Raw genomic sequence first — 131,306 nt, forward strand, 5'->3', positions numbered from 1 at the left:
AGAAGAGGGAATTAGCAAGTGCTGTAGAACTGCGTCACTGCCATGTAACTCTAGCTCTTCTAAATACTATGCAAATCCATCAACACCATATACTTCCTGTAAGCACGAAACCTCTGACTTTTCTTTCCTTGTTAGACAGCGGTTGGCTGTTGTGAAAAGCAAGTTACAGAGGATAAATTGCACAGCACATGCCTCTACCTGAAGGCACAGTGATACCAATAACAATTAGTGACATTCTGCAATATTTACAGGTTTTTCCATTAAGCTGCCCACAGCACGTGGAGGGGAAGTTTGGCACCACCGCATTCCTGTGCCTCCAGGCTGGTAAAGGTCATTTCCCGCAGGCCTCAGGTCACAGAGCAGAGAAGTTCCCGGCACCCTCAGGTGTTAGCCAGCCCTCCTTCCTTGACAACAGAGAAACCTTTCATAAAACACATTTATTTTACATTTTGATATTTTAATGCTTCATTGGCCTATTTAGAAATTGGAAAATCTTACATCCCCTCTTGAGAAATCTGGCAGGCACGTTTGGCTCATGCTGGGAAAGCAAAACCACTGGCAAACCCTCCAGCCTTCACTAAAATTTAAAAAGGACAGTCCAAGTGTTAAAGGCATTTTGAAAAGGGATTCCCTTTGGGAGTGCTGGGGACTCAAAGAATGAAGACCTAGAGAATAATAAATTTTTTTACACAGGAAACTCTGAGTTGCAAGGATGCCTTCCAAGACAAAAAGTACAGCCCCCCAAAATGGTACACAGGTCAGGGGTCTAGGGTAATGGAGAATAGAGAAGCCAAATCTTTTGCCCTAAGCTTTTTGAGTCTCACCCACATACTTAGCATCAGCTCTAAGAGAAAGTGTTGTAGAATGCAGTAACAGTTTGCACACCAGGAGCAGCATTTGCCTGTCCTTCAGCAACTCACATCACCAAACATGCTCTGGAACATGCTTGAGCATTGCTTTATTGATGAGGAGAAGAGCTGGTGGAGCAGGAGGGCAGGGCCAGCACTGCAGATGTGGGTAGGCTAAGAGTAGGGACAGTGGCTGGAGAAATGCTCTTCAGATGGATTGGAAAAGAACTCCTGGGAATAGAGACGACTCCGCCAGGCAGAGCTCAAAATGAATATTTTCAGACACATAACATCTTCTGCAACCCAAGATAATGGCAATGTCCTGTAGATGCTTAGCATGTGTTTTAAAGGAACACCTAATGAAAATGTACACTGGCTGAAGAACAATTCTAGTCTTAAACTAGCATATGAAAATGGAGAAATGCCCTTGAGAACTGAACAATGTTTTTGTAAAATCATTTGCTTTAGATCTGTATGAACAGCAGTGTGCTACAAAAGGTATTTAAATGAGCTTGGAAGTGGGGTTCAGATCCTCAGCTGATGAAACATTTATTTAGTTTGCAAAACTTGCATTTTATTTTCTAAGAAATCTCAGGAGTTTGCAGGCATAAAATGAAATATTAAAATTCTGCCTAAAATCCTTTAAATAACCTACAGCATCACGAGTGTTCAGCCATTCACCTAATTTGGACCATATGAACCTTTTAAGTAATTTTCAAGCAGTCGGAAGGCAACAGCTCAGGAGCAAGAGACAGCAAAGTAGAGCTGGTGCCACACCACAAGCCTTGCACAGTGTGCTCAGAGTGCCAGGAATATCCTCTCCTGCCCAGTTGTTATCAGGCTGTTAAGCTGATATATAAAAGAGTGAGAAGTGTTGTCACTTGCAGCTGGGATCAACAAGGCTGATTGAGCTCCAGAGCAGTGGCTATAAGTAGAAGAGTCAGTGTCATTTTCAAGGAAGTTTTAAAAGTGGAATAAAAGATAGAAATGAAAGAAATAAACAGGGATTCAGGGAGAGCAAGACTGAAGGGAAATTCCCTGCAAACATTTAGGCATTCTCTGATGTTGGTGGTAGAGAAAAGGTTAATATGAGCAGTCACAGAGACTGTGTAAGACCCTGTTGGTGTTCTAATGAAGGAAACACCTGGGTTCAAGCAGTGCCCAGCTGAGGAGCTGTCTGCAAGGGGAGATGAGACAGGTCAGTGGTGGCTGTTTTGGGTCTCCTGGTAAAGCTCAGCCCTGTGCTGCAGCTGACCGAGAGAAGTGGGGGCTTCTCTAGGTGCTCCTAAGAGACAACCATGCCAGCATGCAGGGAGGGCATCTGGCTGCCTTCTTGTGGCTTTTGGCAGCCCCAGTAATCACAGGCAGAGTCTGAGAAAGAAGTGGCAACTGAGCTGGCCACTCACTTCTTGAAGCTGTCACTCTGAGCTGGATGTGACACCAAGCTGTGTGGCCAGAGCCCTGTGTGGGTGTGAGAAGCTGGCCCTGTCTCTGTCAGCCTACATCTGCTCTCTGGGGACCCATCTCCAGTTTCTAATGCTGCCAGCCTGGTGTTCCTCACTGCTCCACTGACTGCTTCTAAGGAAAATGTTAATCACGGGGATTAGTTACAAAGAAAAGACTGTGACGCCCAAACCACTCAGGTTTGCAGCATTGCTACTGGCACACTCCTGAGCTTGAAGCACGTCAGAGTCACCACTATCAGATAAATGAGTGTAATGTTTCTGTTCAGGGAGCACTGAATTTTGCAAATATTAAGGTTTCAATGGAATAACTCATCTAGTGTGAGTGCATCTCTGGGGATAGCACATTGGCAAACATGGAGAGGAAGCCAGAGCTAAGGGTACTCTGGAATACCACAGAAAAGCCCTGGGAGTCACCCACGTTGTGACACCATCAAAGGGCTCATTTGAAGATATAAACCTCTGGGTTGCATACAGCTGCAGATGGATCTGTGCCCACTGCTAGAATGTATCAAAGTGCTTGAACACTTCGGGCTGTTTGAGATCTGGAGAGGCCAGGAGCATTTCCCATTGCTTAGCAGTTGCTTATCCTTCTCCCAGGAAGTGGGTGCCAGCTCCAGAGTGGGCTGGACCCATCATTCAATTCCTAACCTGCAGCTGCAACCACCCATCCCTCTGCCTGCCAAGGGTCATGTCCTACAGGGATTAGTCTTGGAAACCTGATAATGGAAGGAGGAATCCCAGGTGTTGTCGGGGGAAAGTTTTTACTCTTTCCCTAGCAAAAGAGAGACAGAGTGTATTGGAATTTTTGTCACATAGAGTAAGTTCACAGGTTATTTTGGTGACCAGCTGTCACCAAAGCCAAGCTGTGTTGCTGGACTCGGGGAACATCTTCAATTTTTCTTGCACTTTTGAAAGCTGATGAAGAACTGGGTGCTCCCAATCCCATCAATGCCCTCTGTGACTCTTTTTCGGAGTTGGTGGTGGGCTTGCTCCTTGATAGTGGTGACCAAGAGCAGGGAAGCAGCCCCAACCCCTCCAAGGCTCTTCCCTCAATCTTTCTCACAATTTTCCTCAATGATATGCACCCCTCATCTCCTCTGCAGCTCTTTGCCATTCACATCCTCGTTCTGGACCATTCTCTTCTTGCATCATGCTTCTCTAAGCTCCATCAAACTCACCCATGTCATTGACATCTTGGCCGAGGACTGTCTCAATCCAAAGTTACTGGGGACAACTCTCTGTTGGTCAAGAGTCTGTAGCATAGGTTGGAAGATGGAGCTGTTTTAGTATTGTTGATTCCCTCAGCAGATCCTGAGGGAAAAACATCAATATTGGATAATTCAGGACACATTAGACATGGTCCTCTCTCTTGTTCTTTGCTCGGGCTCCCTGCTTTCTCCTGAAGGTTGCTCAGCCTTTCCTCAGCCTTTCCTCTCTCCTCAATGACTTTTGCTTTTCTTTATCCTTCCCAGTATTTTCTCCCTGGTGTTCAGAGAATAATGAGTAAATTATCTAAACTGAAAAGAAAAGAAAAAATAATGAATCTCAAAAACCACCCTCATGACAATGTCCATTTACAATTATAGAAAAAGCTAATCTTGAGCTGTACAAATCTTGGAGAAAGACTCAAAAACAAACTGCATATGAAACTGCGAAAAGGGTGGAGGGGGAAGAAAAAGGAAAATGCATGACAAATCCACATGAAGTGTCCCAGACAGCTTTTGTCTGCACAGAAATGGTTTTATGGGATTCTCTGCAGAAAAAGGAACAAAAAAATTAAGGAGTTGGGTTCAAAAGATCAAGTTGCATTTTCATTGATCTCAGACTTGTAAGAGCTGCCTCATCAATCACAGTTGCTTAAAAATTCCTATTAATGGCCTCAAGTGCTGGGGTTGCCCATATGGTTCATCTTTGTAGCATTTGAGCAACTCCCTGGGAGCAGTATGAGATCTGTCAGTGTCAGAGCCAGGCACTCTGTGCTCATCCCTGCATTCCCACAAGTGGTGTAAGGAGAATAACTATCACTGCAAGCCTGAGGAGCTCCACCTGATCCAGGACACGAGGAGCAACAGAGGATGAGAAAAGAATAAATAATTTGGCTTTCAGGGACACTGGAGAGCTGCAGACCTGTGTGAAAGTCCCAGTGTGTAGTCCAGGGGGTGTACAGGGACAGCTTCAAGCCAAGGTGCTGCATGGCATTGCACAGCAGTGAACACTGTCTGCTCCCAAGGAGCTGAGAAGAACATGGTTGGTGGAGGCTTTCAGACTGGACAGGAAAAATTCACAGGAGTTTCCCCCAACATTATTCTGAATGATGTGATTAACTCTGGGGTAGGCTGGAAGCCTTGCCAGGTACAGCTGGAGCTAGTCCTGTCCTGAGCAGCAAAGTGAGCGTGGTGCTCAGACAGAGCTCTGCAGGTGTCCAGGCAGGGGCTGTGCCTCTCCCTGCTGCCTTGTGCCCTTGGGCATCTCACATGCTTTGAGGTTGGCTGCTGCCCTTGGCACTGGACATCCGTAATAGTACGGGTAGAATAGTAGGAATGCTCTTGATGAGCACATCTCCCCTATTCCAGAGGAATATCCCATCTAGCCAAACTGACTTCATGCCCTTCATGCTGTCAGTTTTCCTTGGGGACAATTCAGATCCAAAATTCAACAAATCTGTCTCTCTAATGGGAAAAATATTTTCTTTGTAGTAAGTTTTCCTTCTTTCTTGTATTGGAGAATTGTCATGATGACACATTTTTAAACTGGTTCTTCAACTCAAGTCCACATTGGATTTAAGTAACAACAAAATAACTCAGAAAATACTGAAAATAACACTGAAAATAACTGTGCCTGACTTTGGTAAGAGTTAAAGCATTCACTTTGCCACTGTTGTCCCAGAAGCTGACTTGTGTTTCAGAGGCACGGAACAACTCTCCTGGGAGGAAAGATTGAGAGAGTGGAGCTGTTGATCCTAGAAAAGAGAAGGCTCTTTGGAGACCCTATAGCAGCCTTCCAGCACCTAAAGGGGGCCCACAAGAAAGGTGGGGACAGACATTTTAGTAGGGTCCGTTGCAATATGAAAAGGGGCAATGGTTTTAAACTAAATGAGGGTAGATATGAACTAGATATATGGCAGACCTGTTGTTTGGGTTTTTTAAAGTGAGGGTGGTGAAACACTAGGAGAGGTTGCCCAGAGAAGTGGTGGATGCCCTATTGGTGGATGCCCTATACCTGGAAATATTCACAGTCAGGTCTGACAGGTTTCTGAGCACCCTGGTCTAGTTGAAGATGTCCCTGCTTATTACAGGGGGTAAAACTAGATGACTTTTAAAGGACCCTTCCAACTCAAACCACTCTATGATTCTATGATAGGTGTAGTTGGACAATTTTTGGAATCTGAAATAAGCACAAGGGACCAGCAGATTGCTGCTTTCATTGAGAAGTTTCAATGTGAGCCATGACAGTTGACATATTTGTTAACCATGTTATTCTTATTGGAATGGAATAAAGCTGCATTGAGTGAAATTCAGGTTGGATGTCAGGAAAATGTTCTTCACTGGTTCTCAGTCACTAGAAGAGGCTCCCCAGGGAAGTGATCACAGTACCAAGCCTCTAGAAAGAGCATCTGGATGATGCTCTCAGTAATATTGTTACTTTCATGTATTCCTGAGAGGAGCAGGGTGTTGGAATTGATGATCTCTATGGGTCCTTCCAAGTTGAGATATTCTACAGTTCTGAGCTGTGGCAGAGCAAGTAGGAGCCATCAATACTGCCAGGAAATCCTTTGAGTTTGCAGGGTCTTGCTGTAGAGAAATCTGCAAGGGGAGAAGAACATTCGCAATCCCTGCTCCCCTTATGCTTTTGGTTTACCCCCAAAGGCATCACAGTTTATTAGAAAAGGTAAATACCCCCAAAGGCAAAACAGTTTATTAGAAAAGGTAAATGCCTGTACCTGAATGAGGCCAGTAGAGTGTCAGAGAGTGATTACTTTTTCTTCATGTGGGCTGAGGGATGCAAAGCTCAGCTCCTGTTCATGCCGTGCCAGGGCTGAGTGAAGGAGAACATCCTCAGGTCTGAGCACAGACAGAATGAGTGATGCCATGAGAAAAATCACATGCCCCAGAAGCAGCAGAGCTGACATGTCAGCAGCACCAACCCCTGCTCTTCAGAGAGCCGGGCTGCCACAGGGAAGTGCTTCCAAGCAGGATTAAAGTTAAACTGGTTGGACTGAGGTCTGCCACATCTCAGGGACGTGCACACTCATTCTTTGTATGCCCCCTGCACACATGGACACTCACAGCTCCTTTACAATTGAGCAATGCTGAATTTCAGCACACATCCACTATTTCACACATTTTCACCTAATCTCAAACGCTTCGGCAACCAATTTTTGAGGGACAATAGAGTTTTTTCCCTGACTTTTCTGGATGTCTTCTCCTTGTTAGTTCTATGAGGTTTCTCTCTTTGTAGCTTCAAATAAGGCGTTCTGATTATTTTCACCCGGCTAGTTTGATCCTGCATTGTACTTACAGGAGCAAGAATATTTTTTCTGGTGGCTGCCTCAGGATCCCGGCAAGATGCCACGGTCTGTTAGATGAGAAATGGTGACCTCATGGATAGGGGAAGGGAAAAGAGGAGGCAAGACTCAATTTTTGGTTTTCTACATTTAAATCCCATCAGGCTTTGTGTTTTCATTTCAAATTCTTTCCAAAATACTGTATCTATTTTCTTCCAAGATACTATGGCCGAAATGACTTTATGCTTTGCCTCCGATGATTATTTTTTTAAACCAAAAGAAATTATTTGTTTTCTGAAGGAACTAAAACTTATCCAGTAAAAAGTACACAGAAATAAAGAAGAAAAAAAGGGTAATAATGAAGTGCTGTAGAAATCAGCAAGTCACAAAAGAGTTAAAGTTCCTTACACGTGGCCAAGTTAAATAAGACCTAGAGGGACACATGGTTCTCCCCACAGCACCCCCTGAACTCTGGGGTGTGGGCTTGTGAAATGCCTGGGAGGCAAAGTTGGCCCCCATTGTGTCTTGTTTAATTTGGCTGCTTTAAGTACTCACTTTTTTTTGTAATTTGGCTCTTCCTGCAGTTCTCACACCTTCCTTTAACATAAATGTCCTTTACATTTTCAATGTGCCTTTCCCCAGCCCTCCATTCCATATTGTTTGAGCAACTGCCTCTTTTTCCCTGTGCACCTACACGTGGCTGCTGGCACAGGGCTGTGTTTACCCACACACAGAGGGAGAATCAAACCAAACTGCAGAGCACCACCAGCACAAGTGTTGTGTTTCCAGGGTGCACTTCTCAGCTCCACAGTCTCGTAAGGAGCCAGGAGTTGCATCCAGGAGATTTCTGCTGGCCAGCAGCAGGACTGCTCTGCAGCAGCACACAATGATCAAGTTTTCCTGCCTGTGCATTGCAGCCTCAGCTGGAAATTCTTCCACCACCCCCTTGCCATGGGTCAGTGATAAAATACTGAGCTTGGTCCCACTAAGCCTGCTTGTCTGGGTTGTGTTGCAACAGTAATGGGAAAAATACAGCTCAGACTTGACACCTGTGCTTGTGGTGTCAGCCATCACACAGCATGCTCTTCCCTCCATCTGACTTTAATATTAAAGTATAAATTGAGCTACATTACGTTTATACTGTGCCAAGTTGGCAAAGATGGGGAATTTGTCAATGCTTCTGCCAGTGATAACAGTTTTGCAATAATGCAGCAGAGACTGGCACACACAGCCAAGGGCAAGTCCTCTTTTTGGTTTACTCACTGTAAAATGGGGATACAATGCTTTGACCAGCAAGGGAGCTACAGGGATTTCACAGTTATTCTCTAACTGCTTTGGCCATGGAAAGCTGAAGATAAATTTTGAAGCACTGTCACAAAAAGGAGGTTACGGGGTTTTCCCCCTGACTATACAGAGAGAAAAAAAAGTTTAAAAACTTATCAACATAAAATGGAATTTAATACAAATTTTAAGATTTTCTTTTGTTGTTATGTGCAAGTCTGTATTTAGGCATAAATGCCCAACAAATTTGCTGAAAAACAAACAACTTATTCTTACACTGAAGGGGATGAGTTTCTACTTGCTGCATTAGAAATGTGCTCACTCTAAAGTATGTCTATGTGTGAAAAGGCAAAGCCCCAGGTGGGTGAAGGAAATGCAGGAATAGAAGACATTCCAGCTGCTGAGACCTGACACCTTTGGGAGAACATCCACTCATGTCACTGCAGACTCTCTCTCAGGAGCAGCTGGGTCAAGGACACCTTGTCCATGTCTCAGGACATTGTTGAGGACAGAGCTTCCATATTACTCTGTACACCACCAAAATATTCGTGGGGAAAAGGCTCTGTCTGCAATGACTATGGGATTGAACACTGGCAGCCAATAACATTTTTCTTTCCATTATTGCTGTGAAAATAATTTTTTAAAAAGGACCATAAGGAAATCTGAAAAAATGCAGTAAGAAACCAGTGAAATCAGGAAATGGAAATGGATGGCTGGACACTTTGGGATTGCTACAGGCAGCTCTGGTTCAATGGGATTTGCTGGGTTGCTGCTTTGCTGGCCTGGGAGATACATCAGAAGATGATATTTAAAAATCATAAATAATCTCATTATATTGCAGCTGCCAGCATTCTGGGAAATATGGGTAAAAGTGGAGCAGAACTGAGTTTAAGGAACCCCCCAGTGGCACAATTGTGGCAACAGATGAAGGGAGAAAATAACATAGATATTATGGATGGATGAACACAGAGAATTTTTAAGCTTGGATTCAAGCTCAATTGAAATTGAGCATGCCTGCTTGCCCTGTAAGGGTAACCCATGGGTGCTGTCACTCCTTCTGCTGTAGAAGTGTTGGGCACTAGCACTGGGCATCCAGTCCACCCAGGTCCACAGCCCACCCAGGACTGACCGACCCCATAGACTTCCCCAAGGTTCACAGCTGCAACTCTGTTCCACACAGCTAAATTCAACTTGAAAAGCCATTCTATTCAATATTCCCCTTGCATTTCCTTTCCCTTCTATTGTTCTGTCTTCTCTTCACACCTTGCATAGTATGAAAAGTAAATCACTGCTGAAACAGAGTGTCAGGGGCTGCCCTGAACGTGGGTCACATGGATTTGCATGAGGCTGTGACTGCATTTCTTACCAATATCTCACTGGTGCCAATACAATGAACATGGAATAGTCTTCCAGCTCAGACCTGAAAGAGATGGACATCAAAGGATCCCTTCCCATCAGGTATCATGGCACTCATAGGGTGAATATGGTCCGGATATTAGAAAGGAGAAGCCAGAGAACTAAAGCCATATGACAGCTAAGCCTTGCTCCATCTCTCTGCCTCTTTTTTGTGCTATTTATAAGCCTGACTTGACAGCTTGATCTATGGTCATGTTAGGCAGATATTTCCAGCCCTACATTTGTCTTATGGCATTACAGGACCTCCCCACCATGTTCTTTGGGGTGGGAAACACAGGTTCCAGAATTATTTAGCTCCCCAGTTTGGATTTTTGCATGAGTAGACCTGCAACAGGAGTCAGGGTCTTCATATTTTTTGACAGAAAGGAAGCATGATAAATCAAGAACGATTACAAAACAGATTTTTATCTCCACAAGTTCTTTGGATCAGATTGTTTCCTTCCCAGATCATGGCAGTGATGGAAAAATCTTTCCAAGTCACAGGGGCAGACATCATCTCAGTAGATGAGTCCTAACATTTCATGGTGGTTTTGTCACCCTAAATAAGGAAAGAATAATTAGGCTTTGCCTAAAACCATTTATGTTGGTGTATAGGAAATGTAACCAGTTTGTTGTGCTTTCAATTGTGTCTAATGATTTGTTGTGATAAACAGTGCCTGAAATTGTGTGTACAGCATAAAAAACAAATATAATACAACACATTTCACATTGAAGAAGTGACTGTGTTTCCTTTCAAAGGTTCATTTTTCTGTTGATATGACTTTTATCTGTGTGGTCAGAAGCTAGAGCATCTCAAGCTCCTTGGATCCAGAAAGCAGCTTATTATTCATTATCTAAAAGTAACTGAGCTACTCACAGAATATCTTTTCAGACTATGCTGTTCCTTTTGCTATGTGACCATAGCAAATTATCTCTTGGTTTGGATGCATAAACTTTATATTTCTCTTTTTTAAATACAGGTTTCTTCATGTAAGACCAAGCTTCTTTTACATAATCTTTGGGGGTTTTTTTGCCTTTTCTCAGTTCACCAAATTTTTGTGTTGGTTTCCTTTGGTCTCCTATAAAACTTGACTTTGTAATGTTTACAGAGTTAGGAGTTGGAGTATTTTATGGATAATACTACAGCTGTAGGAACTCATGTAAAAAAGTACAATATTGTATAAAAGTGGAAGAGATTTTTATTTATTAAAAAAAAATGACACTGCCAACTCACACATGGAACCCACAAGCTCCAAAATTTATGTCTCCAAGTATTCTGGAGTGATTGCCATTGAAACATCTTCATCTTCTGGCTTTCTTTTCGCTGGTGATAACGTATTGGCATTTGGACAGATCTTGTATATATTTCAGGAGTCACAGGTATTGAACTTTAACCTTTGAATTTTTGTTAATTATCCACTGTAAATCTTGGGTGACATTGCTGCACTTGTCTTCTCCTTCCCCAATTTGGGTAGCTTGCTAACAAATGTAGACTTCTTGTTGGGGTTACAGTGAGAGAAATGCCACAGCAGTGCCCTGCAGTCTCACTGCCACTCTCCCATTGCTGCTTGCAGGGTTTCTGCTGGTGAGCCACCTGTGCTGTGATTTGGGTGAAAGCAACACATTCCTCAGAGCTTACCAGTTTCACTGCCATTGATCATATCCCTGGCTATCAGAAATTACAGGCCACTCTTTGCACCCTTGCTCTCTTGTTCCTCTAATGCTTTTCCACACCCCTCTGCATTCATACTGCCTTCTAATGAATCTTTGTATTTCTGTATACAGATTTTTGCATGGCAACATAATATAAACCAGAGAGAACAGTGCTGGCCCTAGCTTGGATGGCTGGCAGGATAAATCCATTTTATGCAGGGTTAATTGTACTGCAGCTTGTTCTAGCTTTACTGAGAGAGACAGATGCAGGTGATTACATCATGTCTGCAATCACTAAACCACATCACCTCTTTAATATAGCCCAGTGACTGCAGTTTTCCTTTGTGCCTGTTCGTGGGTTGGTTACACCAACCTAATGCACTGTATTCACCTGCAATTACCTGACTGCACATTAAGGGAAATGTTATAAACCAGCTCAGGTAGGAAAAGAACCCAAGACCATGTCAGCCTCCCTGCAAGTCACTGGGCACCCCTGATTCTTACAGTGGAAACACTGGGAAGACTGTGGGTGCTGCAGAATGTGCCCAGGGCTGCCATCAGTGTAGTCTGGAGGGAGAAGTTCCAGTCACAGGCTCCTTCACTGACAATAACTATGTGAGCACAGCTCCAGGTTTATTAACAGCTGAACCAGCTTCTTGGCTGAAGCAGCAGCACCCTCTCCATCATCCTAAGAAGGGCAATGGTCTCTGCTGGCAGTGCCCTGAGCTATGCACAGTGCTCGATGCTTAAGGGCAGACCCGGCTAAACAGAGCCTAGCACTGCTCCTGGAAGCATCTGAGGATAGTCCACAGAAGTCACTCTATCCAATGTCAGAGCTTCCAAAATGCTCAACAAATTCAGAACATTACTGGAATAAGAACAGCATCTGTAGGAACATCAACCAGTGTAAAATTACATGCTCCTAATCCTTCTCCCCCACAGCACGCAATGAGTTCCACACTGAGTCAGAAAAGAAGCGAGCCCAGTGCTCCAGAGATGGGCTATTGCACAACTCACCCCACTGTGGAGGTTTATCACTCCTCCCAAAATCAGCTGGTGCTGACCACTGTCCAGCACAGAAGCCACGCTCACCAACGTGCTGTCAGAACATAACCGTGTGCAGTGTCCATGGGAACTGCTCTTTTCCAGCCTCTTCCTCTGTTCAGACAGGCTAGAACTGTTGGAGGGCTTTATAGCAGAAAGGAGCTGATATTTGAAGAGCTGTACATTGCTCCTGTAATTTGTGGCCATGTCACGCCTCTGGGGTGATAAGCAACTGTGACTGATATGGAGAAGTAACCCTTGGAAGGAGTTATATGTATTTTAGTTATATTCTATGCAGTTTCCTAGATAGCAATTACACACGAACTATAAGAAGCAGTGAGAAAACTGAGTGAGCCACTTTTCCAGCAGAAGTTTTGTGGGTCAGCATGAGGCTACAGAAGCCCCTCCCAGCTGACCCATAGAGAAGCTCTCAGAAACGGTCGCATCTGTGGATTCAAAATGCTGGGCTACAGACTTGGCCAGAAAGTTTGCTCCTGCAGTCTGCCTCTCTGTAGAAGAAAAAGTGCTGAAGGAGTCAGATGTTCCCAGGACAGGAACTGGCTTATTTATAGGAAACTGTCCCTTGGCCACACCAGCACCCTCCTCATGAAGTCCTGTCATTGCTTTTATAGCTGCATTTCTACTACATCTGTGGCATGCAATGGGCATGCTCAGGCATTCCTCTGCCTAGCCCTTGGATGCATTTTCATGTTGTTGTTTCATTTATAGTGATGCTCAACAAGCAGCATCCAGCAAAACTGATCTGCTAGTGCTGATCTCACATGGGATTGCTCTAGGTCAATGCAGCTATTCCAGTTGGGGGAAAAATAATCTGAAGACTTTTTAATGGCAGATGCTATCTGTCAGCCCTCACCCACCTCAGTAAAGCTTCAATTAGTATGCAATAAATGAGGCGCTGTAGCAGATCACCTTCTGCAATTTTTACTGTAGTGTCTTGTAAGGCCCCCAAAAATAGAAAACACTTCCCAAAGCATTAACTTTGCCAATTCAATTCAGCAAGCTCTAAGCCCATTCAATTTTAAGTTACTCAAAATTCCCCTAAGAGGGAATTAGAAGAGGAAAGAAAGACAAAAAAGACATAGAAAAGGACAAATATGGCCACCACTCCAGGTCCTGCAGTGTTCAGCTGATAGAAGTTACAAGAGGATGTAGGGTCAAGATACGTCCTTGCTGCATGCCCTAGGTTAAATATCCTTCGGCTTTCCTGGGCCCTTCCTTCATGTGGAACTTCTGGTCATTTTTAGAGCTGGACTAGGGACTCCAGAGATTAATGCATTGCCTCTGGTGTGCCAGGGATTAACAGCCACTGCCAGGCTGGAATTCAGGCTCTAGGAATAGGGTGGGCAGGGCAGGGCATCCCCTCTCCAGGGCAAGACCCAACCTGTCCTTACCCCTCACACACACACACAGAATGCAATGCTTTCAGCCTGTCACATTCTTCAGAGAATGTCACAGCCTGTACAACTTAATTTACATTTATGCTTGTGCCCTGAACATTTTGCTTTAGCACATAGTGCTTACATTTCCTCCAGGAACACTGTGTTACTCTGATTTGCAGTGTCCTGGCATTGCTGAGCTGCACTGACTGTGGTAATACTTATGTCCTCTGCCTGTCAGTGTGCTAAGGAATGAAGCTAAATAAATTCTGTAGAGCTTGCAAACCCACCCTGATTATTTTTGTGCCATTCTTTTCATTTCTGTTACAAGTTGTCAGGTTTGCACTTGGAACAGGCTGTGTTGTAAGATAAGGGCTGTCCTATCATTTCCATTACTCCTTCTGTGATTTGGATTCAGTTTTTACAAAGGGGTGCTTCTTCAGAGAGGTAGAGAGGTACATGGTATTTGACCTTTTAAATTTGCAGCATCAAACTGGGAGATACAGAGCCTTCTTTTCTCCTGGACTGGAAACCAGAGGCCTGCATGGGCTAAGGCCCAATGGGCCAGCCCAGGAGAGGTGGAGTTGAAACCCCCTGGCTTCTGCAGCTCTGGGTGGATCCTCTGGTGTTTAATAACATCCATATGCCAGAGGAAACTTGTGGTTGGGGACTTGCATGCAGGACACCTGTTCCTTGTGTGGCTTCTCTGAATGAGATGTTACATGGTGGCCTTCCCTGGACTGGGAAAATTAATAAGGTCCCTGCCCTCCTGCACTGTCTGTTCTAAAGAAACATGTGAGAGCTTCCATCCCAAAGCTTCTTAAAGCTGGCCAAAGCATTCAAATGTTCATGGTGAAGTAGGGAAGGAAGGAAGGGGACAGGAACCACAGCACTGCTGCCTCTGCCACCCACACACACATGCTGTCCAAATGAGCCATCAAAGGGCTCCTGGATCAGAGAGGACCATGCCAGGAGGGCTCCCAAGCCCTGTGGTCAGGGCAGTCACCCAAGGAAGGGGAGCCTGCTGGGGGTGGCTGCTGGGTGTTCCGCAACCCGGGCTGCCCACCAGGCCAGCTGGACCTGGGTGATCTCACACTGATCCCAGGGCATCTCTCCCATTCTCCCATGCTATCACCTCCCTCTGGGAAGCCCCAGCAAGAAGTGGGAAATGGCTCAGGGCCTTGTGGCCATACCTGGGTGACAGGGAGGGAAGACCCACACCTGGATCCACCTCAAATACAATGCTCACGTCGTCTTTCTGGGGTGGTGTCAAGGCCTTAAGCAGGTTATCTGCTCAGGGGAGTGTTACCCTTGTGCACCTAAACAAGCACTAAATAAATAATTTTAACAAATTTGTCCCATTATTTCTGATACTGCCCTACAAACACTGCTCTGGTTTCACTTTGCACAGTGACTGCCAAGGAAAAAGTGTAATATTTTTTACCCATTTCACTATTACCTTGTTTTTAATCCTTATAAACTGTCAATGCAACTTCCACACCAAGTACTATTTGAGTACCTACAATTTTACATCTTGGAACAGGGAAGCCTCTCATTTTTTTTTCCTATTTTTTTCAGTTTTGATGCTGACTATTCTGACCCTGCAGCAACAAAACACTAAGGAATAACTACTATCTAGATATCTAAGATCTCTCATTTTATTTATGTGCCTCATAAGAGTTAAATAAATATGTCTAGAAATAAGGTCCATGAATGCTCACCCTGAGGTCAATATGCTTCATATCAAAAGGAATTTCAATTTGTACTAATGCAGTAAGATTTTCTGAAGAATATGGTTGGATCAGGGGAAAAAGTACTCAGTAACATGAAGGATCACACTGCTGAAGAGTCTGGGTGACCATTCCAAAGCTCTTACCCATGGATTCCTATGAAAATGTGTGGAAATTTAGATACCAGTTCTTCACACTAATATTCAAGTTGTGACCTGCATATGTATTTTGCTTTTTGAGCTATTGTTTCCAGTGATCATTTTTATTCTGTTTTTATTTTGTTGGGGTTTTTTTTGCTTAATCCAAATTAGACACATGTATTTTGATGCAGACAATGATTTTGATTTTGTTAAGTCTCTTCTTCTAGCTGAAATACAGACTGACTCACAAAGACTTAAATTGATTAAATAAGAAAGAGCAATCTAATGCAAAGAGCCAGCAGAAGAAAATACTGGTTCATGCAACATACTATTAACCTGTGGAAATTGCTGCCATAAAAAGAAATTTAACCCAAAAGCAAACATCAAAGCACAGGTTGAAGAGCATTTCTAAAAGATTCTGAAAGGATTTTAGAAAGGCTCTAAAACTCCCTGGTCAAGATTAAACCAATAATTCATTATTAGGGGTAAACAAAAGCCAACAAGGTGAAGGACAGATTGTCCCCACCCATAATGCCCCCTACCCTTTTCAGCAGCATCCAAGGCCAGACACAGTAAAAGTCAGAATACAGTCAGACAGACTAGCACAGAGCTGGGAATGGCATTGGTATATTTATCTTCCCTTGTAAAAACAAAAATAAAGAAATGCTTGCAGAATTGATCTTTAAAGGTCTTTCTACCTTTCTGGTGCTTTTTCAGTTCAGAGGAGAAGAAGTTTATTGACACAAGGAAAGCTGTAAACTCTGCAGCCATAATTTACAGCCAGGTTTAAAGGGGCTTCAGCCTCCCACAGCTTTCAGCATTAATGTCTCAATCTCATATTAGAATTGTAGTGCAAATAAAAAACTGACACATACCCCCAAATTGCATTTTTAAATTATTTTTATATTATAAATAAATTATATTGCTATTTTTAAGTGTCATTGACTATACTAACTATAAAAAATTGTTCTGAAGAGCTTCTTCAATAATCAAGGTAACAACTCAAGCTGTTTTTAAGAGATACTTCCTGTGAAGAAGACAACTTACAAACTCCAAGGACTCAATTTTTAAAATTTCTTGAGAAGACAGAATTTTTATTTTTATCGCAATATTGCCTGGACTTCACAATCTGGCACCATATCTTCACCCCTTCTGTTGTGCAAACACATGTGGCAGTATTTTTAAAATGTCTGTCTCAAGAAAACCACTGAGGAAGCCTCACAGACAGAGAAGAACACAGAAGGAACAATTGCAAAGATTTATTTAGCGCTTTCTGTGCTTGGCACTTAGAAACAGAGTTCCGTGCATAGGGCAAATCTTTATACAGCTTTTTCTTCATACATATTTTACATACCATTTTTATTGCCCTCTTTTATATTCATAATATTGAATACCCCACTAGGCATATAAATACATTTATCTACAACACCTCACAACAACTCTCAATAATATCTGTATTCTGTTACTTGGTATTTGCATTTTCACACAACTTAAATGCATAGCTTGCACCAAGCTACAATTGTTTTCTTATTTTTAAAGGATTTGAAGAGAAAAAAAGGGAAAAAAAAGAACAAGGAAAAAACCAGAAAATAAAGATGTTAAAAGGCAATGATCTATTTGGTTAAACAGAGACCATGTGGCAGGTGGAAGGTTGGCAAATACTCAACCTCACTGTTTCTGAAATGCTAATGGTTTTCTACGGCAACTCTCGCATGCAAGGTCAGCTGCACTCCTGCAGAGCTCTCTTTTCTCATCACTCTTCCCCATGAGCTCAGTCTGGACAGTTTCTTCCCAGTGGGATGAGTGCTGTGGGAGACACCCATTCCCCACAAAGGCTGTCATCCGTTCCGTTTCGCTGCGTTACTTCCAGTCAAGCCAACAGGAGCTGAGCCCCCTCCCCCCATTCACCTTCCCAAAGTTCCATCCCCGCTTCTGTCTGAGGCTCACTTGAGAGCTAAAGCTTTTCTCTCCTCTCTCTCCCACCTCCATCTGCAGGCTGGGTGCTGGTGAGCTCGACCTCCATAAAGAAACAGCCGGCTGGGCAGAGCCATGGTGAGAATGAGAAGCCTCTTCAGAAGAAGCTGCAGCTCCTCAGTGCCATTCCTGTGCTACAGTGGAAGGAAGACCCACAGGCCTTGTTGGTTTCAGTTATGGCCTGAGCCACTCTGGCAATGAGAAATTGTCTGGGAAAAGGGAGGTCTTTTGACCTTTGGGCAGTGCAGCTTCAGAGGATGAAGCCCTGGGAGACTGCCCTTCTTCAGTACTTGGAGGAGACAGCACAGGGAATGGATCCCTCCACGCTGAAAGCTCACACTGCCTACAGTTAATGCATAAAACAGTAAATTCAGCTGCTTCTCTCCAGCTCCTTGTTAAAGTCATGCCCTCTTCTCTGCAATGTCCAGGAAAAGCAGATGCTCCGTGCCAGTCTGGAGGCCCTGGGCTACAAGAAGCGGCGATGGCTGTCAGTCAAGGCTCTCCAGAAGGTTTTGGGGCACACACCTAGATGGCTTATGTTCTTGTTTATCGTTACAACACTAGTTCCACTATAAGTTTGAAGGCAAAAGAGTACTGGGATGGGTTCACCCCTGGGAAGGATGAAGGTCCGGCTGCCTTTGATGCCGAGGAGAGGCAAGGCTTGTTAGACCATGTGCACAGACATCTGTGAGGAGGAGCCCTGCACCGCTCCGTACTGCCTGTTGTCACAGGCCGCCCCTGTCTGCTGGTTGCTGGAGGGAGGGCTGATCATGTGCATCCCGTGATCCATCCCCGTGGAAAGGTATTGCCTCTCTCCAAAGGCCCCACTGGAGGGGGAAGAGCAGAGTAAAGTGCTTTGGGAGGTGGTGAGTTTCTCTGGGCTTGCCGCCAGCCTGGGGGAAGCAGGGAAATTGTATCCATAGAGGTTGTAGGGATTGTGCAGGGAGAAGGCATTGTAGGAGCTCTGCTGCATGTGGCCGCCACCAAACATGTGTGAGGAGGAGGAGGTGGAGGCAGGGTTGCCTGCTTGCATGACATACTGAAACTGGGAGCTGGGGAAAGATCCCAGCTGGCCGCTGTACGCCTCCATCTTGCTGTTGCTGGGCAGGGAGGAAGGAGCCGGCATTCCTGAGATCAAGGAGGGAGTCCTCTGAGGCATGAAGGTTTCGGAGGGCTGCGAGGCAGAAGCGCTGCTGCTCTGCAGCCGGTTGTAGCCCCCGTCGCTCAGCCCTGGGTAGCTCTGCAGCGCTGCCATGTTGCTTCTGGCGCAGGGAGGATAATCAGACAGGTTGAGGTTGCAAAGCTGACTCTCCCGGCAGCCAACATTGAAAGTGTTGGGGGCCAGATGGAAGGCTGGAGGAGAGCAGGATGGAGAGAGAAGGTGAGAAGAAGCGGATGGTGATGGGGTCCCCGTGCTGGAGGTGGTCGGGGACGTTCCTGTGCTGCCTCCTGCAAAACAAAACACATGGGAGGATGTTCAGCACCCAGAACCACATCTGCAAATTGAGACAGCCTCATTGGAAAGCTTAGTTCAATAAAGAAGCAAGGGTGGTAAAATGGCCGCTGGAAAACTCAGCCTTTCTTGGCAAGGGCCCTTGCTTTATTAATAGCATCCCTCAGTCTTTCTTTCTGCTTTTTTGTTACAACTTTGTATTTCAACAGACATTTTATTCCCTTTTAAAATGGGAGAGGGAAGCAAGCCTGCCACAGAGTAACCCAAAGCACTGGGAAAGCTGCGAGGAATGATGGTTCCATCAGTCAAGAGATCTGCCATTTCCAGGCATATTTATCTAGTTATCTTTCGGGAGAAAAAAAAAAAAAAATTAAAAAAGGTAATTTGGTAATTTCTCCTCTCTCCTGGTCTGCAGGAAGATCCCCAGTCAGTGAACTGTATGGTCCCACTGCAAACACGCTTTATCATCTTTTCAGGGGCTTGCGGTGGGAAGTGGCTGAGAGCGTGTTGGACTTTGCACTATTCGGCATTTTTGTCAGCTGGCTCACGGTGCAGCGGCACTGATTTAAGCCAGAAGTAACACTAAAATGAAGGGACACAGTTTCAAGCTATATCCTGCTCCACAGAGTGCAGAAAGGGGACGTGTCAGGATTTTCAATCATGTGCGTAAAATTTAAAAGGGATTCCATATGTTGTACCACTGATGTTAACAAAATATTGATATATATATGCATGTCAGTAGTATCAGCGCGTTATACAATATTTATGCTACGAATGATGGAATTGACCACTCTGCACAGCAGGGATGCTCACATGTTCTGACCTGGGAAAATAATACTGTGTAATACTACCAAAAATGGTAGCAAACTGAAAGTAAGTGTTATGAAAAAGATGATGGCATAATTTTGAGCTTAAGAAGTGATTATTTATAGGCAACATTCTGAATTGGAGGAAGCTTCCTTGAAAAACCAGGAAAATCAGTTCTGTGCTTAAAAGAATTGAGTTTTCTGATGTGAAAACTCTTCTTTTCATTTGATTATTCTCTTTGTACAAGATTCCCTTTCTGCATTAGGGCAACTAACACTGGAGACTCTTGTAAAATGACCAAAGAAGTACTGGTGAAAAAATTTGACCAGGGAATAAACAGACCCAGAGGTACTGGGAAGCAGCATTTCCAACAAGGTAGAAGATTACAGATGAGAGGCAAAGGCAATTGAAAAGATAGTGTTTGAATGGGCAGGTGAAATTTCACCAAGGCAGAGATTGCACACTGAGGATCAAAAATAAGGGACAACTTTTTGTTGTATCATCTTACATGGAAAAAATCCAGCAGGATTTTGAAACCAATCTAGGTCTGCTGCTGAAGAAAAAAAAAAAAAGGAAGAATTTAATGCAGTGTTGCTTGATGAAAAGAGAATAGGTGATGCTAGGTGTTAAGAGATGCACTAGAAAGATGTGTTCTGTGTCAGTATATGATGGTGAAAATTAAAGTGAGATTATATCTGACTCTTTCTGACACATCTAGGGTGAAATAGAATGGGGAGTGAAAACCTTGAGACAGTAATAATATTTGTGATTTTTTTTTAAATTTTAATTTTTTTTAACCCAGATTCAGAAAAAAGAAGAAAAACAGCATTGGGTAAGCACAGCCTGGAGTGATGGCTGTTGATCCAGGCAGCTCTAACAGAAAGGCAAATTTCTGTGTTGCCAAGTCAGAGCAGTCTTCCCATTACCAGCCATGGGGAGGAATGCTTACGAGTTATTGCTGAGCCACTGACTCCTTTTGTCATTCATTCCAAAGAATAAAAGAGAAGCATTGCATCAAGTCTCCATTAAAGTAAATGACAGAAACTGAATTTTCAAATGCCACCATGGACTCTGCTTTCACTTCTTGACAATACAGAAATGTTCAAACTTGCTTACGCATTTTAGTTCCAGAGTTCAAAGGCTTGTTGTGTAAGTTTCTTATTTAGAATTTATTTTAAAGGCTACACTTTCCTGGTTCATTTAATGTCTCTGTCAGACAACCTTGGGCTATTTTGGCTGTGGTAAGTAAAGATGGCACCTCCTTCAGCCTTTGTCTCTGTCTCTCTTTCACAAGTTGTCAATACTGCAGTAGGATCAGCAGAAGGGAAGGTTGGCTTTTACACAAATAGTTCCACTCCAGTCTGTTTTAGCTGAAATTGCTGAAAAAGGCGAGATTGAACACAACTACAGACGACTCAGACTACTGAGTTTTTTGTTAGCCCTGCAGTAAATAGCACAACCTCTAACAGGGAGAACAGGCAGACAGCTGAATGCATGTACCATCTTCTAGTTACCCAAGACCAAAGTATAGAGATCAAACAATCACAAAACAAATACAGCACAAAGTGAGATATATTTAGCCCACAGTAATCCTGCTTTTGACTCTTTACACCATTTATTTCATGAACAAACTGCAGAAAGTGACTCCCTTGCTGATAGTGTCTGGAGAATAAGTGAAAATTCATATTTATACATGTATGAGTATTTAATAATGTTTGAAATAACATATATAGAATAAATTATTAAATACAATGTCTTAATTTCAGTCTTCCTTTGCCCCAGAGCTAAACATTATCAACTCAGTAGGAGAAAAGTGCACACACCAGTTACCAGGGAGAGATGTCATTATTTACCACTGTAAACAGCCAGCTGTGAGTTCCCTTACTAAACTGAACAACCAATGTTACAAAGCACAGGTTCAGACTGTGAATTCCTACCTATTCCTGAATTTTCCAAATATGTTTGCTTACAAGAATTTCCTAACAAGCAAGTTCTTAACTTTGCCAACCTTGTTTTGAAACTTTAAAGCTTTATGTTTTCTTCATTTTTTCTATTAATTCTAGCTAATAGAATTAATAGAAGCCTTGAGTTTTTAACATGTTCACAGATATGTATATATCACTCTCTCACTTTCTCTAGAGGATATATTACAGCCTGTGACTTACATGGCTGTCAAAGATAGTCAGAAGACAATCTAGAAAGAATATAGAGATGAGTCCTTCATCCTGCTTGTTGGAATAAGGATCCTTAAAATGTGACATGAGGGTACAGAGAGATCTGCTTGTCTAATTTGCATTTAAATTGGGTGTCATTAGACTTTATTCATCTGCTGAGAAGCTACAATCCAGTTGTACCCACAACTGAGGCTTTGGCTACACAGAGTAAGTTTTGCTTCTTAGCAGTTTCAAGGGTTTCTTAATAGTTCCAAAACTGAGAATTGCACATTTTAGTCACCTCCACATTGCACATTTGGACATCACCTGCAAAGAAGGATTGAGGGATTCTACTTGGAATAATCCCTATTTGCAGGCAAACAGGAAAACCCTGAAGTAACAACACAACGGTTAGGAAACAGAGTAAAAAAGATTTTTCTTTTTCTCTGTAACTTCAAAATGATGAGGAGGTAAGAGATCCATCAATGTGAGCAAGTACCAAACCTGACAAGTCTCTTTCAGGAATGCTTTGCTGCCAATGCCAACCACAAGCACAGGACATGCCACACTTCGGCTGCAACAGAGCATAATGCAGAAGCAAGAAGTTCCTGATCATTTGCAGAGTAATCTTTACACCTTTAAGTGGAACAGGAAATAATACAAAGAAAGGCCTGTCTCAGCTCATTCTCTTGGGACCAGCTCCACTCTGCTCTGAGGGACATTTCTTAGCCACCTTTGCTGGCAGCACCAAGTGTGGGCCATACACAACCTGGACTTTTGTGAAGTTATAACTTGGTCTGTAGTTGTTACAAAGTCAGCCAAATACCCCTAGAGATGGCAGCAAGCCCAGTAAATATATCCACACCATACCACAGTCTTGGAAAAACAGATGTGTGTGTCATTTCAATGGAAGGCATGGATAGAAACCAATCTAGTTAAACTGATACACAAAACTATGTTAGGTCTGGTTTAAGTCAACTGAAACCACATTTAAGCAAGTATAAAATGAATCCCTCGATAGTTGCCCTCTGTTCCTTTTCTCTACCCACCATTTCCCCTGGAAATAGTTGCCAACACCAAAAGTATTTACTAGCAATGTCACAGTATCTCTCACCTCCACACTTACCATGACTCCAGAGTGATTAATTACTATTTTGAGCAGCCCCTAGAAGATGATTTTTTGGCTCTGCAGGCACATGGTTCCACATATGTGCCGTTACTGAGCCACATTTGTATAACATAGAAGGCTCAGAATTTCAAAGGCCCCTCCTTTGTATGTGAACCCTGCCCCACACAGCAGGGGAAAGTTTCTGTCCTCACAGTGTCCTGCTATTCTGCCCAGGGTTTAGCCAAGCAATGCTGTCATCTCTGGGCATACAAGTGATAACTAAATTGACCTTATCAAAAGGACAGAAGCATTTTCAATGAGGGGAACTGGAGAATGATCAAGTGCAAGAGAAGTCAAAATTTGCGAACTGGGACCAAAAAGTAGGGAAAAAGAAGAATGAAATCATGGTGGAAGACAGGAAGACCATGTGGAAAGGATGGGATGTAAAGGCAAACTTTCCTCTTCTTGTCACTCTTATGACACCAAATATAAATGCTGTCTGCACCAGTGTCAGGTACATGTCCACAAGGCTTAGGGAAGAAATTACAGCTTTTCCTTTGGGTATCAACAAGAGGTGCCATTAAAATGTCATCTCAAATAGCTTAGGACTGGCATTTCCTTCCTGTCACATGTGTTCATCTAGGCCACAGTAATGGTGCTGTCTTCCTGTATGTCCCAAATAAACCCTTGCTTTTGCTTTTACCTAGACTGAGCTTGTGTTAAGGACAATTTCAGGGCAAACTGCAGCCCAAGCATACACAGTCCATAAGGTATGATGTGCCTTAAAATGAGGGGTTGGAATATTCTGGAAACATTCAGCGTGCCAGGGCATCTGAAATGCTACAGGGACCTCTCCCACAGAAGGCAGGTCACGTAGAGAACTTCTAATGCTGCAGTGTAGATAGAAAATGCATCTGCCAGCAGCCAGCATTTGCCAAAGGAGCTTTCTGGCAACAGCAAGATAGTGGGGAGAGCATCAGTGCCAAGGGAGTCTGAGGCAATTGTGCATGGAAAAATTTCTGGGATCTCTCTTACAAATGACACCATATTATTCACTCGACCCTCAACTTATCCCAACCTCCTTTATCTGAAAGGTACACATAAATCAAACTTTGGCCTCCACTGCAGCATATTTTCCTTGCTAATGTTTCCAGGCATTGGATGCTACCATCACCTGCAGTGCCTCCATACAAACCTCTTGGTCCCTGAAGTCCTTGCTCAGTGCAGAGCTGCCATCAGCACAACATACCTGGACAGGAATGCCATACTCTGTGCAATGGCAGAGTCTCACCAGACAGACAAGGGCTTTAGAGAAGTTTGGGCAACTTGGTCACAGCCTGCAGCTCTCAGCATGGCTGGTCTCACACAGGGGTGACCTGGTATTCACTGTCACATTGCAAACAGATGTGACTGCATGTCCTCAGAGTTTGTGCTTTACTTTCTGACAAGGATGGGAGCAGCAAGGTGGTTTACATTAAGATTTTATGTTTTGACGGGTCAGGCAGCACAAAGTTATTCTTTGACTGCAAGAGCTTAGCCCCCTCCTGCCTACAAACTGGTTTAACTTGTGGCCAAACATGAACCACAGGGTCAGCATGGTCAGCCCACGGCCTGCAGGCTGTGCTGAGCCCACAGGACAGTGTTCAGCCCACAGCCTCAGCCAGCCATCTCCTTCCATCTCCATATGTGAACAGGACCTGATGCTTGGATTGATAGGTGCACAATCTCACCTGGAGGAGCCACAGACCCTCTTCTGACACTTGCCCAAGATGTTGGCATCTTCATCATGTGATAGGCATGTGTCCAAGCACCTGAGGGTGCAGAAAAAGGGGACTGTGGCCACTAGTCATTCACCTGGCTCACAGCTCTCCTCCTGGCACTTAACTTGGGCAAATAAGCCCTCCTGAGAGGTAGTTTATGTTCACTTGGGCACAGAGCCATGCTAATGCAACTCTCCAGCTTTCCAAATGGAGCTGGCCAGGTGCTGGCATGTGTCTGGCCAGCAAGGAGCACAGAGGAGCCTGCCCATGCAGATGTACTCCAAGTCGTTTCTAAAAGGTCTGGTTTTTGTGAGGACTCTACAGTCTTGGATACATATATACAGGGTTTTTCTAAAGAACAGGAAAGAGCAGCTCTTACCAGTGTTTTGCAGTGTCCTATCCTCAGACACAACAGTAAATAAATGTAATGGCATGTATGCAGGAAAACAAATTTGCACAAAAAGGTAAATCCTACTATCATTCTGTGCACTTCCACACACAGGCACACTAAGTTTGGCATATGAAATTTACTCTCCACCCTCCAAGCCATTTCACCTTTAGTAGCAGAATAAAAATTATTTTTTTTTCATTGCCCAAGGATGGGAATCTGAGGGAGTAATGAGGTCAGGAGGGAGGGTTTGTGCAGATTGCCAGGCAGTCTGACAGATAGATTATGAGGCCAGAGTGTGCCACTGTAACTATCTGATCTCATGTCCTTTTGGAGCCGGGCGTAGCACAAACCTGGATCCATTTCTGCTTCAAGCAGCACATGCCTCAGTCCTGCTTGATGCCTTCAGACATCTAAATGCCACAATATCAGGTGTCACTCCTGCTCTTACCTATCATGGCAACTTTTTCCTTGCAAGTATAACTGGCAGCCCAAGGTCTCTGCTCCCAATCCTAGCTCTCCAAAATTCAAACCTAAAACCTCCAGAAGGACTGAAAGATTCTTCATCACCATTATTACCCTTCTGAGTTCCCTCTTCACCACCTTGGAAAACTAAATGGCTTTGATGCCTGTTCCTTGTCTTCTCACCAAGAAAGGGCAGAGCCACCTGGTCTGTGACATGCTGGACTCTCTCTTCACTCCTTCTCAATTTTTAGGAATGAAAACTTCCCACTTTCATGGGAATGGGAGCCATTTCTGTCTTCACAGAGTGTAGCTGCCTTTTTTCTCTCTAGAGCCCTTGGCCAATTATCAAATTATGAATCCGCTGGTAAAATCTTTAAAAGGCCCAAATGAGACTCAATTCCTATTGCATGCCAAGTTGCTGGGTTGTAGAGGAAACATAAAGAGTGCTTTGTAGTTCTTTGGGATACAGCTCACAGATCACATAAAAAAAAAAGAAGATAATTACAGCAATAGATTTAAGGGGGAAAGTATGTACTGTATGGCACAAAAGTGAGGAATGAGAGGAAATTTTGGTTAAGGTTAGCAAATTATAGAGAAGGACTTTTTAAATAAGTTTGCCTCAAGTTACAAGAATCATTGGAATTAATGGTAGATCTAGAACAATTCAGAATAATACTTTACTTCCCCTTACATCTTAGAAATTTCTTCTAGGCAGTCTGAGCAGTCAGAAAGTTTTATTTCTAATTTGCCTCAGTCATCCTCCAAGAAGAAATATTTTCAAGATCTAATGGTAAAAACCAACCTTCTTTTCTAATGTGGACAAAGAGTATGATTCAGGGGATGTGATTTTCATTCCCTTCCATATCCAGAGCACCAAGACAGGTGAGGATAAATATTGAAGTACTGTGTCGAGTTCAAGGAACATGTAATTTTTTATTAATAAGAAAATTATGTGCTACTCTTAGGAAACCATTCAAATCTTCAAAGTATCATTGCCCACCTCTAGTCATTCATGTAAAATCTGATCACCATTCACCAGATAACAGAGAGCTAGGCTTCAGCCACTGGAACTCAGGGCAAACAATTTTCTGGAGTAACAGAGCACTTCAGGCTCCTTTCAGGTCATCGGGAAGTGGCACAGGCTTTGACTTCCAGCTTCCTGTGTCACATCTGGGATGGCATTTTTTGGTGCTTCCAGTGAAGCACCAAAAATGTCCCTTCTCGAAAGGAAAACTGTCTGCAGCTGAACCTAGAAGAAACTGGAACAGTGTTTTCCCTGGTGCTTTGTTTGAATGAGGCAATCTACGAGCCATTGGAAGTATGTAGCAGAAACCAGCGCTTGATCCCAATAACTCTGGCAACAAATGCTCTGTTTCCAATCTCCTCTTCAAGGTCAAAAGAATCAAGCAGATAATTGAGTCCACACCCAGGTATCTGACCTCTGCCAATAGCCTAAACTGTTTACAATTGATTTTGAAAGGGAAGCAGAATCCAGATTATCCTGGTGGCGTTGCTGACAGAACTGAAGGCTGCCTTTGGGAAGCAAGGGGCCGGCCCATCAGATGAATTTGTAGGTGGTTCAACCTCCCTTGGCATAAGAGCTCCACTCTTTTGGGAGACGCTATTTTTGGGATCTAGGGTCTCAGATAAAGCCAAAAGGATCTTAACAGTTAAACACTTCTTTCTTTCTCCAGGCCCCTGTGATGCCTTCAGATGAAGTTCTGGAGGGCTCAGTCTTGACACCAGTACACATTTGTGTATTCAGGATTTTGTTTTCATATGAGTGCAATCAGGGCAGCTCTCTTAGCACCACCCCTATGGGGGAAGAGTATTATACTGAATAAGTTACAGGCAGTACAGACAAACTTTGGCAAGAGAGAGGTGATGCCTGTCCAGAAAGGGCAATGTTTACAGACAGAGAAGCTGGAAAAGCAGCAACAACTCAGCTCGGGGTATCTGTCTCACATCTGCTGATAGCCCGTGCAGACTTAGGGTCTGTCTGGAAACATCGTTACTACAAGAAAACATTGCTGCTTTCCAGCACTAAATGAGACCTTTGAATCTCTTCCACACCGAGGAGAGGGAGCCTTTTGTGCCTATCCTTGTTGACACAAGACTGCAGGGTTAAGATATTCCCCTCTCAGAAGGGGACAGTGGGACCTGTACTCAATCAGTTTGTACATGCATGCTGCTTTAGAGATAGCACCAGCTGTCTCACCGGCAAGGAACACGGCCCTTTTTCCCTACAACACCCTTGTAGATGATTGCCAACGCTGATCTCAAGAGCCATTAATGCCAATTTTGCAGACCCTGTAGGAGGTGTGCTCTCTACTCTCTACCTCCAGTCCAAGATCAATGCAGATGCTCAAGCTGATGCAGAAGGGGTTTAATCTACTGCATCTACCCTTTGTTGGATCCCTGGCAAAAGCACTTATTCAAGAAAAGAGCCCATTTGGAAGGAAAGCTGCCCTGAGAGCTGCCCAGTCATGTTTAAGATGTTTGACTCTTTTGTATTTGTTATTCATGCATCAAAACAATAATTAAATGACAAAGTGAATTTTTGTGTGCTGCAAGCCTAGTGATAGATCACATCATGTGACTGTCCCATTGGTCCTGAAGTTCTGCTTAGGAGGTACTTCTTCCTACCAGCTGCCAGGGTACCTTTGATTTAATTCTTGATAAGTCATTGGCTTTTGTAGGAAGGACTAGATACTCATCACTCTTCTAATATTGCCTTTTTAGTCTCTATGTCCTCACAAAACTTAGAGTCACTGATAGTGATCTGCTCATCACAATATCCTGTGGGAAACTGGATAGCACAAGTGAGCCAGCAACATCTCTTTTTACTCTTAGTGACATAATGCAGAGTTACTGGAACTCTGATTTTCTTTTTTCTCTCCCTCTTTTTTTTTTTTTTTTATGTTCCCTTTTAAAATCAAGAAACTGAGCCACAAATTTTTAATAATGAGAATCTGGATGAGGTTCAATCTAAATTTTGAAAATATATTCCAATTAAAGGCTTTAATAGATTCTTGGCTTTCCGCACGTCTCACTGCCATGTGCATTCAATAACACCAAGCCCCCTTTCTCACCAGCAGTAAGTAGACTGCAGTGTGGGTGATACCATTCCCCAGAAGGTCAGCTGCTCCTGGATTGCTGTTTTTGGAGCATTTCGTGCAAAGGTTTTTCTCAGAGGAGACTTTTTTCCTTCAAAGCTGGCTGCAGCTCTGCTGTGATTGTGTCCAGCATGGTGCTCACTCTTGCGAAGCTGCGGATACTTTGGGATTACGGGCTCCAAAAGAGAGGTTTTGTTCTCAAGCCAGGGGATTTCACTAAGAGTAGCAGCATGTTCTTTCCCTTGGTAGGACAACATGGTGACCACTCAGGTCACAGACCTGCCAGGACTTGCTGATGTGCTGCCCTTCAGTGCAACACGTGCAACTAAAGCTCATGGACCATGGGATTCAGCTGCACCAGGCATCTGCAACTGGGGGCGACATCAAACCCTCCAGTTTGCCTGGCAGCTGAAACCCATCATTGTGCAGATTAGAAAGTTATTCAATCCCTGCATGAAACAGCTGCATCCAGCACACCAAGTATCGATTTTGGTGCGTCCCTTGCTCCGCATAAAGCTTGGGCCAAACAAATGAGCAAAGCACTAGGATGCAGGTCAAATGGCAGAAAGGATAATGTGGAAAAAATTGTAGTATCTTTAGATAATTGTATCACATAGATGTGTCTGGAATACTCTGTGCAGACTTGTATTTGAAGAAACTATTAAGAATCTGGAAAAGTTCCCACTAAAAGATAAATTAAACAATTGGTTCTATTCACTTTGAGAGGCACAGAAGGGGGAGATAAAAACCTGTGAAACAACTAAATGTATGAAGAAGGTGGATGAGGGGAAATTTGTCCTTAGCTCTTTAACACCCCACAAAAAGGGATAAACATTTAGTTAGATCAGAAAACTTGAAGTCTCTTAAATGACGCATGTTTGCATGCTTGCAGCTTACCAAGCAATCTCTATTGCCCTTGCTACCTCTGTCCCCATCACTACTGACCATTTTGCAGCATTTTTGGGGTTTGTACCTCTTAGGAACTGCACTAATTCATTTAGATTTTGATAAATTAGCTGGAACCAGACTCTGCAGAGTAATACTGGGTTTGTCCTTACAGGAGGGCATATTTGTAGTTATCCTCAGCTTGGAGATCAGTCAGCTCCTCATTTCAGAATACACACTAGCTTTTTGAAACTGGCACATGTGGCAGTAAATTAAATGCTCTCCAAAAAAAAATCACATTTATACAGTTATTTTTATCAGTCAAATCTCTAACCTGGCCAAATAATTCAGTTGATTTGTTAGGCAAAACTATCTTGGAAAATTCAGGTAGCACAGAAGAATTTAGCTTGAAAGCAAGGAAGACACCATATTTATGCGGCTGATGCCCCAAATTTTTGCCCCAGAGAGTGTAATTTTTCCTATTACAGTAGGATGGATCAGTCTCTGGAAAATCAAAACTGAATTCCACAGTTCCTACAGAGAAGCTGTTACAGCACATCCTTAAACTTCATGTAACTAGAACCTACTGTATTTTTTCCTATCACCACAGACAGCAATCTTATTTTAGTACTTTTATCTATTCTCTCTCTCCTCACAGGCTGGATAACCATGGCTTGCTCCTCATCAGTCTCGGCATGTGGCCACTCTTGCTGTCCTCATCTTGTCTCTCTGCAGTGAGAACTCACTGTTCTTTAGCTGCAGTGCACACCTCTACTCTCAAAACTTTCCCGTAGCCCCCATGCAATTTCCCAACAAACATTTCAGGGGATAAAAGGAAAGCTTGCATTTCCTCAAATGTTTATTCAGAAATGTCAGATATCCACCCAGCTTTGATGAAACCAGCGGGATCTGGAATTAAAATATCAGTTTATTAAAAAAAAAAAAAACAAAACTAGAGTTTCTAATTCATAAATGTATAAGGGTATGAGATGACACCATGCAGCTCAGAGCACTGAAGCTCCAGATGAGGGAGAGGAGGAAACTCTGGGGCAAGTCACATCAACGTAAAGTCTCAGAGGATCAGAGGTTCAATGGCTTATGCTGATGTCAGCTCCTAAACAGCAGTGATTTACTCACCTGTCACCCAGCTCGTGTGATTGAAAACAAGGAGATGAAGAGGTGTGAGCATGATATACCCTGGTTGTCTTACATTTGGAGGGAGGAATCACATGTGGCTTAAAGCCACCTCAGCAGTTTTTGCTCTTTCTGTCAGCAATTCCAAGGACTCCATACCAGCATGTTTGTCCTTGCCTTAGGGGGCTGTCCCAGCAGCCAGAAATTAAAATAGAGCATGTTTGTACCTTAGCTTTGCACCTATTTTTGAGACCAGGGGTCAGCTCGTTACAGCAGTTACCAGAGAGATGAGCACTGTGAGGGTTGGAATATTTCTGATTTATTATTTCACATGGCTAAATGCAGAGCTCAAAAACCCTTTTGTAACAAGTTGTTAGGTTTTGAGATCAACCTACGAACACAGCTTCAGTTAAGGGCTGCCCTAGGCTTTATTGTCTCTGCTGCAGTGGTGGTGGTGCACAGGGCCTGCTGGTTACAGGGTACTGGCTTGCTTTCTGGCTTTTCAGCTGCCAAACTATATTATAACAAGCTAAAAATACATTAAATATTTTCCTTTCCTAATATTACCTTACCACGTAAGCAGTAGCTGGACCTGGCACTAGGATGTTATCTGATAACTGAGGGGAGGGAGGCAGGCGAGCCCGGATAGGGGGTGAGACATTGGAGAGAGGCTGCTTCAGTGACTGTGACCAGGAGGAGAGACTGTTATGTTTCTATTTAGGTGGGTGATGAAAACATTTCTAAACCCTTGCTTTAACCCATCTCTAACCACGTGCCCCACCACAAGTGCTCCTCGACACAAGCCCCTGAGCTTGTGCAAAGTCCCTCCTGCCCCATGGTGTGCTATTCAAGAGGAGTTGGGTGGTCAGGTGAAGACCATGCACGGGGAGTCTAACAGAGCTGGCTGGAGTGTGCTCTGTCCTACTTCTCTGCTGTGCCATCAGAAAAATTATTTAGCAGGTGATGTGGGCCCTGGGGTGTTGCATGTGGAACTGGCATGGGGGACAGTCAACAAGCAAGAAGAGATTCCTCAGCCGAACACTGATTCTGATTCTGATTCTGCCTCGGTGATGGGCAACACCAACAGCCATCGCTGCTTCCCTGCATCTCGAGGAGAACACGCCATCCATCCCTAGGTGGATTCAAGGTCTGGAGGGAAGTTTTGGGGGTGATGTCAAGCTTGAATGTGAGAGGCTGGAGATCTGCTACACAGGGCAGGAATTTGGTGTTGATTGCTTACCTTTGCTGGTGTCACATTTGAATACCATTTTGAATTGTCTCTTTTCTTGCATGTACATTGTAATAAAAAAAGTATCAGGCTGCTGCCTTGATAACTCTTTCTCAGGGATCACTGTTTTTAACTAGAAATAGCTGCACTAAAGTGAATGGGAAAGATCTACCTCTGCAAAAAGCAAAATAGCAACGTGGCCTGAAACCAGAGATGAAAGCCCTACTTAACTAATGAGATATGTAAAGGGCAGAAGCTATGAAAAGACACAGCATGAACACTTGGCCTATCCAATAATTCCTCCCAGAGTCTTACTAGCAGAAAGTGTCTCCAGCAAGGCCACTGTGTTTTGAAATCAGGGTAGCATGACCTCAAAGGGAGACATACTCTTGGTCTCCTAAAACTTCCAGAGGGCAAATCCCACCCCCACCCCACTACTTCCCCTTGTGTTTGCATACAAATAGCAAATGTAAACTGTAAATGGAGAACAGTGTCTGACACAGCTGAGCATTTCCTCAATCTTTCTGTGTTCTCTTCACATTTAACTCATGCTGTGTACTTGGGCTGATTTGCCCAACCCTACAATCCTTCCTGCTCCTCCTTCTAGCTCTTAGGACTCTAGCTCTAGGGAGACCAGGGAACCCAAGCGATTCCATTGCACCTCATAAGACATGGCCTGTCCACTGTTTCCATCCCTCTTTCTGCTCTGTGTCCTCTCACTTCAGCCAAGAGCTCAACAATGTGTGACATCCCCATTCCACTCGCTGGACACACAGCAAAGTGTGTGCATTGCTGCTTTTATGCCCTCTTCTCCTACTCTTTCTACAGGAGAAAGAACAATCTGTCTTGCCATCTCTTTGTTCACTCACCTTGCTGCTTCTGCATGGTAGTGAAATCTTCAAAGGTGAGAGTGCGCACGGGGGGCCTCCAAAAGGCGTAGGTCTCCATGATGGCCTCCAGCCCTGTCCTGTGCAAAGGAAAGAAAATAAGGAGTAAATAAGAATGTCAACCAGCTGGGGATACAGGTGCTGAGGAAAGAAGGCTCTGACCTTGCTTGGCAGGCTGCCAGCGGCCACTGAAAGGTCACCTTGGCATCTGTGAATTCCTCAAGTGAGTCTTCCCGCACAGGTGCTGGCCACGAGAGTAAAATGAAATTTCCCCAGCCCAGGATTTCAAAAGTTCCTAGCGGTCTCTAAATGCCTTTTTCCTTTCTAGCAAGAATCTCAAGCCTTCTGTCTGCTTTCCAGAGGACACACAACTGTCAGCTCCTTAAGGCGTATTCAATTTATCATTGAGTGGCCCTCCACAATTTTGGATGTAAGCTGTCATGCAAATAAAGAAGGCCTGGGATTCAGACTATTTAATCAGAGAGATTTTGCGAATTGCCTTTCCCTGCCACTTCACAGTTCTGGACACTGTTCCAAGTGCTATGAGAAGCCATCAAAAAGGGAATCTTCTTGGTTTTGAACTTCGACCAGAAATGTGTAAGATGCTCTTTCTAAATGGCCAGTGATATAGCTGCTTTGGGTCCCTAACTCACCAAAAACACTTATCAAAGAGAAGAAGCCAAAAAGTGATTGAGAATTTTTCTTCTTGAAAGGCTGGGGTCTCAGTTTTTTTCTTGTTGTCACCACAAACTCCTGGCTCTGATGGAAGTCTCTTAGTGACACAGGCTCAGTGAGGACAGAGGTGTGTTATCAAACCCACTGGAGTTTCTTCCCAGGAAAAGCTCTCCTCAGTGGAAGCTGTACACCGCTCTGTTCCCCATTCCTCACCTTCCCCAGCCTGTTCTCCCACAGTAGGTTACAGCCCTTGCACTGACTGAATACCAGGAGAGATTCTTCATCAAATGCGAGAACATATCCCCTTTCAATGCAAAAGGCACAACATCCCCAGAGCTGCTCATCAGATGTTGAGCTGACACTGGAGCTGCCTTTTCCTTCTGAAAATGTCTTTCTGCACATGCCTCCACTCACTCAGTTAACTTTCCAAAGTCTCCCCGGAAGCTTGGATGCTTTAAATACACTGGAGTTGGCAAACCAAACTCTGTATTTTAAGAGGAGGTTTAGAAGAGAGGTTGTTGCATGGTGTTTATTAGCTGCTAAGCTGTTAGAAGTAGAAACAGAAGACATCTCTGCATAGCAGTCTCACACTAGCGCTGAGCACATTACAACAAAACTATTTGGTTAATACAGTGGCCTCTGCCAGCTCATGGAGCTCAGATGCAACAAGGCAGGGCAGAATTTGAGCCCATCAGCTAAGCTGTGCTCTGTGTGCCGAAGCTGCCCTTTGACTACCGCTACCACCCCCAGGATTTCCTCTGCTCCCTGTGTGTGAAAGTCACACATGTTCAGACTCCATCTGCTTCTCAACACACACAGCCAGGAAGAGAACAGTGCCTTTTTTGCAGCCTCAAGAATGATCCCCAGCCCAAACACTGAGGGAAGACTTTCTGGTACTGTATATCCAGGGGGCATAAAATGCCCTGAGCAAATTGCAGTGCAGCCAGACCTGTTGTTGAAAGAACCTGCCTTGATGATTAGAACCACGTAATGTATCAGAAATGCAGACTGAAAGTTCCAGCTGTGCTACTCCAGCTGCTCTGTGTCTGCCACAGGATCGCGTGGAGAAGCAGGGAGGCCAACTCACTGAGAGCAGTGACACACAGTCTGGCTCAGTCCTTAGGTCCCCAGGTACACAACCCCACTTTGCACCAGCACTGCGCTCTAGCTCTGGTCTCACATCTCACTTCAGTGAAATCCTGTCCCTAATAGGAGGTGGCTCATGGAGGCACTAAAAGTAGATTAAATCTATTACCCTTGCCTCTCCCTACATCATTATCAGCTCATCAACTGACTCACAATTCAAGGTTTCTAGTTCTCCATCTAACACTTTCCCCTATATCAATACAATTCTCACAGGCACCATATAATTTCTGTTTCTAAAAGAAAAGGAAAAAAAGAGAATATCCAAGACTTAATAAAAAGAAATAAAACGGTAAATTGGGGATAATATATTGCTTTCAAGGGTTGGACTTGACTGTGTCTGTGAGCTGATAGGGGGTAAATGGCAGCACTGAGAGTGTCAGAGCAGCTTGTAAAGCTGCTCTATTACTGCCCTGCATGTCAGAGGAAGGAAAGATGCCAACACCAACAGGGACCTACCTCCTCCTGCTCCAGGGGAGCAGTTCTACAACATCCCCCTTGCTGTGAACACAGCTCCTGCCACCCTTCCCCTTCCACACCATGACTGCTGGCAGCAGCAGTGTGGCCTTGCCCTGCAAAGCTGAGGGCAGCGTGGTATCACTGGTACCTGAAAAATGAATGTCAAACTCCACAGCTGGCTCTTCCTGCCCCAAATGTGAGTCCTTTACTCCCCACAAGTTTGCATATGTTGAACATGTGTATAAAATATCCTCTCTGAGCATGTGGGTGACAGAGATCAAACTTACGTCCACTTCTCCTACGCACAAATTTAAGCCTCTATATACTAGACCAACCTTTTTTCCCATTAGTTTGTGGGTTTCTTTTTTTTTTTTAATCTTTGGTTTCTGGGTTTGGGTGCTCTTTTTCTTCATGCAGAAAAACTGTTGTGGGTGCTTTTGAAACAGCTTCTAAGCAGAAGACATCCTTACTGAATTTTCACATCCTTCCAGGTGTCAGACAAGAGCCATGAGACGGCAGCTTCATGTGCTAACCTGCTAGGCACCTACCACATTATGAATGGAGTATTGCAGAGGAAAAAACATTAATTCATGCTAAAAACAGCTCTTGGTGAGAAGGCACACCACCTTTGTGTACTGATTTTACAGCCCTAGCCCCAACCTTTCTTCTGTCTGCAATGAATTCCTATTTTTGAAGGAAAATGTTGAGGGGATGAGATGGGAATCATGAAGTTTAATCCCCGTCAACTCTAATAACTGCCTCTCCTGTAGCAGTTCATGACATTGGTGTGCTCCCACAGTCAGCAGAAATACTGGAGTGCCATTCTGTGTGTGTGTTCCACCCCCTAACAAGGAAATGGATCCCCACCTGGCCAATGAAGAGACATTTTGGGACAATAATAAATGTTGACAAAAAATAATTGTTTTCAGTGTTTCTGAAATGTCAGGAAATTTGGAGGGCCTTTGCTGAGGGTTGCTGATACCAAGTGTGCTGAACATTATCCATGTGGCATCTACTTTCTCTTCCAAAGAACTGCACTGAAAAATTAACTTCAAAATATCTATCAGGCCATAAACCCTTCCCTCTCACACCATCTTTATGAAGGAAGTAAAAAAAAAAAAAAGTATCAGAAGAGGTCTCACTGCCAGCATTTTTTTAATAAGGTCAGTGCTTTAAAAGGTATCCAAAATTTGCTCTCTCTTTTTCATTCATTCTTTTATTTTTAGTGCTATAAAGTTTTAATAATAGGCAATAAATGAAACAGTTCCATTGTCTGAAAAATGAAACGAGCTATCTGTGCACCTCCATAATCCATCCCATATGGCTGATCTTGCCATTCCCACTGCACACAGGATTCAGGCCATCACTTCATTGTTTGCTGGGGAAGCCAAACTATTGGCTCCAAGTGTCCTCCTGGCTTTCTTAACCTAGACAAAGCTCAAAGAGTATTTCCAAACAAACAACTTTTATTCACCTCAGCTGCCCACATCTGAAAGGAAAGTGCTGGCTTTTCCTTCAGCACTAGGGTCTTTTTCTTCCATCACCCTGTTGAGTTTCCTGACTGTTTTCCCTTCTGGCTTCCTCCTGGATAAGGAGCTGCTGCAAGCATCCCGTTGTCAGATGAACTTTACCCAGTCTCTAAAAATAACCTCTGTGGCATTAAACCTGCACCCTCACTACCCAAACATTTGGCTAGCTCATCTCCATATGTCAAAAACTGGTTTCTCAATCTCTTGAAGTCCAGGAAAGCAACCAAGTAATAACCTGCCTTATTCATACATTATGTGGGTATCCTTTCACCACCAGGAAACTTCTCTTTCAACATCAGGAACTTCTCATGTTGCATTTTTACAGAGACTTTATGTGCTTTTGCAAAAAGTGAGGAAAGCCCAAAACTCAGATAGAGAGAATCTCTAATAAACATGAGCCAGGACTGACGTTCAATCACAGGCTACCTCTGCCATCCCACAAGGCTCATGGTTAGATTCCTGAACCCCATTGCTTAACATGGTTTGAGTGCTCAAAGGCTGCTTAACATCAGCAAGATGCTGAGCTGTTTCCATCCTTCCCTCTGAAACACCTCAGTGCTCCTTCTCCCAGCTCAAAGGCTGAGGCAGTAAGGACTGGAGAGAGACACTCATGAAAATAAGTGACAGAGATCCAAGAAAGGATTTGGGAAAAGTCTGCTCCCCCATATGGATACAGTCAGTGACACCATGATGGGGCATCCCCAGAGCAGCAGAGTTTTAGCAGCCTTTTGCACTGATGAAGGGAGATCACAGGAAATAAAGGGGCAGGCTGCAAGCAGATGAAGTGAAAGATCAAAAATGAAAGCTAGTTTCAAAAACAACAGTCACCTCCACAATTTCTGCAGCATGAGACAACAGTGAAACAATAACATTAAATAAGTGGAGGAAAAATATCCATCTCCATTTAATGGAAGAGCCTCAACATAAAGCAGAAAGGAAATATCCTAGGAAAGAAGTGGCTTAAGAGTTCCTTATCTTCCACCATGCACTGCTTTTTCCCTGGGAGTTCTTTCCTCCATCATTTCCTGGCAAACTCTAACCATGGCTCTGACTCAGTATCCAATGTCTCTGGAATAGGATGTCCTGGAGATGCCTCAGAATTCTGTCTCTGTCTCTTGCTGTTGCCACACCTTTACTTTTTCTTTTAAGTCCTTATACATAAAACCTCTTGAACATGTACTACTCGCTTGCCTGATTCACAAATAGCCCTTCTTCAAATTACCCTATTTCTTCTGCAAAGGAGAAATTTTCATTTTCAGCAGGATCCTCTCCAGCCACAGTCTGAGGCACTGCAGTTGACTGAAGCTGTGGGAAGGACGTGGGAAGTTGCAGAGTATCACAATTGGGTTTTGACCAGTGATCCTAATGAGATTACAGATTCACAAGGGAGAGAAAAGCCATCCAGCACAGTTAAGGAAAGTCCCATTTGGAAAGTCCTTTCCACACACAGCTTGGACTTCAATGCTTTCCTCCCTCCTATGGGAATATCTGTGTATGTGTGCTCTGGGAAGGAGGCAGCTGAGCATTTGTGTCCTCCCCTAGCTGACAACAGCAGTGCAACTGCAGCCAGACCCTGCTTGTGAGGCAGGCGCCTGACTGCTATATATGCTTGCAAATACCTTCGCCTGTTTTTTTCTTCCTAAAGCCTCAGGCTACTCCCTTTGATGTGTAATACCTTAAAGATTTTAATTCCTCTTTACATCAGCAGAGAGCCTTACTGAGCCCTCCCCACAGCTGCAGCCGTGTAGCAATTTCCTGCCCTTTCTTAAATCAATGAGCTACAGAGATCAGCAATTCCCAACCTTTTCAGGAAACTGTCCAAATTCACTGAGCTAGGACCTTATTAATGCCTTCCACATTAATACAGCCCACCATGTACCTGGAGCTGCATCAATCCCTCTCCCAAACCCAGCCCCCAGTGCAGCTGGATCTGTGCACACCGGGAAGATCCCACACCCAGGACACACTTGGCTTTCCCCACATGGGAGAGGGGAGCAGAATAAAAGCCACATATGCCTCAAGGAGAACTGGTGATCACAGTGGGGATTAAATGAGAGTGGCAACATCTTCATGCATGAATTCAATAAGATGAGAGCAGAGGAGCTGAGCTCAGGTCCTTTGAATGCCTTTTTTGGGATGATGGAGAGTGTAGCACTGAAGTGAGTGGTGGAAAACACAGGGCAGTTGCCCATCCATGAGCACTGACCTCACCAAACTCCTTATGAAGGAGACAGCAGTCCTGGTAAACACACACAACAGGAGCATGCAAGTAAAACTGACTTACAGCACCCATGGGAACAGCAAATGAGGGCTGTGCACACAACATTTTCCCTGGGCTGCACACTCAGAGCTTTGCTTTGCAACCCTAGGCTTCTTGTAATGTAGTCATATATGTCTAATTGTATAATTAAGGTTTAAAGCGTTTCTTACACTGATTTAAAAGATACCTACATCATTTAGATCTGAGATACTTAGATCTGCTGCACATTTTGCTGCAGGATTCGTGAATGGCAGAAAAAGTTGAAACTTCTTTTGAGTTTTTTTATTACTTACCTTTTTTGATAACTCTGTAATGTGTTTCAGTAATACAATGGGGGGATTGATTAAAGCTCCATTTTAACTACTGTGCTGTTAAAATATAATTTCTTCTAAATAATATTTAAGGCATTGTACCTAATCTTCCCATAAAAATCATTATGGGAAAGACAAAATTAAACAACACAGTCAAAGTGAAACCGTTGGACACTGCTGAATAAAAACTGAAATTATTTGAAACTAGAACATTTTTGCTCTTTTATCCTGCACACCTATGAAAAACTAATTTTTTCTTCTAACATAAAGCAAGCATTTGCTCTCCAAGTTTTGGCATTTCTTGTGAAAATTAAAATTTTAAAATGTCCTTCAGACAACCCTACATATAATAAAGAATAATTATTTGCACAGTGTTAAGCTGTTAACACAGTGTACATACAGTGTTTAGCTGTAACCTATTTGTCTGTTTTACAATCTGCAATCCCCTATCTTTCTATCTCTGTTTTTTGTTTTAAAAGGAAAAATTTGCCTTTCTCAACCATAGACATTTTCCCTGTGCACCCATCAGGGAAAGGAGGGAAGAGATCAGTGAGGAAACACAAACAAGCTTCTGTTACCTGTTTCTCCCAGAATCTCTGAAACCTTTGGCAAAGGGGTTTCTATCAATTTTTAATCTGGTGATCTAAAAGGAAGAAAAAGAGAATTAATTGATATATTCAATTTTTTTTCTTTCAACAAATGAAAAACGTGGATTATTTCCATTCTTGCCCAAGCCACCTCTACAATGATCTTTCACACTTATTTCCCCAGACCTCTGTCAAATGTGCCCTTCCATTATCCATGAACAGATAATCTGCTTACCAAAACATGTCACCAGAGACAGAAATCATGGTAGCATTAGGAAACCTGGCACAGTGCTGGGGCTGAGAAATTGTTCCTGGAGTAGAAGTACACCAGCTGCAAAGCCCCAGGAGTTGTTATTTATCAATGGCCACGTGCTTTGGGAAGCAGGCACACTGCTCAAGTTTGGCTGCTATCTGAGTTATCTCAGCCTCAACACTCCAGATATCCAGCAGCTGGAGGCAACTGATGGACCTTCAAACAATGCTGAAGAGAAAAGCACAGGCTACAGCCCCCAAAGATGTCGGGTGGCCACCCAGTCACACATACAAGTCGCTGTTGCTCTGGTCAGTATCAAGGCAGCCCTTAAGAGTTTTCTGGTCAGTAAATTTTTTAATTTTTTTTTCCCTCCTCTAAACAAAGGAAGTAGCAGCCAGACTGAGTGCTTTGGGGGAATCTTCCTTCGTGCTTTAATTTTAAGCATGAATTCCAAGTTGGTAAATATGGGCTATAACACTGGGATTTTGATCTTGCAGCCTGTTGGCTATTCCACAACCCAGTGTAGCACAAGAGCTTCCCTCTGCCAGCCTCAGCTTGTCCTAAAGATTCTATGTTTGGAATGAAAGAAGAGTGAGATCTCCAGATCCTACCAAATTTGAGGTGGTGTTGCTGAAACTGCTCAAAAGGGACTAGTTTAATGCAGTCTGATCTGAAGGGGATTTGCAGGTGTTTTGCTTCTGTCAGAACCAAGCCCTTACTCTGGATATTAACCTCAAATCTGGAATGCAGCTCCTATTTTTGCAGAAGCTTAATTCGTGAACTTAATTTCCGCTAGCCTGACTTTGCAGCTGTCCTGGGACTTGTGTGTACAGAGACAGATATGTTCTGTGGAGGATGGAATTACAGCAGAGGGAATCCCTGTGGTGGATTTGCTAACATTTTACAATTGTTTCCAGAGACGCTTCCCCCAGTAAGGCAACACTCTGCAGCCACTGGAGGGCATGCAGGCAGATTCAGGGGATTTAGATTTGGTTTTAATGAAAATGTTTCTCCAGCCCACCAGAATCTCCTTACTGGTATTATAAAAATGTGATTGTGTCCCCCAGATCATTTTGAACAAAATTCCCAAACATTTGGAATTCAGAGAGACAGAAATGTCAGTGTTTCCTTATGGTGAGGCAGCTTATGGTGCCAATCCCTGACAGGGATCCCTCCTTTAGCATCTCCCTCCCTGTGTAATTATGTCTTATAATTCCAGTAATTAAGGAAGAATGACAGGCTTAATTCCTGTAATTTCTTTTCCCTATCCTCCTTCTTTGTCTAATCTACAGTCAAGATTTATGGAGTATCTGCATTTGGACAAGGGGAGCAGGAAGTTTCCCATACTGCAATGATAGCAAACCCACCAGCGTGTTGCAATGTTTTTGATGCATTTTGGATCCTGATTTAAGTCAGCTCAAGGGGACCAGACTGGAAATAAAAGCTGGGAGTCATGGGAAGAAAAAGAAGCAGTCATGGGAGCAAGGTCTGCACCTGTGTTCTCTTATACATTGCAAAACAAAAAACTCTAACACATTTCACTAAATTGTTAGAATTCACAATTGTTACAAATTGGTCAAATATTGCAATCTGCCTTAAGGTGATTTAATAGGGGTCTGTCCTTCAGTTCCAGAAGACTGAAGTCTAGTTTAAGAAAAGTGTAGATCACTAACAAAGTTAAGGTCCCTAGAGAAAGAATCCTGCTGTGGTGACATGTTTTCCTTATGGCAATACTAAGTCTCATCACTGAGAACTATGCAGGACCCAAATCATAAAATGGGATTATCATAATTATCATAAAATTACAAATTATCATAAAATCACTGAATGCTTTGGGTTGGAAGGGACCATAAAGATCATCTTGTTCAAACCCACATGCCATGGGCAGGGACACCTTCCTCTAGACCAGGTTGCTCAAAGTCCCATCCAACCTGGCCTTGAACACTTCCAGGGATGGGGCACCCACAGCTTCTCTGGGCAACCTGTGCCAGTGCCTCACCATCATTACCGTAAATAATTCCTTTGTAATATCTAAACTAAACCTACTTTCTTCCACTTTGAAACCATTCCTCTTAACCTGTCACTACATGCCCTTGTAAAAAGTCTCTCCATCTTTCTTGTAGGCTCCCTTCTGGTACTGGAAGACTGCAATTATGTCACTCCAAAGCCTTCTTTTCTGATCCTTACTTACAGTGGGAAGCATTTTGCTTACCCAGTCTCTATCCTGCTGTCCATCCTCTCAAGATATATGAGAAGAGAGGACTCACTCATTTGAAGACTAAGGCAAAAAAAGGTGTTAAGTACCTCAGACTTCCCATCAGATGTTACCAGTTTTCCAGCACTGGTTATCAGGGGGAGGTACACTTTCTTTAACCTTCCTTTCCTGGTTAACTTACCTGTAGAATCCCTTCTTGTTATGCTTTGCATCCCTCACCATGTCTAGTTCCAGCTTTGCCATGGCCTTCCTCACCCAGTCCCTATACGGGGTACCTGTCTTGGTTTCTACTGCCTGTGCATTTGCTTCTTTCCATCTGGCTTTCCCAGCAGGTCGCTACTCAGCCATGCTGCTCTCTTGACTTCCTTGTCTGATTTCTGGCTCCTGGTTGTTGGCCTGTATGGAAGACTCCCTTAGAGATCTGCCACATCTACTCTGCTCCATGCCCTGTTCCTAAGGGCAGGCTCCCAGGAGATCCTAATGACCATCTCCTTGCAGAAGTGGAAGTTTACTTTCCTAAATTTCAGGTATATAACTTGACCCCTTACCTGACCCCTATCCCACAAGACATGCATGCATGAGAATTTCAGTTTATATGCAATGCATGCATTCAAAGGCTTATTTTGTCAACAAACTGATGAGATTGGACCTTTTCAAAACTTTTTCCTTCACTGCTATAAAAAACCCAACTGCTTTGTCTTTAAGAGAACTGATCTGGAGTTATAGTTTTACTGCCCTAAAATTATAGTGAGGACAGGGCACTCTAGTTTTGTACCATGCAGTAACAAGGAAATTTGAACACAACACATCTCTTTACAGTTGCTCTTAGTTACTGATTTTACAATAAAAGCTACATCCGTCTTATCTTCAAAGTGGTTTCCTAGCTAGATACTTCATGTCTACACAATACCCCAGAGCAAGCAAGCATTTTCTTTTCTTTTCTTTTTTTTTTTTTTTTTTGTAAAGTGTAACTTTTCTATGCTTCTCAGAGAAGTTAGCGTCTCAGTCACAAAGAGCACTCTGATTATTTTTGTGAAGGCACAACATAAAAGGAGCATGAAGGATTTACCTGTTGGTTTTGGTAGGCTGTCACTGTGGTGAAAACAGTCTCAGGGAAGTTGAAGGTTTTCACCCCATCTCCTGAAGGAACTGGCTTTGTAGGAGAGAGATCACTGCTGAAATCCTTGCGGATGACATGAACACGAGGCTGATACTTATGCATTGAATGTAAGATTATCTGAAAAGAAAACAAAAAGAAAAGGACTTTTTTTCCCCCAAAATATTTTACACAACATCCAGATGTATAAGGAAGCAGGGATGGAGTAAGAGTTAATATGGAGGAAATTATCCTTTTCTTACAAGCATGTATGAGACAAAGTCGGTGCTCTGAGCAAAGAGCTTTATAGGGTCAGGCAACATTTTGAAGAAAAGCACTGAAATAGGGCAAAAACCTCCATAAATCTGGAAGCAACCACAGACACGTGTGCCCAACAGGACACAGGAGCATCAAAGCAGCAGCAGCACCCTTTCAAGTCTGAGAGGAGCAAGGCTAGGACAGCAGGCACCAGGATTAACTTCTAACTTACATGGCCTTGATCATCAAGCTCGTTGTTGGTCAGCTTGAGCTTGTCAAAACTGACCACCTGCCTCATCCAGGTGTCTCCAGAAGCCAGGGAGTCAGGGTGGATGTAAACCCTGGGGGGCACTGGGGAGTCAGCATTGCCAGCCACCATCCACTTGGAGCTGTGGTACACATATCTGAAAGAGGAAGGGTGGGTGGCTAAGGGAGGTTTTCACTCGCTCACTGCAGGAACACATCCAGGGCTCCCCCTCCCCTGCCACCCTCATGCACCCCAAGCTCTCATTTGCAGTCAGGGGAGAATGTGCTTTATTGCAACCTCCTACCTTCTAAATGAAAACCAGATTACCCCTGAGCCACTTGTTCAGACTTGATTCCTTATTAAAACCACCTTGCAGTTATTTGCCCTGTAAAACTCTGCCACATGTGGCTTCTCAACTCCTTAACCCTCTCTGAGCCAGAGTAAGAGGCTGGAAAGTATGGTAAACAAAGTCCTCTCTGAAAATATTAATAAATACCCTGCAATTTCTGGAAATCTGCATTGTATCTCGTACCAGACTTTGGAAAACACCCAGAATGGGCAATATCCAATAGATACCAGTAAAACAATTGATAAAACAGAATTTCTGGTTTGAAATGTTGCAAAAAAGGAAATTCCATATAGAATTACATACACTGGCATTAGAAGAAAAAAAATATTTTTGTGTTCCTATTCTAGCCATCCTATATATACCATAAAATTTTCTACCACAGCTTTGTCTAGACAATTTTTTTCTCCTGATCTGCAGTTCTTTCCCTCAAAGGCATTTCACAAGCAGTTCTACTGACACCTCTGAGCTCTGCCCTGGGCTGCCCCTCCTTGGGTCTCTACTCAGTTCTGCTAAGATGTTCCAGTCCTTACCTACAAACAGTGACTAATTTCCTGTATTTGCACAAGAAATTGGGGGGGAAAAAAGAAAAAAATAAGAGGAGTCTTTCTTTTCCTTTCCTGTTAATTTGCTCTATGTGGATGCACAAACCAAGCAGGGTAAGAAAATAAATGTATTTTCAATGTCAGTGTTGCTACAACACTCTTAGAAAGAGGAAAAACATCCAGCTGAGCATCAAACACTGTCTTTCTGCTTCCCAGGAAAAGCATTTTTCCTGAGAAAAAACTCTGTACAATTTGGGAACAAAAATGTAGTATTTAGCATTTGAAGCGGAGGTTCAATTCTGAATCCTTCAAATGTGGTTCAGTCAAGACTGTTTGAAGAAAAGTCTTGCTCTCAGGGGTCTTTTAATAAGAATACATAAATCACATCAGTCTGGAGAGTTTTCTGGGATGCAGAGGATCATGAGTTTTCCAGAGTATTTTTTAAGATCAGAAGCCCATTAATATGAGAGAAATCTCCTTTTCCTGTCTTTAGCTCAGCCGTGGGAAGTTTCTCAGTGACTCCAAACTGTAGGTCAGGGACCAATATTCACTGAGGCTGCTGTGCTGGACAGTGAGCACTTTTGAAACAGAGATCACCCAATCCAGTTCAGGCCAGACCTGAAGGGCCTGGCTTATTTCCAAGCTGCTCCTTGCCCATTCCTTTCTTGAGGAAGTAGATTTAGGGCCTGGAGATAACTCAGCCCCTGGAGATAACCCCCATTGGTAACTCCAGTTCCCTCAGACAGTCATTGCTAATTGTGTCAATCAGGAAATGCATGGCAGAGATCTCCTCAATTAAATCTGCTACTTGAAAAGAGAAATATTTCACTCCAAAAGTGCAAGAGAATGTATTAAAACTCTGAGTTGGTGTCTAAAGATGCTGGTCAAATCAGCTATGTTGGTGTAAATCAGTAGGGTCTCCTCCAGCCCATGTTTGCAATGGTGTTTAATGCAGGAGTCTGTCCTAGGCTGTCATTGACAGTAAAGCTGGTACAAGATTCCTTCCTCTGCCCCTGAAAAGCTTACCTGTATCTCTTGTTATCCACAGGGACAATGTCCATGGCAATATAATACTGCTGGTGGGGATCCAAGCCTGTAATTTTCACCCTCATGGCTGGAAACATTCTCCTAGGAACATAAGAGTAGAAATAAGGAAGAAAATGGTGAATAAGGAAGCTGAAGAGGCTCCTTGTGCTCTCTGGCACCAGAAGTGTGCTACTTTACACAGCCCAGTCCTTGGCATGACTCCTCTGGGCTTGGTGTGGGTATAAAAGACTGTGCTGGCAGTGCTTTGAATCTTCAGGTTTTTCCCACTTAGAAAAAGGGGTAACAGGATAACAACCTGTAAGTAATGATAAAATACTCACAATCAAGCACTCTGTTCCCAGTTTCTAGCAGACAATTCTGCTATGCTTCACACAAATCATCCTCTCTAAGGCATTCCTAGGATGGGCAGTGTACCTTGTGTTTTTCCCACTGGCCATCCACCTGTAATTCTTCTCTCATATTCCATTAAATGCAGGATCACTTTAGTTCTCTTTTTTTGGGAATGTCACATTTCAGTAAAGAGTTTAACAGTATTGAGGTAACATTTGAAGTAAATGCATCATCCTGAAAGATCCTGTGGTTCTCATGTTTGCAGTTATTTAAGAAAAACACCCCTCAAATTAATCTGCTCATTAGGAAAGTACTTCACATTCAGCAGAAACACTGGCATTATGTCATGGCTTCCTTGAACTCCTGGTAGTGCAATATTTTTAATAGGTGTTGTCTTTTCTATGCCATATGATCCAGATCTATCTTAAGCATTTTCTCCTGATAGACAAGGTATGGAACTCTAAACCAACAAGAAACAATTCCCAGCCTTTTTCTTCTTGTCTGAGCACAAGTTAAGCTCTGCTAAACACAGTCACTGTTGTGGAAATGTTTGTAGCTAGGCAATTATTTCAGAAGAGAACAGATCCTTTTAACCTTAAAGCATGTTAGTGTTAGTGTGGCTATGGCATAATTTCTCCTTCTTAAAAATTTTATGGTGGCCAGTAGACCAATTTCTATTCTACACCTCCCTCAAAGAGCATGCTGAGGGAATTACTTATGCCGTATTATATTTCTAACTCATGTGGTATTTTTACACCTTCATAAAATCTGAGGAGCCGAACTGAATGAGGTGCAGGAGGAATTGAGCAACACTGAAATCAGAGCAGAGCACTGAAGGAAATCCTGCATTGTTTCACTGACTGTTAACCCAGACCTGAGCTCTACCTAAGTGGCTTTTCAGCCTTTATCTGAGAAAAACTTAAGCTCAAGTCCTACAGGATGGTGTTACTCAATTAAATGACTTCTGCCTAGAAAATACAGAGCTTTGGTAGGAGAAACCCCAAAAGTACTACATGATTATGCAAGATCATATTCTGCTTCTCTGATAAGTTGACATATCCTTGAGGGATGGAAGTATGTGGATGGAGGGAGGATATTAAAGGGTAATTTAAGATCACAATGCCAAAATAGTAGGAAAGTGTACAAGAAATGTTTCTAGGAGTCATCCCTACAAACCATCGTGACACTTTCTCTTCTATTTAATGAGAAACAGTGAAATGTCAGAGAAGATTTAGTTCTCCTTCCAACATTTCTGTTTCTCAGAGTATTGCTAGTGAACACAGCCTGGAGGAGGAAGAAAACAGTGACAACATCTCCAGGCATGTCTCTCAAACTTTGCGCTACAGGGATGTGATCATGAGGATCTATTTCATTCTTTCCCAGGCAAGCCTCATAGAGCCCCATGCAGAAGAGTGTGGGGAGGAAGAGGATGCTCAGCCTTTGCCTTGCCCACAGCTCTTTCATTTCAGGCCACCCTGAGAAGATAAGAGCTGACCTATTAGTAACTGCATCTGCTTAGGAAAAGGGCATTTATCCTGGGGGGTGGGGGAGCACTGCCCCACAGCTGCCACAGCACAGCTAACCCGAGTTATGAGAGACGTAAAACTGTCAGAAAAATCGTCTGCAGAAACCCTTCAAGGAGAGAGCAATTTGTGCAACTGATGGTGTGAGTTTGCTAGTAGAATGACTGGGGGGGAGGTGGGGAAGGAATAATGGATTAGTCTTGAGTGGCTTGAGGGCATTACCTTGTTTCTGCCACAATGGCTCATTAAATCTGCCAAGCCAAATGGGTACAGGATGTGGCATTTTACAGTCCAGCTCTCTTTAATTAGAGAGAGGTGGCTTGGGAGCAGCTAAAGAGGTAGGTCATGTTTCAGAGGGCTGATGAGAAACCCAGGATTAAATCAGAGTCTCTTTGGGTCTAAATCTGCACACTGTGTTTTGAATGAGCTGTGTGTCCCAAAAAGTTCTCTCCAAATCTGCAGCCCCGTGTAAAGTTGCAGTATAGCCTGTGGGGTTGTTTGCTTATGAAATGCCTTGTAAAAGATTACCACAGACCATTCAGCAGGCTTAGAGGCTAATCTCTAAAATGATCGGAGAGAGCTTGGCTAAACCCACTACTTTCTCTAAGGTTTAAGTGTATTTTTCAAGTTTTGTAAATTACTGCTGTTTTTCTTTTTCTGTGGGTATAAAAGTAACTTAGGTTTCTTTGCTATAAAGATGTAGCCTGGAACTGTCACAGCAGGTCTACAGCAGCAGTGCTGTGTGGAAAGAGGGAAATGGAAAAGGCAGAGGCTAATAGTGGAGGCTTAGGGATGTGCTCGTGTATAATCCTGGTAAAGTCCCTGTTCTCTGCATTTCCTCTTGGCTGGCTCTTGGCTGCCCAGAGGCACCAGCCTTATAAAAAACAAAGGTTTGGAAGGAATTCAGGCCATTTGGATATGTCTGGATTAATAAACAGTCAAGAATCTTTCATCTAGAAAGCTATCAGCTTCAGTCAACAGCTACAGACACAAGGGCTGTCTGTTTTCACAGGGAACATGTGATGACATCTGATATATTTTAGGACGAGGTTTTATATCAGCAGCAGTTTGGGATGATCAAGTTATTTATATGTTAGCTTTATCACTCAGCAGGAAAACAGTCCTCCAAAACTTAAGATTGTGAACTTACACAGTACCCTTATAGAGGAAATATGATGTGATATGAAATAATTTATTACTACTGCTTTAGGACCACTTAGAAGTGTTTAAAAAACATTTTAGCAACAACAATGTGCCTCAGTGTACTCAATTTCTGGTTTTCTCCATAATGAGATTGGAGTTTATGAACATCAAATGTGAAGAAAACTGATGGTAGAAAAATAGCTCTAGAACTTAGTTTAAAAGTATTTGCCAGCACAGGAGTGTACTCATATTAAGAACCAATTTTGGGAACTTTGAACAAAAAAAAAAATTAGTTGGGTTGTGGCAGCTAGCAGTATATTTTTTGGTGGTGGTATTCAAAATTTTCTTTTAAAATACAGTTTAATTTTACTTTGTAAAAACTGGTCATAGGAGGAGGATCACAGATATATCCCCAAACTGGGGTTTTTTCCCAATAGAATAAAGCTTCAGTTTCTTACCCTTAAGTTAGGAACTTAGATAAGAGTAGATTTGTATAAGGGTGACATCTATTAAACGCAAACCCTAAAATGAAGGGATGTGCTCTTCAACTTCAGCAAAAGAAATAGACAGAATAGTCATTTCCCAGGCATACAAATAATCCACTTGAGAAACTCTGCAAAATAATCTGATTTAGGTCTGCAGATTAAGTATGCACAGTGTTTACAACGTATGTGAGTTTACAGGGAAACCTGAAGTTATCCTTGTTATTTCATATCTCATATTTCCTTGCATTTAAGATTGAAGCCAAATGTAGATTTCTTTAGAGAAACAAATGTGTAAGGAATGAAAGAAAGGAAAGGAAGGCAAGGCAAGGCAAGGCAGTGGAGGAATGCCCTTCTGTTTCCCTCTGCAGCACGGGATTATGTAGAGATTGTATTTTGAGAGGAAAAGCTGAGGGCAGGGCTTGGTAGCAAATGGATTTATTGTTTATGAAGGAGAAGGAGACCAGAAGATCTTCTCAGTAGCTCCCAAACGGGACATTCTTCTGGAACCTGGACCAAGGTTATCTGGCCCACAGGGCCAGGAACTCTAAAAATCAGTTTGATAGGTTGTTATGAGAAGTCCTCTCCATGGCCCCTTTCAGCATCAACAGAGCTTGATTACAAAATCTCTTCTGCTCTCTCTAACTGAGGAGCTCTTTGGCACCCACCTTTCTTTCCACTGGAAAGGAAAAATAACACCTGGTAATGCGAACAGCCCTGAGTACATTCTATGAAGAACTCAGACTCATTATTTCAGGAAAGCAAAGAGACTGCAGGCAAAGTACCCCTTAACCTGTCAGGAAGCACAGAGAAGTCAGGAGAGGACAAGGTCACCTCTTTCGCTCACTGATGGTTTTTTCCAGTCTTATTACAAATCCTGGCCATCAGCATTTTGGTTTGAGCATTCCTGAGCACAGATATGATAAGTGTGATATGGCAGATGAGCTCATTCCCCCCCATTGCTGAGGTGAGGTCCCAGCTCTGTTACAGGTAGAACGTGTGTTCCCAGAACAATACCTCTGGGATGTGCTGGGATGCATGGTAGCATTCACAAAAGCACCTCCATAAACAGTAGGCAGCTGTTCCCTTCCAGGGGAGGACTCCAAGCACTCCCTGCAGGTATTCCCCCAGGAATTTCCCCCCACTTTGGGCAGCACTCCTATGCATCAGTTACCAAACAGTTACCCCTGCAGCTCAGATGATCACACACATTAAATAGGGACTGCAGGGATGTGAGAAATGTTTCAAATTCATCCACTGACGCTACCACTATGATCACTGTTAGTAAAGGAGAGCAGAGAAAAAGAGTTTAAAATTATTTTAGGACTAGTTGTTCAAATCAGTGTGACCTGGGGCTTAAGATGAACTTGTTTTATTTTGTACAGAGTCCAAGGTTGGCTTTCAAACAAAAAGGAGATGAAGGTAACTGCATATTTGAATGACTGCAGCTGACAGCCATTTGCATCTTTTACACAAGGAACAAAGGTGTCTTTTTATAAGCATCTGATTAAAATCTAAATAAAAATTCTTTGATGGAAAGGAAAAAGGAAGAGTTATAAGAGGACTGGAGTAGGTTTATGGAAACAGACAAAAAAAAGACATCTATAAATACAGCATCAAGAAAAGAAAAACAACAAAGCAGAATTGGAAATGAGTGAGAGTAGGAGTCTGAAAGTCAAAAAATGCAGGGCAGGATATAGCCCCATAACTATGTTTGAAATGAGAACGTAGGTTAGAAATTAGCATTACACAGCAAGAGCAGAGAGACCTTGTGGGGACAGGCAGGAACCAGGCAGTGCTTTACAAGTCATAGAAAATTTAGGAGCAGCTGTAGTTATAGGCAACTAAGTCTGTAATTATAATGGCTTTCAAAACAAGAAGGCCTTATGGGATTCAGGGTTTCCAAAGAGAAAGCAACAGGAGTAAAATCTTCTGTGGGGGAGGAAGCAGATGCAAATTACTCTGTGTGTCTCTAACAATTTGAATAAGTAGTAGGAAATCTTCAGGAAATAACACCAGTTCTTCTATTTATGCCAGAAATAATAAAATCTAATCTCTGGGACACATCATGTATCATGCATCCCATATGGAGAAACAGGACTGCTAGATCCAGCTCTCATCCATCACAGACACATCTTCTCTGAGAGAAAACTCTTTAACCTGTTGAACTGTTTAACCATTTAATTTGCAAATTCTATCACACCAGTAAAGACTATCCCCAATAAACAGGTGTATTACCTAAAAAGACTGACCAGCTCTTCATTGTGGTTTGCAATGATTAACCTACAAATGTAGTCAACAGAAAAAGAAAAAACCAGCAGCATTCCAATATTGTTAACATCACTTCTGGAGAAGAACATCATCAAGTAGAAAAAACACATCTATTTAGTATTTACATAGATTTACTGTGGGCAGTAATGTGACAGTTGGCTATCAGGACTCAAGTAATCACAAGCATCTCCTTTCAAGTAGAAAGGATATTATTTAGGATTAAAATGAATATATTATTTGCATGGGCAGTTATGACTCTATTGTGATACATGATCTTCTGTAAGTGAGAAAATTATCCACACTGGAGCTTGCAAGATGTCAGAAAGGTCAGCTACTTTGTTCAGAAATGTGTGAGCTGCCAAGATCCTCTTCATGCCACTAAATTTCAGCCATTTTCATTCAAACTGGTGAGCAAGGACATATTTATGCTGGGTTTAAGAATCTACTCCATGTATCATCGGAGAATTCATTATAGTTAATCTAACAGGCAATAATGTTTTATTTTAAGTTTCTGAAAACAGCATGGTCCAGGCACCAGGACAATTAATCCAGAAAGAAGGAAGATGGCTCTTCCAGTGCCGTATTTAATGATGCTTGACAGATCCTTTAATCTGTTTAGGTCTCAATGTCACCACTGTTGAAAAGAAGATAATAATGATTGTCTCTGTGTCTGCTTTAACATTTGCAGAGAGGAGGTGTTGCACAATAGTGAGTGATATCATTCCTGTTACTTTGCCTCTTCTGTTTGAGGCAGGTCAAAACCAGCAGCCCACTCTGTACTGGTGAAAAATGCTTCCTTTGCCACTGAAATCTAAAACTGGGAGCTAATCTGGCTCTGATAATCTTTTTCAGGGATGATCTGGGTTATTTGTCCAGTGTAATTTTCCTTGGATTATCTGGACTTTCTGGGACTAGAGAGCAATAGCACTCACTTCACAAGAATGTAAAACAACAAGTCGAGCTTTTCTGGAAAAAAATTGAGAGCTCAGACATGAAACAGCCCTGTAAACAATAGAGCACGGTGTATTTTCCCCAAAACTTGGGTAAAATTTCCCTGCTGCATCTCCGCGGCACAGGCGGGACAGCTCCCGGGTCGCTCCCGGCGTTTGCTCGCCGTGGCGGGCTCTGTCCGTGGTGCTGACGTTCGCCTTCTCCGCTTCAATCGGAATTCAAACCTCATTAGGTGAAGGTAGGAAACGGCCTGCTCATGCAAACGTGCCTAAAAAATCCTAGTTTGGGACATCTATAAATGTACAACTGCCTCTAGGTTGTGTTTTGGCAGACTCCTGGCCATTTTTAAATGGGGGTCAGCAGTGAAGATCTTTCCCTTGGCTAACCTGTCATGGTGAGGTTTTCCTTTTCAAAAAATCTGGCTAATTAGTGGCTCTTTCTAACCTCAGCTGTCATGGTATCACTGCAATAGCAAAGGAAAGCATTAAGGTTGCACGGTTTTTATACAGGAAGTCTTTTACACTATTTAGAGTGGCGGGAAGACATTCATTTGGTGCAAAGGTGAGTTTGAATTTCACTATATTTGAGATTAAATCAATAAGTTCATGAAGTGCTATGGAAACTTGAAAGGAGACTCAAATGGCTCACCCTCAAATTTATAGCTCATCTTAAATTCAGTACAGTCAACAGTACAATGATTGTTTCCTGATTTATTTGCTCAAAGGAACAACTATCTTCAATGGTTTCCTGCAGCTGCCACTTCTCCTTTGGAGCCACTTATTCAAAAAGTCATATGAAACAACTTCACTTGTCTTAAGAAAGCTAATAGGAAACACAGCTGAGAAACTCAGACAGCCATTTAAATTTTTATGCATGTTTATCCCTTTGAATTATAAGAAGGAATAAAAAACTTTCTTAAGAACCAATTAAATAAAAATTGGGTTTTTTGGTTATGATTTCTTTTTTAACTAGACAGAAATCCAGAGATGTCTTACCTGCCTGCTTTCGTGATGATCATCTCTGTCCCAATGTCATGAAATCTTTTCCAGAGGTCTGCACACTGCAACTCTACCTGGATCTCTTCCATGGATGAAGGTGGAGGAGGCTGAGGGCCTGAGCCACCAGATGTAAGGTCAGAGTGGGAGCCAAATGAGCAGGACGTCCTTTCTGCCAGCACCTCTGTGTCTGACCCAGTGCTCTGTTCTGAGTCTGCAAAGTAAAGAAGCCAGGTAAGACCCTTCAGTTCTACCTGCTGTGAGGGGTAAGGGGAGGGAAGAGAAGGAAAGTGAACACAGGAAGTGCTAAAGAATGGTTACAGTGGCCTTTTATATGGCATGTATATGTATGGGGTTTTGTGATTTATAGCCTGATTTGAGGCTTTGAGTTTCCAACATGATATCTAGCTGCTTTTGCAAAATTTTAGAAACATCTGTAAAAAAGGAACCTTAACATAAAATATAAATAGTAGGAAGCAATGGCAGGAGTGCAAAACATAGATGAGAAACAGAAATGAAAAAAAATTAATTCAGCCTATCATTTCAAGCTAAGATAAGGTGGGCTTACTGGAAAACTACATACCATTTAATTGAATATTCTCCTGCAATACTATCAAAGAGTTGGTTATTTTTAAACAACACAGTTTTTTATTCTCTTTAATATCTTCGTCATCAAAAACAATGAACGTTTTTCTGTTTGGCAGCACTATTTTGGAAATGTGTTTTATTTGCTCCTATAAAACTTTTTTGAACAATGATATTTCCTGGAAAGATACCCATTAATCTTTTGGTGAGGAAAATGCTCTAGGCTACTAAAGGACAAAAAAAGGTGATAGTAAACATATGGAATATGATACCAAGGAAACAACCGAAGCAAACTGCAGAAAAGATCCCATGTACCACCTATATGGGGGAGAATAAGAAGATTTGCTCAAAAAATAAACAAACAAGTGAGCTTCAACTAGTTTAAAAGTCCTGGCATGTTGAGTCAGGTGACCATTTCTTTGCAAAAATATTTAATGTATTTATTAGGTAGATACGTTGTATATATTTAGTCCTCATTTTCATACAGAGGGCTAAGATGAAATTTTGCAAATAGCAGTGTTGCACACCCACATTGCATCAAAATAATTCACAATACATTCTGCAAAGCAATGTGCTTATGTTTCCAACCTTATTTTTAATAGATTTGTACAAGTATTATGTAGATTATATTTAGGAAAATAATAAAATTACATTAAACACTCCATCAAATCGCTCAGGAAGAGTTCTGTGGGTTTCAAAGAACATACAGAAACAATATTTTAGAGTGTCCTCATTGCTCACACCAGTAAAAGCATCCCAGTGAATGAACAAGACAGCTATTTACATGTGTTCTCTGCACGTGAAGAAAGAAAGAGTTATCTCTGTCTGCAATGGAAACCTAAGGAGACAAAAAGTAACAATCTGTGCTAAAAATGTGATTAAATCATGGCATGTAAAATTACTTCCATACCATGGAAATGCCAGAAACTCTTTAACAACCCTGAGGTTGTGGAGGCTGAGTCTGAAGTTTATGGAGTTTCTGAGAGATGTCTCCTGGAGCAGCCTGCACATCAGTGCAGGTCAAGAAGAGGCTACAGTTAAGAAGAAGGAGGCAGTGAAAATACCACCCACAGAACCACCATCCTCACCTCCTGCCACATGGAAACATTTCTGGAAAATCCATTTTGCTGTGGTATGGACATAAACTCTTTGACTGATAGTTTATGAGAAACTTCCAGCCCCAAGGATCGTCAGGAAATATTTCTCTTTTATGAGAGCCCTAGGTGATGTCACTGGACAGTGGACATTTTGTTCAAGGGGCGTTTTCAGTAAGCTTTGTCAGTTATTTAGGCAATCTGCGAGGACAATGTAGAAGTTCTGCAGGAGAGAAAGGTTCAGTACTTATTGCTCCCAATCCATTTTGAAAAGGGAGTTCTTTATGTCTGCCATGGACTTCCAAGTTAGGCTGAAGCAATAATAGGTCTATTCCTCTAAAGAAGCGCAAACTTATGCATAGAGGATTGTTACATGGAGACCAGTCCTACATCCAAAACTAATATCCTACACACAGGGTGATTCCAGACAATATGGGATAATCTCTTGGGGTTCTGTGGCCATGGGACAGATAATCAGCCTTACAGTACAGAGGGGCTGAGACATTTGCTCCCTGCTTCACTACCCCGGTGACACTGGAGCAAATCTTATCTTCTTCCTCTAGCTGAAATTATTCAACCTCAAATTGTTGGAGAAGTAATCATGAGAAAGGGTCACTATGCTTAGGTCTCCCTAGGAATGGTTAATCAATTTTTTCCTTCAACAAAATGAGAGAGGATACTTTACAAATCACAGTAACATTTGCTTGTATACCTGCTCATGTCCTAAACCATTAACCAGAAGTCTTACACCTTCTCTGAGACCACAGAATACAGAATCAGTTACACTGGAAAAGACCTCTGAGATCATCAAATCCAATCTATGGCTGAACACCACCATGTCAACCAGACCATGGCGCTAAGTGCCACATCCAGTCTTTCCTTTAACAGGGACAGTGACTCCTTCACTTCCCTGGGCAGCCCATTCCAATGTCTAACCACATTTTCTGTAAAGAAATTCTTTTTCATGTCCAACTTAAAGATAAACTACACTGGGGGTCTGAAGGGACTGGATCTAGGAAAAAACAGAGCCCTCCTTCTGCAATGAGGTACTAAACTGTGGGTCTGAGTCTGAAGAGAAGGGTTTAGACCACATCATCCGGGCTTGGTTCAGGCACTCAGAAACCGTCCTCCGAGGCAGTATGGTAAATGGCCAACAGATGGCACTTGGCTGGGTGCTGTCCCCACTTCATTCCAGCCTTTCCTGGACAGCCTTTCAAACTGGACATGTGGCTGGCGCTTTGGGAATACCATGGAATAGCATGCTGCAAAAAATTAAGTATCAGGGGTTTAAGCTCCCTCTCACTGATTTATACTGATATTATCCCAAGTGACTTTACACATTTCTAGAGAGGCATTTATTCATGGAAGTCAAAGGAGAGCCATAATCTTCCAAGCTGGCAAAAATCAAAAACTGCAAAAGGAGTTCACTAATTACTGACAAGCCAGTATCTACCCAAATATGTGGTACCATACAAAGCAGAATAGAACTTTTTTACCCCCAGGGATACTACTTTGTGCCCTGAGATATGAACTATTATTACCCCCAAGTTAGTGTACAGAACAGTGACTACCTCTCCTTCTTCCAATTTGGGAAATTGAGAGTTACTAGTGTTGTTGCTCTTAGTTCAGACTTAATAGGCACTGAGACCTGTTTTTTGTTTTCTTCAGCCTTTCCTGAGCTAAGCTCTCCTGAATGCTGTCATCCAGTTGGAGATACTTAGTCCAGATCCAGGGATTCAGGGGAGATTAAGTGCATCTGAAATTCAACCCTAGTGACACTTGATTTCTTCATGCACATGCAACTTTGCTAAACTCAGAGAAATTACTTTTACTTTACTTCGGTGTGAGGAGAGGGAAAGCAGGCAATATCTCCTGAAGCCCCAATATGATTTACAAAACTGTGAGCATCCAGAGATGCAGCCTGGGGCTGGTACTACATATTGTGTATGACTGAAGGACAAACAGAAGGATTTCTGAGGAAGATAAGATACTTGTAGTTTCTTCTAGCTCCGAAGTGACAAGATAAGAGCATTTGTCTCTCCTTTAAGAGGTGCCTTATACAAAAGCCCACATTCTGAACTCAAGGTGCCATCAGAGGGAAATGCAGATCCCCCATGACATGGCTTCCTATGGGAAGACCTTCTCAGAATACTGCCCCAGGAATGCTGACTCTCCTGCACTATGTTAGGCTGCAATCCTACTGTGTCTGGTTGTGGCACTCAGGGATATGGTTCAGGGGGGATTCTGGTGGCGCTAGTTTGACTGTTGTAGATGATTTTGAAGGTCTCTTTCAACCCTCACAAATCTTTAATTTGTGCCACTTTAGGCATAAGTTAAACAAGCCACAATTAAAGTAATTTTATTATTTTCTCTTGCTAGGTAACAGTCCTTGAGAAATAATACTTCACAACCAGCTCATCCATCACTGGCCACTAACAAAAGTGGGAGTAGATGCAACTGAGGTTTCTAGACCTACAGTATTTCTCTGGACTTTCAGTTGGGACTGTCTCAGGTCAAAATGTTCCTTATTGCTTTTACAGGAAGCCATGACCTTGCACTTTCTGATCTTATATGTTTTTTTCACGAAGTCGTTCCTCTCACCTCTCTGATTGAAGCAAGGCCCTTCCTGCTGCACCACAGCTATGGAGGTGGACATCTCCAAAGCTACCGCTGACTGCACAGTTCGTATCAATCTGCCTACTTCATTTCCCCATTCTTTCAACTCTTTTCTAAAACTATCTATTTCCATTCTTGCTCATTCCTTATGTTTTTTTTCTGATGTTTCCACCAATTATTCGTGCTGTTCTATGGAGTGATGTGTAGCCAGAAGAAAACACAAACATTTTAGTCTTTGTGGAGACAGACATGGTGACCACAGGGAAATGCCAGTGCTTAGCTCTGCCAGACTAATAGGTTTTTCCTTACAGATAATACAGAGGAAATACTAAAAATCTCTCCCTTGTTACAGGAACTTGCTGGACAAACAGACTGACCAAGTGTTTTTGACCATGGGACCTGCACTGATCTGTCAAAGCCAGACAGGTTATTGCAAGAACTGCATTTCAAGGAGGTCTAAACTATCTAATGGGAAAATACCATAAATTTAATGGAAAAGATCCCTGGGTTCAATGTGCAAAAAAAGTCTCTAAGGCCTGAAGGCTATAACTCTCTTTCACTGTCACTGAGCAAAAAGAGTTCCCTTTTCTACTGCCGCGTTGGATGGCTTCCAACCATCCCTTCTTGCCACGCTGACCATGCATCCAGCTGCTGACTGCAGTTCAGCTGAATTGGAGGACAAGAAATTTCTCAGCCCTTTTAGCAACCCTTGAGTCCAACCAGACCAGAGGGTCACTTTCAAAGCTTCTAGGCCATTTCTGAGCTTATAGAACAAAATTGAAGTAGTTCAGATTTTTTTCTTTCTTAATCACTTTCACACTTCTACTATCTCTGTATCACCCTGGAAATCCTCAACTTATATTTTTTTCTGATCCACAAATCCCTAGGCTTCTTGTTGGCAGAGAGGAAGGAAAACATCATTCTGACAAGCATGGTGACTCTGAGGTCAGCATCTGCACTGAGTGCCCCAAGATGATAGAGAATAACCCCAACCAGTTTCCAGCACCAGTGCCCTGGGATCAGAACTGTCCCACACAAATCAGCAAGGTGCTCCTGCCTGACCTGTTTCTATGACTCAGCTGGCCAGTATTCCTCGTGTAAATTTTCTGGGTTTTCATCAATTTGGTACGAGACACAAAGTGGTATGTGAGATATTAAAAGAATATTTTCTATGCATCTTCATAGATGAATCTTCAGCAGAATTTTTTGCTGCAGCTGGAGCACAGCAGGGATACTGCTCCCCTTACTTAACCAATAAAAAAATAGAGCTCAGTTTAGTCCTTGGCCACATCATGCAGCTCATGCACTCAACAAATATTTTACTTCAAATATCAAAAATGTAAACTACAGGAGCGGGAACAATGACAAAAGACTTACATACATAAAACATCACCTACTCAGAGGAACCCAACAGATTTATTCTCTTTCTGTCATGATTTTCCTTCTTATTTTTTTTAGGTTTTTTTCCTCCGTATGTGTAGATATCTAATGTAGATCCTGTCAGATTCCATTAGCATAAAGATTTCTCTTGGGTGGAATGTGGCAGCTGTTACAAGCTGTTAGGGGTTTGGTCTTTTACTGTTTATTTTTATTTGCAGGGTTTGTGAATATTTAGTGCAACAGGTGGTCATTCCCTCTCCCTTGCAGTTGATTTGCTGGTCATTAGGACCTGCAGATTACAAAGAAGGTACAAAATCTGGAACATGTATTGACAAAGAAAATCTGGGTAACTTTTTGGGGTTTTTTTTAAATTTTTTTTTCCTATGAACTCAGCTGAAATTAACAGAGTGGACACCTTGCCTTTGCTGCTGGTTGCAGACAGATCTCACGGTTCTTTTTAGATTTATGATTTTCAAACTGGCTGCTGCCACCCCATAAGATCAGCAGCCTAAGAACCATGCATAAAGCAGTGTGACATTACTGGAATTTAGAAACAAAATGTCACAGCCCCATAAAAGTGACAGAACAGAAACTCAGTAATTCCAAACAGTTTGTAAGGGTGGAAACTTATCTGGCCATGGGGTGGTGGCTGCTGGTGCAACAACTTCAGGTACACGACTGTTTTCCCTGATAATAAACACTTGGGGAGAAGCTAAACCAAAGACCTCAGTAATGTCAAAAACACACAGGAGGTCTGGCTGTGGCAAAGGCAGCAGGAGCAGCAGAGGTGAAGCAGTCTGGAGTTGAAGGAAGCTGTTCAAATTAGCACGGTGTATTTTGCACAGCTGATCCAGCAACTGCTCTTGCTGTAGGCAAAGGTTTCTAAACACTTGGTGATTGTAACCATATGGACATACTGCACACAACAAAGAACACAAAGATAGTTCTGCAGGTGTTCTTATAGATTATCTTATCCCCCTGAACTTTTCCATTCAGTCACAGGCCATACTACATTAATCATCCCTTCTTCCAACATTAGCTCATTATTGACTACATACAGCTAGAATTTATAACCTGTTTATTACTAATAATAGAGTCATAGAATTATTTTTTTGGTCAAAGATACCTTTTAAAATTTATCTCACGTATCCCTCAGTAATACTTATTATTATTGCATTCGTGACTGCAAGTTGCACCCAGCATCAGGATTTGCTGATCTGGAGAAAGCGCAAACCTGTCCAAACCAAGAACTTCATCTATACTCGTGCTGCATTGCAATCTCAGGCAGCCAAAAGAGGCATTCAAGCAATTCATTTCTAGCCTAAGACCATGAAACCACAAAATGGCATTCATATCAGCAAGACTCAAAAAGACAAAACTGGAAGATGTAGAGATGGAGAAATGCGGCATGGACAAGTGGAATGACCTGACTGTCACAAGTGGCACCAATAGAGACAGGCTGGTTCTGAAGTGTAGAATTCCTCTGGCACTCAAACCTCAAAACCTTCTTCATCCTCCTGATATATAGTGCTATAAGGTGTTTTATTAAGATGACTTGAGCTGACAAAACATGCAAAGCCCACTCAAAAAATGCTGCACTTACCCAAACTGGGTTTAAGGCCAGTACAGTTATCACACATCTATATCCCCATGGCAAACACAGCTAGTAGGAGAATATAAAAGCAAACAGAAAGACACCGAAAAACCCACGGTGGCTTTGGCTCTAAATGCAAGTCTTGCATCAATTTGACTGTGCACTGCCAAGAGCTGACTGCCTCTGCCTTGTCTTATTCTATGTAAGACTGAAAAAAGAGACACAAAACTCAGCAAAGAAAAAATCACCCTGATTCAGGGGTATACTCCAGCTGCTCTGCTCCACTCCAGCAATGCGAAACAGCTGTAAGCCTGGTTTAACCAGAAAGTTAAATTGGGTTTATGACTTCTCAATATTGGCAAAGAAGTACAAAGCAGCTGGAGTTTACTAGTATACTCAGCCCTGGGGGCTTGCCCTTAATAGTTAACTTTTGCTCCAGCGAGAAGAAAGAATATAAGCCACAGTTAAACTTTAAAGTGGGTTTTTATCTCACAATCTATTGCAATTTTTCAAAGAATGCTGAGAAAAACAGAACTTGTACTCTATGCCAACATTCGGTTTAGGACCAGACATCCAAGACACCAGCTCCAGTTTTGAAATGCCTCAGCTGAAGGTGGAGGTGCTGACTGCTGGGCTCTGAACTCATCCTTGGCAAGTACAAATTCTCATTACAGAGGCATAAGCTAGGTGACCAAGATTGTTCTGAGTAGTACCACAGTGTAGGCTTTCTTTGTAGACTTCATACCAAATCCCATTGTATTCTTTGAGTAAAACTGCCCGCGAGTCATCAATCCATGCTTTAGACTATCTATCACAACTAAAAATATCTCATCAAATAGATGTCAACCAGAAACCTGTTCTATAAACTCTCCCATCTGTGGATGGTGGTATCTTGTTTGTTTAGAAGAATTTTATATGCATAATTTTTCCCAGCAAAGGCTTCTGGCAATCATATTTCAGGAGAACAAAATCCTCTGAAGTAGCAAAAGTTGGACTCGGGGTTTGATATTGTATTATTGTCTTCTGGAAAGCAAGAATGGCTTGGGCCTTCAGTATGTCAGACTAGCTTTGAGGAAAAAGCAATTTAAAATTCCAGTATAGAAGAAACCGAGAGATTCCTAAAATTCCCTGAGGAGACTCTCTGCAGCTGTCACTCAGATTGGGCTTAGGACAAGGAATCACCAGTAAAGCCTCACAAAAACACTGCTGAGTAGTGAATAATTATAAAGACCATATTTAAAATTATACAGGAATTTAAAATTAGCTTCCAGAAAAGTAAGATTCAGTTAAATCAGAAGCAAAAATAAAAGAGTATAATATTGGAGAAAGTACAGAAGAATGCAGAGAATGGCTACCTTTAAAAACATGAGAGGTACAGGAGAGAAAAGTGGGATGTTATTAAAAGAAGAGGGAGGTGAAATTGATGACAACTTTAATCTGGCCAAGATCCTGAACTGTACAGACTACAAAGAATTTGTCTGGCCAATGTCCAAGAGTTTGTGTAAAATTAAAGAGTGGAAATGCACTTGAAAGTTAGAGCAAGCTAAAAAAAAAAAAGAGACCAGGCATTAGATACATTATATGCTGTAGCCTGTAAACACAGAGTCGTTATTCTTATAAATAAAACCATACAACAAATATTTAGAGAGCAACTCAAACCAAAATGTTGGCTCTAAATAACCACAAATTGTGCAGGAGTTTGAAACTAGATCCCAGCTCTGTGGCAGGCCCTTCCCTGTGGAAAGGGGCACCAACTCTGGGACAGTCTGTTTCTGGATTCTGCAGCTAGGACTACTCTCTGCCAGAGAGGAAAAGAAAAATCCTTCATAAAAAAGGAAAACATGGCACAAGATTAAGGCTGCAGAGGTGTCCATTCTCCATGAGACCAATGTGAAATCGCTGGGAAATATAAAATGACTCTGAAGTCCAGATGATACTAAAGTTTTTTGTAGGCATAAACACAGCTCAAACAGAAGAAGTTTAACATTTTAAATATTTGCAAGCTGATACTTGGTGGCCTACGAGCCACGGGAAAAGAGACATTATATAGGTTTCCATATTTTTATCATGACAGTAGTATCAGGGAGCTAGATGGTATCTTAACAACAAAAAGGATCCTATATTTCCATTAGTCCTTTTGAACTCTTGGCACTGCTTTCACACAGCAGTGAGTCCCACCATGTAACTGTGCACACAAGAAGAGAAAGAGTACTTTTTATTTGCCTTTATATTATGACTGTCCATTTTCTTCAGTGCTGTAACAAGATATATGCCACTCTATGTATTTCCTTTCTAAATGAGACTGTTTCAAAAGGAAATCATTAGGAAATTTCTATGGGAATGGTTTCACAAGAAAAATGCAGCTCCATTAGGCTGAAGTTTCAAGTTTGAGTTGTTCATTTCATTCACAATCTACAATTTTCTTTTGGGAAAACAGTAATTATCAGGCTAGTCCTGTTGAACTGTTGTTTGGGTTTGTAATAGTTCAACAAATCATTAAAGTGCATTTTTTTCATCTACATGCTACATTAGCCAAGCTGTCTGTCAGACCTCCCACATCCCTTTTCTGAGCCAGACTTTGCAAGACTATCTGCCCTTGTACAATTTAGATTGCCCTCTATCTAAACTTCTTGACTGTAATCCAAATCCCTTCAGATTTCATTCATAACAAAGCTTCTCCTTGACTCTAAACACTGCAATTGCTCGCTTGCTCAATCTGTCCTATTTTTATTACATACATGAGTGCACGCACAAACACAAAGACACATCAATACATGCATGAGATTGAGTTCCTAAAAATGTATTTGGGGTTTAAATCAGTGATCTGCCCATGGCTCACACAGCAGAAATTACAGTATTTTCAATGGTACTTTCCATTGGGAAGTTTTGCAATCTAATGCTCTGTTTGCTGTTTTGATCATCTCTGCAGAGTGACCAGATGTTTTCCTAAGCAATGATTCTGGAGAATTTTCACAAATGATAAACATATTTTTCCTTTTATTTCCTTCACATACAACTGTCTTCATCCAAATCAGCCAATTTTCTGATGATGGAGCCGTGCAGGTAGGCTTGAGAGAAAAGATTCCCCAGAAGAACCTGAGCACAGTTCTGGTTTTATTAGCTTCTAGCATTTCAAGATCAAACTAGGAATAAAAAAAAAAATATTTTTTAAAAGTGACAACATGGGGGATGGATTTGGTATGAGTTCATGGGGGACAGAACCACAAGTGACTGAATAGGTTACGGGGCTGTATTACAACAGTATGGTGCATGGACCTGGAAAAGATGCATTAGGAACTTCAATGAAGCCTGTGCTATGAAAAGCAACTGTGTCATATAAACTCAATTTAATTTGTAATCTGAAATATCACATACACTTGCCAAGGCCTAAATTGAATTTCCCCTCAGAATACTTCTAAAATCCCACAGCTCCCATGTACTTCCACAGAGGAAAAGCAGCACAAAACTGGTGACTTAGCCTGAGGGTTCAGCCTCAGTGAATGCATTCTCTCCTTTTCCCTTAACATTCGTGCTCCTTAGATGTGCATTTGTGGCTTGGCTTTTTCTCTTTCCTTTTAGCAACTGTCTTCAGCTGAGGCTCCCCCGGTCACATCCCGACACACTCTGCCGACCGCAATCCCACACGTCCCAGTCCCCACATGCCATCACACACGCTGCTTCCAGGAAGCGCTCGCTGCTGCACTTTGTTCCTTCCACTGAGCCACCCTGATTTACGCCTGCTGAAGCCCTGGTCCCAAGTGCCATAACACCTCCACTGCGCAGTTGTCCCACACGTGTATTTCCTATCATCCAAACAACAGATGCACCAGCGTGCGTTCACGCACATACTCCAACATCTGGTGATCGCAAGCTCACTGCAAAAACTCCACGGGCTTCATTCATCTTTACAGAACTCACAAACACTTCATCTGTACAACTGAAGAGGTGTGTAACTTTTTCACTTCGCTGGAAGAAGTGTGGGCTTTTAATGTGGCATTTACAGGCACACAGAGGGAAACACAACCAATCACTTGCACTTACTCTAAAAGCACTTATTTAGCCCTTCTGAAAACAGGGCACGAATGGCTCTGACATAAACACTTCACAGGTGTTGCACACAATAACTTTACATATACACTTTTCTATTTCTTAGTCATACCTGTGTCTACGTGCCTTACCTACTGTGAGGCTCACTTTTCCACTTTCTGGTTAGAAGCTGTGCCAGAATAAAACTGATAAAAGGAAGTGGAGAATCATCTCCAGATAGCTATTAAATTAAAAACATCCCACTGCTTAAGACTAAAACTGATGATTGCATAATTCAGCATTTCTGAATGTTGGAAATTTCCAGTCTGTTTGCCTTTGTTTCTCTCATCCACATCTAATATAAAAGATATATTCAAGGAGAATTTGGCAAAACCTCCTGATAGTTTGGTATTTTATGAAAAATACTTTAATTCAGAATGCTCATGCCTGCCTGACTCTCAATTCAGCACTCTAGAAACAATAGGATGCCCCACTGTGATGTCCTTTGGGAATTGCATGGTCTGGAAGCACTGAAGTCACAAAAGTCTCAGGTTTGCCTGATTCCCCCATGAGTGATGTCAAAGCAGCAGTGGTGTCCTCAGAAAGCAGCTGGTTTCTGTGACCTCAGATAGCACCCTTTAGGGATGTAAAAAACAGGGCCAGTAATTTTCTGTGTATGAATACCCACACATTTTCAACCATGCAGAACTAAACTATTTCATAACCCATTCTTTTAAAACCTTTAAATGCATGTACTACACTTGGAAAATTATATGCATATTTTGAGCTTGCTGAGGGTTCTTTCCAACCATCTTTTCTCTAAAAAGTTCGTCTTTTGGGAGCGGAAAAAATGGCTCACTCTATCTTACTGCAAATGAGAAGAAGAAATACAAAGGACACTAATGAATTACTACATTTAGAATACAAGGATTAACATTTTCATGTGGAAAGGAAATCTACAAAATTCTCAAAATTTTCAATCTCCACTACAACTAAAAATGCAAATATTGCATATATTTTTGAAGTAGAAAATTAGAATTTACATCACCATTAACTTCTACTTTAGCCCTCATGATATGAGTTTAAACTAACATCAACAGATAGCACATCAAATTTGCAGTCTCCAGATGTCTCCCAAAAAGCCCTGTTCAACCTCACTCTGCCATCCAGCTTTGGAGCTTGCACACTGAGACACTCCTCTCTCACTTAGAGGTTTCTATCACAAACAACTGTGGCACAGAGTAAATGAAATGTGTGCTACTGCAGAAAATGCACAGAATGGAAAGTCAAAATCACTCAAACTAAAGGCCAGAGATTGAAAGACCTCCATAGACACCATCAGACCAAGAATTCAGTGCCTGTCAGTCCTATCAGTATTTGTTGCCATTTAGCATATTCCTCACAAAAGGTCTTAATGGAAAAGTGTGTGACTTTTCTGACATAAAGATGATTCTTCACCACCTTCCCAGACCCTGCTGCAGGTTTATCTTACTGCTCACTTTAAGAAGAACACAGAAGAAAAGCAGAGTTTAGTTTGTCATTGGGGTTTCATTGGGAATGGGGCGTAATTGCGCAAGCAGAGAGACAGCACATTCCTTATTTGGTTTCTAAACATATTATTTCATCACTTAATTTATTATCTCTCATGCTCTTGTGCATCCTCCCGTGCCCTCCTTATTGCTGAAATGCTGCCATCTGTGGCTCAAAACTTCCTTTCAGCCCTTCCCATTCTGCAGCATGAAGTGGTTGGAGAGAAACACTGAGCTAGTAAGGGATCCATCAGTTCTTGTGAGGAAAAAGAGGAGAAGAAGAAGATAATCTCAGAAGAGCATACTTTCCCCAACCCTCTCCCCACCTTCCCTTCAATCATACTTCTGTCACCTTCTTCTTGTGTGGTAAAATTTGATGTGAAAAGCAGCCTGGGCTTGTGTCTGATGCTGCTGAGTTTGACCATGTGGCTGTGGGAGGAGGCAGCAATTTCCTCTCCCAGTACAGTTTGGAAGCCCCACAGAGATGCTTCAAAGTGAATCTCTGACCCACCCCCCCAGCAGCCTGGAGCCCAGCAGGGTCTGAGATACAGCTGGGCTGCTCTGCAGAGAGATGCAGCATGGAAGGCAGAGAGGGAGGGAAAGGACAAGGCTAAAACAGAAGAAAAGAAGTACAACAAATGTACAGGGTAAGAAAGGAGAAGGAAGAGGCTGGGAATTAGGACGGTTTATTGGGTGGAATTGTCTTCCTGGCAGCAAAAGCTGTAAAGAAAGGACAGTCCAGGGGGCATTACACCTTCTCACAAAAAACCCAGCAGAAGGAATGGCAGGGAGCCAGGCTAATGTCCTGGATGCCACACCATCCCTTCCCTCCCATTCCACAGCTCATGTCAGTCTGGCTTTGTACTGCTGGCTGCAGGGCTGATCTGCTTGAGCTGGTCACCTCATTTCCTCCTGTGTGCATCAGCTAGGGAGGAACCTCTTAACCCATCTCAGCAGCTTTCTTGCTCACATCCATTTCATGATGGAGGAAAATACTAATGCAATAGGGAAATGTGGGGTTGCTTCAACAAAACACTCTTTGTTGCATAAAGCACCCAGAATCCTGACTGGCATTCTGTTTTTGGCTCCTGAGAATCTGGTTTTTACATAAATTTTATGGCCTTTAGGGGTAAAGAGGCTAGTACTAAAATGCTTTCACACATTTGCACAGAGCAGTTGCAGGCAAGTTCCACTGAGGAATAGAGATTTTTAAAAAAGGAAAAGAAAACCAAATAAAGTGAAAGAAAATAGAAGTGGCTGGCTGAAATTGAATGGCAATTTCCCTGGCTGAATTTCAAGATGTCTTTGCAAAATGCCACATTTTCAGCCACAGTTACCTTTCTGCTGCTAAAAGAAGTTAGGATATTTACAGAAAGGTAAACTAATGAAATTTGTTGGCCTCACTTGAAAATAGGAGCAATGGATTTTCCCCAGAAGGCAGCAAAGCAAATCTGACATTGCATCTATTACATCCCCTTGCCTCTCTGCGTCTTTCTCTGCAACCAGGGCAAGACCCTCACAAGCTCATTATATTGAATATTTCACAGAAAAACAGCTAACTTGTGAATTTTACTCTAAAAAGTGTGCTTTTCTTGAAAGGAAGACACAGCTAGAGAATAACCAATTCCTCTGTGTACTGAGTGGGAGGAACTGGGAAGGTCACATCCATGGGACATGCTTTGTGTAATAACTGTGGCATTTCTAAATCCAGGAAGGCATCTCCATGTCAGCTTATAGGGTTACTCAGCAAGCACAACTTTGTGATTTTTCTTTAATAAAGAATTCCTTACACCGATTGCCAATCAAAAAAATATTCAGTAAGAACTTCTTGTAGAGAGAAGCCCTCAGAGCACAGGGCAAGTGTCCTGGGCTGGATGTTGCTGGGATAACCTAAGTATCCCACTGCCTTCACCACATTCCCCCAGACCTTGTTCTTCTCAGGTCCCTTGTGTTCCAAGCAGCAAGAGACCGTGCTTGTCCCTCCTCTCTGGAGGGACAGGTGGCAGAGGGTGCCCCATTCCACAGCACAACCGGGAGGCACGTGCTGTCCCCTGCACTGAAACCGGAGCCACAGCAACCCCCTCCTCCTGCAAAGGCTGTGACAAAGAGCTTCCCTCATCCCAGGAAAGGCCACGGATCTCCCCTGCATGCAGCACAGGGTAAAAGCACCAGTGCATGCCTTCTGCAACCAGCTGGTTTTGCTGCAGTCCTGCTACCCTGCACATAACCCCTCATTCAACAGCAAGAGTTCTCCGCCACACAGAGGCACAGGGAGATGGGAATGGGAGTTATGGTCACTTCATCACATGTTGTTTCTATCTCCTCCTTGGGGATGGATCCCTTTCCCTGCTCTAACATGGGCTCCCTCACATGGAAGATAGTTCCCCACAAACCTCTCCAACATGAGTCCTTCCCACAGGCTGCAGTTCCTCAGGAACTGCTGCAGCATGGGTCCCTTTCCAGAGGCTTTCAGGAACAGACTGCTCCTGCATGGGTCCCCTGCAGGGTTACAAGTCCTGCCAGCAAACCTGCTCCACCATAGGTTTCACTGTCCACGGGTCGTGCCAAGACTTCCTACAGGGTCACAGCCTTCTTGCAGGTTTCCACTTGCCATGACATGGGGTTCTCCATGTACTATAAGTGAGTCTCTGCTCCCCTGCGTACCTCCGAATCTCAGCTCTGGCACCTGTAACACCTCATCCCATTCTTCTTCACCAGCCCTGGTGTCTGCATAATGATTTCTCTCACATATTCTCACTCCTCTCTGGCCACAATTACTTCTGCACAATAATTTTTTCCCCTAAAGCATGTCACACACAGTACTACTGGCTATTAGACAAGAAGATAATTAAACAATTTCATTAAACAGTTACATTTGTGAACATTTGCGAGGATAAACTTGGGGTTCCCCCACTCTTGCTGTAAGCACAGCAAGCTTGGGAGCTGGCAGAGAACTAAACAGGAGCTCTGACTGCAGAACTCCACATCCAGTGAGAACTGCCTCTGTCCCACCCCTCACACTGACCCTCTAAATGAGCTCTGACTGTCAGTGCAAGTAAGGACTGTGTGCTGCTCTTCCATCCTCAGAGTGAGAGGGGCACAGCACTCAGCTTGAGGAACTAAAGTGTCTCTACTTCCAGCTATAAAATGTTTGCTTAACTGCTATACTGAGCTGCTGGAGCAGAGCAAAGCAGCCTTCATGCTGCTTAGCACCTGACCTGACTGTTTTCTCTGATTTTATTTTATCTCTTACAGAATCATTGATATTTCACACTTGTTTCTTTCAGTCCTGAAACTGTCTATGCGCTCCTTGTGATTTACTGCATGTGATTTCCTCCCATTTATTTGCTCCTCAGCTTTTTATTTCAAAGGTTTGAAAAGCACTCAAAAGAATCTGCCAGAAATGTACGGCTTTAGAGTAAAAAGTGTATTACAGTTCATACAAATCATTCACACAGGCCAGCACAGTCTAAGAATGAAGAGCTTTTAAACTTTATAGGGCAGCATGATTGCCTTGACAGCACAAATCAGAAAGCAAAAACCTCTATGGTAGCACAGGCTGGTTTAGTACAGATTCCAATGTCCCAATAAATGCTTTGTTTTACACATACAATTTAAAGCCATTTTATGCAGCATTTCTGACAGAAAACTATTATATTCCAGCTTCTTCAATGAGCTCAAGCAATTTCTTACTTATTTTAGACCGAGGTTGTTTTTGATGGGGATTTACATAAGGGTTACACACATGCAGGAGCAAAGACAGACAGATCTACTTACATACAATGTCCTCAACATCCTGCCAGGAATATTTCCCTGTGCCTGTGCTCAGCTGTGCTAAAAGTATCCTGGGGAGGACCAAGCTGGATCACACTCATGACAATTGCTCAAACCTGAGCCCTTCCCTCCCAGAGGCCATGATTAGTCCATGGTTGCTGTCTCAAAGCCCCAGCAATGTATTAGCAGGCACCACTGGGCAGGCTGCCCTCCTGCTCAGACACAAAATCCTCACCCAGAAGCTGGCTCACCAACAGTGTCTGGGGACTGGCAACTGTAGACAAGAGGAGCTGCTCAGCAAATCCTTTCTCCCAGCCTGTGTCCCTTCACAGCCCTCCATCCTTCCTTGCCAGGGGCAATGGCAAGTGGCAGTCACTGTTGCTCTCGAAGGCTGCACTCTACCTGAGTTCTTAACAAAGAAAAGGCACCTCAGGGAGTTTCCTTTCTCTGCTCCCAAAATCAGGGTTTCCAGCAGAGGACGTTACAGGAGAAACACAGGTGAATTTGGGGTTCAATTCAGTTACTGGCCTGGGAAAGGTAATCTTCTGACCTCCTAAGCCAAACACTCCATTTTAATTTTTAATATCACAAAAACCTGTTCCTTTAGAGGCATAGTGCTCTCTGCTCTCAGCAGATTTAAATGAAGCAGATAAAATCTGTTAGAGACAATAACAGTAAGAAGAAGGTAAGGAGAAAAAGAATACAAGAAGCAAGATGAAAACAACCTGGAAGGACACAGAGATGGAAAGAGATGATGTGGTGAGGTTATGGGGAGAGAAACAATTTATAAAAGAGGAAAAGAAAATAAAAACAATAGGCCAAAGACTTAATGAAATAAAGGAATAGTGGAAAAATAAACCAAAAATAAAATCTGCCCATGCATACTCAAAATAATTCAGTGTCTGCAGACTTAGTAACTGAGAAATTAAATCACCAACAACATTCTCAAGAATTTCCTATGTGGCTTGGTAGCTTGAAAACACTCAGGAGCCACCTCTCCAGTCACAGGGAATACTTTTTATTTACTAAAATTAAGGCTTTGACTGTAAGTTTCCCTAAAAGTTCTGTTGACTCATATCCACCCATGAAACTCTTCAGACCATCCTGAGTTCAAATGTCTTCAGAGGAAACAGGTAGAAACTCTGTAGATTACAGTAGTGAGAAGGGGGAGAAAACACAGGAAAAGGAGAAAAGGGAAAAGCTAAAGAAATCAGTGGGAGAAAAGATTAGGAGATGAAAACACAGTAAATATGGAGCACAGCTTTAAAAAAGCATAGTGCAAGTAATAACACAAAATAAACATAAAGACATTAAAAGGACATTAGAAAGGCATAAAAACTTGAAAAAAAACATAAGGAGGAAAGAGATTATGGAAAATGCAAGTCAAGCTGAAATTCAGAAATTATTCTGACATATGAAAGAATTTTAACACCTCACCAGTGCTCCCCAAGTATAACTTTTATTCCTCTGTGAGGTGCCCACATTGCATGAAAAAGACAACCACGTGCAGGTGGGCACAAAGCCACTTAAACTGGATTTCAGAGGAAATCTGGGACACTCCTCTAATACTGAATCTTAACCCACTACTGTATTTCTCTGTGTGCTTTTAATTCAGTACAAATGAATCCCAGCTCTGACCTCAATCACAACAGTTACATTATCTACTTCAATGGCATTTTTCCTCATTTCCAGCAATACTAGAGGTTTTTAATTGTTCTCTATTGAGCTCTTTTTCTGGACAGATATAGCTCAGACAGCAAAATGAAGGAGAACAAACTCTGCAGTGTAATATACTAAAGAGAACACTCCTGCACCTCCATCTCAAATTAGAGTGCTCTTGCTGAGGACCTTGGAATGGACTCACAGACAGCCAAGGTCAGGACTTTCCACAGCACCCTGTGGGAGCTCAGATAGAAGCAATTATGGATCGATTGGGAAAACATGCAAAGATCACGTGTAAGACAACAGATGACATCCCATAGCCACTATTATATCATTTGGCCCCAGACTGAGGTATGAATTCTCTCTTCTCTACCAACAGAGGCCTCTGAAATCAGAAAGTACACACAGGAACCCAGGGATTAAAACTGCTGAGCTGGTCCAGTTTTTGCAGCTGTTAATCCAGCACAGGAACAGGAGAAAACATTTTGCACAACCTTCAAAATTCCCCTGGTAGTAGAGAGAGAGCTGGTCCAGATGCCTTGCATAAAATGAGTATTAACAACAGAATTTACTGTGTTTATATCCGTGTTGTTTTTCCCATTTCCTCATCCACCAATGCCTCTTGATCAAAGGAGGCTGAGTGGCTGCCAGCAGAAGGCTTGGCTGGGTCCCATGGTCCTGTAACATCAGTTTCTTGAGGAGAAGTGTATAATCATGGTGTTTTACCAGTATACAGGGCAACCATGACCCCTTCAAAAATGCCTCCTTCTTGCACCATATGGGGGCTCTCAGCAGCAGAGATATTTAGGAGCCTTTGTAAAACGCAGATTGTGACTGAAAGATCCAGAATGCTAAAATGATCTTAATACATCCATGCACCTGCAGCACAGTGCTGAGCCATGGACCTGAGGACCACAATGACCCTGCTCACCCTGCACAGCCACCATAACCCCAAAGTAACCTTAGAAGTCCTGCTCTGGCCCCAGGGGGAAATCGTGGCATGAATACCTGACATGCAATTTCTTCTTTGGCTTTTTGCTCAGCCTGGGGAAGAACTCTGCAAGGGCCAGCAACATTCCTCCTCGGTGCCCCTCCATCTGCCTGGGAGGGCACAGAGAGGAAGGTGGACATGAGAGCACATGGACCAAGCTCTGGTTATTAAGGAAAACCCAAAGCAGACTGGCTTTAGCCTCAGGATTGTGTGTGTGGGTGTGTCTGCATTTGTATCTGCACCTAAGGACCCACCAAAAGGAGGAGGGTAGCAAGGGGCCTGGACATTCATAAGCACTAATTAAGTAACACGAGATACCAGTATTTTTTTGACTCTTTGTTGTTCTACTCTATCTGAGAAAATGATGGAAAAATGAAACTATGAAACTTGTCAAAACCTGCTAATGAAACAGTTTTTCTTTAGAATAAGCTACTTTGTGAAAATAGAAGTGTATCCAACAGGTATTAATATTGTTTCATATCTGAAACTATGTCTAATTCTCTGTTTCATTTTGATTAGAATGCTTTTTACACATTTCCAAAAACTGACATTTGCAAAAATGTCAATATTAAAAAGTCCATATATCATTTTCTGAAATGTCTTGCATATTCCCACTTACTGAAATATTTTCCCCTCTACTATGTGTAGTGATGCAGGGAACAGAAAAATAACGTAGATACCAGGCATCTGGAAGAACAGATGGTGGAATAATCCAGATGATGGGAGGAAAGGTGAGCAGCTCTTGTTCCCTTTCCACAGCTCAGTTCTGCAGGTGCCCTGCACTGCTGCAGGCCCCACATGGTGTGGGAAGGCTGTACAATACAACCCCACACACGTTGGGGTACAACCCCACACCTGTTACAGTGTGAGATGTCCAGACAGAGCACAACTGCTCCGAGAAACAGAAGGGTCAGCAAGGACACCTTGTGTTGCCCACTCTTCCATCATATCTAGGTGAAATCCATTCAATTTCTCAAATGTTTTTGGGAGAAGTCTAACCTTGCAAACTGGCCTGGGATGTGAAACCTAAGCTGAGTAGTTCCAAGATGTTCCCTTCCACTGAAAAATACATTATTCTTTCCATTTCAGCAACACCTTTCTGAATGGAAAGTAATCTCACTTCCCTCTAAGAGCAGCCCTTCATAAAAAAAGAGGTATTTGCACACAGTGCTCCAAAGATTACAAGAGATTTTTAATCTTAGCACAGTTTTTGTTTATTTGTTTGTTTATTTGTGGAGGTGGATTTTATAAGTAGCAGTTTTGCTCTCTGACCAAGATTCACTCTTAAATGTCAGGACACAACCACAGAAGAAAACAATGTTTTAGAAAGTACTAATTAAATTCCTCTAAAAACCTGTGCAACATTATCTTAAGACAGAGAGTAAGTATAACCTAATGTAATCCAAAGTCTTAAAAAAGCCCTTTCTTTGCCATTAAGGGAGAAAAACAACATTTCAGTGTCATTCACAGTTGTTTTTTCAAGATTCCATGAGTGCTGAATCCAGCTCCTTAAAACTCCTCCTATGGAGCAGGCAGGCATGAGCCAGCTGAAAGTCATCTGCAGCAATCTTCTGTCCTGCTGCCTTATTTTTGTTCGAGTTTTGTGAGGCTGGTTTTTTTTAGCATGAGATTTCAACGGAACTGAAAATATCTCGTAGCACAAACTCTGCAGCATGCTGTGAGTAATTTACAGCTGCCAAAACCATCTAAATCAAATCCCATGAGGGATTCTTCTTTCTTCAACCCATGCACGTTAGAAAACAAAAATGGCCAGCAGCCATTCTCCTTCTCCTCCTCCTCTTTCACTGAGCAGATTCCTGCAGCTGGAGCAGTGTCATTAGAAGCTGCACTTAAGGACTCCAGGACAGAACAGAAACACGGTGCAGCTTACAGCAAGCAGTTCAATTCATAACAGTACCTTCACCTTTTATTTTATTTTTCTTTTTTTCTTTTTTCTTTTTTTTAGTGAAGTGAGAGAATTTCAGAGGCAAACACTGTGGTCTGGATTCTGAGCACCGCAGAGTGTGCTGGCCATACAATTATTTGTAATTGCAGTTCATCTGACTGCATCCAAAGGCAGTCAGACATAAAATAGGATTTCATATCTAACCAATGTTCTGCCTGTACAGCACTTGGGATTGGATTTTTTAGGGAAAACACTCAGAATTCTAAAAAATACCATGCAAAGCAAATACACATGCTGAGCATTTCAGGTTTTCCTCCAAAAATACCACAGGCAGATTTGAAAAATTTATCCCTTGATTTTTTCATTGAGGAAGTTGTTTTTGAAGAGGGTTTTTTTAGATTTTTAGATTTTCAACATCTAAAGAGAAGCTTCAGACTATGAGGGCTAGACCATACAAGGTGGGCAGTTCACCTTGCTTAAAACACTGGAGAACACCTGGATGAAAACCAGAAAAAGACACAAAGTATTGGATTAAGTCCTTGGACACGTAGAAGACAGAGAAAGCAACTGTTAGCCAGGCTGACAAAACACTGCTTGAGGTATTTACCAAATAGAAAGAGCAAATCAGAGTGGAAAATGAGAGAAAAGAAACAATGCTATGAGAGATTTTCAGAAAGAGAAATTTGATTGGAAAGGGACTTGGTGAATTGTAAATGTCATGTTTCATTACTGGTGGCCAAAGATCCCCACCCAGTATCGTCACTGGCCTTGCTCAATGCAAAGGAGCCAAAGGGAGATAACCCAGAACTGCGCGGGGCCCTGCGGAAATGCAGATGGAGGTGGCAAGGAGGGTGAACAGAGACATTGCTGCTCACAGGGCCTGCTCAGATGCTGTGTGGAACAAAAGAGACTGTGGGGATGTGTGGAGAAGGTTCAAAGGGGCTCCCAGGGTTTTCTTCCCTCCACCCCTCCCAGCTCTACTGCTTGACCTGGCTGCTCCGACCAGGAACTGAAGTCTGGGTTTAGCTGCATATTTAGTCACTATACAGTAGTTATTCCAGATAGCTTTTGCTCCCATTAAATGCCAGTTATACCTCTTCTGTGAACACTGGCAAAACATATTGTGTTCTGAAAATCTATGTGGGCAACGTACTGCATAGCCTCGCTACTAATTCCTGGTTTCCTATTTTTTCCAACGCCACAGTGTTTTCCCTAGCTCTAATGCAGTAGGCAGGCTCTCCTTTGATTTTTTGCCTCTTCTAGAGGACAGAAGGATTCCAGTGTTTTACTTTGTCTTGGAAGGCTGAAGGAGTGAAGCTGTCCTCCCTTTGTAGAGCAGTATGTGATAGTCCATTCACTTAACACTCCTTGTCCCCAACCAAAGCCTCAGAAAACGTGGACTCATCTTTCGCTGCACAATGCAAATCTGTTAACATGAGATGCTGGCTGGGTTTCTGTGTGGGATGATTCCCATAACCAGGTCCTATGCTCTGCTCCATAACAAAATGCAAACTAGATTGGTTTGGGTTTTTTTAAAGAAACTTCTCATTGTCTTCTGTGTCCCGCAGGCCGAAAGCAATTTTCTCCAACATTCTTTGTACCACCGCCTGCACAGTTTGTGGTAGAAGTTCATATATTTGTAAGGTCCTATTCAGAGATATTTTCAGCACACCAGAAAATGAAAAACATTTTAACAGATGGGGAAAAAATTAGCAACATATTAGCTAGAACTGACTTCCAATTTAGAGGCATCAGAATCCACTGCTATAGTTAGTACAGAAAATGTTTCCAGTTCAGGTTTGGGTTTGCTCAGTAATTCATTTCTACAAAGTCACTGTGACCTGAACTATGCCTTCCTCATGTTTCCCTTATGCAGAAGCAGTTTTGCTCTTCAATCTCCCCACCCCCCAAGTTTCCACTATTTTTATGATTACATCATTTTTCTTTCCCTGATGACCATTTTTTTCATTGTGAAAACTTCTGTACAGTGGTTTTCATGCCTCCTTTATCAGGACAGTTAATTGCCGAGTGCACTCTGCAGAATGTCTCATTTAACCTTCTCCCTCCAGCTCCATGCAGACTGAGTAGATCCCCATCTTGCTTGTATTAGCCCCTCTTTATCACCAGAAACTTGCCTGGGTGTTGTCTGTGTTTGAAGAACTTTTTTCTTTGGCTTTAGAAAGATTCTATTAGAAATAATTATTTAAGCAATGATACTAAGCAAGCCAGCACTAAACCTTACCATGACCTCTTCAAGCTAGGTAAAGGATAAATTATTTCACTTCACCCTGAACAATCTTACTTTTTGAGACAATCTCAACAAAGATGAAAAAATATCCATGCTGCTTTAAACTTGCTACCTTTACAGGAATTCTTCAACGCACTATCTACACAAAGATATTCAGGAAAACTATACTAAACCAACAAAGCTGGTAATTTAAAGTGGATTTTCTAAAATACTAAAAGGTATTTAAGAGGAAATCCCTATTGAGAATTAAGATGACACTGACCTGATTTCATTTACTTCATTTCTGAAAAACAGATACTCAGGAATTTCATGTTAATTGGCTAATGCTTTTTCAGGAAAAAAAAGCTCAGAAAATCCACTTGTTTCCCTGTAATTCACTGTTCTGGGCAAATGCAAATGTATGCATATCCATATGCCCTGACACATATCCAGCTCAGACCAAAGAATGCAAGAGTAGCTCTGGTACCACCCATTTTCTCCTTCTCCAGTTCTTGCTTTCTCCTAGAAAAAGGGAAATGCTGCTGCATCTTCCCAGGTACCTTCCCATGCCACAGTAAAGGAATTGTAGGGCTGGATTCTGCCCACCAAAGCAGTGAGTTCATGGGACAAGCCTAGAGAAAACTTAAATGAACATGAGTTGGTGTTAATTTGCACCAAATCTGGTGGAATGGAAATTTCTCTCTGCAAAATGTCCAGTTCTTATTCTAACCTACAGGCCTGCAGGAAAAGAAGGAGATTTCTGTTTTAGGATTAGAAATAATGGTGCTACCTATTTATTTATATGATGGGATATATGATATTTGATATGATACTATTTGCAAAATTCGTGATATTTCACACAGTCACATGCCAACATTTTGAACCATAATTCTATTCTGTGTATTATGCAAGTATTGATCTTTTTACAGCAGATATACCTGGAAACCCTCACTTCACTAATGATCTCTGCTACATGCACCAGGCATTTTGCGCTTAAATTTGTCTCCCTGGATTTGTGTTGCTACAAACAAAAATTCACCTTCAGTCTCCTATTCATTTGTTGGTATATATGTTTTCTCTCTACACTGAGTAGTTGTAATTTTTCAGTCTCCCAGCCTCTGGAGCCTTGTTTGTCAAAAATTATTTAGGATGACCAATTTTTTTTTTTTTTTTTGAGGGGTATTGAGCAGAAATTAACATGCATCCCTCAGGTGGCTTTTGGTTGTGAATGTTCGCCCTATTTCTTTCTTTCCCCTGTTATTTTCTTTTCACACTGACCTAAAGAAAAGTTATCCCCTCCCACAAAAGTTTAAGTGTATGCAATTGTAGCAGTACCCTGATTCCCAGTTGTCGGTGGGAAGAGCAGGCGGAGGAAGAATTCAAACGTACGGAAATGATGTTTTGTTCTGTGAACTGAGCAAACATCAGGATCTCCTCCAGAGACTGAAGATGGAGGCAGCACCCTGAAACACAACAGCAGTGGCCTGGTAGCCACCGAGCCAGGTCACAGGAGCAGAGAGTGCGAGCCCCGTGTCTGCATGAATGACAGCGGGGCCGAGAACGCCCCGGCCCGAAGCAGCTGCAATTCTAATGTTACAGCAAACTATCAGCACGCACCAAGGCTTCCTGAGAGCAGGTGGGAGCGCTTCCATCCGCATAATCGCTTTCATAAAAATAGTTTGCTTGGTGGGGGCAGAAGATTAGCACTTTTTGTGGTCAACAGTTTAAGGGTCAAATTGTGTTCTCAAGTCTGACCTGAACGCTGATTAATAATCCGTGGGTATTTGTACTTCGAAACAATCCATTTCAGTGTCCCAACACAATTTTGGAGTAAGGGTCCATAGGAACACAAAATAAGCAGGAAGCAACAGGCAAAGGAGACAATTTTGACCGAGTTTTAACTTATCTGAATAAGTCAAGCCAAAACCAGCAAGAAAGTCTACATTAGTAAGTGCTAAAAGTATCAGGGATTTACAGGCATAACACTCTTCATCAGAAACCAGCAATAAATATTTGCTTGTAGCCTATAAAACTAAGAATGCTGAATTATTAAGATCAATGCATTCAGATACTTTAATATAAATACAAAATTAACAATTACTCATGTCTAGGTCTCAGAAGTAACACAGCAACATGTAAGAAAGCTGAAGAACTTTTATATTTATTGGTAACAGAGGAGGAAGCTACATAAATTCAGATCAGCCCCCTAGGAGTAAGCACATTCAACTTGGCAGGCCAAGGCCACGTGTGCATAACAATTCTGAGAGACTTGGCTGAAGAGATCTCTGACCTGCTGTGATGGTCTTGAATGCTCGCTGGAAATGCAGGGGAACACTGAAAGGCTAGAGCAGTGTCAGTGCTAAGTGGATGGGATGAACAGAAGAGCTCTGCTGACAAGCCTTGGTATTTCTTCTGGGCAAGAAAAATGCAGAAGTCGGGAAGGGATCCCATTCATAAAAAAGCCAAAGAATAAAGATATAAATAAAGCCATACCATATATTTCAATGGAACATAAATCTTGTTAAACAGGGCATGCTAAAGCAGGCAAATGCAAAGTTGTGTATTTAGGAACAAAGAGTGGGAGCCAAACCAACAAACTGAGGCTTGTGTTTTGAACAGCAGTGTGCCTAAAAAGGGATAAGGTGTCACAGTGACAAGAACACCATGGGAACTTCCAGTGTAATGCTCTGGAAAAAACATGTAACTGTGTTTAAACTGGGGAGTACTGAGTGGGACTTGAGGTAGTTTAAATCTAGGTTTTCAAAGCTTTTAAGGAAGAGATACTACTACTGGACTGCTATGTATAGTCCTGTGCATATATTTTTAAAGGATGGTTAAAAGTTCAATGGGATAGAGCAAAATTACTTCTGATTTTGAGAAAAATGTGTTTCAAAGGGTGATGCAAGGAGCACTGCCTGCTTCATATTCATAAAGGAAGATAGGGTGAGTTTATTACAATGCAGGAATGTGCTTACAGTAAAAACATGAAATATAAGACAATTCTTTCATTTCCTGGAGGAAGGCTTGACAAGAACCAATACAGGAAGCTGAAGCTCCTTTCTGAGGGAAAGAAGACACATGTTCCTAGCAGCAGGATATCTCCTGCTGCAGGTGGTGCTGAATTCTGCTTCTGAATCTTTCAGGAGAAACCTATGCGCTTTTCTAGAAGATATCCTTTAGCCAAATAATAAGTTGACTGAATAAGATATTGCAATCTCTGGTAGATGGAAAGGTAATGAGGCAATCTAAGATTCTCTGGTCCTTAAACTCCATATATCTAAACTGCTGCTCCTCATCACAATTAGAAGGTTAACAGGTCTCCATGGATTTTCATCAAAGTAAGCAAAAATGTTGTTATGCCAAAGACTATTCCTTACCCCACCAGGATATACAAATCTACAGGCATCTCAGGAGATCTCACTAAGAAATAACTCTTTTAGTCCTTGTGTTGATTCAACTTCAAGGCTTTTATACTAAAGCATTCAAAAGGAAAAAGCTTTGTCTTTGGATAATTATGATTCTGATGATGACTTCAAGGGAGTTTCACCACCCCTTTTCTGTGTGACCCTCTTAATATTTAAATAAATAAATAGAAGCTCAGTATATGTCTTTTCCCTATCATATGACAGCAAATACAAAAACAGTGAATACCCTTTACATTGTAAAACAAAATACAAGCTGCTAATGTTATTCATTGGTAGAAAACTGTAAAACACTATAGCTAATCAGTGTAACATGAAGTAAATCCTATAAAGGCCACTAGGATGGCCTAGGATGGCTATCCAGCAGAAAGATATTCAGTCTATGCTTCTTGTGGTTTACAGCACATCCCTACTGCTAGTGGAAAAGTTGATCTGCAGTGTTAAAGTACAAATATTTGTATTCATTTAAGAAAAGTCACTATTGGGAAAAAAATGTTATCAAAGCTAGAAAGCCAAAAGGACTTGCTAAGCTTCACTGCAAAGAGGATGCAGAGATCACAGAAGAGAGCAGTTAGTTGCCCTACTCAGCTCTTCTGAGCTTCAAAAGCAGAAGCAATTTGAAAATTTGAATCAGAAGTAAAGCTGAAAAAAAAAAAAACTAAGAAAAGAAGAAAAAAAGGTAAAGCATAAAGCGACATCCTTTTTCTCCAGTGCAGATGGGGCAGATGGGCCAAATTCCATAATGCCGAATTCCATCATTCCCTTTCACTTTCCCTGCGAGTGGCAGGAATCCAGAGGATCTCTGTTGACAGGAGAGGTATTATCAACAGTGCCATCTGCACCCACTTCCACACTAAACAGCTCTCCAATGGATGGATGTGACAGTAAATCTGCAGCAAAGCCTGTGAGAGCAATCTAATGTTTGCATTAGGTTCTGAATTCGGTTTCTTTGCTAGTTCCTTTTGCATCCTGGATTGTTAACTGTTCTGGCCTATCCTGCACACTCCTCTGTAGGCTCAAAAGGAAAGAACAGGGAGAGGTATTTCTGTTTGCACATTTGGCATGCTTTACATCTTGCAATGTTTATGGCTTTGATGTGACTTTTTAAGGAAAAGCTTATACTGGGCTTTGTGGGGGCAAATTTGCCACATTCTCCCACTTCATGATTTCAACCAAACTTACTCCAGAAGTTCTGGTTTTAATATCCCAATGCATTTTTTCAATTCAGAATCACAGAAAAATCAATACACAGGAAAGCAACACCCTCAGACTATACAGAGTTCCCCTGTTAAATTACCATCTTCAAGCCCTCTTGATCAGGTCTGATTTCCTCTTTAAAGCCCTTTAAAATCTCTTATGAGCCCTGGATATCATTGTAGAGCATATCCTGCTTTCAAACATGCTTTCACAACTGCTCCCAGTTTCCAGAGGCTTAATAACAAGCAGCACTTCCCCCGTCTGGGCAGCAGAAATCTCTCCAGCGAGGCAGGGTGCCTTCCTTGCCTTGACTTTCAAAGAGAGCAAAAGCTTTGGGGACACCCAAAGACTTCTGTGCTGCCAAGTTACCCTGGCTGGTGAGGCCCCCTCCATATGTAAGAAATAAAACTCCTGGTGGACACCATTGTCTTGGCAGTGGGTGCACGACATGCACGGCACCGTCTTGAACAGAACCATCTTGAACCTCGCCGCTCGGGTCCAGGCAGTGCTTTAAACCTTATCCCTCTTTTGATTTGAGTGACTCACACAGATTGGCAGGCAAACAGCTGCTTTTTGTGCAGGCTCTCAGGGATGATAGTAATTAACCCCCCTGGCTAGGCCAGCAGAGTTTTTAAGATAATGATGTCCTCCCTTCCCTGCTCTCCAAGCATCTCTCTGATGCAAATGCTCCCACTTTAATGATCAGTATCTTCTATTAAGGCAATTTCTGGTCACTTGAAGTTGCATTTGTGCTCCAAAGGACACAGGAACAGCAGTCCTTGGAGACCCAGAAGGCTGGCAGTAAGTTATTTAAGACAGGAGAAATTCAGAATGGCTAAAGTTACTGAATGTTAGGGTAGTGGTATAGTACAGAGCACATAGCAAGATAGTAAAGTGAGGGTATCATGAAGCCTGAAAAGTTATCTGAAGTTTTGTCATCTCCTCTATTAATAAAAATGGATACTGGCTATTGCAACAGGCAGCACTGAACTGTTTATGAAAGTATCAGCTAAAAGGACTAAAAAAAATTTGCAAGTTTTACTGTTGGAAAAGCAGCACCTGGAAAGTCAACAGAACAGGAGAACCAATTCAAATTATGTCTTTAACTGTTAAATGATTGACCAGCTTAGGTCAATGAGTTTTATAAGCAATTAATTATTTTTTTAAATTCATAACACAGCTTGCAACTACAAGAAGCTGACCAACAATGAAAGCTTCTTGAGCTGCAATTTGAGAATATACACCATACTGCTTGTCAGGCTACCAGGAGAAAGGGTGGCAGTTTTATTAGTCAAATACCTCCTTTTCATCCTAAAAGCTTGGTGTTTGAAGATGGCAGATATATTCTGATCAAAGACTTCTAAAATGGTAACTTGAAAGAGTACCTACTCCATACTGTTCCACACAGGAACAAGCTTCTTTCATATCACTTCCCCTTTTTTTAAGAATTTTCCATAAAGTTTAGGACAGAAGAGAAAATTGTAGTCAGTTCATGAATCCAGCCCTTGGTAGAGGAAAGTGATCAGGATTTGCAGGTCAGTAGGTATTTTAAAGGTAGTCATCTTGTTAGATGCTGGTAATGTTCAAGAGGTGGTAAGGTCTTAACTTGGGGGATGCTCTTACTGTTGTCAATCATGTGATGCAAATTCAGGCAAATTCAAGATGTGTCTCCTACCAGAATTTTCTAAAAAAAGCCCAGAAAACTCACCAGGATAAGAAACCTCTGCAGGGTGCTTGAAAGATGAGGGTAAATGGCAAAGGTACTGGTAAAGATTTCCATGTTAAAAAATCAAGAATCAGTGAAGAAAAGTCCTGGTGAATCCCTTTCAGTCTGAGATAAACAGAAAGTTACTTGAAGATTTTGTTAAAATATGCATAAACCCACAGGGATTGGAGAAGTGGATTTCCTGCAAGTCTGTTAAACAGAACCAACTCAAAAATGCAAAAACCAAAGTATTATGTAAGGGAAAGATGGTGGGCAGGCTTTTGAAAGCAGATAATATGGCAGTTTCTTCAAAAGAGACAGCAAAGGACATATGGTAACATGCTGAGAAGAGATGTTGGGTGATTTGAGACCAAAAGGTTTTATATATTGCTCAACTCTCCAAAAGCCAACAACTTTTAAACTCCTTTAGGGGCTTCTTTCCCACAGAACCACAAAATAAAAATAAAAATAAATACATGCACATATACATATTTATGTATGCACTGAGAATTCTTGGATAACACACTTCAAAGGAGGAAGTGAGTACTATCATAGAAAGTCTGAATGTAAATAAGGCAGCAGGAACAGATGGGTTTATGACCAAATACAGTGTCTTTAGACTTATTTATCAAGATCATGCTCAATAAAACAGTATTTTCTGTTGGAGAGATAAAATAAGTAAAATATTAAAACCCAGGAAATTTCAAAGCTTGAAAATTGTGTGGGTTGGACTTCTTATCTCTGGATGCAGAGATAACTAAGCAACAGAACTTTATAGTCATGGCAGAAACAATATGATTTTGAAGAAATGTCAAGGACTGGCACTTATGCCCTGTAAAGGTCCTACAGCTCATCTGTTTGTGGATTGCTGGATTGAATGTCTTCAAGGGGAAGACAGTTGATGAGGCCCTGCTGACAGCTGACAGCTGTTCATTTTGGCCATGAGAAATCAGGGAGAATTCTCAAAATTGAGCAAGTGAGGGGCAGATCAGAGGCAGGACATGCAATAACTCTCTGGGAAGCACTGAGCATGGGATGCCTCATACTGCTCAGCTTCCGAACTGAAAATTGTTAGACAAGAGAAAAGGAAGGTGTTTGATTTCTGTGTTTTCAAATTTTAAAAAAAGCCCAGAAACTCCAGTGGATTAAAGATTCAATTAAATACCTGCATATCTCAAGTCCTCAGCAACTTTAAGAAATTAAGTAAGAACAGAGATTTCTCAGATGGGCTAAAAAGAAATTGTGAAAAAGAACATACTCTCTCACATTCTTTTCCCATTTCACCACATACTTGTGTGTGCACCAGACAGCACTTTAAAGACTTGAAAAGCTGTTGTCATTCATTTCATCTGGCAATAGACAGAGCCAAAAACAAACAGTTCCATACTATTAAGGCCTCCCACAATGGGAAATCTTACAGGGCTGAAAGGGTAGCACATTGTTACAGAGCTCAGCTGAAATAAGAAACTCAGCTGAAGGATGCTTTATACTTGAGGACAAAGCCATATTTGTAGACTAATACAGAATGAGAATGGTGGGAGAAAATTTCTGAGATGAGTACTGCATAAGAAAGGGATTAAGAAAGGAAAAATAATTAAAATTAAAGCCACTTCTTTACTTGCCCTTCCCTGAGTATGCAGGAAAATACTCTTTTCCCTTCATCTTTCTCTCTTTACCATTTGGGTTAAAAATAAAGAATTCTTCACTCAATCCAATTAATATTTCTCCTTGCATTATGACAGCTGTCATCCATTTAGATTAACCTTTTGTACATGGATATCAAACACTAAAAATTTATACTAACAAATCAAGAAGTCCTCTTTTCTATCAGCAATAGCAATCAGCAGTAATCATATACAAGCTCTCATCTCACCTTTTTGTACTTTGGAGCAAGTGATGTGGATGAACTCAAGGAAAAATGGAATAGTTTCTAAAACACATGTAATTTTAAAGAGAAATAGATACCTCAGCATAGGGAACAAGAGAGAGAATGCAGCAGGGACCAAGCCCAAATTCCTATTCATGATATTTTTTATCAGTAATATTGATTCTTTACATATTGCACATACACTATTCACATACTACTTTTCTTTAAATTTGTTACTCACTAGAATACTTCCATTGAGTGAAATGTATCATGTTAATGCTCTTATGAATCTTGAATATCTTGTTTTGTACTTTCTGTGTGTTCCAGATTTGTTTGGACTGGAGCTTTTTAGTTGTCTAAACAGAAAATCATTTTTCATTTTGGTTTGGGTTTTTTTATTTATTTAATGGAAGGTAAATAGCTTAGCAAGGGCCTGGCCTCACGATCATGTGCCAAACAACATCTGGGGAGAATTATCAGAGTAATGTTCCTGTAGACAAGATAGTCTAAGAGAATGAGTATGGTGAGTTTTCTAGAGAAAAGCAGAGAAACAAGATTCTGAAACAAAAGGGAGAAGCTGGATACTTGGAGAAGAGATAGTGAAAAATCAACTGAACAGAAAGTAGCTGAAAGCAGCCAGAAATAAGCAAGAAGGATCAGGGTTGATGTACCCAAATAAACTGTTATTTCTTCCTGCTCAGGCAGATACATCCCTGACAGAAAAGGTATCTCTAGACGCAGACTTTTCTCTATGCTTTTCATCCCAGTTTGCTTCTCTGCAAAGTCCAGAGTGACCAGGAGAAATCCTTCAGTGTCTTAACAGACCAAGGAAGTAAAAGACTATAGATGTGTGAGACCAAATTCAAGCCCTGAGCCCGTGCCTCAAGCGCTTGTAGATTACTGACAGGCAGTCACTGACACACAGCAAAGGTGCAGACCAGTCTGACCTCTCTATGGTTTGCACTGTGCAGTTCTTACCTTTATTGAAAAAAGTAAAAGGAATTTATCTCAGATTACACAGATATTGCTTATCTCACTGGAGTTCTGCCCAATTGGCTACTGAACTCATACTTCTGTCTTGCTGGGTCAGCCTCACATAGTATCAAAAAGGGAAAATTCACTCAGGCCACTGGAACTGATTTATACTCACAAGAATGTGGATTTTGACATTTTTTCCCCCTTTATGCTACTTCCCCTTTAGAGTAATTTTTAAAGGTTTTTTCCTGTAACGTTCCAGGGCTTCATGTGCCTGATACTGCAAAGGCAGATACAACTAACTTCAAAGGCCAGTCCAACTGCAGTCATGGCTTGCATGGAATGGGTTTGGCTTGCTGAGCTCATGAAAGTAAAACTTCATCTGTTTTGTGGATTGGGCTCTTGACCTGCCATAAAAATAAATGCTATCTTCTCCCTTTATTAAATGGTAGGCTGTTTCTTGTTACTACTGTGGTATACTCGTCTCTTCCATATGCCTGTCATTAAAAATAATAAATTGGGTTCTCTTATCTCATAGAGATCTCTTATTTTGCCCTCTTGTTTTGGTCTCCTGTTCATTTCCACACAGTCTTGCTGGCAGACTCACACAGTTTAGATTAAAACAAAATGCGGCAGCATTTCCCCCTGACAGCAGACACAGGCAGTTCACACCTTCATCTGATGTTCCACTTAACCAACTCTGAATGCACAAGGGAAGCAAGACAAAAAATCCTACACAGTATAAGAGGAAATCAACTTGTGCACAAAGATTGTATTCCCGCTATACTTCAGCATTGTTGAAACATTAATTGATTGTTTATTATGCTGCCATTTTGCGTTAGTCTTTGTTAATTGATTCTGTGTGTATTTTTCCTGCACCATGAAACCGCAAGTCTATTGTGTGCCTTGCAATAGCTGACCAGGACCTTGAGTATTTTAGAGATTGAACGCTTTACTTTTAGCAATGTTGCTGATGAGTTATCTATTTTCACTAATATATTCAGCTCAGTCTCTTCATTACATGCTGCTGACACTTAATAACAGTCTCAGTCCTCCAGACTGTGTTCCTCATGCTTCCTCCAGTGAGCAATACACTTCCCTGTGATTGCACCTCAAAACACAGAATTATTTTTCTGCCTAGCTCTTCAGCAGATTATTGCATCAAAATCAGCAAACCTCTTTATATATTTAAACTAACTACAGTAATTTTGTTTAGTGAAGAATGAGACTTCACAGGTTTTGTTGCACCAGAAATGCACTTTGTCCTATCCCACCTCAAGCACCTAAAACACCCCACTGTTAACAGTGATTTTACACTGTTAACATCCATTGCAAAGGGTACTCACATACTTTTTTCTGGATAAGAAATCATCCAAAGGCACTTCATTAGTCCAAAATTATTCTTCTGTTGAAAAAGGTAATTTTTAAAGCCCTTCATTTCTCTCTCTTAGAAAAAGCTCATTTTGTTGCACCTAGGACTACTTTTTTCATTAAAGCACCATCAAAATATGAAAAGTAAAGCCTCTCAAGAAATACTACTGCTCACTGTGATCACCTTTTTCTTTCATTCTAGCCACCACATGATATTTTCTTGTCAGGAATTACATTGTGTCTGAAGTTCTGCTAGTATAGCACATGAAGATGTGCCGAGAAGTTGTGCTGATGAACATGATGTGAATTCATTAGAAGGAATATGTCTCCAGGCATATGTCTCAACCATACCATGGCCACTTAGGCTCTTTGAAATAAAAGAACAACTAATGGACCAAACCATATGACACTGCTCAGTGGTTTTCCCTTACAATCAACTAAAAATTTGCCAGACTGCAAAGCTAACATTTATTCACTACTTTCATTTTCACATATCATTTTCCTGCTCACAGCTCTACTTGTGTGTGTTTTCAGAGTGTTTCATACATGACCCCAAAGTTTGGTTCCATTGCAATCCAGTATAAGCACTGCTCCTATTAATTGTAACCCTGCTGCCATTAGCTGTAATATGGATAGAAGCTGGCCAAGTCACAATTACTTGGAGAGTCATTTGGAAAAAGTATAAATTAACTTTATCAGTGGTTTTAGCTCTGTTTATATTGAATTCATCTGCTGAGCATCTCTTTACATTCCGTCCATGGCATTTCCATGCATTGTTCCAATCTCTCCCCAGTGTTCAGCTCGAAGGACAATGGGAGAAAGTAGTTCCACATTTCCATCTATCTGCACACAAACGGGCTCAGCCTGTGCATTCTTTCTTTTCTTATTTTTACCCCCCAAAAGAGCTCCCAGGGCAGAAAAGGAATGCAGGATCAGGCCTATCCATAGTAGTGTGTTCCCCAGCATCCCACAGAGGGATGTTGTTGCTATTATTTTAATAGCAGATCTCTGCTGTTGTTTCTATTTTAATGGCAGATTTTAAAGCTTCCGCTGACATTGGTACAGACCCTGAAGCTCAGCTACAGAGTCAGAGGTGGTGAGCAGATGGTGATACAAAGGAGGAATGCTGTTTCTATAAATATTCTGATGAAATTCATATCCAGTGTTCCACACAAGAGCCAACCAACTACACTGAACTCTTTATATGGGGTTTTAATTATTCTTATGTGGTAAATGGGCTCTTAATCTGGGTTCCCTAACAGGCAAATCTTTACTCAGAGAGTGTAACTATTTATGTCAAACCACTGAAAAAAATATGAAAGGTTAATTGCGTATTAACTATCATTTTAAAATGTTACTATTTACCAAATAAGGGGTAACATTTCATTCTGAGTTGTCAGGGCTTCTAAAAGAGCCCAAGAAAAGGGGCAGTAGCTGAGGCACAGCAATGAAATGCTTCTGGATAATTTTCCATAGTCAGAATTAAAGTAATGTTTCAGTACATGAGTTGAATGTGCAGCAACTCAAATCTCCTTCAGGAAAAATGAAGTGCAGCTTCCTTTAAACCAAGGTGCCAAACACTACAAGCCACCCTATGGATTGTGTGAATCTGCAGTCTCTAAACCAGCAGTTTTGAGGTTTGATGTTCTATTTACACCTTCAGGCAGTAATTTGTATCTAATGGTGATATACTGAAATTTGTTAGCTACCTCCTTATATGTATTTTGGGAAAGGAGAGGAAATGTTGTTTAGAAAACTTTTATTGGGAGCAAAGGGGCACAGAGAATCAGCACCTCTTTACAGCATGTGCATAAACTCTATGCAGTCGGGTTTGTTTCCTGAAGTGGCACTCAGATCTGAAAGTTGAAGAATGAAGCTATACAAATGACAAAAAGTGTGTGAAATTGTGGAAAATTATTTTTTCACCATCTATTCATAAGCACATAAAATAACTCTAGCCTAAAGCAGCTCTTTTGAACATTGGGTTGTAAAATAAGCAGACAGATTGCCTGTCTACATAGCAAATATTTTAGCTATATTTCTTAGGAATTTAACCCACAGAAGGCCATCAGTTGGTAAATTTTCCTTTTCTCCTTAATGTTCTCACCCACTGGTTCAAACTGACTCACTGGTCAGGTTCTAACAGCTTTGACAGAAGGATAGTAGTGTGAAATTAAATACAATACTACACATTTTGTGAAAATCAAAACCAAATTAGCACCTTCACTGAAGAGACTCTCTTGACTACTTGCTCTATGTGCTGAGCCCAGGAGAACATCCTCAGAGAGGATCCAGATGGAGAAAACATTTGCCTGCACCTGGGATGCTGTGAGATGTTCAGGGAAATGTATAGGAGCTGAAAATGTTGGTGAACAACAGATAGAGTCATTGAGGAAGGGGCAGGAAGAACTAACATTTCTGGTGGCATCAGAATATGATGCAAATCATTTGTCCAGCTGCTTTTTTGCTTGAAACAAGCAAGAGGCTTGTTTCTTTCACAGAAACCCCCTTTAGAAGTCTTCAAGAGTTCAGGGCCCAGGGGAAGAGCAAAACCAGGGTTTTGGGGTGGAAAATGCTTATGAAATCTTTCTGAAGTGCTGATACGTGCTTGTTCACATTTCATTTTACAAAATCTAAATAATGCCATCTTGCCTGTGCTCTGTAAACAGCTTTCAGTAAAATAGCTGCACCAGCATGCAAGAGGTCAGAACAAGAAATAAAAATCACCTCTCTTCTATATAACTTTCCTGCAACTGAAGTCCAAAAACTGAGTAACAGCAAAACACCTTTGCCCAAATTTTACCACTGGTTGTTAGCCAGAAAAAAAAAGAAAGAAAGATAATTTCTCACCTAACAGCTCAGTGTTCTATCATTCCCACTCCCCACGTTGAGTCTAACAGCTGTTTGTGCAGTGATTTTTTACCAAGGTCTGTAAGATGACAGCGGCTTTGCAGTCCATCTCAGCCACCTCTAGCACAAGGTGAAGTAGCCTGTTATGGCTAGGCTACATTTTTCAATTATGCTCATGCAGGTCATTACTATAGTTTAAAACTTGATATACTTCTGAAGGCATGTAAATAATTTAAGCACACTTCCCCCCCCCCCCCCCCCCAATGCATTTTCAAATGCAGTTTAGGCTCTTAAGTTCAAGTAAATGCCTGAATTGCATCTGATGCATTTTGCAGCTCCCAGGGACTTCAGTGAGAGTATTTTTCTGAATAAGGCCATATAAGGGGTCACAATTTAATTTTGTTCAACATTCTGTCTTCTGTTGACACCATACAAGGTAGTTTAATAAGTGCTGCAATTTCTGAATGGACTTACCTAAAATTCCAGCATCAGAACTGCTAAATGTGCAAAACAAGATCATGCATGAGGGAAATAAAATCAAAGTCCCGCTGGAGTTCCATGACAAGCAACAAAAGGACTTGACAGTTTCACATTGAAATGAAAATATAGGATGAAAATCAAGAACCTGATTCCTCACCTCACAACTGAAATAATTTCAATATATACTATTTTAATATATATATTTCTGCTTAAAACTATGTAGTTATAAGGTGATATATTACATTCTTCTCCGAAGGGACTGTCCCTTACTAAAGTTACACATCACATCTAGCACATCTATAATTGAAGCATTAAAGAAATATACTTCACTCCATAGTCTCTATTGCTTATTTTGTGCCACAGACAAAACTCTGTGCAGTTTCCATTTCCCCTACAATTAGGCACTGCTCCTACAAACACATAAGTGTGAGCTCACCTTTCCTGCTGGGAGGGATTTGGATGGGAGACCCACTGCAATGAGGGACATGAATACATTTTGGCAGGATCGGGGCTTCAGATAGCAAGGAGGAAACAGGCTAACAGAAACCACCTTTGCAAACACAAGAAAGGGAATGATGCCATGGACAGAAATTAAACTCTCATACACTTTTAAGGGCATAGACAGAGTATTTAAAAGGAGGAGAAAATGGAAGGCATCAGAACTGATCTCTTTTTGTTTAAATCCAAGGAGAGAGTGTCCCTTTAAGGACTTATGGCCTGGCACAGCCCAGGGCTTGCTTCGTTTGGCATTGACTGAGCAAATGTTTTCATTTGCCAAGAGATTCAGTGACTGAAAGTGCAGCTTTTTTTTCCTCACAGCTGTTTGCTCGCACATTATCAAATATTTTCCTCCAGCTTTTGCTCTTTCCTTGCTCATGGGATGTAAATGATGCAGGAATTTCAGCTGCTCTGCTTCAGTTTAGCAGAGTGATAATCTTAGGCAAACGCTTGCAATCTGTCTTTCATTAAGAGAGTTTTTTGCACTTCTGTTTAACACTGCGAATTTTTTGAATTGCCCCTTAAAAGAAGATTTCACATCCACTTTTGCCTGGAGGGAAACCAGTGCTGCCACAAATATATCCGCTGGAAAAGGGGGAATGCTCTTCTTGAGTGATTCTCACCCAAGACAGCAGGCAGTTCTGCCTTCACGTCCTGAACATCACCTATTTGCTGCAGATTTAATTGGACAAATCTATGCACAAAACAATCCTTCTCCCATTAAAAAGCAAGGCCTTTTTTTGCTGCCTGCTCTATACAAAAACATGTTTGAAAATTCCATTGTAAAATGAAAGTAGTTTTCACTACAAAATACATTAAACCTCTCTTGCAAATTCTCTTCTTTTTAGCCATCAAATGTAAAAATAGAATCTAGCAGTTGTTACCATAAAAAAAAATTAAGTCCAAAATGGGAATGGAGAAAAATGGTATTTCTAAAATACCTAAGATATATTAAATGTTTAAATACAGTGTTTTAATGTCCCTAGAAAAAAGATTATACTACATTCTTATACAAAAACCATATCAAAAATACTAATATTATATGAAATATATATTATATATATAAAACAATACTTTTATTTATATATAATATATACGTGTACATATTATAGATCTATCTAGAGAGGGAGAGACTTGTACATGCACATGATGTGGACAAAGTATATAGCAAGTAAAATGAGATTCAAACTCTCTCCAATATTAAACAGTCACTTTTTCTGTGTTGGTAAGAGTAGCAGGAATGTCTTCACTGAAAAAATAAATCCTCAGTTCTTAATAAAAATCTGAGAACAAAAGCAAAAAATGAAAGGGAGAACTACATTCACCAAAAATGTGGAATATTAAAGTCATTGTCACTGTTATGCTTTTGTTTAAATGCAGAAAATGGATGGGCTAGAGTTCTCAGTCACTTGCTGAATTTGGCCCCAAATAAGCATCTAAAGATTCTTCTGAAGAAAAACATACAAACATTTTATAATAACTTTTGAAAGTCATGTCCTCATAAAAAACCAACCTTTTTTATCTGTCTCAGGGTAGTCAAAATATAATTGAAGAAAAGGAAAACGTTATTTGGCAAATCCCTTTTTCAAGGAATTCAATCACTGACTTATTCCTGTTCTTTCCTTATTAAATCAGGATGCATTTTGAGCCAACAATTTGAACTGGGAATCCTGATATGTTTAATTGCTCTACAAACTCTGCAAACTAAGCCTCAAGCTTCAGATTCCTCTGCCCTCACAAAGGAGAAATTATTGCTTCTATTCCCCTGTTTGTTGTTAAGATATATAAGAGTAAAGGGGCTTTTCCACAGTATCTTAGACAAAGAAGAAACATAGTTCAGGAATTTCTGGGATTTTTTCTCACAAAATGTCCCTTCATAAATGGATATCTCGACTGAAATTCATTGTGTACTGAAAAAATAAACCAAAAACTTCACAACCTCTGTTCTATTTCACAAAACTCTATTTTTATTATTTCTTCATTCTTCATTTAGAGTTTTGCCTGTACTGAGATCTGATTTCCTTCTCAAATATCATTGACCATTCTTTGGAATTTATTATTAAATTATATCAAACTCAGACCACAAATAAAATAATGACAAATCCTGGTTGAAGTCCCTTTATGACAGAGATATCAGGGAAGGGTTGGGAGCGTTAGGCCTGCTGTGCTAAAGGGGCAATTCTGGCACATGCAGTGAAGATCACATTTAGCGTGTACACAGGAAAAGAACTCAGCCAACCACAGTGTGAAGAGCTGGTGTGAATGTTGTCTCATGAAAGGGGGGGTGACTGACCAGCAACACCTTCAGAATATTGCTCTTTGTACACTGCAGCGTCCTGAGGCCCTGGATGGGACCTGGTGCTGTGCTGTGAAATGTGAGCAAAGGAGCCGCCAGCCCAGGTACGTGCAGAGAGCCAAGTGCCACCCATGAATGCCCTCCTGCTTTGGGGACACAGCTGGGCACACACCTTGACTCGCGGGAGGGAAGTCACGACTCGGGCAGGTCAAAAATAATACAACTGTGAACGTGGAATAAAGAAAAAATGGAAAAGACTGAAAAATAAATGCTTATTTTTCAGGGAAAAAATGCAGAACAAATATTATACACTTCATTAGATGACCATAATAATAAGTTTTTTCTTCCCGTTTGTCTGCACAGCAAACATAATTGTAAATGGTACAGCAAATAGCCACTGTCTGAGACACAATTATTTATATTTTAATTCATGACTGTCAAGTGTCCTCATGAATGCTCAGCAATTCTTTGAATATTCACAAATAAAATGACTGAGGGCCAGTTCACAAACATATATTCTCATTCAACTGCAAATAATTGCAACAAGAAACCTTTGCTGCTATACATAATTCTTCATTTAAGTTCAGGGGTCCTAGCCAGAATGGCATTTCAAAAAACTTCTGTTGCTGTGCAGAAAAGATGGTCCCTCCTCTTTCCAGCCATGCCCCCAGGAAAAACACACAAATAAATAATATAACAAGTACAAATTTGGCATAGTGGGGGAAGACTAAATTATCTGAAGTACTTGATTATTATAAATTTAGTTTAATTATGACCTTAACAATCAGAAATGTGCTATGTGTAATTTAATTAGCAATTAGAAATTGCCTCTAGGTATACCTATGGAATAAATAACTACACTCACTGCGATAATGTTTAACATACTCTCTCTGGCACATAAAAAACTTCTGTATGTTGATAATTTAAATATTAATACTATCAAGCACTGAAATATATTATGTTTATATTCAATGGAAATCCATAATATTCAGCCAATGCAACTGCACAATAAAATAGACTGAACCCCATGTATAATGTCTACTGATTATAAAAAGGACAAAGACCTCAATAAAGTAGCAAAAGTTGCAAACAGGATTTTAAATATTATTCTAAAAACTCCTGTGAAGCTGCCTATAAGACAAATTATTTCCTCTAGGAGAGTCTTTTTAATTTTTCCTGAAATTCCTAATGTTTTGCATTAAACCATGGAGGAACAAAGATCATGGGAAGAAATCCTGCTCTTTTTCATGACAGCTTCTACTTAACTGAGAGGTCTTCCATTTCCCCTCTCTTACATATCTGAAGTACAGCAAATTATTACATTTACTCATATAATGTCCTAAGTTGTCTTCAGAAACCATTATGAATAGTATATTTCATCTATAGGAACCATGTTATTCATTATTCTGGGGAAATAAAAATAAAAACAATGCAGGAAGGTACCCAGATGCAGGCAGAAAGCCTGAAAATAGTTTCTAATTTCTCCTCATGCTGAGAGCAGCTGGTGAGTAGGAAATGAAGCCCTGAACCTCTCCCTTTCCCACCTCATGCTCCTCTTCCTTCCCAACAGTGATCCCTCTCTGTTTTCTATCAGTTTCCTGGTTTTCTACTCCTTTGCCAATGTTAACTCATCTCTTCCTGATTTCAGCATCATTTCATTCCCAGGAGGATAATGTACACCCATGACTCAACATGAACACAATGGAGACTCTCTTCATCCCCTGGTGCATTCCCTTGTCCCAGCCAAGTGAGCCCCTCAGAAGGATTCAGGACACCCAGCCCTCATCCAGCCAAGCTCCAGCACTATTATTCTTGATTTGCTGTTTTTCTGTCGTTTCTCAGCCCAAGGACAAGCCAGCACCTACAGAAGCCTGTGGACATTCCAGAGCTCCAGGTGTCTGAGAGCACAACCAGGAGCAGGGCATCTGGCACTGCAACAGAATAGAGACAAAAAATGCCCCAGACATTTTCATTCCCCCTTTGGGGCTGAACTGCTTTTCTATGGCAGTCTGTGACCACACTGGATTGCTTTCTTATGTGCCCTGTATGTACTCAATCCAACCTCTTTTCATTTTCTTCTACATCAATTATTCCAGCATTACCCTGGATGAATGATGCTCAGCACCTTAATGTAACTTGAGCAAATGCTCTTAATAACCAGCCAATTCACTATTGAATCTTTCATTCTAAGAAGCAGACTGAGGTGGTTTTTTTTTTATTTTTGTCTTGAAGTTGCATTTTATGGCTATATTTTCACAAAAGCTATTAATTATTGTCCATTTCTGTAACAGCACACTGCTAGGCACTTCCACAGCTGCCCTCCCTTTCCCCAGCTCAGGCACAATTTCCTGAGTGATGGAGCACACAGAATTGCACTGTACAGAATAATCCAGGGAGTCTCTAATGAGGCAGCGTTTGCAGGACCTGCGTAGCAGCACTGTGATGTTGCAGTTTATGTGGTAACACTCCAAGCCCTGGAGTGAATAATGTGACTGCCTTGCCACTAGGCACATAGAGACTTTGCTAGGCTTGTTTGATGGTAAATGAAAACTTTTTTTTTTATTTGCTCCAAAGAGCTTGGCACAGGAAACCCCTAAATCCTATGATAATAAATCTTCTATTTATCTTTTAAATTCCAGAGCAAAATAAAAACCATTAAGCACCCACAGCCATGGACTGAATTCTGTATTTTCATAGCTTGCTGCAATCTTCTGACATAAAAAGATTAAGCTTTATGAAGCAAAAAAATAACAGCCCTGTTGCCTTGTGTGGAGCACTGTATTCTTGTATTACACAACTCTATGGCAGGAGTACTTAGAAATTGCAAAGACAGTCACAATCCAGAAACCTGCAGAAGATCCAACCTGATTGTTTTCATGCTATCAAGCATTTGCACTGAATCTGAAGAGCAAACATGATCCAGCTATAGCATAAAATGATCACCAAGGTATTAAGCTCACTCATGACTATTAAACTCCTACATGGTATTGAAGAAGAAGAAAAAGGAATCCCCCCCAAATTATTTCAATCCCAGCTGTTGCACTGAGGAGTAGCCTACTTTCTGCTATCACAGCCTGTTTAGGGTGTCTCAGAGCAGAAACCAAGGGAGAGGTTAAGATCTCCATGGCAATTACACATTCTTAACACCACTGAAAATAAGGTCACAGAAGTTGCACCCTTGAAAATCAGCACCATATAATCCTTTGAAGTGCAGATACTTGGCATGTCAAAGAATCGGGCCCTCCTTTAGCACTGCTTCCACACAGCCTTCATGCTAGGATGCATCAGCTAAAGATTTGGTATTGCCAGTCCCAATTCCTGCGTGGCATTTAATTACAAATTAATGCAGCAGCAGAGTCCAGCACAACCTGAAGGTTGAAGTTTGCTTTTAAGAAAGCCAGTTGGAATGTTTCCATTAAGTCTGAGAGGGTGTAAGTTCTGGTGTAAGTTCTGCTTCCACTGTTTTTTCACCCTGGTGAGACAGGCTGCCTAAAGCACAATTAAAATTCATTTCCATTTTTTCTGCGCAAAGTGCAAAGCTGAAAGAGGGTGCTGACAGGGCAGAATCAGGATAATTTCTTCAACAAAGAAAGTAATTCTTGTAAAAGTCATTAAATGTGTTTACAATAGCACCTATGAGCATTTAATAATTGACCTTTCAATAGGATCCTTAGAGCAGGATTGAGGAAAATCCAGTGTGGCGATTAGGTGAAAAACAAAAAATCTATCTGTGAATCTCCATCTAGTCCCAAGCTTCCTTCTTCCTCACTAAATTTAGCCTTACAGAACTGATCTACAGGCATTTCAGGGGTAAACCAAGAAGAACCTATTTTTAAAGCCTCCCTACACATCATATGCAACCAACATTTCTAAATGTTACAACACGCTCTCGTATTTTCTCTGCATAGGCATCCACACTGATGCTGGCATCATAAGAAAGCAGCACTTCTGATATCTTACTTAGGGATATTGCTATTACTAGAGCAGCTTCTTAAGAAGTCTATGATGCACAGTTCTTCACTCTTATTAAAAGCAAAGACACTTCAATGTCTTAAATTTTCTCCCTGGTTTTGGGGGAGATTTCTGATCAGGGAGTTCTCTCTTTCCTGAAGCTCCTAAAAGCTGAAGCTCGGGTTTGTTAATTCATTGGTCATGGAAAAATGTCAGTGTTAGCCAAGAGTGCATCCAGCCCCTGAGTGAATTCAAAGAACTGTAGGTCATTCATAACTATTCTGTGTGCCCTGGCCCACTGATTTTAAAACAATTTTTGCTGTGGCTGCATTCATATAAATGTGCTGATTATTAATATGATTTGTGTCAGCTTTTAACCAGTTGGTTAAGTACTCTTTAGAAACTCTAAATTGATTCTTTCAAAGGTGGTTTGCAATAATTTCTTCCCAAGCTCCTTTCCAAGAGCTACACATGTGGACATAGTTGGAAATGTCCATTTAACAATACTGGAAGATTTCTTTCCCAAAAAGCAAAAGCTTTGAGAAGAATGAACAGGTGCAGTGGCAGTGAAGTGAAGCCATCACTATGACAGGCACTGAGTTCTATCATGCAGCTGAACTCCTTTCTTAATTTTATAATCAACCAAGAAAATCCAGCTTAGAAGAAATTAAAATTTCATTAAATCCTGCAGAATTTGCCAAAGACCTTTGGCTTCTAGAAAAAGAAAAAATGGGAAGCAGTTTTGAGCGTCCAAATGCTTGGTTTGAGTATTATATCAATAAAAATGCCTTATTCTTTATTTGTTAATTCATTCTGTGACCTATTTTAAAACTACTTTTTAATTAATCAAAACAAGGAGGCTTGGGATCTATTTCTAAAATGGTTGCACAACTTAAAATCATTAGGTAGTTTGATGATACAAAAATAAATACTTAAAGACAGGCCAAACCCAAAGTTTTCCTGATTCTCCATAAAACAAAATTTTTTAAAGATGTTACGAAACTAAATCTAAGTGAATCCTCACCATCTTCACTTTTTTTTTCCTCCAAAATGAAAATCCTCCTCAGACAGCCTCTGTTGCTGTGAATCAGCGTGTGCTGCCCCAAGCCACTCGTGAGGTGATCCCTCCCCTCTGACAGCTGCACTTGCACACACTCAGCAAACAGTGGAGAGCCACAGGGGCCTGACTCAGACCATCCTCTCACCATCGCCACAACACTTCAGATCAATAGCTCAATTAGGCAAAGGGTATATGGAAATATTATTGTAAATATTACTGTAACAAGTGCTTTTATCACTTGTGGGATTGATTTACTGATTCATTGTTTTCTGACCTTGAAGAATGTGCAATTAAAAGATGCCCCCAGGATGCAAATTGCTACTAGAATTTCAATTGGCACACATTTCTTCTCGGTTTCAAAAATTCTCAATGTGCTTGCAAAGATATTTCAATTTAATTTTGCCATAGCACGATGTTATCTCTCCCTAGCACTTCTCACCAGAGCACACTACAGCTTTTAACACAGGAAATGCAAGGGAGTTGTATTTTGAGACAGCAGATGTTTCACAGGTGTAAAAGTTGCAGTCATGTCCTATTTTCAACAATACTGGAAATAGGCAGCAGAAAGGTGCACCTTTGGGGTTTTTTCCCTCTGGAAAAAAAGGCTCAGCATTGCTGCACAGTACCCTCTATCTGAGGAAACTGTAGTTCGAGTTAAAGGCTATGGAAGCAAAATCTTTCAACGTCCTGCTATGCAGAGCTGCTCTGGACAGGATCAGGAACTGGAGAACTGGGAAGATCCCACTTGCCTGCATTTTCCCTGCACCCAGGTGCCCATGGCTGCTCTTCCCAAAGGAGCCACACAGCTCCCGGGCTGACAGACACTGCCCACATGTCTGTATACCCACGATGCCTTTTCTGCCAGGATTTTAACAGAAGGTCCCATCCCATTACTGCCAACTAATTGCACTGTTTAAGATGATATCAGAGAGCTAAGAATTAGCACAAAATCCCGAAACTCCATCAATGGGCATTAGCATGTTCAGCCTCTCTGGGAAACTTTTGATCTCTGGAACATTGTCAAGTTTAGAAAATTAAAGTTTCTTTCTCTGAATTTTATTTTGCATCACCAGGGTAAACTATAGATCTCAATATGGACACTTGGGGTGATTTAAATCACACCTGAATGGATTTTACTTATTTTACAAAAAAGGACAATGTAAATGCCATTTGATCGTGTCTCAATATATTCAGGGATTTTGTTCAGTACTCTCAGACTGGTTTTAGTGCATTATTTAAACTATTTTAACCTTATTAATCTAGACCAGAAGGCAGAAAAAAGAAACTCTGAAAAAAAAAAAGAAATGTTGGTCTTTGAAGACCTAAGACTTCAAGCAAAGACTGATTCAGGAATCCAACAGATTACAAAAGGAACAGAAGGAACAGCTATCTGCGTGAATAGAAGTGACTCAAATGGCACCGACTGTGCTGTAAAACAATGGAAATGCTCTTTCCTGAATGCAGTGCTCTTGGAAGGCATCTTTCAGCTTTTCCATCTGAGAAAAGCATCAGTTTTCCTTAAAGACAGATACGGATAAAGCAGGACACTTCTGCCTGAGGAGAGGCTAGCTGGGCTGATATTTGATATAAGTGCTTGGTCCCAAATGGGAGGAGGGAGAAGTGATTGATGGTTCGTAAGGAATTACTTGACTTTTGCTTGTAACAGACGCTTTTTGGATTTTCCCAAAGTTCTTGTCGAAGACAAGAAACATCTTTTGAAACAGCAACTTTCCCCTTACCAGCAGATAGGATAAACCTGCGTAAAAAATGCTGCAGCTTTAAAATACATATAAAAGAAAGAAAGAAATTGCTGGACACACCACCTTTTTCCCAGCGCTCTGCTGCTCTTTAAGGTTTGCCTCTATTATTCTATTACCTGCCCTCTTAGTACAGTGTGAGTAATTCGCCTCTCTGCAGGAGGAGTTTCACAGACCCAGCAGCAGGAGCTCCCCAGTTCAGTAAGGCATATATTACCACAGGAACAAATCCTTCTCACTCTCTGTCTCCTCAGGCTCCGAGGTCAGAGGTGTATGAACTTGACTGAGACAGCGCTTTCCCGAGCCCCCACAGGGCTCGGCTCCCCTGGCTCTCATCTGGACAACTCCATCTGCCTCCTGCAATTGTCTCCTTGGGGGAAGATGAGAGTATTAACTCTGCTGCTGGGGTACGGGGGAACAGAGGTATTAGGAGGGGCAGATTTTTGCATTTCCTTCCATCGTGTACACAAGGGAGCAACGGAACTGAGCTCCGTATCCGTCTTAAAGAGGCAAAATAATAATCCAACAGGTGGAATGAATTCATACAACCCCAGTCACACACAAATTCGTTAGAAAGACTTCTCATCAATAACGCCCAGTGCCAAGGCAAGGCAAAGCTGACACTCTCTTGTCTTACAACTGGTTGCCACAGAGCATTGCTCGTCTACGAGCCTCAAGGAACATGCAAAGGACGATGTATGCCAATGTGCTCTACCTAGGGAAAGAAACGGGAAAAATTGCTCTGCCAGCTCTTGAAATCCTAGCCCCATCCACCGAGCACTCAAACAAAAGCTGAAGTGAGAAACCGAACTGAGGCACTCCCTCTTCACGGGTTTAACAGCCACTGCTCGAGGAACGCACTTCATCAATATAAGCATTCAGAAGCAAGGGTATTTAAAAAAATTTTTAAAAATTTAAAAAGGAAGTAGAAGGGTCAATGGCATTTTCTCCTGCTCTTAAAATCTCTTTACCTCTCCGGAGGGTGGGCGGGCTGTGTGGCTCCTGCACTCCCGCCGTCGGAGAGAGTTTGCCCGCGGGCAAGGAGGAGCAGGAGCCCCGCGGCGGAGCGGGATTGGGATGGACGTGGATGCAACCTCCCGGGAGACGCAGGAAAGCAACACGCCGCGCTAAAAGAGCTGAAGGTTTTACTCTTGTCAGCCACTGAAGGCTTTGTCAAACTCCCGCATCTTAATCTTACGGATAAGCACATGTAATAAAGACATTGTGGGTCTTAAAATGTGCTCCGTGTTTTTTCTGTCTTTGCAGAGGCTCGCAATAGTTCGCCAGTGTAGACTCAGTTAAACACAAGGAACGAGTAACTAAACTCTCTAAAATGTCTTGCTTTCCTTTGTTTAATTTGTTGTTTGGGGTTGTTTATTTGTTTTCGGGTGATTTTGGAGTTTTTTAACCGGTAGGTGCTCTTTTAATATATGCAACCAAAAATACCGGTGGGATGGACGTGTGCTACAAAGACTTCACTGGCAGAAAAAATTCGTTTACAAAATGGCTTGTGTGTTTCTTCGCGAGGAAAAGGACGGTCCCAAAGCCGAAAAAGTCTATGTTTAGCTGCCGCACCGTTTTGTTCTGCCTCTGAAGCGCCTGTGCTCGTCTCGCCGTGAAGAGACCCTGACCGCCCGAAGGAGCAGCCGTATTCTTGTGAAGGCAAACACGTCCACGGAAACATGTTCCCACCCACGCTCTCCAAAAAAAAAATTTTTAAAAGTCTTAAACTTTCGAAAAGGAAAGGAGCGCGCTCGTCTCTGTCTCGGTCTGTCCCTGCGCCCATGGGGTGGCGAAGAGACGGGCGGACGAATGCCACGGCCCTAAAGGACGGTAAACAATATATTCATCAAGGGAGGCAACGCCTGGGGCCCCCGTGACCTTTCCGCTGCTCAGGTTAAATCTATAAATACCCACAAGACATCCGAGCCCATTGTTTTGCTGCCCTCTGAAACCGAACCTGCCAAGGGGACGGAGGGGCGTCCCGCCACCCTCCTTCTCCTCCTCCTCCTCCTCCTCCTTCGGCCTGTCGGCGGCCGGAGCAGAGTGCCGGGGGAGGATGCGGGAGCGCGGCCGTGGGCGGCGGAGCAGCGGGAGAGGCTTCCCGGAGCCCCCGGCGAGCTCTGCCTGCCCCGGCCCGGCGCTCCCGAGGGCACGGGATGGGAAAGAGAAGGTGAGAGCCGCTGAAATCCCGAATTCCTTTTCACAACTTCGTGGTTGAACCCGCACATGATTAAAATCCAGGTTTATCCCCCTTTTAAATGAGTCTCGTAAAAAAAGCACATTAACTCTGGCGACAAAATTCGTGGCTGAGACATAAATAAATAACTCGGATGCTCGGGTGATGTTCCTTACAAACCTGGGGGATTTTTCGGCTTGCTTTCCTCACCTCTGCCCACGCCACAGCCCGACCCGGCACCTCCCAGGCTGCCACCTCGCTTCTCCCGGGAGGATGCGGCCCCGGAGGGAGGGCAGGACTCTCGGGAGACTCGGTCTCGCCAATATCGTCGCCGAAGGGTTTGGGCGCGGCTGTAAGATGGCCCGTCAGGGGTCAGGGATTCCGCCAACACGGGGAAACGAGCAGCGCTGCCTGCCAGGCCCTGCGGTTTGTGCACATCCAGCGCAGACCCGCACCCACTCGGGGGCTGGAGCGGGGCCGCTCCGCCGCCTCCCCCTCACCCCTGCCAGGAGACGCGTCCCGCGCCTGGGAGAGAAATCCTCATACGCGCCCTTAGCACGCAAAATATCTGGGAAAAGGAGAGCAAAGCCTTGCTCTACTTGTGGCCGCGTTTAGCTCCCCACACGAAATAGTTTTCAGACCCTGCCGCGCTGAAATAGAGGCAATTCAGGCGAAAAGATCGATAAATGGGGTTAGACCGATTTAGGTGATCCCACGAAAATCAGGACATAATTTCCCAGCGCCCCTGTACGACTTGCGGCCTCCCCGCAAGCACCCCCGTCCCAGCAGCAGCGCAGCAGAGGGAACGGCCCGTCCCTGCTCGGGGCAGCGGCTTTGAGCGCTGAACCTTTGGGACGCTATAAAAATTCCCTTTTCTAATTTCTTTTTTTCTATATCGCTGGAGATTTGGCAAGTTTAAAATACGTTAGGTGTAAAGTTTGTTCTTAATTAGGTCTTGTAAAGATGGAATTTGGTGGTCATTATAGAGCCGCTAATCAATTTTCACCCAGCAGCAAAAGTACACCGCGGAGGAATTAGGTTTAATGAAGTGACTGTGCAAATTACAGTCGCGGACTTTATTTAAAGTCTATCAACCTCCTAAAAATGATTTCTCAAACTGTTCTTGATTTCCTTTGCTTTATGAAAAACATCACGTTTACTTTCTGAGGTTTCAGGCACTAGCAGCCATTCTCTCCCGCTCTCCAATCTCGTGCATGGAGAGTTTTCCAATTTTCCAATTCGAATTCACTGAGAAATAAGCAAATTAAACTTTGAGACTGTATTAAAACATAACCCATTGAGGCTAAAATATTATGAAAAACTGTTCTTAAAAAAAAGAAAAACTGTTTAAAAAGGGGGGACAAAAAGAAAAAAATAAGACTGATGCACAGATACTGTCTGTTATTAGAAAGCGGTTTTTTGTCTACGATCACGTAATTATTCCTTTGAACGGGGAAGCCTCTGAAGCCGTAGCCTATTTTTTGACTGGTTGATCGCTGCTGTCCCCTCTCCTTTATGCCCGTCCCTCCGCTGAGAGAGACGACCCTAGCAGCAAATATTGCTTACTTCTCCTTAGGACTCGCACCGAGAAAGGCTGCTGCTGTTAAAAGCAAATTGAAATGCGGTTCCTTGAGGGCGTAGAGGGGCGAGGTCTTCATGGTCTTTAGCTCCCTTCAAAAACACTTTAAATATTATTTTTTACAGCAAATATTTTTGGTACCTCGATCTAAAATTATTTCTTTTTTTTTTCTCCTCCTTTTGTTTTTGTTTTATTGGTTTAGGTTTTTTTTACTCTTAGTTTTGGGCAGCTTATGCTAATTGATAGCTCAGGGAATGTCACGCGAAATAAATATAAACGAAATTTAAAAGGTGCTCCAAATGCAGCGGAATGGACTTGGCAGGACTGGAGGACATTTCTGCCCTTTTTCTTAGGGCTGCGCAAAGAAACCGCTTGACCTTTTTGTCCCATCTGAGAACTAAAAGCAAAGAGAAATCACCTAAAATTCTCTTTCTCCCCACACTACAGCTGTGAGAGCGGGGCCGCTCCCTCCGTCCCTTGTTAAGGCCCTGGGGAACGGGGACTGGGGACGGCGAGAAGGACGCGGGGACAGCTCGGGGAGCGAGGCCCGGCGCGATTTTCACCCTCGGGATCGCCGCGGATCCGCGGCTGCGTTTGCGGAGCCCTCGCTTTAGGCCGGAGAGGAGCGGCCGGGGGGACAGGAGGAGACCTAGGGTTTGGCTTGAGCCAAATGAGAGCTGCGAGCTACTGGATTCCTTTTAAATAAAAACAAGCAAACGAGAGTTTAAAGTTCAAAGTACACCCGGACACCGGGAGGGAAGTGTTGTGCTCGCTGTCCCCTAATCCCGTCCCGCCGGCCCTGGGGCCGCGGGCCCGGCGCGGCTCCCGGGAGGAGCCAGGCTCGGGAGCGGGGCTGGACTGCTCTCAGTGCCCCTTACCCGCCGAGCTCCTTTTCCCTGCCGGGAGCGTTTCCCTCCGGAGAGCGAAGGGACCCCACCGTGTCCCCCGCGCTTCCGCCGCGGCTTGTGCGCTCCGTGCCGGGAGCGGAGCGAGGCCGCGCCGGCGGGAACCCAGCGGGTCCGGTCCCGGAGAAGGATCCCGGGCTGCGGCAGCACACAGCGGGTCCAGTCCCGGAGAAGGATCCCGGGCTGCGGCAGCACACAGCGTGTCTCCATCGCTCCGAAGAGCCGGCGACCCTCGCCCCGGAGCAGCGCTGATCCCGGATGCCCACATCCTCCTCCTACACCGAAACCTCGGCTTAGGGCGTCACTGTTTCCGCGGGGAGTACGCGGCGGTGACTCGGAAAAGAGGAGAGGGGTGCAACTCGCACCCCGCTCCTTTGCCCCCGGCCCACCCGGCAACTCCAGCTTGGGGCTCGGGAAACTGGGGCAAAACGAAACGCGTGTCCCGAGACACCCGGGAAGGACTATCGCGATCGGCAGGCACGCCGGGAGTGGAAGGAGAGAGGGTTAAAAAGGAAGCAGAGGGGACGCGCCGTCCCTCGCGGGAGATCACGGAGCTATGTGGGGGGGAAAGAGACACAGCGAGTAAGAGAAAGTTCCCGTAAACTGAAAGGAAAAAACCAACCAAACAAACAACAAAACACCCCACAAAAACAACACGGAAAAAAAAAAAAAAAAAAAAAAGAAATCTCCGCAAAATTCCCGCTTCTTTTTTCCTGCACTCCCAACCTCGGATGTTTTCCGGGACGCGCTGCCCGGCGGGCAGCTCCCGACAGGACTCAGGGCGAGAAGCTGGAAGCTGGGAGGGAGCGGGGCAGGAGCGGGGGGGTCCCGAAGAGAAAGGAGTCGCACTAACCAGGGTTGAGGTCCAGGCACTGAGTCGGGTCTTCATTGTCCCCCAGCTGGCCATTGGGGCTGAGGCTTTCCATGGACAAATCCAGCCCCTTGTCCTCCCAGTCTCGCAGTTTCCTCTTTTTATTTGTCCCGATCAAGGCTTCTACCGAGAAAGCGTGAGCTCGGGAGCTGAGGGCCACCGCCGATCTTCGCCTCTCACTCATCTTATCCCCCAGCCCAGACCCGTGGGCACAGGAGCGACCAGCGGCTGGGAGCGCACAGCTCGGGGACCAGAGGCAGAGCCTCTCGCCTCTGTCTCCCCCCCCACCCCTTCCCAGCTGCACCCCCAGAAGAACCAGCCCTCAGTCTCCTGAAGGCACTACATGAGGCTGCAGATACTCCGCAGGCAGAGCCAGGAGGGTGTGCTCAGCCCAGGTCCCAGCACTTGCTCAGAGGGGCTGCAGCAGGCTGGATTTCTTTTTTTTTTTTTTTTTTTTTTTTTTTTTTTTTTTTCTTCTCCCCTTTCCTTCTGTCTCTCTCTGATTGATCCAAACTTCTGGGATTTTTTTTTTCTCCAAGAGTTAGCCAGGCTGCGTGCGCCTGTCAGGAAAAAAAAAAAAAAAAAAAAATGTCCCCGGCCAATAGGAGGGAGAGCTCGGGAGAGACCCAAAAGCTGCGACCCAATAGGGAGGGAGGGAGACTCGGGCTTGAGGGAGAGGAATTTTGGCCATCTGAGTCCTGGAACACCGGCCGGGAGAATTAACTGTTTGAAGAACGCGGAGCCAGTAGGAAACCCATAACTCTAAACACAGAGAGGTAACAACTCCCGCACTTCTCTGCGCCGCACCCAGGCTGCCCAAACGCCGCTGCGGGCCAATCCCCACGCAAAGCACCCGAGAGGTGCTTTACCGCCCAGCGGCGCCGGGTGACGGGTGTTTTTAAAACTTCATTTATGCCATGTATTACTTGCCCTTGCCGGCGGAATCGGTGCTTGGCAGAAGCAGAAGCAACGTCTCGAGGGGGTTGAAATTTCACTTCAAAACGATGCGTGTCCGTGGAGCGGCGGGGCCGAGCGGGCGGCGTGGGCTGGCAGGGACACCCAGACACACCCGGGCGTGGGGAGCGCCTTCTCTTTGGGAAGGGATTTTTTATCTAGATAAAAATACTTTTTCCCCCTTTCCCGCTTCTTTTTGTCACTCCAGCTACAGCGAAAACAAAGCCGCTAGGTACAAATCCCGGCTGCTTGCCTGGATAATATTCAGCATTTTATTTCTGCTCTCTTGTTCGCTCTGCCCTGACATCCGCCCGGCTGAGGCGGGCCCGCAGCTGCTCCCACGCCCCTCGGTCACGCGTGGCGCGGGGGGGCGCGCAGTGAAAAGCAGCAAGGGAGGCTTTTGAGAAGGTGACAGAAGCGTGTGCTTCCATGAGCTGGTGGGACCCCGGAAAAATAGGTGAATCAAGCGAAACATTGTACACGGAAAATACAGCGGGGATTAGTTCGACACAAGTTCAAAATAAAATATGAATAATTATAAAGTACCAGAAGGGATTAGCCTGGACCGAGCCGCGGTGGGAAAGCGGGTAAGGAGACACACAAATTTTCAGGAAGGGATTATTTTTGTCCGTTGCTTCTCGGCTGCTCCCCGAAGGTGCAGAGCTGCTTAGGGCAGGCTTTTTCATAGACGAATTTTTTTTCTACGGGGCTGCAAACAAGTGAAAGGAGTTTGTGTGGGAGCGTAGGGGGAAAAGACAATTCCTTTTGCTCCGAGTGAATCCCTGGTGCCCACGTCGGCGCGGTACGGCGGAGCCTTCAGCCCGCTCTCCCCGGCCTAAAGCGCCGACTGACAGCAGCCCGCCGGGGTTCCCACGCACGGAAACGGATTTCAGATGAAAAACGGGAAATAAGCCGTTTCTTCGGAAATCCCGGCTAAACCCTGTTATCTAGGCCGAGGAGCAGGTTTTGTACGTCTCCATCACCCGCCCTGCAGCCCTCATCCCCCTCCCCGCGGCTCCTTTCCCCTCCCCTCCAGTGCACCTCCCTGACAGGTCGCTCTCCGCGGGCACAGCGGCGCTGCCACACGGCATGGATGTCGTGTGCTCCCCACCCTGCTCTGCCCGCTCCCGGCCCCGCGGGGAGCCGCGCCGGGCAGGAGCAGCAACAAGAAAGGAGCGACCGAGGCAGGGGCTTGGAGAAGGCGACAGCGGGAGCGGGGACTCGGAGGAGGGCACACGTGTTTCCAGCGGGTCCCCCAGCTGTGTGTCTTTTCCCAGGCGAAGGAATGTCTCAAAAAAAAAAAATTAAACCCCCCCCCAAAAACCCCATCAAAACACTTTTCCCTCTTTCCGAAAGCCTCGGAAACACTTGTCTGGGATGCAGGCACCGGGGAAGGCTTTCAAAGAAGCTGGAGGGAGATTTTAGCAAAAGAGCCCAAGAAAACAGTGGATTATTTATAGCGGTTTAGTGAAAAGAAATGGTGCTGGAAAGGCAGGGAGATTTAAGCGAATTTTGGGAACTGATGTAAGAACTCAGAAATACGTTTTCCAGAGCAGCAAGTGTGGTTTTACGGGTGGATGGTTTAAAGCAGCCCCGACCCTTTTGGGTCTCTTACCTTGGGGCTCTCTCCTGTGGCACCCGAGGTCTGCGAGCTGAGCTGTCCAAGCACTCCGCACCCGAGCACAGCCCCTGCAGCACCGACAGGAGACACGGGGCGCTTTCCGCGCCAATAGGGCCCCTAATTGTCAAACCCCAGGGAGCAGAGCCTTTTGCCAGGAGCAAAGGGAGAGCAGCTCCCCGCGGCCCCGGACACCGCTCCCGGACACCGCGGGGATGGATGGATGGATGGATGGATGGATGGATGGATGGATGGATGGATGGATGGATGGATGGATGGATGGAGGGATGGATTCGCGGCGCCGACGGCTGCTCCTCTCCCTCCTGCCTGGCCCTATCCCGGTGCCCGGGAGGTTTAGCACTGCTCGCCCTCCCTGTGCCCGGCCGCGCCGGGCGCTGCGAAGGCGGCAAACACAAAGGCGCCGCCGCTCCGCCGTGCGAGCGGGGAGAGAGCGCAGCGCCTGCAGCGACCCTGCGGTACACTGGACGTGCCGGGGGAAAGGGGAGGGATGAGGGGGGCGGGGGGCACAGAGAGCTGCCCCCTCGCAGCCTTCGCTGCCCCCTGCGCTGGGAAAGCTCGCCCAGAGAGAACCCCCTCCTCTCCCCGAGCCGGGGGATGGGAACTCGGCTGAGCCTCTGCACCGAGATCGATCGGGCCGAGCAGAACGCGGCCGCGCCGCCCGCACCGGGCCCGGGGCTCCCCTCAGCCCAGCGGCTCCGGGGCCGGGTCCCCTCTCCCCGCGGCGAGCGGCGCAAACCTCGAGTCTGCCCGAGGCCTGGCCTTAATCTGGATTCAGATCCCACTCCGACCCCCGGCCGCCAGAGATGAATGCGCCCCTTTGCCTGCTCTTTATTCCAGACTCTTACTCGCAGGGGTAGCTCCCATTAAATCCAGGAAACTGCTCCCTGGAATAAAGTGGCAGGAGCAAGGGTCGCAGGGCCAGGCTTCGGGGTTTATAAAGAAATCATTCACTTCTGCTTTCCAGTTGTCGCAGAGCGAGCCTGAAAAATATTTGTTTATGTATGGAAATATTTGGGGGGAAAAAAAGAGAAATAAGGGGAGCCGGCTGCTGGGCGGGAGTGCTGTCCAGATGTGCTGTTTGCAGGGGCTGGGCCACTTTCAGACCCTTCTCCACAGCAAGAAAAACCTTTCCGAAGGTTTCCCCAGATCTAGCCCGCGGATTTATTGTTATTTCTCTTTTTTAAAAAGTTAGCAATCGAAAACAATGTGAAAACCAGGCTGTCTGATAACGTGAGCGAGCGATGTGCTGCGCTTTAACGCAGTGCCGATTATCTTTGAACGGATCGAGGATTTCGAGGCTGGCTCTCTAGAAAGAGGCAAGTTTAAAGTAAGCACAAGTCGCCGCTTGGAAACACGAGCGAGGTGATGTTCCCGTGCTGCGCGGGGTCAGTTACTGTGACTGGGGGAAAAAAATACGCCTGCAATTTATTTTTATGGTCTGCACAAACGGTATTGTTGCGTATATTAACTAATTCATAATTATACCCCTATTATGCTGTCGATTCGTTCCCCCTCCCCTTCCCCCGGTTTTCTCAGGCTTTGAGAATTGAACCACCGCAAAATATTTACAGTCTCAAGTGTTTTAAAATGGGCTTTGTTTGTGTTTTACAGAATAAAAATCTCTATTAGTGTTTAAACAAACACCATGCCAGTCTCTTAAGCCTTCCAGATGTTTGCAATAAAATGTCAGGTTTTGCCTTTGGGACTCGAAATAAAATTTAACTACCTTCACCCTGTAATTATTCTCTTAGCTCTCCCTTCCTAAATTTATCTGCTTTCTATCAGGACAGAAAAAAAAAATCCGATTATACACTTGGACTATAAAAAACAGCCACTACTTTTCCCTCCATTTTACCAGGACTTCTCTCCTGTTTGTTTCGGCGCGTATATTATTTTTGTCTCTCCTGTTTTCGGGGCGGCAGAAGGAGACCAGGCAGAGCAGAGACGCATCGGCACGTTTGCTGGGCTTAAGGCAACAAAAAGTCCCTTGTACCCGGGCCTCTCCCCCTATTCAGCCCCATGCCGGCCCCAGCGTTCCCGGTGGGAAGGAGAATCGGGAACTTAAAATTGTCCCTGAACTTCCAGTGGCTCCGGACGTCACTTTTCTCCAGGCACCAGTGAGACCTGATTGCATTTCGGAGCCTCCCCGCGGAGCTGCTTGGAAATAGGCAATTATGGCGAATAATTCACACAGAGCAGGTTCCCCTCGCAAACAAAGACCACAGTCCCGGCTAGAGACCCTTCTGCCTTCTCAGCTACTGACTTGGGGCAACACAGGCAGGATTAAAAGCCATGCATTTCGTATTTACCACGCCAAACTTGAGAACAACCCGGAACGATAAGCGGGGCACTAGATGATCTCTCTCTTCATGTGCAGACTACAGACCCGCTTTGCCTGCTTGTCGGCAGCAGTTTCTGCCGCTTTCAGCTCCCGCTGCTGCCGTGGGACCCGCAGACACACACGGGCGGCTGCTCCGCTCCACGCTCCGTGCGCGCCGCAGCCGCAGGGCACAGCCTGGGGGCGCGCCCGCCCGGCTTCACACCCACGGGCCCCCGGACCCAATCCCGGCCGCTCCTGCCGCCCCGCTTCTTTATAAGATATTTATTTTTCCTTCCTCTTTTGCTGATTTTCTCGCTGCCCTGTGCTGAGGTCTCTGCTGACAGGTGAATCCTCGTGGCTGCAGCTCTCGGCTGGCGAGAGGCAGGAGGCAGCTCCAAGGAGAGCAGAGGATGGCAAGACCATCGGAAAGCAGGGCTGACCACCACCCCCACACCCACTGTCCTCCCCCCAAAAAATAACCTGTGCACCGCTTGGCTCCATGCGGAACAGAGGCGTCCCATCAGCCATGCCACCCTCCACAGCACCTTCCTGACAGCCTTATTTGCACACTCACAGCCCCGAGGAGAGGCGGCAAAGCCAGCCGAAGGCGCTCCCACAGGGTGCTGGTGCCGAGGAGAAGGGGCAGATGGGGTCCTGGGCTCCGCTACCCCCCTGGGCCCCCCCGGCCTCACCCGCACCGGGTCGCTGAGGTTTCCTCGGGGCCTCCTTCTTCCTGCCCCTGCCCTGCTTGCAGGTGGACTCTGGAGGGGTGTTAGCCGGCGAGACGGGACCCAGAGAGATTTCAAAGCGGTTCATAGGTCTGGGTTTGGTTGTCTGTTTGTTTGTTGGCTGATTTGGGTTTTGTTTTGGTTTGGTTATTTTCTCCCAATACATAAACCACCCTGAAGGAATTTCCGTGTTCTAGAGGGTTAGGAGACCTCGGGAGGAGCGAGGAAAAGCCGGCACGCACATACACTCACATACACAGACACAGCGAGGCTGTATCTACACAAACTCCAGGGCAAGAACTTATACCAGATCCACTGTCAGAGTCAGGGCACAAGAGCTGGTCCCGAGAAGGTCGCGGGCCGAGCATCTCCCGGAGGCCGAGGGGCTCAGCTCTGCCGTGGCTCGGCGCTCCTGTGACCCCAGACCGGGATGTTATCGCCTCCCTTATCAGCCCACGACGAGCACCGGGAAAGCCGGGCCGGGATCAGGCGTGGGGCGGCCCACGCGCGAGTCTCGGCAGGAAGATTTTAGTCTGAAAGGTGACTCTTCTCTGCAGGGAGCCTGATTACTTTTCCATCGGAAAAGTAAAAGAAATCAGTTTAAAGTGGGTAGCAAGCAGTTTTTACACAGAGGCACGTTGAAGACCTGCTTCTTCGCAGATAATTCCTGCTGTTATAATTTGGGATCATTCGAGAGAGGTGACGTTTTGGGATTTGTTTCCCTTTTTTTTTGGATTATTTTTTCAGCCCAAATGCAACCCTCGGCTCCCAAACCCACAGGACTGAGTGCCATCAGTGCGGAGATCAGGAGACACGGGGCCTACGGTACCTTGCAGCCGCCTCAGCCTGAGCTGCCCCCGGGGAGGAGGAGAGGGAGAAGCCAAGGGAGCTTTAACCTGCCCCGGTCCGGGCAGGACCCAGCCACGCTGCTCCTTGTCCCGCTCTTGTTCCCAAGCCCCATACACGTCGAAAAAATGGTGTTTCCCCAGAAAACGCTGTGGGTCTTGCCCTTGTACAATAGTTCTCGTTCGGGGCGCTGCAGGCGGACAACCGGCCCCTTGTTACCGAGACGGGATCCTAAGCTCGCTTTTCCAGGGAGGAAAGCAGGAATGCGCACAGCATTTCAATGTGTGTTCGGTAAAAAAAATAAATATAGGGAGATTTTTTTTTTTTTTCCCTTTTCAAGGCACGACTCTTTGAACCAAGAGACGTTTCTGGGCTCCCCTACCTCATACACGATGTGTTATACTGTAAACAATCCCGTTTGGGGCCGAGCCTAAAACGAAGCAGACTTTAATGGGACTATTCAAAAGATCTGTGGCCGGCGGATGTAATCCTCCCTCTATGGAAAACAGCGCTATCAGCGCTAGGCACCACTGCAGAAGCAGGAGAGCGGTCCCCGGCCTCCTCACGAGATACGTTCGTGGCACAACCCGGGAACTTCAAACACGGCTCATTTTGACCCACGTGAAACACAAGTGCTGTGTGAGGCAGGCACGCCAGACACGGCTCCAAGCCCCTCGAAAGTGGCCATGAGCCACCAGACCCAGACCCGTCCTCTCTTTCTGCATCTCAAACATCTCCCGCTCTTGCTCCGCGCCCGGAATTCACCCAGATTTATTATTAAACGAGATTTTATTAACTTCTAATACTGTTTTTATTAGTTTCTAGTAACCAGAAAGCTGGCGGGGACTGGGCTCTCTCAGGACGAAATTTTGGGCTGGCGGGAGGAACTTCTCCTGGTATCTGTGGTCCCTTTTTTTATCAGCGTTATCTATGGTCCACACCTCGCAGGGATTTCTCCTGCCTGGAAGATAGAAACCTTGGAATCGAACGGAGGACGACGAGCGATTACACCGTGGGATACCCCCCGATCCAGCTGAACCTTTATCCCTCCCTCAGCACAGCTTTCTCGGCTCTCCACGGCTCATCCCGCTAATTCCCCGCAAAGCCGCAGAAACCTGCAGATATCCCCCCGCTCCCGTCTCGGTGCGGCCGCATTCCTGTCGGGGTCACGTTCTATCATGATTCTATAAGTGAAATTATCTTCCCTCTCCATCCCCTGGGGAGGCAGCACCAGGCAGCAGCGAGCCCGGCAGCGTGTGCGGGGCTCTCCCCGCCTCAAGGCCTCTCTCCCCGCGCTGGGCTCGGGCCCTGCCGCTGCGGGCACGGTGTCCCCCGGGTCAGGGAGCGGCGTGTGGCACCCTCGGAGGAGGGGCCCGAGGGCCGCAATGCCGCCTCTCAGGCTCCCGTAGAACAATGTTTTGAGGCGGGGGTGGGCAGCAGCCAGTGCCGTCCGCAAGGGCCGGACCGCGGGCGCATCTCCGCAGCAGGGAAGCGAAGAGCGGAGCGCCCCGGCCAGCCGGAGCTAGGGAGGGCAGCGGCAGCACTTCCCCAGGCTGCCCGGCGTGGGCGCAGCAAGGGGAGGTTCTGCGCGAAAACAGCACGGAAAGCTCAGGGAAAGACAGTGCCGGGTCTCGCCTGGCAAGGCCGACCAGAGGGTGAGGTGGGAGAGCCAAATTCAGAGGGGGCAGCCCAAGGGGGAAGGCAACGAGGCAAACTGAGAGCGGTTCAGCACAGGTCGGGGCTTCCTCTCCTCGGGAATGAGCAGTCAGCGAGGGAGAGCCTCGCTGCAGAGCAGAGGGGCGTTCAGCAGCCTGCATCCAACCATCCAGCCATTCTCTCGTGCGTGGGTGGCAGGAGGCTAAATAGGTACTCCCGGCCTTGGGCTGCATCAGGCGGGGCCAGCATGACGACAGCGGCCGCGCAGCAACCAGACAAAGCCAGCCTGCGCCACACTGCAGCCGCGCTCGGGGAATAGGAGTCCTGCCCTCGGAAAACAAAAACACAATAGCAATTAAGCGCTCATCTGAGGGTGACTGCTTGTTTGGCAGAGACTGACCGGAACCCCATGGCTTTCCCCTTGCCAGCACACACATTCGCCCCCGTTGTCCTTCTTCACCATCCCGCCCAGAAAAGCTCTCCAGCTGTCGGGACAAAACTCAGGTTGTGTGTGCCCCCATATAGCCAGGGGAACGCGAGCTCCAGGGGGAACGAGTATGGCCTCTTCTAAAATAGCAGGGCCGAGCAATAGCCTCTGAGTCAAATGTGCCTCCCTAGCAATCCTGACTGGAAGTTTTCTTCTTTACAGATGTTTTGTGGTATATTGGTCTATTTGTTAAGATCCCCCTGTGCCTTAGTAATCCTGCCCTGCCACATTTTACTCACTTTGCGTTGATGTGGTTTCTCCTCTTGCCTTTCAGGATTATAAAAATCTCTCCCTCTCCCTTCCTCTCTTTTCCCTCTATAGTCGGGTTTCAGAGAAATGTTGGTTAAACCTCATCTGCTGCTTTTTTTCTCTTGTGATGGCAAATTCGGCGTCATCTGTGGACTTGCCCAATGCAAACATTGCATTAAGAAGTATTTCAAGGCATTTTATTGTTGCTCTGCAGTGCTTTGATGTGGTCTATAGGCACCGATTGTTGATGTCTCCCTGCGACTCCTCAGTGTCAGCATCTCATTTCTGTCTCTTCTTCCTCCTCCCCCCGCATTTCTTCCCTTTTAAAAATAAGGGGTTCGGACAGTCGCGACAGATTCCACCACCTCACCCTCGAGTCACTCCGGCCCCATTTCCCACGGGAGGGACACTTCTAGCAGCGCGGGGCTGCCCCCTACGCTGGAGACCGCAGATTTATTTCCCTGCCCGCAGGCTGCAGAGGGGCGGCGGTGTGCCTGGCCGCCAGCTGGCAGGTCTCCTGTCCCCCAGGGCACCTCGCCTCCCGCTGGCGTGTGCAGCTCCCCCCGCACCCCTCCCTGCAGCGGGGGAGGCACCGAGCAGCGCTCACCGCGCAGCGGAGCGGGCACGGCGGCAGCACCGGAGCCTCCGCTCGCGGGGCAGCGGGGCGGTGACACGCCAGCCCGTGCCGGGAGCCACCCTGCGGGACGTGTCCCACCCTCTCGCCGGCCACCGGCGGTGGAGCCGTCTCGCCCCTTGGCAGCAGCGGGATCAGGGCCAGCCTTCTGCTGCCAGGGGCTCGCGTGGGTCCGGGCGCCCCGACAGCGAAATCCCGCTGGGATGCGGCTGCTGCGGAGCCGTTCCCACCGCGCTGGGGGAGGAGGGCGCAGCCCCCGCGCAATCCCAGCGGAACCCGCAGGGCATGGCAGAAGCAGAGCCCAGGCCGAGCTCTCTCCAGCGCGGGCACCCGAGGAGCTTTGCGAACATCCCCACTGGATACGACGGGCTCCCGAGAGAGCCACTTCACACTTTGAGTGGTCTGTAGGGTCAGCAGCCTGATCCGGGTCGGTATCTTTGGAATGGAAAAGCCAGGCAGCGGCGGGATTGCCCAGCAAGACAATCACCAGCAGTCAACGCCGCTGATCCAACACGGGCCTGCGTTTTCAGTGGAAGAGTGATGGGGTCGGCGTCTCTCGGGTCCACCGCACAAACACACTCCCCTTTATCCTTCCTCCCACTTGATTTTCCTTAGCAAAATAAACTCGTGACCTCCGCACGGGTCCCGGGTGTCTCCCGGGAGCCCAGCCATTAGGCAGGTGGCGGTGGCTCGGTCGGGGAGGGGGAGGCCCGAGGGAGGCAGCTGTCATCCTGCTGCTTCCTTCCGTCCGGCCGATCTTAGCGCTGTCCCTGCCATCACCGCGGCCCGGCGGCGGCGGCCGTGACCCCGGGACAGGGATGCCCGTCCAGGCTTCTCCGGGCACGGAGGGAGCAGACGGGAGAGAGCCGCCCCAGTGGGCTCAGGCAACGGGTCGGGCTGGCTTTGGTAACTCCAGCCTATGCATCGTATAGCCATGAGCTGGGAGCGTCGCAACAGACGCGAGGCTCCTGGTTTTATATGGGGCGACTAATTTTGGAGGAACGCTCAAAGAGGGTTGGCCATGCACCAGTGAAAGCAGAGGGCCCTCATACGCCGGAGAGGCAGACACTGATCTCTTCTCTGTGTTGACCAGTGACAAGACCCGAGGGAACGGCCTGAACCTGTGTCAGGGTATGTTTAGGTTGGATATCAGGAAAAAGTTCTTCACCGAGAGGGTGGCTGGGCACTGACTGGAACGGTCTAGCCAAAGAAATGGTCACAGCACCAAGCCTGACAGAGTTCCGGATGCATTTGGACAACGTTCTCAGGCACATGGTGTGATTCATGGGGCTGCCGTGTGCAGGGCCAGGAATTGCACCTCGATGATCCTTGCGGGTCCCTTCCAACTCAGTATATTAAATGGTTCTGTGATCTCCCTCCTGCTCTGACGAAATTGGGTCGGGACCATTTGCCAAGCCGTGTCCTGGCCCTCGCCACGGCTCCAGCCGCAGTTTTTAATAGCTCCTGGGCGCCTTGCAACTCGACGTGTGCGCGCCTCTCTCCGCGGCATCGCGCCCCTCCGCCAGCCCCTGGCAAGCGCGTTAAAGGGAGGCTCCCACCGCACGCTCAGTCAGCCCCTTGTGCACTGGCACACTTCTCCCTTGGGAACGAGCGGGGATGTAAGATTGGCTCTGAGCAGATGTTCCAGGCTCGTCCGCAGAGGAAGCCCCGCGTCCTTCCCCGCCGCCCCATTCCTGCGCTCCCGCCCCCCGGGCCTCCCCGCGCGTCCCGATGACCTCATCCCCGGCATGTTTGCCATTACGCTTTGAGTTACCCAACCCATTTTTTTAAAAAATTAAAAAATATAAATTGCTGCTTTGTGAGATCAAAGTAACGATTTCTGGTGCATCTGGAAACTGGAGAAAAAAATTGGAGCAGCAACAGTTGCACAACTTCAAAGTGTTTTTTTAACAATGATTTCTCTTCTTCCTCTCCTCCCCAATCTTTCAAGCATCAGATAAAGACAATGGGCTCCATGGCTGTTTTCCAAAGAAATAACCTGCCTAAAGTGCCGCACAAAATCTCAAGGAGACAGGAAGCACCTTACACGGCTTTATTCTCTCGATCAAATAGAAATAGTGGGAGACTCGTCTTTCTACAAGCCCAAATCCCGTCTCTTCTAAACGGCCTCTGCGGGCTGTGTTATAATGTGTAGGTAAACGAGTTTCAGGCGCGGGCTGCCACGAAGTCTTTATTCTTTTATAGAGGTTTCTAACAACGCAGCACATGCCCCGAATAACGCAGCAGCCGAGTGTAACCCAATAACTCGCAGGGAAGGAGCAGAGGGCAGCGGCGAGGGAAGATTTCCCCAGCAGGCACCCTCGGGCTGACAGGGGATGTAGTGGACGGAGAGAAGCAGGTACCAGGAGCGGCAGAGAAATTATTATTCCGTGTAACAGTAGGATATGCCTGCCCCGGTACCCCAGTGATTGCGGATGCCAAGCAGGCAGGAGAGCGGGTGGGAAAACCACGCTCTCCTCAAGCCCTGCTCTCTGCCGGTCTCACTTTTGGGCTCGGTGGCCCTCAGTGCCAGCTCTTTAGAGTTTGCAAAGAGAAGCACCAGGGCATTTTCCTTCCCCACGCGGTGTCCCTCAAGCCCCTCGGTCCTATGCGTGGGGACGGTGCCCGCAGCGAAATGCTGAGGCCACAAAGGGCAAGGCCGCAGAGGCGGACGCTCTAATGGCTTCGACCCCGCGCCCCTGACCCGGTGCCTCCCCCACGTTTGTCCCTTTTGCCCCCTTAACTACTTCATGACTGTGCCTTTGAACTTGGAGCAGAGAAGAACTCCCCTTTGGCAGGGCGGTTTCCTGCGAAAGGGAAAAAGCCGACTGCGACTCTTGCGTGTCAGGAGATGTATCTGGAGCCCCGGGAACAGAAACCTTCGCCAAGTTTTTAAAGATAATGGACAAGCATAAGACAGCAAACCGGGAGGAGGAATCACCCAGACAGCCGCAGAAGAGAAATCTCAGCTCTTTGCCGTCTGCTCGGAAAAGCGAGAGAAGCCAGGCGTCCCCTGTCCACCAGGAAAAAAAGGCCGAGCTGGGTCGGCAGAAGCCAAAAAGCAGAGCACGGCCGGGGCAGGGGCTCGGGGCCTTTGGCTGCAGGTCTGCAGGCGATCCTTCCCCTCGCAGTGCCTGCTGCTCCCGCCTGGAGCTGAGCGAGTCCCGGCTCCGCTTGGCGGCCGCGGCCTCGCCCGCCGCCTCCCCTGCCCGGGGCACCCCGGCCACGGCCCCGCCGACAGATGTGACACCTTGGGGTCACACCTTCCCCCTCCGCCCTGACACCGGGCAAGCGGCTCGGCCTGTGCAGGGTAGGCTTTACGGACCCTCTTTTATTGTAGCTGCATCTTCTCTGGTTTTCGCATCGGGTTTTTACTCCCTCTTTTGATTTTTAAACTCACGGCCCGGGCGGACGCCGTCTAGCCGGTGTTATGCGATTAATTCTCTTTGCGGCTGCAAAGGTTTGCAGGCTCCCCGTTCCCTCTTTAGGTTTCACGACTGGTCCCCGGCGAATTGGTTTCCAGGTCTGCACGGCGCGGCTTAAAAGAGACGCTTCAAATGCCGCTTTTTCGTTTTAACGTCGGCATTGGAAAACAAATTTAGCAACCATTTCCCTCTCCCCGACAGACCGTCACAGCGCACAAGTCCCAAAACCTCGCTGGAGAGAAGACACCTCAGAGGCACCACACAAAACGTGAAAATCCGGGGTGTCACCGGCTCCTGGGAGCTTTACAGCACCGTCCCTTACGGCTTGCGGCCGTAAACCCGTGCGGAGCTGGAATAAGAGCTTGACCTCTTCAGTCTTCCTAGAAATAATCACTGTAAAGAGCTACAGAACAAACTTTTCGGGGTCGGGATCCCGATCTCCGCAGCTGCAGTTCCCGTCCTACACGGTTTCCCGGCTAAACGCCGAGGGGCTCGTCCTTTCGGAGAGCACCTTTTCGTCAGCGGATCGCCATATCCCAAAACATGTGTGTCTACAAACAGAACTAGGCTGGCGGCATTAACTCTTCTGGTCCTCTAACCCTGATCCCAGATTTAGAAATTGCTCATCTCCCGTTTACAATGGCAGATACATCACAGAATAGGGGGAAACCCCACGGGGGAAAACTATTTCAGAAATCAATTCATGTTTATTTCAGGAGAAAAAGATCCCAAACAACAAGCCAACGAACAATAAACTGGTAACCTATTTCAAATATGCCTAGGAGATCAGTGTTATCTCTTTTCACATAATCGGATTTGACACCTCATTTACACGCTGGCGCAGCTCGAAAGCTTTTTACGGGTGTGTTCGTGTATATAAGTACAAGTATATTTTCTTCAGAGAAACCCTCTGAAAATTTTGAGTACTGTGATTGAGGTTTTGTCTGGTGACCCTAGGTGCTCGGAAGGGTGATGAGACTTTCCCTGTCCAATTACTCAAAAAAGAACGAATTCGGGGGAGAGGGAGGGTTGAGGGCAAACTCACGCCAATCAAACTGGACAGGACTGGACACATACCTGACAATCCCACCTGGGCTGCCTCTCCCAGAAAGGTCAACCCTAAAGGAAGATAGACAGATAGCTGGACAGACTGTCAAGCAGGGACACGAACAGATTTTGCTAGTTAGAAAAGAAGTTTGAGTTCAGCCTGGGAAGGGGTAGCCACAGTTCTGAGAGTTTGGATGGAAGTACACATCAGTTTTTGCAGGCATTGCTTTGATCGAAACAAAACTGCACCTACACTTCCCTGTCAAATCCAGAGGAATAAGGAGAACGCGGACTAAACTGCTCTTTCTCAGATGAACATAAACACCACACTCCAGACTGGACGGCCTGGCGTCTCAGACACAGCAGAAAGAGGGGTCACAACCAGGGGCTCATACTCACCCCCTCTGCCTTGCCAGCGGGTCCTGTGGACACCAGAGACAACACTTCTAGATGCCTTCAAACAGAAAGCAGGCACGGACACGGCAGCCCAGCGCTTCCACACACACACACACAGGACGCTCCCACACACTCACATACACAGACACAGCGACACACGCGGCGTGAGAGGCAGGCGAGCCCCTGGGTGCAGGCTCCAAGCTGGGATAAGTTTCGGGAGGGCGCGGGGAACCCAGGCAGCCCCGCTGCTTTCCAGGGGCCGGGAAAGAGGGAAAGGTTGCAGGGACCCGGCGGCGCCAATTTGCGTGGGCCGCGGGGTTCCCAAAAACGCCTCCCCAGGCGGGGAGCCGCCGGCTCCACCAGGGCTCCGAGGAGGCCGTACCTGGGGTGGCTCCGGGCAGGCTGCCAGACAATTTCCCCCCTCGCCTGCTCTCTGCCTTCACCCCGGCAGGGTACGCGCTGCACACCAGACCCACGCTCACAGCACCCCCGGCTCTGCACGCATCCTCCCCTATAAAGGCTCTACACCTACCTTCATTCTAGATATTTTTCCCCTTTATATATATATTCCCCCCCCCCCCCCCCCCCCAGGTGATCTCAACCCTTACTCCTGATCCGTTTTCCATGGCAATTGATCGCTCCGTGTTTAGCCTATTTTCAGCAACAGCAATGAAAATGTCCAGGGCATTTTTAGCTCTGTCTTAAGGATAGACTTATTCGGAATCGGCTTTAACAGTGCATTTGCCTAGACTTAGTTTAATCTCTCTGCCCAAACATATCCCCCAAACCATCCCGTACCGTTTCAGTGTATTAGAATGTGCAAGGAGTCAAATATGTGTAAATGCGCCTTTCCCCGCTGAAAGCTGCCCAGCTCGCAAGAATCAGGGGGGAAAAAAACTAAACCATATGTGTACAACGCTTCATTCTGCATTGCACTATAAGATAAAGAGCTTTGCCGCATCGATTCAATGGAAGTCATTAACAAGAAAGCCAGTTAAGATTATATCCGTATTTGGGAAGCAAATGCTCGTTTAGAAAATTTATTTGGGATACAATAACGCCAGGTAAGAGTTTGCGAGGCACTAGGAAAATCGGTGATGTGTGAGCCTCAGTCGCCTGGAATAAAAGAGGTTGAAAAGACACCCGGCGCCGCTGATCCCTTGGACCTCGGGAGAAGATGGGAGCGGAGACTCTCCGCTCGGGGTTAGCACCATGGGGGCTCCGAGACGCAGGAGTGATGTGCTACCCGCCCCCGGCATTGCCCGGGCTTCAGCACACGACGAAAAGGCGAGGGGATCGGCGGGATTCGCCAGGCTTTGCCGAGACAAGAATGAACATGAGCAGCGGGGTTTATCCACGGCAGCCGACGCTGCACCTTCACGGAGCGGTGCCGGACGCGCAAGGCTTCGTTTCTCGAAACGCGCCAACTCACTCACTAATTGTTTCAATTATCTGTCCCCTCCTAACTTGGTTTTCGTTATATGGAAATTGCTGCAATTTTCCCCGCGGAGATGCTCGAAAAGAGCGAGCACTGCAGCCCGACACTGCTGCTGCCCCCCGCTTGCCCCACGCACGTTGTCTCCGGGGCATTTCCACTTGAACCTGGAGTTTTGCCTCTAGCTAATCCCGAAGTGTGGGCAATAATACATGACGGGGTGCTCGGGAACTCACAGACTTATTCCCTGCCTCAGCAGAACACGCTCGCCTTGCCCGTAACAATCACTGCCTTGCTCTGAGCCCTCCCGTAACCCGTGGATGGAACAGAGCCGTGTAACTCTGCCCACCCACGGGCTGGGAGCCCACGGGGCACAGCAGATGCGAGGGGCTCCGGACTCGCTCCTCTCGTCCATCACTCTTCTGCCTCGCCGTGGTGTGGAGCCTGCGGAGGCGAGGCGATGCAGGGCCAACGCGAGCTTTGACACCGCACTGCAAGCCTGAGAGAGGCTCAAGGCTGGGCTTGCATCAGACATGGCTTTCCAAACCCCACGCCTCCGCTTTTATTTCGGAAGTAGCCCCAGCAGAGGTAGCGGGAAACGAATAAAGGAAAGAAAGAGGAAAAGTCGTGTATGGGGAATTCGTACTGCAACAAAAGACGGCGGGCAGACGTTTTTATCTGCCGGTGCCTTCGTTCTGTCCTCTCTCCAGTTAGCAGCATCAGGTGTATTTTGCCCTGTCGTTCCTATTGCTGACTCTCGAAAACAAAATCATGAAAGTTTTCTCGGGCATCGATAGCACGCTTCTCCCTCTTTCCCCACGTTACGGAGGTGATGGCTCGGGCCAGCCCTCGTATTTCCCACGTTACAAGAAGCGGGGAGCGCTTAGTAAATAACCCTCGGTGAGCAGATCTGATCGTCCCTGCACAGTCCCCTCACGTATCCTTTTAAACCACTCGGCCACTGAAATAATCCCCAGTTTACGGCTCGCCTGAGGGAAAGCGCTGGGGAATTATCGCCGGCAAACACACGGACAGAGTCAGCCTCCTTTTCCCTGCAGGGCTTCACTACCTCGAAAGCGGAGCAGGGACTGCCCCTGCTTCTGCTCTAAAATCTGTTTGAGGAAAGAGCCCTCCGGGATACAAGGTCAGGATAGCCTTCAGTGCTGAGGCTGCATTCCGTGCAGTAAGCAAGCACCGCTCCAGAGGGAGGGGGAAGAGGCTAAGGGGCTTAGAAAGGCCCTTTGACGAGCCTCCTGCTCGCTTTTAACCTTTGGGAGGATGCGGACAGTGCGCAGAGTCTTTCAAGGAGACATAGCCCAGCCTCTGTCAGAGCCGCGCAGCGTCGCGGCGATGCTCCCGCACACACCCCGCAATACGGGCTTCTGAACTGGGTTCCCTTCCCGGGAGGACTAGCTTGAAAGTCTCCTTGAACCCGCGGAGCTCGGAGCCCGCTCCCTCGTCACAGTCAGGGCAGCGGGACACAGGCAAAAGCAGTTCCCGGCCCCGTGCCATGAAGAAGCAGCGCTGTGCGGGGCCGGGGAAGCCCAGGGCGCTGTGAGAGGCCGGGGAGCGCAGGACAGCGGGCTGGGACGGGGAGCGCAGGACAGCGGGCCGGGATGGGAAGAGCAGGACAGCGGGCTGGGATGAGGAGCATAGGACAGCGGGCTGAGACGGGGAGAGCAGGACAGCGGGCTGGATGGGGAGGGCAGGACAGCGGGAAGCGCAGGACAGCGGGCTGGGATGGGGAAGCGCAGGACAGCGGGCCGCGCCGGGGAGAGGGGTTGGATGCCCCGGCCGCAGCGCCCCCCGGCCCGCCGCTGCCCCCTGGCGCCCGCGGCCGCGCACTGCGGCCCCGCCCGCACGGACCCCGCGGCTCTCCCCGCGCCGGGAAAGCTCCGGCTCCATCCCGCACACGGAGCCCGAAACACTGGGGAAGCTCCAGCTCCATCCCGCACACGGAGCCCGAAACGCTGGGGAAGCTCCAGCTCCATCCCGCACACGGAGCCCGAAACGCTCCCTCACCGCCGCTTCACTCCTGCGGCACCTTCCCAGTTGTCTCCACTGGCCGCTAAGTTTCGAGGTGGGGAGCGGCGAGCAGGCAGGGGTCTGCCATCCTCGAGATACTCACCAGCAGTGAGAGGGCCAAGAATGGAGGGACCAGCTCCCTAAAAAAACTTCAAATGCAAACCCAAACTGTTTACTATTCAGGAAATTTAGTAATTATTGTCTCCCGTCCCTGTAGCAGAATTACCTTTCTTTAGATATTAGATACTTGGAGAGGCCCTTACATTCACACTGCAAGGAGGAGACAAAGATTAAGACATTTTCAAGTATTTTGCAGCACAACAAAGAGTATCAAGGTAGAAATCAACAGCATACAGATTTCTGCGAAGCACACAACTTGGATACTTTCACTAAATGCATTATTTACTAGCCTATACTGAACTGTCTGCCCTTCGGCACTTTTCACTGTTTACTTGCACCATAAGTATCACCAAAAGAGCATTACAGGAAGAAATACTATACCTCAGTGCCAAGCAAGGGCATCTTGGATTAGAAGGCTGAAAATGTTTGGTAAATATTAGTTTAGTCTCCCAATATATGTGTAATGAAATCTCCTATGCCTCATTTATAGTGAGGAAACTGAGGCAAAGCATCCTGCTCTAAGTTAAGCATCCTGCTCAAAAGCAAAAGAGAAATAAAAAGTAAAACATGTTTTTAGGTTCTCTTTGCTTAACCAAAGAGCAAAACTCTTTTTCCAGAGAAAGAAGTAAAAGAACAGAAAACTGCAAGGCAGACAACAAAGGCTCAAATCAGATTACAAACAATACACCAAAATACCCTTTATGATGCACATTTTGCTGTTTTCTATGAAGCTGTAGCAATACATTCAATAAAACAAAGAGGGAATATTCAATTTTCAATAAAACAAAGAGGGAATATTCAATTTTTTCTATTTACTAAATTCTCATCTGCAACTACATTAAACTTTTTTTTTTTTTTTTTTTTTTTTTTTTTTTTTTTTTTTTTTTTTTTTTTTTTTTTTTAACTGGAGAGAGGCAAAGCATTCTCCCCAAAATCTGGCAGCGTCCATTAAATCTTCTGAGGCCACCCAGAGATTTCACTTGACAAACCACGCGTCAGCTACTGAAATATCCTCATAAGCCATAAAGACAACATTTACACTCAAGCTAATCCACCTCCTCAAAGGCAAGCAGAAAGTAGAGTGAAGCCCTTTGGGTCAGAACTTGGTTGGCTTGAAGAAGAAAAAAAGTGGAGTTTCTACTCCTGTCAGTGTGTGATGCTGGTAAGCAAAGCGGATTAAAACAGCAGCAAAGCTCACCACTTCAATTTTGTTGCTAAGCTACACAGATATTTTGGAACTCCGAAGTTTATTTTAACAATATCTCTGTAGAAATTAAGCCCATTAGACATAAGTCTCCCAAAAAAGCACATTTAATCTTCAGGGGAGCCAGAACAACTCACATACAAATCAGCAACACATCCTAATTTACAAAATCACAGAATGGGCCAGGTTGGCAGGGATCAGAGTAGGTCAGCTCCTCCAGTTTCCCTGCTGAAGCAGGTTCATCCCAGAGCACATGGCAAGGGACTGTGTGCAGACAGTTCTGGAATACCTCCATGAGAGGGATTCTACAACACCTCTGGGCAATCTGTTCCCGTGCACCTGAACAGTAAAGAAGTTCTTTCTTGTGTTCAGGTGGAGCTTCCTGTGCATCAGTTTCTGTCCATTGCCTCTCATCCCAGTGCTGGGCACCAAGAATGGTGTGACTGGATGCCTGGCTCCAACCTCTTGACAGCCTCCCTGCAGATAGTCACAGACATGGATGAGGCCCCCTCTCAGACATCTCTTCTCAAGGCTGAACAAGCTCAACTCCTTCAGCTTTTCCCCATACGATATTTGAGATCTTCAGAATCTCAGCACATCCTTGGGCCATTCTGGCAATGGTTATTAAACACCAAAACGATACTTTCCTAACAGGTCACACTGACACTACAGAGCCTGCAGTGTACACAGTAAATTCATCCACTTCACAGCTTCCTTCTAGGGGGGGTTCATGTTGGTAAACCTTCGGTAGGAGTGTCACAGTTTGGATCAGTTGTCTCAATGGTGACAGCAGGAATCCTCTCCCAAGTAGCAAGGCCCTTCCTCCTTGTGTGCCAATGTTCATGCATAGCAAAGACAGCAGCTCTGAGACAGAAATGGGTTTAGTCATTCACATCCAGGGCTTCTTCCCCTGAATATTCACACAATTTCAGCTTTGGGGGTGTGCAAACAGATATACCAGATATAAGAGAAAGTTAAGGACTGTCTAAAAATAATGGATGCCACACTGCCACATGCAGTTTTCATTCGGCCTTCAACCCTAAGGAGAAAATTTCTTTTTCCCATTCTTGCTGTAGGAACATCTGCCAGGCATGCCATGAAGGAGTAAGTGTGGGCAGAGCAAACCCCAACCCACTCATATTTATTTCTTGGTTTAAACACTCAAGAGGCACTTATTGAAATCTTTGTTATTCATTCAGCAAACGAAGAGACTCTTCAAATATATTTGACAAACTGTTCCCAGTCACAATAAAAAGTCAGTCTCACAACATTGAACATACAGGTTTTACTTTACTCAGAGAAAGATGTGGCTTAGGGGATGAAGCATGAAGGTAAACAGGGTGAATGAAGCCAGAAACCACCTACACCAGAAACTCTGGATAATGCCAGAAAGTAGCCTTGTTTTGGTAAGTTTCTTCTTATCTGCCTTAATGACTTCTTTCTATAAATCCTGGGGCATCAGGAAAGAACTTTTCACCAAAGATAGTAGAGAACATACATCCAGTGTTTAAACCAAAGTTCCATTGATTTTATCAGCATGTGAACATCATTTCACATTGGTGGATGACAATAAAGTCACGCCAAACTGAAACTGGAGGAATTGCAGAGTCATAGATACAACAGCACGTGGGACAAGTGACACTGTCCATACAGCATCTTCTCCATGCTCTGTGTCCCCACCTGAGCTGTGAGCATCTGGTTTCAGAATGGTTCAGGACACAAGAGAGATGTGGTACTACCTTGCTCTGCCATAAGCTATTATTTCCCACCTGTGAGGGTTAATCCAGTAACCCCTCAAATTAGACTCACACTGTCTTTACACTATTGTACTGAGGAAGCAGATGGCTTACCTTACGCCACCATCACACTCAGCTGTGTGACTGCTCCTGTCAGCTCTATGAGTGAGGCTAAGACCATGCTATCACAGGCTTTATAAGCCAAGCTTTACAAGCATGCTGTTACTTCCAAACATTTAATAACTTTTAAGGATTTTTGTTCTGCAACTCTTGTCTTGACATTTCATCTTGCACATAGAGCAAATGCAGCACATCTGGAACTGATTGAGCCTTCTGGTGTGGCACAGATTTGCTCTGCTCCCATCTCACAGCCATGCTGGAATGCTGAGAGCACGACAGCACAACAGACGTTAAGCTCAGTGCTTAATTTTATGTCCACAGGCAGCACGAGCCCACTCCTGCAGTGGATAATCTCATCTTCAGTCATGGTGTTCTGTGACAGGAATTTACAACAGTGGCAGAACATCTTCCCAGGTGTTAAACTATTTACTTTACCTGTGCAGGAGGTTGGCATTTGGTTTTATATAAAATAATTGTGACACCGAGGCAGCTGCCTACAAGTGAAATGATCAGTGAATCTTCCATTTTCATAACAATATGGGACTGTTGCAGGTAAAATTATTTCTTATTGACACACAATAAATACTTACATGTCAAACTTTCCACTATATGACCATTAGCACAACCAACAGAATAACAGAAAAGACAGAATCAGAGCAGAATCTTTTGTGATATTAAAGAGAATTTTCCATTACTTCAGCTGTCATCTGGACAGAACTGTGTGATAAAAAGCTTCATTGGGAATTCAATATTTAGTAAGTCTTCTGTCACAGCTGAGTGAGCAAAAAAAAATCCAAACCAAAACACCAAAGCTTTAAGCACATAAATTAATGTCACATATGACTACAGTTTTGCTGCAGCATTTTTCGCAAAACTGGCTGATGCTAACAGTAAAGCCCCACTATGTAAGAGACTTTAGAAAAGATGAGAGATGTATGGGTCCTTTCAAGGCTTTTGACTACACAATACATTGACATTCTTCTTGCAGCTACTGTTGAATTTACCTAGAAAGAATGAACAGATCAAATAATTAAAAGGAAATTAGACAGTCCAACACAGCAGAAAGAGGGGTTTTGTTTTCCTGTCAAGAACAGACAATATATTTCCTGAACAAAACCCCTTTTCCACTAGGTTTCCTCCACCAACTTGCTAGACTATTTCTCTGTGCAGCAGTCCACCAGTCATAAAAAAAAAAAAAAGGTAGGCAGCATCCAGGAGCTTAAATGCATAGATCAAAATGGTGAAAGATCCATCCCTTGTTCTGAACGTAAATCTAACCAAGCTGGACTGCTGAAAGAACACACTTTCATCAGCAGTATTTACTGCTACACTGTTGGCAGGATCATAATGGCCCTAACCAAGGATAAGAAAACACTTCCTTTGCTAACCTACGGTTCCCAAAACATTTAGATGCAGGTCAGTCCCCAAGGATCCCATTTCACTGTCCTTCAGTGAAATGACTTTCAGCTCATTTTGATAAATTCTCTAGTCTTTAATGGATGCAGCAATAATCCTGCAAAGGAGCTGTGCTTGAACTGGTTGTAGACAAACACACACTGAATCAGAACTATGCAGAAAGCCTTCTGGGGAATCTGAGAAGCCAGGTCATGGTGTTTGAAAACTAAGTATCATCTTTAAGAGTTACAATTAAATTCCAGTATAATGTACAATATCCACGCACTTCAACTATTTGAGGCAGGGACGTATGCTGGAGCAGTCCCAGAGTTAATTTATGGGGCCAACCATCATTTGGAATCTCTGCTGCAGAAAACGTTGTTCTTGAATCTAAAATTCTCAGTAAACCCTGTGCTCTAAACCGAAAGCACAGAGCTGAGATTCACTATGTGATATCATGACTTCCTAGGAACAACCAGCTGGAAAAATGAATGTCTCAAGTGTATAAATGTTTTTGTTAGATTTTTGCAACTAATTCACTGTGGAGTTGATGTTTTATCTCTAAAGGTGAGTGAGTCTTACCAGGAGATGCTATGTCTGACACACATGTAGTGGTTGGGATCTGCAGTGGGCCAGGAGCACTAACATACAGCAATGCAAAAGAGGAGATTTTGAGTCTAAGGCACAAATTACTGATACCTTCTAAATAAAGGATCATTGTTTCTGCTTCCTTTTCTTCAGTGAGCTACACAGCACAGGGTAAGGATACCTTTCCACCTTTTGACTCTTTTTACTTCAATTAGGAAATATATATTTGGATCTTTTTCTCACTCTGTCCTGGAAGAACACCTTACAGTGACTTCCCACAATAACACAGGGCATGTCTCTACCACTCTGCAGCTGGGATGGGGAGTGTGCTTCTGCAGAAACTCCCCACCAACTGCACTTCAGCTGACATCACAGAGAAGTCTTAGAGGATGTGATTCGGAAAAAAACAAAGATGAAAATGTGTTTCAGGAGTGCACCTATTTTGCTGCAAACAAACATTAAATCCCCAGCACTAGAGTTTGTGTGAAACAAATAACTATGTGAAACAAATTTTTGTGAAACAAATAACTATGAAACATAAAGCATCACATCTTCTCCAACAATTTTTCCCTAAACAGCTATTCCAACTCAACTGCATTCCTTAGTAAACATTGCCACAGAACCCTATACAGAATGGGTGCTTATAAGACATTCCCAAAGGGAAACAGGGAGGTAGAAGAGGAGAGAGTAGCTTGGAATCAACTCATTGCTTCAAACTCAGCTAAACCACCTGAGTGCCAAGATGGTTAACTTTGCAGAAAAAAACATGCTCTAAGAAAACTGAAATAGGCAACAGATACCTGCAAACATCTACATTTGTTGTCTTCTCTCAAGGGATTCTAAAGATCGTGCTTGTTAATGGAATCGAGATTATTTCACTGGGCAAACATATGTTATTTTGAGAATTCCTCCACAGGAACAACTAAAATGAAAAGCTTAGTCAACCATCAGTAGGTTAATATACTCATTTTACACAAGTTTAACCTTTCTGAAGATGAAAAAAAAAGTATATTTCCTTACTGTTAGGAAATAGCTCAGGCAAATAAGACTTGTTTGACTGACAGGGGAAAGGAAAGGAAAAACCCCCAATGTAGTGTTGAAAAAGAGGCAAAATAGTGAATTTGCTTGAAACACAGCTAAATATGTAACGCCTTAAATCCTCACCTCCAAGAAAAGGCTCTATTGAAGTTTGTTTTCTTGCTCTACTTACATGATTTTCTGAAAAAGAATCTAACAGTTTTGGAAAGATTGCTCAGAACAGTTTAAGTAACAAACCAAAATCACCTGTTGGTGTCAACTTCTCCCATGAATGCTCCTATTTTCCTTCCACTGCAGAGAAGGTGTGTTGAATGGCAACTCTATATATTAGGTGATTTGAGTATCAGAAGTGTAAAGAGACCTTGAAACTCTGAGTTGTCTTTTGAATATATGCATCTATCTTTGCTAGTGAAAAAGAGGTACAGGTAGAAACTAGATATGCAAGTAATAAAGATTTTCAGAGTCTTCATGAGGACAGTGTTAGCTTCTCTCAAGGTACATACTGTGGGACCTTTGCAGAAATCAATCTGTTTAAAAAGCACCACAGAAAACATTTTATGCCAACTCAGGAAGCAGCAGTAATTGTGTACCTTAATTTTTCATCTTAGTGCTCTAATGCAGCTGTTACACTGACAAAAAGTTTTGTAAAACTACATAAATATGTACAGTTATAACATATTCTTTCCTTATCCACTACAGTATATTTAAAACCAGGGACAATTTTTGAATATACTTATTCTTTCCAGAGGACATTACCTTAGGCTTGTCTACACTGAGTTTGGTTCCAATCAGTCTGTCTCCATCCACTCTGCTTCTCTAGTCTTGACTAATTTTAGAAAATCTGTCATCATCAAGCTCTTGCATGGCAGTTCTCTTCTTCAGATCCCTAACAAATAAATACAGGTCTCAGCACAAATCTGGAGACGCTCAGTCCTCAGCTTTATGTTTTGGAAAATTAAATATTTCTTTCTGAATTAACTCACTATAATTAACTAAATACTGCTATTTAGAAAACCCCAAAACAACCAACCAACCAACTGCACAGTGTAGAACCCCCTTCCCACGTTTTACTAACTCAGTCATGTAAGACTGCAATCCTTCATGACCAATGCCACAGGCATAGCGTGGTTATGAGCTGCCAGAGCACAGGATTAACTCAGTTTACAGTACAGCAACTTCATACACAGCACCATGAAGTGTAATGACACAGCTAAATATGCTGGCACAGGATCAGTAGGGCTTTCATTACCTTTTAACATGTACTACCACCTCTCTTCAGAACATGGTGTCTCCTTTTGGCAATCCCCCTTTGCCACACATTCCCCAACAGGTGCCACAATCCATGAGTCCAAGTCTGTGGATCTTGGGAGGCCCAAGATCAGGGCAGGCTAACACTGCTTTCCCATCACTACACTTTCTCAAGGCTCAGTAGTGA

At 44.1% G+C, this 131,306-nt stretch overlaps 1 protein-coding gene across 1 annotated transcript; it reads right to left on the reverse strand.

Moving 5' to 3' along the window:
• Window positions 1–16,702: 16,702 nt before the first annotated feature.
• Window positions 16,703–106,210, reverse strand: TBX15 (T-box transcription factor 15). The gene is made up of 8 exons (XM_059466142.1): window positions 105,812–106,210; window positions 53,483–53,696; window positions 45,767–45,868; window positions 43,835–44,006; window positions 43,318–43,485; window positions 39,772–39,836; window positions 32,799–32,896; window positions 16,703–18,881 (listed from the first exon to the last, which is right to left on the reverse strand). Exons 1-8 carry the CDS (start codon window positions 106,011–106,013, stop codon window positions 18,097–18,099), a joined length of 1,806 nt encoding a protein of 601 aa, XP_059322125.1. The 5' UTR covers window positions 106,014–106,210; the 3' UTR covers window positions 16,703–18,096.
• Between the last annotated feature and the right edge of the window lie 25,096 nt (window positions 106,211–131,306).

This window comes from Ammospiza nelsoni, chromosome 2 (genome assembly GCF_027579445.1).
Source record: "Ammospiza nelsoni isolate bAmmNel1 chromosome 2, bAmmNel1.pri, whole genome shotgun sequence".
Classification (NCBI taxonomy): domain Eukaryota; kingdom Metazoa; phylum Chordata; class Aves; order Passeriformes; family Passerellidae; genus Ammospiza; species Ammospiza nelsoni.

Excerpts from the sequence above, each read along its gene's own strand:
- TBX15 (XM_059466142.1), bottom strand. The coding sequence starts at position 106,013 with ATGAGTGAGAGGCGAAGATCGGCGGTGGCCCTCAGCTCCCGAGCTCAC. Across the intron at positions 45,869-53,482 it reads ATCATCACGAAAGCAGGCAG|GAGAATGTTTCCAGCCATGA; the intron begins GTAAGACATCTC and ends TTATGTTCCTAG. Across the intron at positions 32,897-39,771 it reads AGAGATTCTGGGAGAAACAG|GACAGGGCTGGAGGCCATCA; the intron begins GTAACAGAAGCT and ends TCCTTTGCACAG.